This window comes from Pipistrellus hanaki (assembly GCF_964339955.1).
Source record: "Pipistrellus hanaki genome assembly, chromosome: 14".
NCBI classification, from domain to species: domain Eukaryota; kingdom Metazoa; phylum Chordata; class Mammalia; order Chiroptera; family Vespertilionidae; genus Pipistrellus; species Pipistrellus hanaki.
In genome coordinates this window covers 52,881,224-53,003,119 of record NC_140516.1, presented here as the reverse complement: position 1 = coordinate 53,003,119, position 121,896 = coordinate 52,881,224, and the positions used below count along the sequence as shown (strand labels likewise).

Sequence of the window (121,896 nt, the reverse complement as noted above, 5' to 3'; positions counted from 1 at the left end):
TAGGAAAATTAAAACCAAATTCTCAAACCTGACCAATTTTGTTTCTTGAGCTGACGTAGTTCTAACCCACTGTTTCATCCTAAGAACGGAGTGCCTGAACGAGGGGCTTCCAAGGGGCTGTGCTTTGCATCGCGCGCGCTCGCCCTCGGTCCCTGTCAGCCCCTGGCGTCTGTCGAAGGGCCTGGAATGTCTCGAGCAGAGGTTGCTGCCCGCGGATTTCAGAACAGAATTTTATCACTTTTTATTGAAAACCACCGAACGCTAAATGTCCACCTTTACAAGAAACAATACAGTAACGTAACTCACACTAAAACAAAACATTTCTGATAGCCATTATTTTTCTGTTTGGGACAGTTTTAAAGGTTTTTGTCACAAAAACAGGAATGTACCTATACAAAGGCTCAAAATAGGCCATCTTTTAAACAAAAAGGCAATGATTCACAAAAGACTATGAATATAACATGTAACTAGTTGATACAAATCTAATAGGATTTGTTAAAATCAGTCACATCTAATAACACACCTGAAGTGTTCTTGTATAAAATATCACGTGAAGAAAAGAAGGTTTTATCAATGTCTAAAAAAGTGGGTTTGTTCATAGACAATCTGACAAGTTACCATAAAAAGTGTTTCCTGAGACATAAGGAAATGCAACATTATTCTCCTTGAACCTTTCGGCTCAAGACTTTCCACTCAATAAAATAGCTGAGGATCTGAACTGAGAAAATATATTTGAGTACAAACAGCTTGTGAAACTTAATACTTTTTTTTTCTTTTTTTTGCATCATTAGAGGGTATTACGTAACTCACAACCACTCGCCCGCTCAGTATGCAGTTCGGGCGGGAGACTTCTGTCCAGGAGCGACCGTCTTCCTCCGTGCGTGCAGCGAGCGGTCTGGCCCCGGCCGACGGCTCCTCCCGGTTCGCAGTAATGCAGTCTTCCTATAGCAAAGAGGTGACCAGCCCCGAGGACCGAGGGACGAGAGTCACAGGACGGCGATTGCCTCGCAATGTTTTTATTGGTGTTTGCAACTCCTGACGCAACAACCTTCTGTACAGCCAGATGTCCGGGACCTGCGGGGCCCCAGGGGCTGGTAAAGGAAAGGGTCTACTCGTGATCGGACGCACAGATGAAGAATTAACACACAGTAACAGAAGTTGGTCGTTAATCAGTCACGCCCTGTCTTTCCGGGCCTCCCTCCGCGATGGAAGCACCTTCCGCTGCCCGCGTCTCGGCTTCTAGCTCTTGTAGCGGTCACACTGGTGACAGTGCGGACGCCCGTTCCTCTCCTCTCAGCTCCTCTGTTGTCCACTGTCTCTTGGTCCCAGGCTGACCGTGGTCATCCTCTGCTATTGCTCGTTGGGGTGCTCCCGATTGTCCCCGTGCTTGGTGGGCTGGTTGGGAGAGGGGGCTTGGGAAGGGTGCGCGACGGTGGGCAGGTTGTGCGTCACGGGGATGCCTCCGGGGATGATGCCCTCCATGGCGGCAGGAAGCCCCCCTGGGGCCACGCCCACGATGCCCGGCGGGTATCTAAGGCGCACAGAGAAGGGCAGGTGAGTCCAGGACAGGAAGTGCCACGCGCTGGGCTCCGCCCTCTTCTGGTCTCTCTGATGGGATGATCGATCAGCCTACCTCCCCCCGAGCAAGGAGGAACCTGGGTAAAATCTCAAACACTGACTTAAGTCACGAGCAACAAGGCCTGGTTTGTCTAATCCAAGCTCGGTGTCCCCCACCCCTGTGCGTGGCTCTGCCCTCCACGCGGGAATCCTGCACAGGGCTTGACCCCCAGCAGGCAGCTGGAGTCCTCTCCACCTACATGTGGCCGCCTGGGCTGCTGGCGTGTGACAGGCAGAGCAGAGGCACATGCTGGCAGCACGTGCTGTGTGCAGACACGAGGCCTTGAGCCTCCAGAGCAGGGCGCAGGGTTCACACGCAGTGAGCCCGGCTCTAGGCTGGGCCCTGAGGCCTGGGCAGAGGGGGCAGGAGGAGATCCCTCCGCCCAGGTGCTGCCCGTGCCCGTCCTCCCGCAGCCTCACCTGTAAGTGGCACCGTTGAGCTCTGGATGGATTGCTTGCTGGTCTATTACTGACCAAGGAGCCGTTGTAACAAAGAATTCCTTGTTCACACAGTTCCTTAAGCTCTCGGGGATGCGGCCTGGAACGAGATGGTTACGTTTCCTGAGGGCGAGGGGGTTAAAGTCAGACTTGGTAGGGGCTTCCGGGGCCAATCTCTGTGGTTTGAGCCGAGAGATCTGACAGCTCACCTCCCTCCAGGGAGGGGCCGGCTGCACCGAGCTCCAGCCCTGCGGCAGCCAGGACAGGAGCAGGGCCCCGCCCGGTGCACTGGCCGCTGTGGCCGAGAGGGACCGGTTCCCTCTGGGACGTCGTTGGGGACGCGCCCCAACGGCCCAGCCCACCCACTCCACCAGCCTGAGCGTGAGGTCTGCCCACAGTGACCCCGCCGTGACCCCGGGCGGGCTCACCCGTGATGGCGCGGCGGATCTCGGTGGCGGCGGCCTCCCGCATCTCCAGCGAGGCCTGTTCACTGTACCAGGCCGTGTGGGGCGTGCAGATGAGGTTCGGCGCATCTTTCAAGGGCCCCTGAGCAAAGCTGGAGAAGGCAGAGACGCCCTGAGGAGCTGGCCCCTCCCCGGTCGGCTCCCCCCGGGCGGGCAGGGAGGCTGGAGCAGCCACGACGCACAAACAGAAGGACCAGTGAGGCCGGCCCGTGAGCCGTGTCTACAGACCAAGCAGACCGCCCCGTCCGGGAAAGGGGCCGGGGACTCGGCGTGGGGGCCAGGCCCACCTGAAAGGCTCCGACTCGTGCACGTCCAGGGCTGCGCCACGTATCCTGCCTTCCTTGAGGGCCTGGGCCAAGGCCTTCTCGTCCACCAGCCCTCCGCGGGCCGCGTTCACCAGGAAGGCGCCCTGCCGCATCTGGGGGGGGCAGAGCGTCAGCGGGAGCCGAGGGCGGGGCGTCTCCTGTCGGCTCCTGCTGATCCTGCCAGGGACTCGGGCGGGACGCCTCCCGGGCTCCTCCCTGCCGCCTGGGGACGCCCCTGCTCACTGGCCCAGCCGGCCTGGCCCCTGGCTGAGGAGCCAACAAGGGCGCACCTGCTTGATGGTGAAGTCGTTGACCAGGTGGTGGTTGTGCTCGTTGAGGCTGCAGTGCAGGGACACGCAGTCGCTCTGGTACAGCAGGTCCTGCAGCGTGTAGACCCTCTGCACGCCCAGGGACCGCTCGGTCCCGTCCTGCAAGTAGGGGTCGTAGAAGATGACGCTGAAGCCAAAGGCCTTGGCTCGAACGGCGACCGCCTGCCCCGTGCGACCTGCGGAGAGAGCGTCCGGGTGAGCGAGCCTGGCCTCCTAACAGCACGGACTGGCCTCCATGGCGGCCAAGGGCGCAGCCAAGGAGTGAGCGTCCGCACGGGCTCGCGTGCTGGCCAGGACTCACTGAGGCCCCGTCCATTGAGGCGGAGAACCAGCCAGCTCTCCCTAGAGCCACCTGCAGGGCAGCGGACCTGGCGTGCCAGCAGAGGGCACTGTGGCTCAGCACGCCTGCCTTCCGTCCTGCCTCCCAGGCCGAGTGGCCTGTGCACTGAGGGATCACACCAGCCCCAGAGCGGACAGGGGTGCAGCCCTCCCACCCCACAGTCGCCCCCTCGGCCGCCCCGAGGCTGACCCTCAGTCCCAGAGACAGCCTGAGCCTTCTGACAGCCAGGCTGGCACTCACCGCCGCGTGCGTCACTCACGCCCCCTCCCAGTCCCGAGAGGCAGAGCTGGCCTCACTGCCTCCCCAGCTTACAGACCAGGGGCCAGGCGGAGGTCAGTAACCCGCAGGGTCACGGAGCCCCTCCCAAACGCTACGTGTGGCCAGCAGCCGTGTCACCATGGACAACCGCTGACTCCGGCTGAGGCCTCCCGGCTCCGGGCTCCGCCCCGCCCCGCCCCGCCCGCAGACCCTATTGGAGCCCCGGGAACCGGCAGGCCCAGCGCCTTCCTGCTGCCCAGCCCCCTGCAGACAGCAGACTCCAGTCCCAGGCCGCAGGGCCCTGCACGTACCGAAGCCGATGAGGCCCAGCGTCTCCCCGCGGATGCGGGCTGCCCCCGAGGCCACCTCGCGGATCTGCTCCACGCTCTGCACCCGCGTGCCCTCCCGCAGCGCCTGGTACAGCCACGTGTTCCTCCGGTACAGGTTGAGGATGTGGCAGAGGGTGGAGTCGGCCGTCTCCTCCACGGCCGCCGACGGGATGTTGCACACGGCGATCCCTGGAGGAGGCAGGGCCGGGGGTGAGCGTCAGAGCGGGCCGGGGCCGGGGCGCAGAGGCCAGTGAAGCAGCTTCTGAGGGTGCAGGCGCCCGGGCGGCATGGAGGCCTCGCTCACAGGCCCCTCAGTGCCACATTGGGGACTACAGGCAGCACCCTAGGGCTGAGGGCTGGGGCAGCCATGGCTACAGGGTCAGGCCCAGCCTGCAGGGAGCAGAGGCCGAGGCCAGGGCCCCGCTGGCAGCACAGGACGCCCCGAGGCCACACCTCAGGGCCTCTCCGAGGGCCACAGGCCTGGGCTCAGCACCTGGAGCCCCCAGCAGCCAGCTGCTCCCTCAGCGCCTCGCCCTCCCCTGGGGAGGCCCAGACCCCAGGCGGCAGCCGCCGGGAGGGGGGCGCCCGGTGCACCTCTGCACCCACAGGCCCTGTCCTCCGAGCCGCCCACTCACCCAGCTCGCCGGCCGCCTTGATGTCCACGTTGTCGTAGCCGCTCCCTATCCGCACGATCACCCTCAGGGCCTTGAACTTTTCCAGGTCCTCCCGCGTGAGGGTGATGGTGTGGTACATCATGGCGCCCACGGCCTCGTTCAGCACCTGCGGGCACAGAGCTGCAGCCAGGGCCCCGCGTCCGGCAGGCGGGGCACGAGGGCCGGACAGCTCCCCCGGCCGGGGCTGCTGGCCTCTGGCCACAGGGGGTGGGCGGGGAGGGGAGGGGCGGGGAGAGGCACAGCCAGGCCTGCGGGCCGGGTCCCACCTTCTCGTGGATCTCCTGCGTGGACTGCGCGTCGCAGAAGGCCACGGTGGCCAGGTCCTTGAGGATGGGCATCTCCACGGTGCAGTCGCGGCCGTCCAGCAGCGCCACCAGGGGCCGGGGGTGCAGGGGGCCGTTCATGATCTGGGGGCGGATACCTGGGGAGCGGCAGGGCTGGTGGGCGGCGGAGGGGACGGTGCCCGCGCCTCCGCCGCCTGCCCCGAGGCCCGCCCGCCCCGTCCTCCGCCCGAGGGGCTGCAGGCCGCACAGCCAACAGGGCGGCGCTGGGACCGAGGGGCTGGACTGGAGGAGGCGGGATGCCGCCTGCGGGGCCTCGGGTGGTGGGTCCAGGCTGGGCCCCGAGCCGGTGACACCCTCACACGGAGCCGGCAGGAGCCACGGAGCGAAAGCCACGGCCTCATGGAACTCGGGCCACGGAATCCCAACAAGGCCACGCGCACCTCCGTGGCCCCCGGCTCGCATCCCCGGCTCGTCACCGCACGGTCAGCCCCGTGGCCTCTGCTCTGCACCGAGCCCGGCACCGCGGCGGCCCCCGGACAGCGCTGACCACGCAGACAGGCCCGTCCTGGCCTCAGGGAGGGGTGGGGAGGGCCGGGCCCTCAAGCAGTCAGGGTCCCTCCCGCCAACTGCCCCCCCAGGACCCGGGCGCCCAGAGCAGACGCCCAGTGACGTGGCCCCCGCATCCCTGCACCGGGCAGGACGGGGCCCGCCGCCTCGAACCCCCCGGCGGGCCCTCCCGTCCCATGAGGCCCAGGTGTGCGTGTGAACGGGCGGGTCTCCCGAAGACAGGCCCTTAGACCCAGCCCTCTGGGGAGGGAAGAGGGAGCTGCCAGGTCACGCGGAACCACCTCCATCTCCCTCACATCAGGCCCTCAGCCGCGAGGGGCCGGGCGGAGGGGGGACACGCCGGAGGAGGAGCTGAAGGGCGCCGCTGCCACCCCGGCCTGCCGGCCACCAGCTCCCTCCCACGTCTGCCAGGGATGGTGAGACGGCCACCCCAGCCCCTCCGCTGCCCCGGGCCTCCCACAGGGTGAGCTCGGACTGGACCCCACAGGAAGGAGGTCCACGGGACAAGGTTTGCAGAGTTCATGGCCGTAAGAAACGCGAGTTGTTAGTTAAAACACTGCGCCAGGAAAGGGGGGCACCAGGCAGCGCCCGGGAGGCGGGGCCGTCACCACCAGATGCCCGTCCACAGCACCAGAGCAGCATCTCGTTACCCGGGAAACAAAGGCCAGGTTGCCTAGCAATCGCCTCCCTCCGCCTTGGCTCCCCTCTCTGGAGAAACTGGCCCGGTGGGCAGAAGGCAGCGGGCTGGGCCGGGAGGTGGCGTCCGGACCGCAGCCCAGCCCGAGGCCGGCGGAGCCGCAGGGCTGAGGGGTCCGCGCTGCGGGCTGGGCGGGGGGCCCTGGAGAGAGTGGGAACCACGTGTCCTGTGCGAGGTCTGGGAGCCCAGGGGGGCTGCTGCTGAGGAAAGGCCGTGCTCCAGGCCGAGCAGCAGTGAGGGGAGGGCCCAGGGCACCCAGGCACCCGGGCACCGGGAGGGGAGGCTGCCCCAGGCTCCACCTGCCTGGTCCCGGCCGTGAGTGCCCCCTGGGGGGGGGTGTAACCACGCCTCGTCATCAGGTCTGTAAACATGGCAGCAAGGAGACCGCGGAGACCAGCAGCTGGGGCTGGCTGCAGGGTGGGTGCCCGCAAGGGGGGTGCCCGCAGGGGGGGTGCTGCAGGGTGGGTGGCCGCAGGGGGGGGGTGCCCGGAGGGGAGGTGCCCGCAGGGGGGTGCCCGGAGGGTGGGTGCTGCAGGGGGTTGCCGCCTTTCCGTTGCCGGGGGCTTGGGCAAGATGCACGCAGGTGCTCAGTGAGCCCCACAGCGAGGTTTGTAATGAAAGGGGAGGCTGCCAGTTCCAGACACTGCTCCCCCCGAGCGCCAGGCCCAGCGAGAATCCCACGGTCACTCTCACCCCGTCCACGGCCAGGCTGGGTGTGGCCGCCATTGGGCTGTCCCCCATCCCAGAGCCAGCCCCCCGAAACCAGCCCCAGACAAAGGGCAAAGCCAAGACCCGCTGTGAAGTGAGGCCGATGGAAGGAGCCAGGCAAATTCTCCCCGGCCCCATGGCCCCACGGCAGGAGGCAGGAGACAATCGGAAAAAGTGATCGGTGTGACCCCCCTCCCCCGCAGGACCTGGGGGCCGGCGGGGCGCCAGGCGCAGGGGGAGCAGAGGGAGGCCCCGAGGACCAGGAGCCGGAGCCACAGGGGCGAGCGGAGCTGTGCTTCCCTGGTGCGGCCGAGGGGCTCCTGTTTCCCGGGGAAAGGCCGGGCTGTCTGACCCGGAGTCAGTGTCAGCCTGCGAGGGCCGAGCGGCGGCGCCACCCCCGGGGGCTGGTCCGAAAAGGAGAAGACCCTTCTCAGGAGCGTCCCTGTGACCGGATGGGGTCCAAGCTGCACCCCACGAAGCCGGCGGCCCAGAGAAGCGGCGGAGGAAGGGGAGGCGGAGAGTGGGCCCCTGCAGCCTGTGCTCGGCTCCTTTGGGGCAAAAAAGTGACAATGGCGCAGCGCTGCCCTCTACCCGGCGCCGCACACAGCCCGGCCACACCGGCCCGGGAGGGCATGGCGGTGCCAGCGGCCGCGGAGGGGCCTGGGCGGTGCCGCCCCCGGCCGGCCTGAGGGCAGCGGCCGCCCAGTGTCACTCGCAGGCCCTCCGCCCCTGGCCGCCGGGCGGACAGCACACGGGAGCCAGCCAGGACGGAGCGGGTCAGGGCAAACGGACACGTGGAAACGTCCAAACGTGGACGACAGCCAGGCGGAACCCAGCTCCCCGCCCCCCAGACGAGAAGGGGAAGGGGAGCCAGGCGGAGCCCGAGATGAGGCATTCCTCATGCCGGCGTGACCCAGCGGCTGAGGCAGCCACGCCCAGACTCAAAGACCCCCGTCTCCTCCGCCCAGGCCGGAGGGGGCCCTGTGAGGCCCAGTGTCCGCCCTGAGGCCCGGGTGCTGCCCCTCAGGAGGGAGATTCCAACACCCCCGGGCTGAGCCCCCGCCTGCCCAACACCTCGTGCAGTCAGCCCTGGGAGGCCGAGCCGGCACAGGCCCATCAGTGCCCCTCGCCGCAAACAGCACTGACCACCAGCGGCTCCGACGAGGCCCCCAGGGCGGGCGGGCAGAGGAAAGGGCCGGGAAGGGGGGCAGGCGGGAGGCAGGTCCTCGGCAGCCAGCCTCCCAGGACTTCACGGAGGAGATAATCTTTCCGTGATTATGACCAACCCTCCCGTTGCTTAGCAACACATAATTAAGGAATATGTTTTCAGATCCGCTTTGCAAGCCCAGCCATTATCAGATGAAATTACTGGAGCAACAAATGTCATCGCCATGCAAATCAGCTGCTGCGAGGGAGAATGGCGAGCGGAGGGGGAGGGGCCTCGGAAACCATCGGCGGTTCCTCAGCCACACGGGCTTCTCTGTTTTTTAACAAAAGGCAAGTAAACCGCTCAGACTTCAGAATCAACCCTTCCGTGAGACAAACACCAGGACCTGCAGACAGGAGACCCGCCGGGCCCCCAGCGGCTCAGCCGGCCAGCGCACCCGCCCCCCGCAGCGGCTCAGCCGGCCAGCGTGCCCGCCCCCCCCCCCACCTCCAGCGCCCGCCTCTCCCGCTTCCCAAAGGGAGCTGCGGGCGGCACCCCTCGCCTGGCTCCTGCCCGACCAGCCCCTGAGGTGTTTCCCACGGCGGTGCACGTCCTGGCCAGCGAGTGACACGGTCTGTGGGTGCTGGACAGCACCCCGCCTTCTCCAGAGCCCCCCCCCCGCCCCCCAAGAACTGGCGGCTGCGTCTGTTCCGAACGATTTCCCAGTTTCTCCCAGACACATGGCCGTTTCAGCGCCAAAAAGGAAAAGCCACCGACTGCCCTGAGCTGCCCCAGAGCGGGGTGTGTGTGTGTGTGTGTGTGTGTGTGTGGCCCTGGGCCCAGCGCCCTGTGGGTGTGAGAGCGTGTGTGGTGTGTGTGTAAGAGCATGCGTGGTGTGTGTGGTGTCTGTGAGAGCGCATGGTGTGTGTGCGTAAGAATGTGTGGGTGTGTGTGAGTGTGGGTGTGTGTGAGAGCGTGTGGTGTGTATGTGAGCGTGTGGGGGTGTGTGTGGGGGTGTGCGTGGTGTGTGTGTGAGCGCATGGTGTGTGTGTGTGAGAGCGTGTGGTATGTGTGTGAGCGTGTGGGGGTGTGTGTGAGAGTGTCGTGGTGTGTGTGGTGTCTGTGTGAGAGCGTGTGGGGTGTGTGGCCTCCCGAGCTCAGCCTGAGAGCACAGAAGCCAGGACCCCGTGGCCCCCCGCCCTCCTGTCCCGGGCCCCTGGGGGAGGAGGTGCGTTACTTGGTTCCGGGGCGAGCATGGTGGACACGATGATGGGCGCCCCGGTCCGCCGGGCCACCTTCTGGTAGGGCGCGTGCGGCGTGTGCAGGCTCGGGCCGGCCGGCTCCCCGGGGGCCGGGGGCTTCCACAGGGGCTGGGCGCCGGGCAGGGGCGCGGCGTGCAGGCTCCGCTCCCGCTTGAGCAGCTCCATGGGCACCGTGTACGCTGTGGAGTAGGCCGTCCGCGCGGGGGGCGGGTACGCGGGGCCCGGCCGCGCCGTCAGGGCGCAGGGCGCGGGGGCGCGGTACCCGGGGTCGGCGGCGAAGAGCGGGGCCGGGTAGGCGGCCGCGTCCAGGAGGTGCTGGGAGGGCGCGCTGGAGGGCCGGCGCGCGGGGTCCCCGCGGGGGGCGGCCTGCAGGGGGCCCAGGGGCTGGGGCTGCGGGTCCCCGAGCGGCTCGGCGCGGTGGCCGGAGCGGGTGCGGGGCGCGGGGCCGCCCGGGCCCTGCCGGCGCAGCTGCATCTCGGTGCGGCAGTGGCCGGCCAGGCGGCTGAGCACGCGGGCCTGGCCCAGGTTGGGGGCCACGCACTTGATGTCGGCCTCCTCCAGCGAGGCCAGCACGGCCGGGCAGTCGAAGCCCTGCTGCAGCAGCGCCCCCAGCGTGGCCTCCGCCACGCCCTCGGCCCGCAGCAGCGCCAGGAACTCGGGCGGCGCGCCCCGCCGGCCGGCCGGCCCCGGGGGGCTCAGGTCCGCCCCGCCGCTCTCGTAGGCCGGCTTGTGGGGTCCGTAGCCTCGGTGTGCGGCGCCCGGCCCCCCGTCTGAGGCGGCCCCGGCGGGGTCCACGACCAGGCAGGTGGGGGCGGCCTGCCGGGCGGGGGCCGGGTCCGCGGGCCGCTCCCCGACGTCCTCGTAGGCCTGGCCGGCGGCGTAGGCGGCCAGCTCCCCGGCGTAGCGGGCGGGCGGCCCCAGCGCCATCGCTTTACCTGCGGGGTCCCGGTACGGGGGCGCCGCGTCCGGGGGGGCCCCCCGGCCGGGCACGTGCTCCCAGGCCACGCGGCCGCCGTAGCCGGGCAGCGGCCGGGGCCCGGGGTCCCGGGGCGGCAGGCGTGCGGCCAGCACGGCCTGGCGGCTGCCGTAGAAGGCGAAGTCGGGCGCCGAGCCCTTCCTGCCGGCCACGGCGCTGTAGAAGGCCTCCTGGCACAGGTCGGGCGCCGCCTCATGCCAGGGCCCCCCGTCAGTCAGCGCGCCCTGGCCCGCCGCCTCGGCCGCCTCCCAGGGGCTCTCGCCCCAGCCGGCGGCATCCCAGCTCTGGGACCGCCCCACCCCGACGGGCCTGCTGGGCACTGGCATGGGGCCGGGGCCGGCGGGGGTCCGCACGGATCTCCAGCCGCACACATCCAGCCGCCGCCGTGCCGGGCCGGAGCTGGCAGAGCACCCGGTGTCCTATTGCCGAGGACGCCTCAATTATTAATCCCGGAACCCGAGCGGCGGCCGGCCTCCCGCCCGCAGCCCCCCCGGCTCCCAGGCCCTGCTGCCCGGGGATTAGGAGCTAAATAAAGCCCGAGCTTCTGTCCTGCTCACCAGAGGGAGCCGCCGGCTCGCAGGCCCCCTCCCTGGCCTCCCCAGGGTGCTCTCTGGAGGGCACCTCCCCCTCCCCTCCCCCTCCCAAACGGCCTGCCCCCCCCCCCCCCCCCGCCTCCGACCCCCCACAAGGGACAGAAGGGAAGAGGAAAAGACGCTTTAATGTGGGTCCAATTCTAATCCGCCGATGAAATGTTAATCCACTGCGCACGGCTCAGAACAGATTAACCGGGAGCAGGCAGGCTGGTGGGTAAAAAGGCCCGGCTCCTGCGGTTCTAGAATGAGGCGCCGAGCATGGCCGTCTGCGCCGATGCCTCACCCACACGGACCTCTGGCCCGAGTGCCTCCGCGGTGACCAACCCAGAGCCGGAATCCAGTGAACGCCAGAGCCTGGGCTGTCTCGCCAGGACTAGCTCCGGCCGCTGTGCAGCAAAACCGGAGGCTCTCTTTAAAAAATATTCTTATTCACATCAGAGAGGAAGGGAGCCTGCAACCCGGGCCTGGTTCATAGGTCAACGTTCAACCACTGAGCCACGCTGGCCAAGCCGCACAAAAACCCCTTTTTGGTGGAGAGACAGTGCAGGCCTGAGGCAGGAGGGGGGCAGGCCGTTTCCGGGAACCGGGGGACAGTGCGGAGGGCAGCGCCTGCCGCCCCTGGCGGTCAGTGTGGATGCACCTTCGGGACAAACGTGCTGTCAGCACTGTCCCCGGAGCCGGCTCGGGACCTGTCCGCTGCTGGGCAATGGCCCGTCTGTTTGGGGACGCAGCTCCCTTCCTCTCTGTTGTCAATAAAAGTATTTTTCTGAAGAGCAGCCTTCGGGTTCTGCTCCATGGCAGTCTGTTACTGCCCCAACCCTCTCCCACCCTCCCCGCCGAGGCCGGGCAGGGGGAGCACGGGCACCAGCCCCTGACCCCGCTGTGCTGGCCCCACCCCGGCGGGAGGCCGGCCCTCCTCAGGACAGGATGTTCCCGCCCACAGCCCACTCCGCTTCCTGCACACCGGGCAGCGGTCAGCAAGCTCATTGTCAGCAGAGCCGAACAGCAACAGTACAGTGACTGACATTTCTTCTGAGAGCCAACTTTTTAAACTTAAACTTCTAACGCCACTTCTATAAAACAGACTCTCCCAGGCCATGGTGTTCTGTGGAAGAGCCACACTCAAGGGGCCAAAGAGCCGCAGTTTGCTGACCACGGCCTTAGAAGACACAGTGCAAAAGGCAGGCCCACGTAACAGAACCCGGCCGAATGGGGACAGCGCGCTCCGGTTACCGAGACCTCCCGGGCTCCGGGCGGGCCGCGCCTCCGGGCCTGTCTCCGGGCCTGGCTCACAGGCCACCTCCCTCCCTCCCTCTGCGCCGGGGCTGCAGACATGGCGGCTTCCCTGGTGACGCCGCGGGAAGAGCACGCACAAGGCGGGTCCGCGGAGGCAGCACCCGTCAGGACAGGCCTTTGCCCGAGAAACAGCCCACGTCTCCTCCCCTCCCCGTCTCAGACCGTACGCGGCCCCCAGGGGAGTCCGCCCCCCGCCCCTGCCGGCGGACCCGGCCGCGGCGAACCCGGCTGCGGAGTGACCCCGGACGGGCGGGCGTCTCTGGCACCAGGCCTGTCACGGGGACCGAATGTTACGGCTTCACCTGCTGACGTGCAGGCACCAGGCCCTGGTGCAGGCGTTCTGTCCACAGGATGCGCCAGGAGCTGTGACTCACTGAGGCGCTGGGCTGGGAGGAGCGGGGCCGGTGCAGCTCGGGGCAGGAGACCAGGCCCCAGAGCCAGCACTCCGAGCCGCCTGGGCTCTCTGCCCCTTTCAGAAATCCCCAAACCCCCAAGTGTTCCCAACTCTGTCACTGACAAAAGCAGCTATTTGAGTGTCAGATTAACCGCTAAGAGACAACCTCTCAACCCCCCAACTCAAAACGGGGGGCCGGGGGCTCCGCGAGGCCGGGACCCGGCCCCTAGCCCACAGAGGGCCGCTGCCTAAGCCGCAGTGTTCCTTCTCCGCTCTTCTTGTAGTGACAAAACCCAACAGCAGGTGGCGACCGTGCCCCACTCTGGCAGACAAGCTGTGGAGGCCCGGGTCTCCGTCCCCACTGAGATGACAGGCTCCTGTGGTGGGTGAAAACCCCGGACGGACCCTGCTGCTCAGCACCGCGGCCTGTGAGCAGCGAGGTTCCGGAAAGGACCGTCTTTCTGAGAACTCCTGTGGACGACGGGCCAATTCCGAAAGAGGAACGAGCCCCCAGACTTGGCTTCTGAGTCCCAGGACGCCGCTCCCGTGGCTAACTGCCCGGCCCCGAGCGGCGACTCCACTTCCCGGTCCTCCTCCGCCACCAGGCCCAGGGCCAAGAGGCCCAGCAGCCGGGCCAGGGCAGCCCCGCCCCCTCGGCTCCGGGGCGATGCTGAGGTCAGAGGGCCTCACGGCTCCGAGTCCCACTTCCCACTTTCTGCTGAGCCCAGACGGCTGGTTTGTTCCTGCCACGTGTCTCAGAGCTTGTGTTTACACAGCTTCTGCCTTTAAGCTGTTCTTCCTCTGTCCCCAGAAAACCTGCTCGAGAGGTGGACACCCTCCTAGGCACCTGGGCACGGGGAGCCCGGGGGGTGGGGGCGAGAGCAGCAGGGGCACCCTCCCGGCCCTCGGAGTGGACGCGGGGAGTGGACGCGGGCAGTGTGGACGAGGGCGGAATGGACACGCTGCTCTTAGAATCGGCGACTTTAAATAACCCTGCCGAGTGCAGTCGGAGCCCAACAGCGCATGGACAAAAGCGGAGAGAAGCTGAAGCCTGCACGTCACAGACACTAAGCAACAGAACTAGTAAAACATTCAACCTGGTTCTCCCCTGCAGAGGCGAGGCCTGCGCCTCCAAACTGACCGAACCCGGAACGGTGGCCGGGGCCAGTGGCAGGGACCGGTGGCCGGGGCCAGTGGCAGGGACCGGTGGCCGGGGCCAGTGGCAGGGACTGGTGGCCGGGGGCCCGGGAGGAAGGCAGGCATGTCCCTCCTCGCAGACTGCCACGAAGCTTCGCCGTGGCTGCCCTCCTCTGCCGCCCTCCATCGCTGACACAGGGCTCGGTTCCAGCATCATCGACATTGTCTAGCTGACTGTTGTATATTTACACAGCTAAGGTAATCAGCACTAATCACGTAATTACTGGAAATGTGGGTAACTGTCTGATCCAAACATATAATTATAATGTATAGCAACATTATGAATCCCATTTTAAATATCCACATTTTGGAACTATTTGTAGATATTTATTACAAATGATTGTGGACTACCTATAGACAGCCAGCTTAAACACCGATTCTTTTTTTTTACATCCTCACCTGAGGCTATTTTTCCAACTAGTTTTTAGAGAGAGTGGAAGGGAGCGAGAGAATGAGAGAAAGAGGGGGGAGGGTATAAGGGGGGAGGTAGATATTCATCAATTGGTTGCTTCCCACAGGTGCCCAGAATGGGGACCAATCCTGTAGCTTAGGTTCCTGCCTTTGACTGGGAATCGAACCCCAGACCCTTTGGTGGTCGGCCGACTTGCCAACTCTGATGGCGAGCCCGCCCGTCATGCCAGCGAACACCCAGAGGGAAACCCAGGCCTCGGTACTGAGCGGCCGCACACAGGCCCTGCTCGCCCTCTCGATGGCTGGTATCAGGCACCGCAATCAAGCGGAGATCAAGGGCACGTGCAGACAGAGGGCTGCTTACAGCAATCCCGCTGGGCCTGCCGGTCCTCACAGACCGTGTTCCAGCTGCTGGGACGGAGGCCACGCCGGGAGCGGGGGCCTCTGCGCTGGGCGAACCCGAGCCCGGCACCCGGGCGAAGGCCCTGCGCCCGGGCAGACCTCCGCCACTCCCCCTGCAGGAGCCGCAGCTGGCACTCATTCAGCTCATGTTCGGACCACGGTTCAGAAGTTACGGCGTGCTGCCACTCGGCAGAACGCGGCTCTGGATGCCTCCAACCCCGGCTGGAGCCACGTCTACTCAGAGAACACGTCTGCATGGACAACCGGTGGATACGCACTCCTGTCCGAGTCAGGGGCTGACCAGGTGGGAGCACTGGCTGAGCCGGCCCGGTACCCGGGGGCGCCGGCCAGGCCTGGATTCCCCGCCCCCCCAGGAGAGGGCGCTGCCTCCCCAGCCTTGTCAGTGCCGGGCCATTCCCGTTAGATGCTGATCGGGCTTGTTTTCCTCTCACGGCAGACGCACTCGCACATCCTCAGAGAGCAGGGGCGCGCACACCAGGGCAGCCCGGCTCCTGGGATCCATGTGCCATTCGTCCTTGCAAACGTCTTAATTCGAAACAGGGCGAACCGGAAACCTCAGGAAGTAAGGAAGATGGCTCTAATATCCAGGGCTTTCATATGCAAATGACCCAGGCGGGCGGAAAAAGGGGACCTGAGGCCTCCTTCCTCCCAGCTTCCTCCCCGCCCACCCGCCCGGAGGCCAGGCCTCGACCTCTGTGCAAAGGTCAGGCCTGCTGACCACAGGCCATGCTGGAGGTGCCGAGGGCCTCGCTGGGCTGTGGCTGTGCGCACCGTCTGGCCAGGGAACCAGCTCCCGAGAGAGGTGAGCCCGGTGACGGTCCCGATGGAGGCAGGACAGTGGCCTTTGGCTGAAACCACTCAGCACGCTGGCTCTTACCTTCGCAAATCCTGTCCAATCGCTGGCGCTTGACTTTGTGCTTATCCACAAGGGCCATTCTTTAGCGGACTTTGCAACTCTGATTCAAGGCCAGCGGTCCTCTGAGGCTTAGGGGGACGGGCAGGAGGCTGCGGGCATGACGCCGCTGTGGACCTGCAACAAGGAGAAAAAAGCCTTACTCCACGGGCCTCTTCTGTTAACTCCGGGCTGCAAACAGCAACGAGCCGCTGACCTGCCGTGGGATGACCTGTCCTCACCGCCAGAGCCGAGCACAGCCCGCGGACTGTCCGGTGCGTGTGTGACCCCGGGCAGAGCCGCAGGGGGCGGTGCAGGCTCCGGGAGCACCTGGGAGCAGCCCCCGGCCCGCGGCCCGGGATGTGGGCACCACCTGCGACCACATGAGGCTCGAGGCCTTCTGCCGGGCGGTTCACAGGAACTGCCACGCTGCCCGCCGGGGGCCAGGGGTCAGGGGTCAGCTGCTGTGGACAACACAGCCTTGGCCGCCACGGCAGGAGAACGGGACAGAAAGGCCCGTCCTCCTCAGCGGGCCCAGTGCCATCTCCCCAGCCACCGCGAGGGCAGCGTCCCGGCAGGCGGGCTGGGGACGAGGAGCCTCCGAGGGAAAGCCAGGTACCGCCGAGGATGAGGAGGGAGCCCCGACCCTCACTTCCGGCTCATCCATGGGCCAGCCCAGACCATCCTGTTACCTGCCCGTGCCCCAGCTCTGAGCTCGCCGCTGCAGCCGCAGCTGGACAGAACCCACAGGAGAGAGGTGCCCCGGCACCCAGCCACGGAGGGACAGGGACAGAGGGAGGCCCGTCCCTCTGCCCCAGGCCGGCATGCAGGCTGACTGTGGAAAGGCAGGTGCTCACGGCCCCCGGTGGTTAACGGCTAATTTCCCAGCAACGAGACTGAAAAAGCACCCCAAACATTTATGGCAATAATTCTGTGGCTGCTTTTAAAAACATATATTTTACTGATTTTTTACAGAGAGGAGGGGAGAGGGATAGAGTTAGAAACATCGATGAGAGAGAAACATTGATCAGCTGCCTCCTGCACACCCCCCACTGGGGATGTGCCCGCAACCAAGGTACATGCCCTTGACTGGAATCGAACCCAGGACCCTTTAGTCAGCAGGCTGACAGCAACACCGGTTAGGGCTGTGTGCTGTTTTTTTAAAGAGCCAGGCAGAAGCACAACGTCTGTTCCCATAAATAACGCAACACGAATCCGCGAGCTGCCCAGACTTCCCACACCGGGAGCACTCACACCAGGCCGGGAGCACTCACACCGGGCCGGGCCGGGGAGATGAAGGAGCCCTCATGGAAGGGGTGACGGAAGGCCTGGGCGGTGACGATGTAGTGGACGGTGCTGCTTTGCACAGTGGGGAGGGGGGTGGCCATCACAGAGGATAGGACTCGTGTGCCCCGGGGGCACTCGGCCTGCCCAGAGCTTGGGTCCGAGCTCTGACCAAGTGCGTGGCTCTCCCGGCCGCTGTGGGAAGCCAGAGCCCGGGCGGGCGGCCCCGCAGAGGGTGAGGGGTCTCAGGTGAGGGGCACAGCGTCACGTCTGAGTCACGTCTGAGGGATGGAGCACACACCTGGCCCTCCAGTCCCTGCGTGAGGCACAGCCTCCTCTGCTCCCTCTGGATTTTAATCTGAGTAATTAGAGGCTTCCCTCCCGAAAACCTGATAGCAGAACCTCCATGATGCAATCAAAGGGAAGACCGGCATCAGCTACACAAATCAATGTGTCCTGTTATTTATAAAAAGTTTTTAAAAAGCGCTTACTGTGTGCCTGGCTGTGGAGGGGGTGGGAGGGAGGGGAAGCTCCGGGCCGGCTCTCCTGGCCCTCCGCCGGGGGCCGTCCCAGGTGGCCACGCACACAGGGAGTCTGGGTGTGCGTGGACTGGACCTGGGGGCAGAAACCTCTGATTCCTGAAGCTCCGATCCCCTCCCGCAGCATTTCTTTGGAAGCAAGAACTTATGAAATGCTCCTGCAGGGACTTAACTGACACAGCCCTCTCTGCGCGGCAGGCACAGCTGAGGGCAGGGTAACGCTGGGAGGGTGAGATGAGCCACGGAAATGCAAAGGCTCCCAGCAGGCCCCGGGGCACAGGGACCCCCCCCACACACACACTCCAGGGTCTCCTGCACCACAGGCCACAAGGCTCGCGGACGCGTCGGGCTCACTCCCCGGCGGCGAGGGACCCAGCGGAGAAGCAGCAGCGCCGAGCACAGGTGAGGGCTGCCCTCTCGCCGGCGGGCCGGGCCGTCACAGGCCTGAGCAGGCGGGCCGCCCTGACTCCTCCGGCCCCGCTGTCCTGGGTGCTCAGGCTCCTTTAAGAACCGGGCACAGCCCGGGCCCAGCAGGAGCAGGGGGCCCTCCCACAGGCTGTGCGGTCTCACTCAGTACACTGGTCCGAGGACCTGTTAGAAACCAGATCCAACACACACGTGTCCAGGGGCTGGGGATCAGGGGAGCCTGGCCCGGTTAAACGGCAGACTAACTCCACAGCCCACAGTCGTTAGGAGTCTCTCAGGGTGAAACGGAGCCTGTGGGGGGAGATCGTGGGCGCCCCCAGCCCCTCCTGCTCCGTGGCCACTGGCTCAGTAGCTGGCAGCATATTTCTGTACTTTTGTCCTCCCACCCCCACGTTAAAAACAGGCTCAGACACCAAGGAGCACGAGGTGTGCAGGGCAGCCTCGCCCACAGCCCACCCCTGCCAGGAGGTAACCACACTGAGGCTCCACGCCCGTTCCTGGAGCCCGGCCAGCCTGCCACTCAGGTCCCGGCTTTTATCTGTCCCCAGGGAAGGCCCAGTAGCAGCCCAGCCCTCGGCGGCAAGGTCACACCCTGGTCGCTGCCCTCAATCGGCTCTGGGGGCCCCACCCTCTGCTCCCGGGCCGATGCAACAATGGTATCAGACAGACGCACAGACAGTTCACAGTCCGCCTCCCTTTCCCACGCCTGCGCCTGGCGCTGGGGAACTGAGACGCGTGCGGGTTTGAAACGCCCCCACACCGGCTGCGGGAACCCCAGACCAAGCACTCACAGCTCCGGGTCACCGGCTGGATGAGTGTCTGTTCCTTCAAAAGGTAACACGCTGCTTTGTAATTCACGGGGTCCCAGGCACGACCGCTGCCTGCCTGCAGCCCCAGCTGGGGACAGGGCACTGCCTGCCTGCAGCCCCCGTCAGATGCCGCGGGCCTGGGGGGCTTGGCGGAGGACCGCAGGCTGCGCCCCTGCCCGGAGGGGTTTGACGGGGGAGGAGGGGTGTGGGGGGACAGGGGGAGCCGGGCCTCCCAGGGGCCTGGCTGGGGACTGAGGACCCACGCACAGGCTTGTCCTCCCCGTCCTCCCCTTGGGCAGGAGAGTGGCCAAGACCAGCTGACCGGGCCCGCCCTGACCTTGACCCTGACCCAACAACTCCTCCTTGGCTGCATACCGAGAGCAGAAATCTGCGGAATGCTTACACCGAGTGAGGAGAGGGAACCCAGCTCGGAGGACGCACCCAGAACGATGAAAGTTCTCAGGAAATGCCCGCGGACGGCCTCTGCCGCGGGGAGGTCACTCAGGGCCCAGGGGTCACCGAGGGCGGTGTCTGCCGCTGGTGCGAATGCGGGAGAAACCACAGATGAAGCAGCTGATAGCCACTGAGGGCCGGGCCCGGGGGCCACGGGGGCAGGAGCCACGGAGGACAGCTGTGTGGACGCCACTGCTAAGCTTGTGCTGAGCTTGAAAACACAGAGTCTAAGCAACGGGGTGTGGGGGTGGGGACTAGTAGAAATCTAACATTTTTAAGGCAACTCTGGATTATTTGGCTTATTCTAACATACATGAATTACATGTGTATTAAAATGTCTAATAAAGACAATTACAGGAATAAGTTGGTTGTCAGCCCTAGCCGGTGTGGCTCAGTGGATAGAGCACCAGCCTGTGGACTGAAAGGTCCCGGGTTTGATTCCGGTCAAGGGCACATGCCCAGGTTGCGGGCTCGGTCTGACGTGCAGGAGGCAGCCAATCAGCGATTCGCTCTCATCACTGGTGTTTCTCTGTCTGCCTTCCTCTTGGAAATCAATAAAGATATATTTAAGAAGCCTTTTAAACAAGTGGTGGCGACGGGATCTTGAATTTTTAGAGATCGTGTGGACAGACTCGTCAGACGCCTGCTCCCGCGCTGCCGCTGGAGCCTCCAACGCCTGCGGTCTTCTCCTGCCCCTCCCGCGGGGCCACGCTGCCCTGGGAGACCAGCCCCCGCGGCTGGACCCCACAGGAGGGCCCGCGCTCTGCACCCCCGGCTGGCTCACAGCGTGTGTGTGTGTGTGTGTGCGTGCGTGTGTATGCGGCTGGCTTCTGTCCCAGCCCTTCCCAGAGCAGGCCCACCCGGAGGCCTGGTGCCCAGCACGGGGCCCTGCGGCCAGCAGAGGGCACTGCACGCCCTGCTCGGCCTCCGAGGCTGTGGGCTTGAACGGCTTGGCCAGGATCCCCCTCCTCCCCCTCCCGGCTCCTGTCCACCCCAGCTTGGCCTCTCGGAGAGCTGGGAGCTGGAGTCCAGGTCCCGGGAGAAAAGGCGGGTGGTTTCAGGATGACACCCTGCATTTCCCTCCGGATGAGAAGGCGGGCACCTCCCGTCGCCCTCACGGGAACATGCTCGGGCCTCGGACACAGCCGGGCCGGGGAGCACGGAGCCTGCCCGGGGCCGGGGCCTGGGCTGGCAGCGTGTCCCCTGAGCTGGAGGCCGGCACGGAGCAGAGGGGCGCCTGGTGGGGAGCCTGGTTTAAATCAGTCACCGGGAGGGAGCACAGGGACGGGATGGAAAGCAGCTTGGCACAGGCCCTGTTTACCAGGAATGGGCTGAGGGGCTGGCCAAGGCCTGCCAGGGTTCCCATGGCAAACCACAGCTCCCGGCACGGGCACACCTGCCGCTGGTGGCCTCAGCTCCCTCGCCCCGGGGTGTTTGCTGCAAACCTTAGCCGCCTCAGGACGCACCACCGCCCAGACGCTCGTTCGGAGGGAGGAGGGCAGTGTTCCCAGGAGCGGTGCGGCCCCGGTGCCGGCGGAGGGAGGCTTTCCTCCGGGCCTCCACCTGCCGCCGGCCACAGCCGAGGGCCGACCTCGCCGTCTTCCTGATCACCGGGTCCCAGAAGTCAGACACAGATGCAGCGCATCAGCCCTGCCCCCCCTCCCCCCCCCGCAGGCGCCCACAGGCTCCGGCTGAGAGGGAAGGAGGGGCTGCCAGCCCATCGGCGCGGAAGCAGGGGGCACACGTCCCACCCTCCACAGGACCAGCATCCTCTCAGCCCATGCGAAGCTAAGGTTGCCATAGCAACAGATGCCCCAAGGATACGGCTTATTCTTGGCCTGACTTGGCAGGTGATGTTCTGAAAGGACCCACACATGGGGATCCGAGTGCCCACCTGAGCCGACTCCGCCTTCTCAGGCCACCGGCTGCGGGAGCCCCTCGGCCCTGCCTGCTCGGACATCACAAGCCTCTCTCCACCTCGTTCCAAGCCACAGCCCACGTCGGGGTGGACAACCCAGAGAGGCGTGTGGCCACTGGCAGCCAGGGAGAGGCTGAGAGGCCACAGGAAGGCCGGGTCCGAGGCTGCCTGCAGGAGCCCTCAGCCCGAGGGCCCTCAGGCGGGTGGTGGGGACACGTTGCAGAGGAACCGATGGCGGGCCGGTGCGGGCCCATTTTCAGAAAGCAAGCGTCTGGAAAGATGGTCTCACAGACAGCGCTCCCTCCGAACCCACCGCCTCCGGAACAGCAGGGCCGCCTCGGTGCCAAGTCCAGGGGGAGTGGACCAGAGCAGCTAGGCGGGCCCAAGCCAAACAGGCGCCGCGTAAGCTGTTCGCAATCTCCAGGCCGGCCCGGTGCATAGAGAGCCGCCCCCCAGCGCAGCTCACGCTCCTGGGAGGGCCACCGACAGGAGTGCCGTCTGCCCGGGCGCCGTCCTTTTCCAACGAGGTGCTGCTCGCCGGCGCAGGGTCCCGCGGTCCAAAGTGCAGCTTCCCGTGCGCCCTCCGCAGGCAGACGCGGGGACAGCGAGGGAGCCGCTGTTCACCTGCTAGAGGCCGACGCCGGCCCGGCCCTCACCCCTCGCCCCCGGGGCGCTCCGGGCCACCCCGCCGTCCCGTCCAATGAGCACGTTAGCTCTGTGGTATGTTATAGGCTCTGCGCTCGGAGGGAGGAGCGGGGAGCACGGGGGCCTCTGCTCCGTTCGGAGCACCGCGCAGCCTTTCCCGCCACGAGAGCTGACAGATGCCGAGATGCCGGGAACCCAGGGGCAGAGGCCTGGAGTGTAGCCTGGGGGGGTGCACACAAAACCGCATGTGTGTGCACACATGCACACATGCTTTTGTGGCCCTGGACGGCTTCTTGAAACCATGGCATTTCTGGGACATTCTGAGGCTTGAGAAATTAACAAATCCAAACTGCTGCCCTCACAGACTGAGAACCCGAGACTCAACAACTCAGTCACTTCCAGCCCATGTTTCTGCTCATCCCCACGGCCCCCCCATCCCCACGCCCCCCCCCATCCCCACGGACCCCCCCCATCCCCTAGGGCCCCCCCATCCCCTAGGGCCCCCCATCCCCACGGAACCCCCGCCATCCCCACGGACCCCCCCCCATCCCCACGGACCCCCCCATCCCCTAGGGCCCCCCCATCCCCTAGGGCCCCCCCCATCCCCTAGGGCCCCCCATCCCCACGGAACCCCCGCCATCCCCACGGACCCCCCCCATCCCCACGGGCCCCCCATCCCCTAGGGCCCCCGCCATCCCCACGGACCCCCCGCCACCCCCAGCAGTGCCGCCAGCTGTTGCCGATCGGAAATCTGAAAGCCCAGAGCCAGCGTCAGCCAGGCCTTCCATTGAAAATGGGCAGTTCCTCTCCCTGAGCCCCACCACGGCCCGAGCCCCGACTAACGCCCCGAAGGTGGAGACCCTCACCCGCTGGCCAAGAGACAGGCCAGCAGGACAGAGGGAAATGGTTGGAGTCTCATTAAGAAAACGTGCTCGGCCCCTGGCAGGGCTCCCCGAGGGAAGGACCAGGGACCGCAGCTCTGACTGCGCGCTCCCGAATGGCGGGGATGTCCTCACCACACGCACCCTGCACCACGGCCGGCACCTGCACAGCAGTGCCTCCTGGGCACTGAGGCGCCGGCTCAGGTGCAGGCGGCCTGCACACTCCGCTCCGAGTGCAGAGCACACCGCACAGTCTCCACCGCGGCCTCCACCCGCTCCGGGCGAGGCTTTGGGGAGCTGCCCAGCCTCCCAGGTCTCCCCCCCACTGTCAGAGGGGCCAGAGGAAGCCCAGCCCTCTGACGACACCCCAGCCCAGAGCGCCAGGCCCAGCGCACGTGCCCCGCGTCACTGCCGCGCTGTGAGCTTCCAGGGAGGCTGGGCCCGGCCTCTACCCTCCGCCTCCACCATGCACAGCCCCTGGCCGGGTGGGGTCTGTACTCAGACGAGGGCTGTTGGCTCCAGAAACTTCCACAGGCCTAGGCCTCCCATGCCATCACGCCCAGCCCATCGCGGCAATGGCAGTCCCAGGGCTACGGTGCCCTGAGGTGTGCCTCCTGGGGACCACCTCCCCGTCACCCCCGGGGCCCCACCGCTGGATGAGTGGCGATGCTCTCCCAGGGGGTGCTGGGAGCTGCCCGCACCCATGTCTGTGCCTGTTCCCGGGTCACCAGCTCTGCGGAGACCGGGCCCGGGCGGGCTCAGTCCACCCGCCGCCTCCCAGGCTTCTTTCTCGCTGGGCAGAAGCAGGAAGCGGGGATCTGATTCTCAGAGGGAGCTCAGGAAGGGTTAAATGGGTTTTTGGAAACAAAAGTTATGAAAATGGCCCCAATACAATCTGATGAGGTCAGCGCGAACAGAGGCCTAATGACACCAGTAAGGAAAACCATCTGTCGGTGTCGAGAGGTCGGCAGGAAGTGGGCGGGACTTAGGCTGCTCCGATTGGCCGGGCCAGCGCTCCTAGAAAGAGAGCACATGGCCCCACTGAGCCCCGAACAACAGAGCCCCTGCGATTGTCCCCGAGCAGCCCCGCCCGCACAGCCAGGCCCGGGCTGCGGGGCGCCTGGGACCCTGACTGCAGCCAGCCTTTGTCCGCTCACCGAGCGGGGCGGGCGGGCGGGGTGTGTGTGTGTGTGTGTGTGTGCGCGGAGTGGGGGGGCCTGGCCGGGAACACTGCGTGTGCACACGTGCGGCCTCTCCGGCACAGAATCTCCAGTTTCACTTTTTGGTGGAAAACTACTTGGTTCACTGGAACAGCAAACGTTTCAATAAATCCATCATCACAAAGTCCAGAAGACGCGTTTCTTTGGAAAAACAGGAAGTCCCGGTACATAACATGAGCGGCTTAAAATAGGGCCAAGTTCATTTGTTGACAAAAGCCCGGGCTTTGGACCTGATTTGTCCCAGATCCAACTTACCTTTTAATCCTCCTTCCCAAGCGCATCCTGTTCCCTCAGCAGCAGGCGCCTGGGCTTTGTTAAGGCCTGACAGTCACAGGGCTGGCCTGGGGGGCTGGCCGTCCGCTGTCCTCAAGCCCCCGGCCCCCACAGGGCGCAGGAACCACAGGGGCCGAGCCAGGCTTCTCGTCGGAGCCCAGAAAGCTCGGAGGCCTTCCGGAAACTTGTCTGTTCTTCCCGGACAGCCAGAGCCAGAGCTTTACCGAAGCCCCGACTGCGACCCCGCGCTGCGCCCACGCTCACCCACGCAGCAGGCAGAGGGGGCGGCGCACCCACGCCTGGAAGCACGGGCCCCTCCGTCAGGACCAGGCGGGGTGCAGCCAGGAGCCGTTCCCGTTCTCCCAAAGGCGGGCAGTGCGAGGAGCGCGGGTACGAGCACCCCCCAGGAACGGCAGACGGCTCTGCCGGCCGCGGTGCGCGCCGTCCACAGCGCTGGTCCGGGGCTCCTCTGGGTGCCGCCCCGCACTGACCCCTGCTCCCCGCACTGACCCCTGCTCCCCGCACTGACCCCTGCTCCCCGCACTGACCCCTGCTCCCCGCACTGACCCCTCCTCCCCGCACTGACCCCTGCTCCCCGCACTGACCCCTCCTCCCCGCACTGACCCCTGCTCCCCGCACTGACCCCTGCTCCCCGCACTGACCCCTGCTCCCCGCACTGACCCCTGCTCCCACACTGACCCCTGCTCCCCGCACTGACCAGCAGCAGCAGGAGGCGGTGTGAACACCGCGCAGCAGGGCGTGCACAGACTACATCCGTGTTACAAAACCACGGAGTGTGTACAGATCAGAGGCTCGAGCCAGCCACGCTGTGGGAGCCGTCTCCACCAACGCCGTCCCCGGGCCCGGGTCTTCCATGGCCGCAGAGCGCTGTCCGCCCCGTCCTCAGCCGCCGGCAGCTGCTGCCCCAGGGGCACTGAGAGGAGTCCGGGCGGGGCAGGACGCGCTGCCGCCTCAGTTCTGGTGGGCTGTGGGCCGCAGAGAAACCAGGAGGCGAGCGCTTTCGTTTAAAAAGTAAAACTGTGGACGAGCGGAGTGAGAAACGGGGGAACAGGATGCGTGGTCTCAAAAAACACCACCGTTCAGATGAGATTCAGCCTGACTCCCAGACCGGCCTTGGGGACCCGCCCTGGCTCCCGCTGTCCCGGAAAGGCCCCGCTGCAGCCAGCGCCCGGCCCCGCCGGCCGCCGCCCCGCCCCGCCCCGCCAGCCCCGAGCCGCCAGCAAGGGCCTCGGGGCCGCAGCGATGGGGGGGGGTATTGGGAAGAGCCTGTGGGGGCCCGTCTGGGTCCCTGGGAGCCGGAGCCAGGAAGAGGGTGTGTCGGGGCGTCTGTGTGAGGCCTGGCTTTGCTGCTCTTCTGGGGAGACCCTTGGGGAGAGGGGGGCTCAGGATGGACCAGGAGGCCATCGCCCTGTGAGCACACTCCGCAGCCCACCCACCACCCGCAAAGCACGTGGCTGCTGAGAGCCCGAACCCGTCACCACTGGGAGAGCGGGGGCCGCGGACCGGAGCACTCGGACGGCCGCGGCCGGGCGCACACGCACACGCACCCCCACGGTTCACTCAGCACCGCGCGCTGTTTTTACCCTCCGCCCACCCCCCAGGGAATCCACGGCCGAAAACGGGCTGCGGTGCTCGGGCTCCCGCCTCCCCTCAGACCATCCGCCGACTACCTGCTTCCCCGCCTCAGGGAGGCGCCATGAATACGTCGTTTGAAACTGAGTTCGAGACTATTTTTTTCCTGGCTGATGGCCAGTTCGATTCCCAGTCAGGGCTCAGGCCCGGGTTGTGGGCGCAACCCCCAGGGGGTGGTGTGCAGGGGGCAGCTGAGCAGTGATTCTCTCTCATCACTGATGCTTCCCTCTCTCCCTTGCTCTGAGAAAGGTTTGAGTAGCTTTTAAATGGAAATGCAGTCTGTGACTCACCAGGCCCGGCTGAGGCCCCACGCCCTCTCCGGGCCGCCTGCCTCTCTCACAGCTCCCCGGCGGCCAGCCTGCAGCTGCTGTGAGCCGGCCTGTGGCCGTCACCCGGTGCCGGGCAGGGCCGAGTGCCCTCTGCGAGGACAGACCAAGGAGGGCCAGGGAGAGAGATTTCAGACCGACAATGCAGCCTCACACCTGTAAATGTTTCCCCCATTCTAGAACCTTCCAGCCTGTCCCGGTGTGCCCAAGGGCACGCACAGCCCCTCTCTGCTCCAGCTCCCCGCGGCCCTGCGGAGGCAAACCGCCTGGTACGCTCACAGTTTCACTCAGGACACCTGCCCGGGTGTCCCAGCAAGCTGAGCACACCGCCCCGCGGGGGCCATGGCACTGCCCAGGGATGTCCCCGGACGAAGCAAACTGCGGAGCAAAGATGGCATTTCTGTCCGCTGGGCGGCCACCTCTAAGAACACTTCCTGGCAGGAGCTGCCCCGGGGGGGTGGCCGGCACCCACGTGCTCCCGGGGCGGCTTCTGCACGAGGAGCAGCCTGGGAAGGAACAGGGGCTCCCTCTCCTGGCCCCCCGCAAACACCAGCTCTGTCCGCTCAGCTGGAGGGCCCCCTGGCTGGGCGGCCGGGACTCAGCCCCCAGGAGAACGGGCTCTGAGAGCAAAGCCGGCCCCGGGACGAGGCAGAGCCGCTGCTCTCAGCACACACGCCGCTAGGCCCCGCTCCCGCCGGTGTAAACCCACGGCCACGTAAGACCCGATTCTTACCGAATCAGCCCCCGCGACCATCAGCCACGGAGGGCGCCGGCAGTGGCTGAAGGACAGCCGCGTCACTGCGGCCTCCGCACAGGGACAGAGGACCAGCTCCCAGAGGGAACAGGCTCCAGGCGGGTGCTCCGCGCTGGGTCTCACTCTCGAGGCCGGAGGGTCTGCGAGGACAGGCGTGCGGAGGGGACGGGGTGGTCCCCGCACCAGCGTCATCAGCGCCCTCCCAGGCACCTCGAGCCCACTGTAATAACGGCCCAGCGCCACCTTCCCGGGGGACGGTCTTTAAAAGGCACCAGACGACGGGCCGCTGCGGCCTGTGGTAGTTCCCCAGGGCAATGACCTTACGACCGCGCGTACGGTGCAGCGGGCGGCGGGAAGGAGAGCAACGAGGCCCAGCGACGAGGGGAAGACGTTTGTGCTTCCGGGGCGGGAGGCACGTCGGTCCCAGCTGGAGGCGCCGGCCTGGGATGGGGCCCCACTGCTCGCTGGGCGGTTACCATTCCTCACCCCGACCCACGCCTGCTGGACTGTCCCCCTGGAGCCGGGCCGGGCATGAACAGGTCAGCTCGCTGAAAAAGCCCCCGAGGGGTCCCGGTTGGGGGCGGGTGTCTTGGACAGAACAGTGCCAAGGCCACAGTCAGGCTGGCTTCCGAGACTCGGAGTAGCCGGTACCAGCCGGCCTCTGCCACGCGGGCCCCTCCCCGCGCAGGGAGCGAGGAAGTGGGGACACAGCCCGAGGTTTGTGGTCAAGGTCACAGGAAGGCGGAGAGGAATGAAACCTTTCTGGTTTGGTTACTCAGCTCAAAGCTGGTTTTGTTCCCTTCTTCCGGCTCGGCTGAGTTTTGCATATTTAGGGTTTTAGTTTCACAAGAATATTCTTGAATGGTTATCTCAACGCCCCCAGGGACCTCGTCGGCGCTGAGAACGTGAAATGCGCTGGACACGCGGCGGCTCCGCTGGGGAAGGTTCCCCGTCTCTCCGGAGCGGCGGCTCCTCGGGGCCACCTCAGGGAGCGCCCCGAGGCCTCCCACCGCACCTGCCGGAGGGGCGCAGGGCTCAGGGCGAAGCCAACAGCCCCGCGGAGGGCTGCGCTCCCTGCCGAGAGCTCCGACTCGGAACGTCCGGTGGCTCCAGGACGCAGCCTTTCCAGCGAGGACACACACACACACACACACACACACACACACACACACGGACGGACACACACACACACACACACACGGATGGACACACACACACACACACACGGACACACATGGACAGACACACACACGGACAGACACACACGGACGGACACACACACGGACGGACACACACACGGACACACACACACACACGGACGGACACACGGACACACACACACACACGGACGGACACACACACGGACACACACACACACACACGGACGGACACACGGACACACACACACACGGACGGACACACACACGGACACACACACACACACACACACACACCACGACACATGGACAACGACCAGGCCTGTGTATCTGCCGTCCCTGCCACCCCATTTCCCGCTGGCAGACAGCAGGCCCTTCCCCCCTGCCCTTGCACACACAGCTGGACCTCGGACCCGTGTCATCTCCGATGCGCCAGCTCCTGATCGGGAAGAGAGGCCTCGAGAATGAACCGGTGCCGCCAGGAAGGCCGGGGCACGGCAGGCGCCGCCTCCCCTCACAGCCTCAGGGCTGTCCTTTCCTGCCGGATGCCGGGACCCAGGCTCCCCGGTCCCCGTTTGTCCCCCTGATGCCTCCAGCCCCTGCCACAACCTCCACCTCCTCTGCGGACCCTCCCCGCCCAGCAGCCACCCAGCCTCGCAGGGCTTTCAGTTCCAAAGTCAGAATCCGTGAGTCCAACCTGACGGACGCCCACAGCAACACGCTTCGCGCAGCACGGACTTGCTCCAGGTCCCCACCGCACAATCCTGGTTTCCAGAGTCAGCCCCGCGTGAGGACACGCCGCCTGCGCTGGCGGAGGATCCGGAAGAGACGTCAGGGTCTCCCTTTCGGCGGAGGTTCTGAGGGAGTTTCGCTATTTGCCAAACTGCTGCCCTGACACCCCTCCCCGACGGCTGAACAGGGACCAACGATGGGGAACTACTTCCTTTACTGCATCGCACATCACAGAAACAACCTCGGGGAATTAAGTGGCAGAAGGTTCAAGCTCCTTCAGTTACGGCAAACGCCTCAGACCATGCCAGTACCCGTCCAAGGAAAATGGGCACACGAAACTGCCTTATCTTCTCACTTGTTCTAGGAACCTAAAATCCTACGTAATAAAAGGCGAACATGCAAACTGTCCCCTGGGGAGTCCAATGCGCACTATGAGGCGTGCTGACCACCAGGGGCCGCGCGGAACGTGGTGGGCAACCAGCGGTGTCGGTGGGGCGCCGAGGGAGCGAGGGGAGGAGGCGGCGGGGAACCGGACCGGCCCTGATCGCAGGCCAGGCCTAGGGCACCCACCGTGCGTGAATTCCGTGCACCGGCCTCTGGTGTGTTGTACATGTTAAACCACAGAGAAAGAGTCACCACCCGCAACACTGCGTCCTGCAGAGTGAGCCCTGTGTGCAGCCGTCACTGTGCCAGCCCTGAGCACCCGTCTGTGTGGGAAGCAGGTCCCGTTGGCATCCAGGTGCTCAGTGGGCTGCGCTGAGGGGGGGGGACCCGGGGCAGCCATGTTGGCAGAGCCCAGGTGGCGGGGGCTCCATAAGCCTGCCAGCCCCTGGGCACTGGAGGAGGGACCCACCGGGACTCAGGGAACGAACGGGAAACCGGGACATCCCCGTGGAGCCCCGCGGCCGGAGGAAGCAGTAAAGCCGCTAACAAATCAGCCACTTGTGCAGGAAGCTCGAGTGAACGCGGAGCAGGAAATTAATCCAGCATGCCGAGGACGGCGTATCGGAACGAGGCGGGAGCCCGCCCCCAGTGAAGTAAGACCAGAAAGACGCAGTAAAACCTGCAAGATTCACATTAAACAGAACAAGCTGAGAGTGCAGAGCGGGCCGGGGGCTGGAGGCCCTCTGCCAGGCCCGGAGGCGGGCTGCAGGGAAGAGGCACCTGTGTGACCGGGCACCGTGGCCCAGGGCGTGCTCCGGGCCTGTGTTCTCAGAGGAGCGGGACAGAGTGGAGACAGGAAGGAAGGACCCGCCCTGCCCTGGGCTCCGAGCTCCCTGCCCAGGCCTGGCGCCGGCGCAGACAGGGACCCAAGCGCGCCGCTGCCCAGGGCACACTGCCCCACCTGCCCAGGGCACACTGCCCCAGCTGCCCAGGGCACACTGCCCCACGCTGCCCCACCTGCCCAGGGCACACTGCCCCACCTGCCCAGGGCACACTGCCCCACCTGCCCAGGGCACACTGCCCCACCTGCCCAGGGCACACTGCCCCACGCTGCCCCAGCTGCCCAGGGCACACTGCCCCACGCTGCCCCAGCTGCCCAGGGCACACTGCCCCAGCTGCCCAGGGCACACTGCCCCACGCTGCCCAGGGCACACTGCCCCAGCTGCCCAGGGCACACTGCCCCACGCTGCCCCAGCTGCCCAGGGCACACTGCCCCAGCTGCCCAGGGCACACTGCCCCATGCTGCCCCAGCTGCCCAGGGCACGCTGCCCCAGCTGCCCAGGGCACACTGCACCATGCTGCCCCAGCTGCCCAGGGCACACTGCACCACCTGCCCCACCTGCCCAGGGCACACTGCCCCAGCTGCCCAGGGCACACTGCAGCACGCTGCACGTGGGGTTCCCCACAAAGGAGCTCTTCAGGACAATGGCCGCCTCCCCGGTGAGGGGCAGAAATCACCCAGGAAAGAGCCATGGGGGCGTGGCCGGTGCCCAATCCCCCGTATGCCACCGTCTTCCCATCTGAGCCCCGAGTTCACGCTCTGGTCACCCGGACAGCCTTCAGCGCGCAGGGGCCACTATGGAGTCTCCTGCCATCCCAGCGCCTGGCGAACAGGAGCCGGGGTTTCGGCTTAAAGAAAGGGCTCTGAACCATTCACAGGGGTCCCTGATGCCGCCTGCTCCCCAGTCCACAGAGAAAACGGCTCTGGCTGCACCCTCAGGGCCCCCCAGGAACGAAGCAGAACCTTTCGGGCGGGATGCCCCGCTGGGCTCCGATCAGCCAGGGAGACAGGACCGGCGGGCAGCACAGCGATCACATGGACGCCAGACCTCCGGGTCCCCTTCCTCAGACGGAGACGAGCCAGCAGAGGCTGGTTTCAATAAGGAAGAAAAAGCAATGACGGAAGATCGTTTTCCAACAGCCCGTGGCACACCGGAAGCTGAACCGAGCCCGGGCTCTGACAACGGGGGGCCGCTGCCCTGCGCGGTGCCTGCCTCCCCTTCCCGAGGGACACCCCCTCCCAGGGACACCCCCTCCCCAGGGACACTCCCTCCCCAGGGACACCCCCTCCCCAGAGATACCCCTCCCCAGGGACACTCCCTCCCAGGGACATCCCCTCCCCAGGGACACCCCCTCCCCAGGGACACCCCCTCCCCAGGGACACCCCTCCCCAGGGACACCCCCTCCCCAGGGACACCCCTCCCCAGGGACATCCCCTCCCCAGGGACACCCCTCCCCAGGGACATCCCCTCCCCAGGCACACCCCCTCCCCAGGGACACCCCCTCCCCAGAGATACCCCTCCCCAGGGACACCCCCTCCCCAGGGACACTCCCTCCCAGGGACACCCCCTCCCCAGGGACACTCCCTCCCAGGGACACCCCCTCCCCAGGGACACCCCCTCCCCAGGGACACCCCTCCCCAGGGACACCCCCTCCCCAGGGACACCCCTCCCCAGGGACATCCCCTCCCCAGGGACACCCCTCCCCAGGGACACCCCCTCCCCAGGGACACCCCTCCCCAGGGACACCCCTCCCCAGGGCACAGGCGGCCAGAACATGTCCTGGTTGCGAATTTGAATAGAATCGGTCCCCAAAGTAGGGCTGTGCCCATGGTGTTTGTTTCCGGAAACTTCCTCAGCGAGGCTGGGAGCGGCCTTTCCCGGGACGAAGACCACGGCAGCCGAGGCGCTGGGGGGAAGCGCGGGCTTCTTTCTGGGCTCTGAGCGAGCGGGGCAGGACTGAGAACCCCGGGGCTGCTCGCTGGTCCCGAGGCCGCGCCTCATGTCTGACCGCTCTGAGCTAGCCCTCGTCCGTCCTGCACTGACCGCCGCTCGCGGCCGGCGCCCAGATCACTAGGGAGTGCAGTGCGCGGCCACAGGGCGCTCTCTGCGGACTTCTCTGAGACCGGCTTTCTGAGCAGGAAAGCCCAGCGGCTGTTAACTTTCCTTCAGGGAACAGCAGTCAGACTTCCGCCCGGCCCTGGGCTTAGTAGGGGTCTTACCACCACCGTCAGCAGGAGCCCCGTCACCAGCCCCTCCTGACCGCGGAGGGGAGGCCACAGCGCCTGGCCAGGGCAGTGACGGTCAGCGGCGCTGGATTCTCGGAGTGCGCCTTGCCCCGGCCTCTGGCCACTGCCCGAGGGCCATCCTACAGAGAGGACCGCCGGGGGCTGAGGCCACCCCTAAGCCACCCCTGCACCAAGGCTGCCATCTGCCGTCCCGCTCGGCATCCTTGGAAACCCGATCTCCGAGGGAGCTTTTCCAGAAGGGCCCCGGGCCCCGATGCCACCGAGGGCTCCACACACCACCAAAGGCGGGGAAGGAGAAACCACGCCCAGCAGCTGAGGCCATGCATTATTGATGGAGCGGAGGAACTTTAGCCTCGGCCAGATGGGAGGGCCGACCTGGGCCTCCAGCTCGCCCCGGAGGTCACCGCTGGGGAGGCGCTGCTGCCTGACCTCCGAGTCCGTGGCCCCGGCGCCCACCGGCGATTCCCGCCCACAGAAATGGCCACCACCCCAACCCCCCCACCCGACACAGGGCCGCTGGGGAAGCACGCAGTGGTGGGCAGGAGGGTGACTTGGGGGATGGAGGATGGAAATCGTGTAGCCAGCCTGAGGAGGCGCCTGGCCCCACGGAACCAACGTGCCACCAACATGAGCAATGACAGTGACCGGACGTAACGTGAGATGAAGTGAGACCCAGGGTCTCTCAGGCTCTCCTGGGCCCTCCCTGGATGCAGGAGGAACGGGGGGGGGGGGGGGGGGGCGCGCTTCTGTGAGCAGCGGGAAGCACAGCAGAATGCAGAGGTGATGGCGGAAGCCCTCACTTGGCCACCCTCAGAGATGGACGCGGGGAAGGGCCGGGGCTGAGACCAGGGAGAAGGCAAGACCCGCAGCCTCTACACCGCCTCGCCTCCGCCTCCCCTCGCTCAGGACGCCGGGAGGCGACAGCTTCCAGGGAGGAAGCAGACGGTGACCACGGGGCCTAGAAGGGGCGGGAGCAGAAGCCAGGGGCCTCCAGCCGTGAGCACACCCTCCGGGATCAGAGCTGACAGCGATGTTCCCCGTCTGAGAAGCAGCCACTCATCTCCGTTACCGAACGGGCCTCCCGCTGAGATGATCCCCTGACACCCCCGTGCGCCCAGGACGCCCCCCACGCTTTCCAGCCAGAACGTGGCTCTGAGGGACGTTCCCGCGGAGACAGCCTTCCACGCGGCCTGTCCACGCGACCTGTCCACGTGTAACGGCGCCACGTTAGAGGGACCGGCTCTTCCCCTCCCGCCACCCACACCGGACACTTCCCAGGAGCTCCCGGGGGAGCTTACAGGTCAAAGGGCATGCAGCTATTTCAGAAGGCGGGTCTGCTTCCAAATTCAAAGATTGTAACTGAATACATCATGGCCACACTCCCTGACAGAATCTCACTAACCTTCTCGCAGACACACGGACACACGTGTGTATGTCCACATGCACGCACACGACAGCCTGTGCACTGGGTTTAGCTCTCCAGCCGGCCTCTGGGTGCCCTGGAGTAGAGCCGAGGCAGTGACAGCACCGATGGCAGGTGTCTACCCACAGGCAGGGCCGCCCCGGAACAAACCAGTTCCTTCCAGTGACACCGGGCACCAGAGTGGGCGTGGCTTCGGCGCCAGGACACTCGGAAAGCACCCCCTCGGAGCGGGACGGTGCTGCCGAGCTCGGCACCCAGCAGAGCGTGCGGGCTGTGTCCCGCCTCGGTGTCCCTCCGCCCCCTCCCCGCCCCCCTGACTGTGTCACAGGCGCCCGGACGCTTTGGGGAATGAGCCTCCCGGGACCCGAGAGCGGAGACCGAGGCTGTCTCCGGAGTCCACGGGACCCTGCGGCCAGGGAAGGCAGGACAGGCTCAAGGACAGGCCTCACCGCACCAAAGGGAGGCCCCCCCCCGCCCTGACCCGCTGGCCACTCTACGGAGATCACCCCCCCCCCACCCTTGTATGCGGGCAGCAGTGCAGTGGGTCCTATTTTAGGCAGATTTTCCACATTAGAAGGCAAACGGGTGAGAGGACTGTACAGCACAGCCTACTCCTGACACTCTGTTTAGCTCCGAGTCAAACACCGAGGCCAGGACTGAGCACGTGGGGGTCACAGCTGCCTGCCTGTGCTGGCCCTGCCCCTTCCCCGCCCCCACACCGCTGGGCAGGAGCTCACTGACCTGATGCTACTGGACAGATAATCCTCCCCGTGGGGCAAGGCTGGCGAAGCCCACGGCACCTGCCATTTCCAATCTACGCTCTGGAATGGCAGCCGGCCTGTGCCGGGAGCCGGGGGGAGGAGGGGCGGGGGAGGCACCCACTCCGGCGTGAACTCCCAGATTCACCTGCAGCCGCGGCGCCGGCTCCCACCGACCATCCCCAGCGCCGCTGCAGGAAATAATTGAATTAAAGAGTTGCCGTAATTCCTTCGAGTGAGATAGCAGCCAGCCAGCGGGGAGCGGAGACAGCGCTGCTCGGCTGCCATCTTCTCGAGGAGCAGAGCAAGCAATAGAACGCGGTTCAAAGGACAGATGGGGCCTCCCTAATCGTCCCCAGATTCCGAGCAGCAGGGGTGGCGACTAAACGGTTTCAATTAAAAGTTACGGAGCAGGAGAAGCAGGCGTGAGCTATGCCTGTGCTGGTGAGCTCCTTCGGCTGACTCTGGGGTGGCGTGGCCCCGGTTTCAGACAGACAGCCCAGTGCCCCTGACACGGAGCAGTGAGCAACCCGACCCCATGGCCGAGACCAGGGGACTCCGACTGGTTGGTCCGATGCCCTGTCTTGAACGCCCATGTGAGTCTAATGGAGGTGAGCTGGGCCCAAGCACCCCCACCCGGCCCCCGCCCCCCTGGACAGCAGGGGCAGCACAGGCCAACACGGGCAGGGTCACCCCTTCCCAGAAGGTGCAGAGCCGCCTGAGGACGGATCTTGGTTTTTGTGTTCTGTGTGTGTGTGTGTGTGTGTGTGAAGCAAAACCAGATAGTAATACATATTTACCATGATAAAAAAACCTGGGAATACATAAAATTTGAATATTCCTTAATTACACAAAACAGTAACTTTTGGTTACTGTAGTTAGTATTTCCTGCTCCATCTTTTTTTCTGAGAGCAGGAAAGAAAAATGCAAAATAAAACAAAATAACAGGGTGATTACAAAATTCCTGCATGATTCGAGCCCCGAGGCTCAGGAATCTAACACGGCGGATCCACAGTCTTCATTTCCCAGCTCAAAACCCACCAAACCCACAGCCAGAGCGCAGTGGGAGAACAGTTACTGTCCCTGGAACGCAGGTTAAGTCACATGGCTGTTTGCGAAGCTAAGAGAGACCACCGCTGGGTCCAGTTACCTAGACGGAGTCTGCCCGAGAACCTCATCTCAGATGGCTCACACACATAAGGTTAAAAAAAGAAAGAAAAAGAAAGTTACTTCTAACTTAGGTAAGAAATACAGAAGGCTACGCAGCATTAAACATCTCTCGGAGGCTTGTTTAGTGAAATTAACTGGCAGGTTAATAGGGGGGCAGTGCCTGATATATAAGAGTGCCCCGATTTCTTCAGAGAAATTAACATTTCAATCCCGTTCTATCTAGAAGTCATTAAACCGCGCCGTGAGTTATTGGAACGGCAGGAGCGAATTAACGCTATTCATCAGGGGGTCCGGGCCGTCGGAGCGCGCCGTAATGGAAAAGCCGCCCCCACTTCCACGCTGCTCGGTACGGTGCACCAGTTCTGCCTCAGTGTACAAACCTGCCCCCTCTCCGTAATTCACGTGACCACAGCCACTCACATCCTACACTGCCGCCCGCCTCCAGGTAATTTCTGCAGCTTCTGCCGGAACTTTGAATGCCGTGGTTGGTGTGGGAGCCCGTGGCTGGGGACTGAGTGTGCCCGGCATTAGCGGTGGCCTAACAGCGTGATCAGAGCCACGCTTGCCGAGGGCCTGGCGGAGGGAATGGGTACACCAGGTCCACTCGTGGCCTCTGAAATCCGATGATAAAACTGCGTCGTCTCCAGCTCAACTGCCCCTGCACCAGCCTGGGAGGACGAAAAGGCCGCACAGCCCCTCACCCCAACGCCACGCCCCTCACATTTCAGCCCTCGGTGAAGACGGGAGCTGTTAGCCTAAGACCTCCGTTCTCTTTGGGGGGAGCCAGGAGAGCGGCTGCACCAGGTGAGGATGCGGGTCTGAGAAACCCCTCCCCTGGCCAGCTGCAGGTGCCCCCAGTCACACACGCCACAGCAGGGACTGTACCCCACGTGTGCGTGTGCACGTGGGAAGGTCTGCACGGGTTTGTGTGTGTGCATCCAAGTGTGCAAGTTCAGTCGGAGATGAGCTGGTCCGGGTGCTGCTAACTCGGAGACAGGCTGCTGAAATGCTTGCCTTTGCCAAGGTGTCGACCGGCCTACAAGGTGTCTCCAGAGGGATCGAGGCCACAGTAATGACCGTGCAGCAGCTGCAGCCAATGACCGCGTTCAGACAGTGCACACCTGCAGAGACCACCTTGGCCACCCATCAGTCACTGGGGCTACAGACCCTGCTTGTGGCCTGTGTGACTGTGGGCACCTACAGCTGGACCAGTCCTGGGAACAGGTGTGGCCCTCCCCGCTCCAGCTGGGGGCCTGGCTCCTCGAAGCCCAAGGAGCATGTCCTAGTGCGGCCCACCCGGCCGGTCTGGGGGAGCGGCGCTCCGGGCCCCACCACGCACCTCAGCTGAGACTCGCCAGGAAGCCTCTCCCAGCTGGGCTCCACGTGAGAGAGGACAGAGCATCCCTCAAGCCAACAGCAACCAGGTGCCTTCAACATCCAACCTTTTCCCACCAACTCCTGACGGTGGGGGAGCTGATAACGGAGCAGCGCATTCTGGGTGTGCGGGTCCCACCCAGGCGCAGGCACCATGCTATTCTGCTCCTGCCAGTGCCAGGGGGAGTGGGCCAGCCTCCATTGGCCACTAAACTCGGAGTAAATGAGGGTGCTCCCAACCTGCAGGTCCCCACGCACAGGGCACGGGGCGGGCTGTGCCTGACTGACCAGCACGCCCACAGCACTCAGCTCGAGGGCTCCCCCTGCAGGGCAAGTGCTGGACCCCAAAAACGCCGCGTTCCCCTCTGCCCCCGTGGCCAGGGAGAGCCGTCAGCCCAGCGCAGAGGCTCGCTGCAGGGCCTCAGGCCCTGACGGGACCGGAAGCGCCGGACACAGCGGCGGGAAAAGCTCTTCCCGGGAGGCGGCTCCCGGGCGCAGCCCCCGGCCCTCGTGCTTCACGGGAGGACGGTGCCTCGGGCTCACAGGTTGGCATGAAAAAATAAGCTCTCTCGGCGCCCACACCACCGCCCGGGGGAGAGCAAAGGTGCCCGCTCCCAGGAAGTGCAGCACCCACAAGAACGGCAGGTCCCGGGGGCTGCCAGGACCATGGCCACAGGCTCTGAACCCAGCACTCCAGCCGGGCCAGCCATCCCGGTCCCTCCCAGAACCAACTCAGTCCCAGCCCACGCTGGCCAGAGGCACCCTCACACCAGAATCAGGCCCCCAAACCCCACACTCCGAGCCCCGTGGGGAGGACACGGCGGTGCCGGCAAGGTCACGGAGCCCCGGAAACCCCATCGGCCCTAGAGCGAAGCCGTTAGCTGAGTTCCTGCCGAGCACAGATGTTGTCTATATCCAAAAATTCCCGAACAGATCAATTAGCATATTACAAAGGATTTACTTCCATCTTCCCTTGACAGATCATAAAAGCCAAACACAGGCTCAGTCTGAAGCTGACAAGTGTGTGCGGCAGGAGAGGCCCTATTAATGGAGACAACGGCAGGAGAAAACGGTATTTATAATGATTAGCCACCTAATTAATTCCGAGAGCAGAATGTCAAAAGCTGTAAACCCAGCCCTTTGGTAACTGAAGCTCGACATCAGACAAGGCACTTCTGCCGAGAAGGGAGGCCTGGCGCCTCCCCACATTCGAGCCCCGCAAGGTGGCTGCTCTCCTGCCTTCTGCTCGGGCGCGTGGGAAAGAGGCTGAGCTCGGGGCGGTGTGTCACCTGCACCCCCCCCCCCCAACCCGAAACGGAGGCAATCAATTCTAAAATTAAAGAATCTAAACGTGTGCAAACGTTACGGAGTCTAGGACACGTGCTCCCTCCTCCTGGGACATGAATCCGCTCAGTTAGAAGGAGAAAACCTCTGCCTGACTGGGGCCTTGTGTGTTTCACCTTGGCTGTTTGGGGGAGACCATGGAAGAGATGCCCAGACACCGAGGGACACAGCTGCTCCTCTGAAAGTCCTTCCTTCCGGGTTAGAATCTCCCTTTGGGGGGGGGGGGGAGGCGCGGACAGGCAGAAGAGCGAGAACAACACGAAACCAAGAGTTCCAGAGATGTGGAGCTGCCCCTCCCCACTCCCCGAACCCCTCCTGAGACTCAGACCCGCATTTAAAGAGACCGCGTTTAACAGAGGAGCGGACGCCGAGGGCACACAGGTGGGCACAGCCCTAGGTTTTAAATGAGACGTGGCTCCTGAGTTCACTGAACACACTGCACACTCCACGTTGTCCTGTTATTACTACTGTTCTCACTGAATCCTCCTTTCCTGACGGGTGTTTCTTTACGGCCCGGACTGTTAATAACAGTAACGTGGCGTTACATCAGCCATCAGTGGAATCTTGAGAAAAGATTATGGCGACCCAAGGGTCTCCGAAGCCCAGGCTCTGATAACGCCAGCCATTATTCAGTGTGAGTTCAGACACTCTGAATTCACTCCCATTGCTTGTTACAAATCTGCATTTTCAGAATTTGCCATAGGACGCGGAGTCCAGAGCGCTGACCTGGATCTAACAGGCTTCATGGGAAGCGGCCGAGCTGGCAGGCTCCCCAGCGCTGCCCTCAGATAGAGCCGCCTGGCCTGGCCTCCCCGCCGACCTGGTCACCCCCGGGGACGGGGCCGCCCCCTCCTCCTCCCGGCCCATGGAATGTCCGCACAACGGCAGAGCCTGGGTCCATGGGCAGAGCCTGGGCGCCATCGGCAGAGCCTGGGTCCATGGGCAGAGCCTGGGTCCATGGGCAGAGCCTGGGTCCATGGGCAGAGCCTGGGCGCCATCGGCAGAGCCTGGGTCCATGGGCAGAGCCTGGGCGCCATCGGCAGAGCCTGGGCGCCATCGGCAGAGCCTGGGTCCATGGGCAGAGCCTGGGCGCCATCGGCAGAGCCTGGGTCCATGGGCAGAGCCTGGGCGCCATCGGCAGAGCCTGGGTCCATGGGCAGAGCCTGGGCGCCATCGGCAGAGGGGGGACCTGCTCCCACAGAGGGAAGCACACCAGTGAACAGGGGTGCAGGCAGTGGGATCAGCCTTTCCCGTCACCCCTCCCTCCACCACATGAGTGGAACCTGCAGGGAAAGGCTCCAGGGAACCCCAAACCCTTCCTCCAGATGAAGGAACATCACCAGCAGGCTGATGGGAAAGGGGGTTTTGCTTCCCACGTCCGAGGTCCCAGGAGAGAGCTGTGTGTTATGAACAGGGAAGTCTAGGGTCCTGTCACCTTTCGCCTGAGCGTTCCTGCAATCTGGATGCCAGCGTCTCACTGACCCCACAACTCGGCGATGGACCACCTCTGCCCAAGGGCAATGCCATCAGAGGGAGCCAAGGTCATGCTGCAAGCACTCCTGGCCCTATGTCAGCCCCCCGCCCCATCACCAAGGCAACGGCCGGGGCTCTGCCTCCCCCACGCAAACACGAGGAGCGGTGCCAAAGCCGGGGGCTGCGAGGGCGGGAGCACTGCCGCCGCCGCGTTCCCTGCGTTCCCGGCTACGAGCTGGGCCGAGCACGAGGCAATCTGCTGTGCGAACACCAGGCAGAAGGCTTTCCGGCTGCCGCAGCCTCCTGGGCTGCCATCGACCCCGTGGGGGATCCGAGCACAGATCAACGCGGCCGCCTTCCGGGAGGAAGCTGCAGCCCTGGCCGGCGTGGAGGCCGTTCCGCTGTGATCAGGGAGCACCGCGAGCCTCCACTGAACCCGGAGGAGCCAGCACAGTCCTCTCCGAGCGAAGGCTTTAACCTCGGAGGCCTGGGGCCAGCAGCTACGCACGCAGGAAGTACCAGCCTCCAAATCCGCAGGGCAGCGGGGAGGGGGCCCCGTGCTGATCCGCAGGCCATCTGTCCCCCGTCCCCAGGGACCCGGGCGATGGGCCTCCGCCCAGCCCTCACCCAGGAGGGGAGCCGGGAGGGTACAGGGGGTCCCCAGGGCCCACGGAATTCAAACTCCCAGCCCCGCCTGCAGGCAGGGGAGACGGGCACGCCTCTGCCTGGGGCCGAGAAAGCTCAGGATTTATGCTTTATTCTTTCAGAACACGCATCTCCCCAACAGGTAGTGCAGCACGCTGGGCTGCCTTCTGTCTGCAGAGCACTCCCAGCTAATGCCGCCAGCCTGCCCTCCAGACAGGTGCCGGGCCGGGTCCAGCTCGCCAACCACCCCGGTGCCATTCATTCCGAACAGCGCGTGGCTGCCGTAACGTGCGGGTCCCGTCCATGAACTATGGAGCCCGCGAGGGCACGGACAGGGCTTCTGCCTCAGGGGCTGGGGGGCCACCTTAGAGAGTTTAGCCAATGGAGCGCTGTTCCCGATCCAAGCTCATTCACCACACCTGGTCTAATTTCACCGGAGCCGGAAGCTGCGACCTCCAGGAGACTGGCACCCGGGCTTCCGTGCTATCAACGAGCAGGCACCGCCCCCGCGAGAGGACCCCAGTGTGCAAGAGGGGGATGGACACCTAGCAGAGCCAATCCCAGTGCGTTACCCATACTGAGATGCAGATGAGGCCGAGAGCATTGATCTAGACCGGTGGTTGGCAAACCACGGCTCCCGAGCCACATGCGGCTCTTTGGCCCCGTGAGTGTGGCTCTTCCACAAAATACCACGTGCGGACGCGCACATACAGTGCGATTGAAACTTCGTGGCCCATGCGTAGAAGTTGGTTTTTGGCCTGGGCAGGTCTATTTTGAAGAAGTGACATTGGAACACATGCATGTGGCTCGAGAGCCGCGGTTTGCAGACCACTGATCTAGGACTCCCCCCCCCCCCCCCCCGGACATAGAACCTGCCCTCACACAGAGCTGTCCCCACCGCAGGTCGCCCCTGCGGCCACGCGTTGTGGAAGCCATCCATGCGGTCTGCAGAGGGGGCGGGCGAGGTCACCGTGACCGAGGGGCCGTCCCTGCAGCTGCGCTGCCCGGCCCCACGCTCCCCCACGCTCCTCCAGAGGGCAGGCCGCTCGGAGCTCCGCCTCCTCCCACGGCCAGGGCAGCCCGCCCCTGCCCGGTCAGCTGCGGTTCCCAAGGAGCTGCAGGTGGCACCGGGCCCGGCCAACAAAGGGTCCCGTCAGTCAAACCGCGTACTGCTGGGCGGAGGGAGGGCGGCGAGGAGAAGGTGTTGAGTTACCGGGCCCGGGAACCGGATATCTGCCACGTTTTCTGCAAATCTCCGACGTTAAATACCGTCCAACGAATCAAGGCCCACTCCCAACAGACCCGGAGGAAGATCAGGGAGTCTGACCCGGGGCCTGAGAGCGCGATGGGTGCCGGTGGGAGCGCGTCTTAGGACGTGTTTGTGAAGACCCGGGAATTAACACCGTAACCAGGCCCTGGTCACCCCCACACGCTTATCTCCTACTGTCCTCTCTGCCACAGAGTGGACCGGACGGCTTCTGCGGCCCCCCGGCTGTGGCTGTTCTTTTAAACAGGGCACTGCTGAGGAACTGGTTTGTTTGCTGCCGGGGCTAAGGAAACCGCGTCATGAAATATGTATAAATGCCACCGCTCCTGCCGCTCAGGGTGAGCACAGGAGAGCGTGCCCTTCATTACTGCTCGGGCACACACCCACACGTGTCCCCACGTGCTCACACAGAACCCGCTGAATCACACAGCACTTCCCTGACCGCCTTCTCACCCTAACGGGCGGTCTGTGGAATTATCTAACTGCTCCGCGGAAGAGCGCGCTCAGCTCGCCGAGGAGGCTGTATTTACCACCGCGAGGCCCGGTGGGAGTCCCATTTGCCAAAAACAGATGAGTCACTCAATGAATAAAGCAGGTGTGTCCGTGGGTGTCAGCGGCAGGTGAGGAGGAGGCCACGGCACCGGCGTGGGGCACACTCCCCCAGGGACAGCGGAGTGGGGATGAACCCTCCCAGCAGCCAGACTGCGCTCTGGAGCATCTGCTGCTGAGGAAGCTGCTACTCGAACCCGGGAGTGGTGTGTCCCTCGTGAGAACCGAGAGGGAAGTGTAAGCTGAAGCCACCTAGCACTAAGAGCCTGCTAACGGAATGCCACTGGTCTAATGCACGCTAGGAGCAGTGACTGCAGTGGTGGCAACGCATAAATACTAAACAAAAGATTCACACACACACACACACACACACACCCTTTTCCTCTCTCGTTAATCACACCTGATTGGAGACGCAACGTTTTTCACGAGAAAGCTGATTTCCTTCCCATTCACACTTCCACATCATCCACCTGCAACGTACAGGGAACAGAAAACCACCGTTTCCTGCAACAAGGGCGGCCCTGGCCCTGACCCCGGCAGCTCCCGGCCCCCATTCTCCTTCCCTTTAACGCAGGCGGGCGCCGAGCCTCAGGAACAATGGCCACCAGTCCTCGGGCATTGCCGCCGGCTGTCCCCTAACCCGGGCACAGTGACCTGAGCGTCCAGGAAAATGGGGTCCCAGCCAGCACGCAACAGTCTTGGAAAAGAGGTGGACCTCCCGCCCACCAGCATCATGCCTCGATGGGGTGCTGAGTCACGACCCCCTCCCACCCTCCAGGGCAGAGAAGACCACTGTTCCCCCCAAGCGGGCCCCCCAGGAGTGCGGGCCAGCAGAGACCCGCCCTGGCCAGGAAGTCCAGGTGGGTGTGCTGACTGCAGACCCCGGATGACAGAGTGGACATTAAGGCCCTCTGTTTGGTTCTGAGTCCGTGTCTTCCCCCCCCCCCCCCCCCCCCCCCCCCCCCCCGCTGGTATATCAGCTGGTCAGAACCAGCAGCTGTGAGGGCAGAGGAGGGGAACAGCCAGCAGAGCAGAAAGCAGCCACCAGGAGGAGTCTGTGGGGGCGCGGCCCTGGGTGCCGGGATGGGACACTCTGTGAACAGAACAAGGGACAGGACGGGGACTGGCTCTCTGGTCCTCGCAGGAGGAAGGAGGGCTGCGTCAGCTCCTCCCAGGGAACGGCTCCCACCTGAACTTGCACCTGCAGCTCCAAGAAGCAGAGCGCTGTCCTCCAGCCGGGGCCCTCCGCACAGAGCCACACCGCTGCAGGACCTGGCTGAAGCGCCAGACCGTCCCCTGCAGGTGACAGGCCTCACTCTGCCTCTGGCCGTGTGTTCACATGGGCATGGTGCCCGTGGCTGAGGACAGAGCAGGCCGCGGGGCCCAGGCAGCCCGAGGCCACAGGAGGTCAGCATGGCCACTGCCCCTCACAGCCAGAGCCACCAGTGGGTGTGCTTCTGAAGGAAGGCAACACTCTCTGTTTTTCAGAAAGAAATGTCTTGGCAGGAACAGGGCCGAGGCCCCAATGACCGGGGAGGAGACCTCACTGAGCCTGCTGGCCGGGGAGCGCCCTGGCCCTGCGAGGAGCATGATGGGATCTGTGAGCGTCTCCCGGGCAGGCGGCCGGTGCTCGGGGTGTCCCTGCCAAACCGCAGCCGCACTGCCCACCGCCTCCCAGCACAAAGCCCGCGCCGCCTCCAGCCCCGCTCGTCTGCAGACATTTAACCAACAGCACCATTTCTCCCCGACGCTTCTGTCAAAATGACAAGGTGACTGGGAGCCGCTGCAAATATTAATGCTCAATAACAAAACAGCACGAGACAGACACGACAGTGTGAACCCACGGACCTAACGGCTGCAGGAGGGGGGTCCCGCAGAGCGCTGTGCCCCGTAACCCAAAGCGGGCACACCCTCCTGGCCAGAGTGACGGTCACAGAGAGGTCCAAGGGTTTGCACGTACTTTCCTGGGACCCGAGAGAACGCCCCCGGTACATGCCAGGCGGTCAGGGTGCAGGTTAGCCCACTGGCGGGGCGCTCGGGGCTCAAGACCCTGATCAGGAGGCGGGTTACAACTTATTCTGACCCGGACTTTGCCGTTATGCAGTCACCGAGGTGGACCCTCGGTACAGGGTCCCAGGGTGGTTAATTGTTAAGCTGAGGCAATGAGAAGCTGTTCCTCACCCCGGCTGGTATTTAACAGCCCATCCATCCTGCACGGTAAACGGCCACATTCGCATCTTGAGAGGAAGTAGTTTTCCAACCACGGAAAACTGAGATGCACTGAGCACTGCTCTCAAGGCCGGCTGTCAGATGAGAGGACACCCCCTTATCCCCCCCAGCAGCAGGTGAGCCTCGGGCCTTTCTGTGAGAACTCGGGCACGGGGCACAGCCAGTGCTCGGACGGCGTGGGCCCACAGGAGTCCGTGGATTTATTTCCATCACCCTGAAAACACCTTCAAACCCAGCACCCCAAAACTGGGACTGAGACCACCAAACCCAGCCCCACAGAGACCCTGCCCAGCAATGTTTCTGAGATCCCGGGCGATTCCAGCATCTCACAGGGCCCACATGAAGGAAATGGGGGTGTTCTGGTTGAGAGGGACCAAATACTTCCTAACAAGCACTCCCACGCTGCCCCCAGAATGCTCCTCGCATTTCCAGTCTCTCTCGCCTCTGGTACAGAGGTGCTTGGAGCGGCTCGGGTTAGTCTGCTCCGGTGAGGGGTCCTCAGGGATGTCATGTCCGCTGTGGCCTCTGGAGGGCAAGACCTCTCGGGCCAGCGCGTGCTCCAGCCTCCTGGAGGCGGCCACGGAAGTGTGAGCCCACGGAAGACACGTGGCCAACAAGCTGCTTGCGCCCAAGGGAGCGCACCTAGCCCTGTGCGGGGACTCGAGGAGGCGAGGCCGCCCCCCAGCTCGCCTTCACTCTTCGTAATTAATGTCAGGAGGTCTGACCCGCGGCCCTAGCACTGCGTTCCGGTGACTTATCTTTATGGCAGCAGCGGCAGCAATCGCTTCACACGGAACTATATTGCTTCAGTTAATTACATGTATTTTGCTTCTGATAAATGAAAATACCAGATGCAATTAATTGAACGGCAATCAATGCGGCCCTGCATTGGACATCCCCGTGAAGCTCCCAGAGGCTGCGCGATCCATAGCCGTCCGCTAATTGAAAACATTCCGAGGGGTTCTGGAGGCTGAGCTTTTACCTGCGGGCACTGCCCGGTGACTCACCAAGAGGAATCTGTCCAGGCCCTACGGCGCGCACGGCGGGCTGCCCGTCGCTGGCAGGGAGTCCGGCGTCATCGGCTCACGGCACTCACGGCGACGAAACCTGGAAGCAGAGGAGCTGGGTCAGGGGAGCCGAAGCCGCCGCTGTGCGTTTCCACCCGGCCGGCCTTTAACTGCCTTTCCCAGGGCCCGACGCGGGCTTCCAGAGGTTATTAAATGGTTTCATTAAAAATACCATCCGTCTTGCTTTAGTCACGGCGCAGATCGCACTGAGCAGAGGGGCAGAGAACAAATGGGCCTTTCCATCTCCGCGGACACGGAGCCCGTGAGCACAGCCGGGAGTGCTCCCCGGCTCCCGCGGCCGGCAGAGGCCGCCAATCAATGCCCCGAGGAGGCGCGCCCCCCCGAGGAGGGATTGGGGTTCACCCGGCATCGCACAGGCCAGGCCATTAGCATAAACGCTGACAACTGTTAATCCACGGCACTCTGATTAACGGCTGCAGTTGTCCATTAATAGAAGGCGTTTTAACTTACTGCTGGAATTGATTACTTAGTTAAGAATTCAATCCCAATGTCCAATAAAATTGCACTTTCTTGGCAAATGCAATATGAAAAGAGGCGATGCATTAAAGAGAACTCACATTTATTTCCCGACACACGGAATGAAGAGCAAACACACGGTCCTTCCGCACACTCTGAGCCACTTCCTGTCCCCGGAGCGGCGGGGGCCAGAGGGGAAGGGACACGCCGTGGCAGACGGGAAAGGCAGACACCTGCGCAGCGGCGGCCACGTCTCTTCTGTGGCCTGCCCACAGGACGCTGAGTTTCACCAGTGGCGTGCCACGCAGCTGGTGTCTGCAGTGCAGAAGCCTCTCCCAGTCCCGGGAGAGGGCGGCGTGGGTGGTGGGCATGACGGCGGTGGCCAGCGCTGGCCATTGCCAACCCCCCTTACAACTGACCAGGATCCCTATGACTGATCAATATTTTAAAAACGTCTGACACCACTGTGACCACCTTCTCAACCGCATTCTACCTTCCAAACCATTCACATCGCAGGATATCATAGTTTCTCCTCTTTTAAACAGTCTTGGGGTCCATCCTGTGACGTATCCTGAGAGGAACACCTGATTTCCCAGGCCCCGACTCCCCATCTCCGAGAGCCAGAGTCCCGGGTCACACTGACGTACGCAGCCAGGCCCTCCTCGGAGGATAGGAGAGCGGGGGCAGAAGTGGTCTGAAGACCTGCTCAAGTTCAAGAAGGAATGTGCTCCCCACCCGGCGCGGTGACCCATTTACACGCGAGACGTGAGGTTCGCACACCGATGCGGCCACGTTATCCTCCCGGGCGCCCTCCACTCACTGCAGCGCAGCCAGAACCGAACCATGTGCATCAGCTCTGAACCAATCAGCCTTCATTCCGGGGGTCAGCCACCCCGAAAGCCAATCCTCCCGCAGCCCCACACAGCCCCTGGCACCGAGAGCCGAGGTCAAGTCCACACGTCCCCGCTCGCCCCCTCCCCCACCTCCAGTCCTGACCTCAGTGAGCGTGCCTCCAGGAAGACACTGCGCATGCTCGGCCTCTGTAGGGAGAATGTTTATGGAAATTCTGTAATATTAATTATGTCCAGCTGGCTTTACGTCTTAAAAATGCAAAAAGACCCAACAGCCAAGACTTAAGAACTCTGGTCTTTTTTTAAAAATATATTTTTATTGATTTCTTACAGAGAGGAAGAGAGAGGGATAGAGAGCTAGAAACATCGATGAGAGGGAATCATCGATCAGCTGCCTCTTGCACACCTCCTACTGGGGATGTGCCCGCAACCAAGATACATGCCCTTGACCGGAATCGAATCCGGGACCCTTCAGTCCGCAGACCGACGCTCTATCCACTAAGCCAAACCGGTTTCAGCAGAACTCTGGTCTTAAATATAAGGACAGCGCGTGGAAAACTGTAGGGGGCGTCCTGGTACTCGCCACTTGGTAAAAAACAAACCAGCCCATTTCCTGTGCCGGCCCAGAGGCAGCCCCGCCCGCTGTGTCCCTGCTCACCCTGCCTGTCCACGGGGCCCCTCTCCCCGCGGATGGGGACGGGCAGGGTGGCAAAGCCGTGCCATCCCCCGGGCCGGGCTGCTGGAGAAACAAACAGGACAGGGGATGCCAGGCTGGGGGGAGGGAGCGTGCAAACGGCTGGGAACGTAAACAGAGGGAATCAGAAGATGGGGCGGCTGATGGGCCGACGCAAGCCAAGTTTTGGAAGAAAGAATAAGAGCGGCTCCATGAGCAGCACACCCCCCCCCCCCCCCCACAGCGACTCCGTGGGCTCCGACTGCGTTCCCACCCCCGCTGCCCAGCTGGCGGTGTGCGGGGCAGCTGGTCTGAGCAGGCTGACCCGCTCCCAGAAGCCGCCGTGTCCCCACGTGTCCGCGGAAGGCCAGCGGGCCAGGAGGCCGCCTGTTAACGCTGAAGAGACCAGAGGGGGGAGAAGATCCTCGCCGGGGGGTGGGCCCCCCAACATCAACCCGGCTCGGGGACAGCTGCCCACGGGGCCGCGCACATGCAGGCCCCGCAGTGAGACAGGTGTCAGCTCCCTCACAGGCCGCACACTGTCCGTGTCTCAGAACTGTCTTCCGGGTCCCAAATGGTAACTAAACAGGAGAACCACCAGCCGAGACATGCGTGCCTCTGTGAAATGGTCCAGAACCTTCCAGAAGCGGGGGAAGGAGAGGAGGCTGCTGAGAACACAGTCGCACCAACCACCAGGGTGTCTGGGAAGAGGCCCTGCCCAGGTGCCTTCCCCACCGGACGAGGGCATGGAGGAGGCGGAGGTGTTCTCCAAGTGCCTTGCTGCCAGGCACCCCATCGACACCCCAATGATCAGGGCCCAGGGTTAGCTCGGCAGCCACACAAACCCTATGTGCTGACAATCAGCACCACAAACCCCACTGATGACAGAGCAGAGTCTGTCCCTGACCCCACCCTATCCCTAGGGAGAAAGGATAGGTGTGGTCAATATTTACATAAAAAGAAGAAAGATCTAAGAAGCCAAATAAAAAGAAAATAGTTGAGCCTTAACCAGTGTGGCTCAGTGGATAGAGCGTCAGCCTGCAGACTGAGGGTCCCAGGTTCGATTCCGGTCAAGGGCATGTACCTTGGTTGCGAGCACATCCCCAGTAGGGGGTGTGCAGGAGGCAGCTGTTTGATGTTTCTCTCTCATCAATGTTTCTAGGTCTCTATCCCTCTCCTTCCCTCTCCGTAAAAATTCAATAAAATATATTTAAAAAAGGAAAAGAAAATGGCTGAATAACTCTCTCCTCTAATAAAGCGGATACCGAGGAACCCTTTCTCCCAAGCTCTGCTTCTCCACACACTTCAGAGCCCGGCCCCACACGGGCGGACCACAGTGCGGGAGCGAAGGGGGCTCTGGCCGGCCCCCACCACTGAGCCAACGCGGCACCGTGAGGCCTCCAAAGCACCCACGGGCGCTGGCGGAGCGTGGCCACGCCGCGTGGAGGCCAGATGCCCACCTGCCACCAGTCAGGAGGCCTCCACAGCGGGTTTTCTCGTCGCCGAGTTCTGGTCACCATGGAGTCCAGAACAAGGCTGGGCCTCTGTGTCAGCGACACGGAAGCACGGAGTGCTCCGCAGGGGCTGCCCGAGGGAAAAGGCCCCTAAGGCCACGCTCCGCTGCGTCCCATTTACGTGACATCCCCACACAGACCAGTGGTTGTCTGGGTTAGGGGCTGGGCGCCAACTCTGGAACTTTCTCTGAACAAGCTGGGTCTTGGAAGGAGGCCAGCTCTGTCAACAGCCGTGCGTTTCGGCCACCTGACATGGGCATGGCTGCAGACCGACAACAGGGGCCCCTGGGTGCCGGGCCTCCTGCTTCTAGACCACAGGGTGCTTGCAGGATTCCCTCCCCAACCCCCCACCCCCACCCCCACCTCCACAACCCCCACCCCCCACCCCACAACCGCACAGAAGTGAAGGCCTGGAGTGAAGACATGGCACGGGCATCTGATTGGTGTGGACTCAATCTGCCAATTTCCTGGTCGGGTTGCTATCATTTTGCAAATTGCTACCGTGGGGAGTCCAGGCAGAGGTATCACTTCCCTTACAACCACCTGCGATTCTCCAACTGCTTCAAAGTAACAACTTCAGTTACAAAATAGCAGGTAGGCTCGGCCCTTCGGGGTTTGTGTGGCTGGTGTTGACCAATAAACAGGAGGATTCCTTCCCGAGGACGAGTGCTTTGGGCGCTGCTGACTCAGGGCGGCCTGGGCCCAGCCCTCCGGCGGGCGGAGTTCCCGCTCCGAACCCTGACCTCCGCCGCACTTGGCAAAGACGCCGGCTGCGTAAGTCCTTTCCTGGGAACGGGCACAGCTGCCTGGTTTCTGCTCCCAGCTGCCAGGTCACATCCGAAAGGGCCCCTCCCCCTCCCCCCAGCAGCCGGGCACCGAGCACCAGCCGGGCGGGTCCTCGCTGGGCGGTGGGCACCCTGGCAGCGAACTCCCGGCTCCCTGCCCCTGCCCGGCTGAACCGAAACCACAGGCAGCAGGCGGAGCAGGCCAAGACCGGCCCGGGTGACGCACACGGCCTCCGCGGGCTGGCCGCCTTCCAGCACCAGCTCCCTCGGAGAAAGTTCTGGATGCCTTGGCAGACCACCAGCCAGGCGACCCACAGCGACTGTGCTGCTTGTGCAGCTGCCTGCGGACCTTGCCGGTGCCCCGAACCCCGCGTCAGCCTTTGTGACAAAGCTCAGTCACACCGAGTCAGCCCGAAGCTCTGCCCGGCTCTGCGTCCGTCTGTCCTCCCAGCGCCCCTGGGGCCTCCCTTCACGGAGCTGCTGGCTCACCGGCCCCTCCCTAACTCCCGCCGAGCCAGGAGGAGGGACTGACAGGAGCATCTGTGCGGTCCTGCCTTACTGTCCTCGGGTCACACGATCCCGGTGTCTCCCAGTGACAACCACCAATGCCGCCCCCTCAGTGTGTACAGGCGAAAGCATGTTTCAGTAATACCCCCCCCCCCCCCTTCTATGAACCCGCAAGTAGCGGCTTACTCAAAGGCCGAACGCATTCAGTCCCCGGCACTGCCCGCGTCCCGGCCGCCCAGATAACCGGCTCTCCCTGGGGACCGAGAATCACATTCCACAGGAATTAAATATGGAACTCGATTAGGCATGTTTATGTCTCCGCAGTGACATTTAAAACAGAAGTAATCATTTTCCTTCTTAAAAGAAAAACTCTCTCAAACATAATTCGAAGCTGTCGAGCTATTTCCAGCTGCGGGTCTCGTAAATGTCACGGCCCTTCAGGGGGCGGCTCCCCTTCAACATGCGACTCCACGCCCCGCGCCCCGCGCACTGACAGCCCCGACATCCCCGCTGGCATTTACCCCGACGGAGCACGGCGTGCCCTTCTCCGCGGCTCTGCTGGGTGGCCCGGCACATCCCTCCCGCACCCGGGCGGCTGGCTGCGACCAGCGGGGCCCCGCACCCAGCCACACCCCCTGCCTGACGGGGGAAGGCACCCTGTGACTCCTGCTGCACTCTGGGTAACCCGATGCTGCGCGCCCAGCGGAAGACCGTGCTGCTCAGATGCAAGAAGAACTCGGAACGCATCCTCCCAAGCCGATGACCTACATCCTCGATCGCTGCTTCTCCAGCTCGGTAGCAAACACGCGCTATATTTAAACCCAGCAGATCTATCTTCCTCCTGAAACTTAAATACAGACAAGCCTTCCATCCCGGCCTTCCCTTCCTCCGCACGGGGAGCACAGCCTTGTCAGCACTGGCGGCTTGGGGGGCCCGAGAGAGCAGTGTGCTCCGGTCCCCTGATTTCAGTAACTAGACACGAGCATCATGTGTGTAAAGACCAACATGAGCACATCCCCACGGAGCCCGAGTCCCGCCTCCCGCCCAGGCCAACAGCAGGCGCTGCGCAGAAGGCCAGGCCGGTGCTGCGGTCGGGTAAGCGGGTAACAGGCCCGCACACACCAAGGCCCACGGGCCTGCAGACGCTCCCTAACCGCCCAGCCCGGGGCGGACACCACGTCACCTTGGAAACGGCGGTGCTGGCAGGAAAAGGCCGAGGCCTCGCGGGTCTGTCCTGGCTCTTCCTGGGGGCCGTGGCACAGCGGCAGCTGCGGGAACCCAGCCTGACAGTGTCACCAGCCCTCACTGACCTCTCCACCCAGGACACAGCTTCCCAGCGAGTCACTGCGCTGGTGAGCAACCAGGACACGCTGTCCCTGCGGCTCAGGGCTGTTCCGCTGAGGGCGCCCCTGCTCACAGCCAGCTCTCCTGGTGTCTGCAGCTGCTGGACGCGCGTTCTGATCACCTCTGGCCCTTCCCAGCCCACCCCTCGCAGAGCCCTGCTGTGCGGAGTCCTCGGATGACTCTCCGGAAAGAGGCGGGATAAAACGGAATCCACGCTAGTAGCCTGTTAACCACACCCCCAGGCACTGGCCTACGGGACCCGGAGGAGTGCCGGCCGGCTGTGCGGTGAGGCCCGGCCCGCGAGGCCAGCATATCCCGGCGGCTGGGCGCAGGCTGGCCCCGCCCACAGGGGGCTGACCTGCAGGGAGCACCTCGCACTGACACAAACTAGACGTGCATGTGCGGCGGCTCCAAGGAGACCGGGTGGTCACACCAGCTTGTCAGCCACGAGCACAGGACGGTGGGCACCGACGGGACAAGAACCGGGAGGCAAAGACTGCGATCCTCATGCCGCTGGGGAGAGGCGCGGGGAAGCAGGCTGTCTCCATACGCCCCCGCTGCTCTCCAGAGCGGGGCTGCCCCGCAGGCACACGGGGCAGCTCGGAGTCTCCCAGTGGGTGCAGGACCCGCTCCCGCAGAGCCAGCCTTCTGCTGGACCGTTTAAAGTAACGGCTCGGCTTTCACGATGGGTAGTGGTGTAAAACTTTATAGCTGCTTTATAAAACTAAACATACACCTAATTCTACAACTCAGCAATTCCACGTCGAGGAATTTATCCGAGAACTGAAAACATATGTCCATAAAGTCATGTACAAGAACGGGCCACAGTAGCTTTATTCAGGAATGCCCTGTGCGTCCACAGCGAGCAAACACTGGGGCATCCAGAATCCCCGTGAACATGACACACCGCCCGAGTGAAAGGAACAAGCCAGTGATCCGGCTACAACATTCCAATCCCACAAAAAATGCTGAATTTAATTTTTTTAAAAAGCGCTTTTGCAAAAAAGTATGGATGGTGTAATATATATGTAATACTGCATATATACATAGGCCTGTATGTGTAGCGTGTGTGTGCATGTGTGTACTTTATGTATTACACTAGTGGCCCGGGGCATGAAATTCGTGCACTGGGGGTGGGTGTCCCTCAGCCCAGTCTGCATTGTGTTTGGAAGCAGCAGAGGCACCCGGGGCTTTGAAGGTAAGAATCCAAGGTCACCTGACAATGAACCAAACCTGAGCTCTGAGGCCAACACCCAGAGACGCACCGATCCACTCAGGCTGCCTCACAGCCGTGGCGCCCGTGGGAGCCGTGGTCCACTGAGAAAGCTGAGCAGCTGTCCCTGTCCGGGGGAAGGTCCAACTCACAAACTTCCAAGTTTGCAAAAACGCTTCCGTGTCCATCAGCCTAAGAGACCATGAAGGCCGGGGCCCAGAATGACTGTGTGAGCCACGAAGAAACAAAAAATAAATGCTGTCCGAGGGCGCGCTAGCAAGGCTATGACACAGCTCAACCCGAGGTGTCAGGACGATGGAAACCAGGAAATAACGGTCCTTTTGTTCAAGTTTTCCAACAGCCACAGAAGCCGCCATGTCACAGAGAGGGAACTGCAGCCCGGGGCCCCCCAGCTGGTGAGGGGAGTGCTGGGAGAGGGGGTTTCCGGGCAGCTGACTCAGCACCCAGATCTGGTCAAGGTCTCGGCCCATCCAAAACCTCCACGACCAAGCCTCGCTCCGATGCCGTCCATACAGGTCCCGCTTCGATGGCAGGCCAGGCACCAGGACTATCCCACTCTGATACGCTCATGTGAATAAAAAAAACACATCACTGAAATATGGATTTTCATCTGCATAACACTTTACCAACAAATTCCACAACATTCAAGTGAGAACAGATGATGCACTAAAATATCAAAAACAAGAACCGGGTTTGGTAAACAGTGGAGCGCTATTTTCTCATCACCCCAATGGATTTAGTCTCAATAAACACAAATCAGCAAACAGTGACGATTTTAATGGTATGGTACGGAACGGTATTTTGAGTGACAGCCCAGAAAAACAACTTTCTCAGCGAGGGACAGACAGCAGGAGAGACAAGTCAGAATGGACGACGAAGTTCTAAGGGTTCAGTGGCCCCTGGGTCTGAGCTTGGCCCCGAGCCTTCTCCCAGAGACAGCTCCCTGGCCGGTGACGGACAGCAAGGAGGGAGCCCTGGAGCCCTGGGTCTTCTCTAACTGCCCCACACTCCGATCCCGGGTGCCTGGTGTGTGCCAACAGTGACACCCAAATCCCCGGCCCAGCGCTGGCCCACGCAGCCTCCTGCTCGGGACCACCTCCGTGAGGATGAAGCATCAGGTGCAGCCTGCTGGGGGCAGCTGGGCAGGGGTGGGATTCAAGCCCTGGTGGCCCGACTCCTCTGGACCTGCTCACCTGCCTCACCCCCTCCACGGCCCCCCCCCCCATCATCTCTGAAAGTGACACCACAGTCAAACCTCAGACTGACCCCCACTTTGTGAAGCTCCAGTGAGCCAGGCCTGGGAGCAGAGGAGTCCAGGCCCAGCCCAGAGAAACGCAGGCCGCCTCTCCTCGGGGTCAGCGCCCCTCCCCCTGAGCACAGGAGGCTGTTGGCAGCTGGCACTGGGCACAGCTGTAAACTGTACGTCATTGCAGAGAGCGGGCTGGCGTTCGAATCAGATGAACCGATTCAGTTTCTCAGATGCAGAGCTCAGGACTTCCTGGGACACAGAGCGACCACCCTCCAGCCGGCGAGCTCCGGGCAGGAGGAGCACCTGCCCTGTACGTGCTCTCCGGAGCCGGCCGGTGCGAGCCGCACGGAGCTGGCTGCCCTGGGGTCCGCAGACACCCCTCCCTCCTGGCCGTGGCCCGGAGACCCAGCTTGTTTGCATGGGCAGGACGGAGGTTCAGACACCACACACACCGTTTCTGACTTCACCTCACGTTAAGCAAGAAACAGACTACAGGTCAGAGGGACAGACAGAGCTCTCAGAAGCCGCATCCTGGACCCCGCTGTGGCCCACGTGCCGGGCTGCCCAGACCACGGCGGCCCCGTGGCCCACGCTTCCACCCACTTCCTGTTCCAGCCCAACAGCCACTCGCCAGGGACTGGCTATCCCTCCCACGTCACGGGCGGGGAGACGGAGCTCAGCCCACGCCCGAGTCCACAGCAGCAAAAGCAGAAACCCCAACGGAGTCCCCGCCAGGGCACCAGGGGGCCCTCAGCAGAGGCCGGGGCAGGGGGCTGGCGGAATGAGATGGAGCTTCACAGGATGGACCCCTGCTTCCTGCCACCGACCCCTCCACCCCGGGCGGGGGCAGGGGAAGGGGAGGGGGAGGCGTGGTGGTCAGGGCATGGCTCTAGCTCTGAGCTCAGGGCCAGGTAACTCTAGGCAGGGCTGGGGATCTGCTGGGCTCAGGGTCCCCTGGTCTCATCACTGCCGAGGCTGAGGCTCCTCCATGAGGGAGGCCTGCCAAGCCCCGGGGAGAAGAGAGATCCTATGGGTGGGCTGGGAACGGCCGCCGAGCAGAATGAAGGCAGGGCACCCCGCACCCCCAGGGCCCCTCTCCAGGTGTTCAAGGGAGGAATCCACCCACCAGACCCCGTCTGAGCCTCGTGCCCTCCCACCCTGGCCCCTGAGTTGGCACCCCCTCCCTCCCCACAGCAGCAGTAGCTGAGGCCGCTCAGCCAGCCTGCGGGTTAGACCCCCCGCCCTCCCCCCACCCCAACACGGGGCACCCAGGATCTCAAACTGCCCCCCGTTAGTAACTACACAGCAACTGAGCCCCGGGCACCCCGCGGGCCAGCCGGAGGCGTCTCCTGGGCCGGGAGCCACAGGTTCCACGTGCGCACTTCCTCTTCCCGGGGCCCCCACAGCCCTGCCCCCCCCCCCCCGGAGCCTCCACAGGAGCCCACAGCCCTGGCTGCCCCCCCCCCCCGGAGCCTCCACAGGAGCCCACAGCCCTGGCCGCCCCCCCCCCCCCGGAGCCTCCACAGGAGCCCACAGCCCTGGCCGCCTCCCCGGAGCCTCCACAGGAGCCCACTGACCCACAAGCAGGGTTCCCGGAAAGGCCCAGGACTTCCTCCTCCCTCTCCGCACCCCCCCCCCCGCACCCCTCCCTCCGGTCCATTCACAGCGCACAGCCCGCCCCCACCTGACACCAGGGGACACGCACACGGGACCCTCCCCACCCATCCCCCTGGACGCATGCCAGTTTTGGGGCGCACACCCCACCCAGGCACGGAGCCCCGACAGGCTGGCAGGCCCGAGCCAGCCCCGCTTGGTTTCCTAGGCGACCGCCGCCCTCCGCCGGGGGCACTGACCGAGCTGAGCCTCCGGGTCCGTGAGGAAGCGCTCTCCCGGCTGGGCCGGCCCGAGGCGGTGGACGGCAGCCAGCTCCCCACCTCCGACCCGCCCACCCTCAGCACCCCGCACCCACCGCACCTGTCCCGCAAGACTGATTCCACTCTGCTCCCGCGAGCCTCGCAGAGCTGATCCAGCACCAAAGACCCTCACCTGCGGGGGAAGCCCGGTCCCTGCAGTCCTGCCCACAGCGCTGCCGGAGCGGCGCCGGCCCTGCACACACGGAGGAGCCGGCCTCCCAGGAAGCCTCTCCCCGGCCTCGCCCCCGCCCAGCCTGCGGGGCAGGAAGTCGGGACCTGCCCGGTTCCGGGCCTGTGCCCGCGGGCAGGGAACAGCTGCGGGCGCGGGGCTGGGCAGTGCTGGCTGCTCACAATCACCTGGAGCTTTTCCAACCAGAAGCCGAGGCAGGTCCCACCCAGACCACGGACTGGAACGCAGAGGGCGGGTGCCCAGGCCCAGGCAGGAGGACAAGCAGGGGCTGGAGGGACCTGGCAGAGGGCGGGCACCTCCAATGGACAAGCCAGAGGGAGCCAAGGTGGCCCCGCCCACTGCAGCCCACACGTCCCTCCTGAAGGGGCCTTCCCTGGGTCAGTGTATAGATGGGCCCGTTCCCAGTCTGGGACCACCCGCCCCTCCCGGCCTTGCTGCCCGGCCACCACGCTGTTTTGTCTGCCTGTGTGGTCCCTCCTTGCAGGCAGGACCTGGCCGGGCCACCATCCCAGGGCCGCGTAGCATGGGTGGGGTCTGCTGCCCGGTCCAGCCTGCCCCACCACGGCCGGAGGTGACTCAAGGCCACTGCCCGGCAGGCGCTGGGAGACAGCGGCAAGGCCAGCAGCCCCCTGCTGCAGGAGCGCCGCCTGGGCACTGAGGGCCTCCCTGCTCACGTCCACTCACCCTGAACCCACCAGCAGAGAACCACTCCCAGGCCCTCCGCGTGCACTGGCACATGCCCGGCGCCGTGACCTCGGACCCACTGCCTGTTACAGAACACGGTCCCCTACCCTGACCGCCAGCCCCCGGACCTGACATGTCGGGAGAGACCTCCCCCGCCTCCCCAGGGCGACAGGTGTCTTCTTCCCGGTGGCGCTGCCGTGGCTGTGAGCCAGGAGCCGTTTCCAATGAGGGGTGCGGGCCTGCAGGTAGCAGGGCGCAGACCACCCAGCTCTCCCCCAGCTCTCAGCACCGCCGCCTCTGCCAGGACACGAGCTGTATCATCACAGGGCGTGCTCCTGTGCTTACTGTGTTCACCTCAATCGCCCCATCACAACCCACGGGACACGTGGGCCATTTCGGAGAAGGGCCTGGACACCAAGGGGACAGGGAGATGGGCTGGGAGGACAGGACACCCTCTGGTCAGAAAGGGCTGTTTCGTCTTTTTTGTTATTGATGTGTTTTTAAAAAAATGTAAATTCTTTATTGTCGAAAGTATTACATGTCTCCTTTCTCCCCCACTGACCTCTCCCCGCACGCTCCGCCTCAGCACAGCCCTCACCCCCCACTGGACACAGCAGTTTTTATCAAGGGTTCGCCATGGGCCCACAGATGGTCTGGCTTCTGGGCAAAGTAGCCGTGACGGAGCCCAGAGCGGGGTCCTGGTGTGCCGGGTCCAGCCGCCCCGCAGCAGCCAGTTCTCCTCAGGGATGGGGCGAACAGCACACTCCACCACGGTCACTATCTCCTAAGGCACAATGTGCTCCAGCCAGAAGCACACAAAGCCTTCCCAAGATGCTTTCCAAATTCCAGACACTCGCTGGGCCGCAAAGCGGGCCCTGCTTCCTCCTGTTTCCCGTTTCACACGGGCCGGCTCTTAATAAAAGAGAATCACCCATTTATTTGCTTACCGTACACTCGGAAAGACAATAAACTGGAAAGGCTTCATAAATCTCCCAGGGAATGCCTTTAGACAAGGACCGTCAGCAAAGCTCCGTAAATAACCTCTGCAGCCTCGCAATCACCTCAGCACTCGCTTTCCTTCCTGCCTTTGTACTGATCTCCCAGCAAACAAATCAAACCCCGCACCACACGGCTTTTCTTCTCCTCGAGGTAAGACGGAAAACATCCGGGCGTCCGCTGGGGCTGCTGGCCGGGCGCTGACATCAGGTGCAGAGTGGAGGCCAAGCGGACCAGACCGGGACACCCTTGCACCCCACTCCACCCCCAACCGGCCACGCCACTCTCCTGACTTACAGAACCAGCCCGGGAGCCACCCAGCCCGGGGACACACCGCTCCTGTGCAGGAACCACAGCAAAGCCGGGCAGACCCCTATGGAACGGCTCCCCACTTCCTCCCGGGGGGGGCTGGGCCCCTCCCTCCCTCCCTCCTCCCCACCGCGGGGACGGAGCCTCCACAGGCAGGTGCTGCTCACTCATTGGAACGCCCAGGCCTCCCGACCTGGCCCTGCCCGCCACGTCTCCCCACGCACCCTGGACGGGCTGATGAGAACGACCTTGGGCGGCTCAGAAACACCGGAGACGGACAGGCGACCGCGGAGGTTTCAAGGACTGAGCTAAAAATAAGTTCAAACAGGAGGCGGCGGAGGCCGCAGCACAATCAACATGGGGACTCGCACGCGCTGCTGTAATCAGTGTGCGATCAGGGAAGGATCGCCGCGGCACCAGAGGGTGACTCCTCCGGCCGAAGGCTAAAGAGCCAGCCGTGCCGACCGCCGCCCACACCTGCAGAGGCCCAGCCCCTGGAGACCCCCGTCGGCTCCAGTGCCTTCAGCTTCACCTCCAGACCTCGGTTCTGAGCTCGAGGCTCGCTCACTGGCCCCGGCAGCCACGTGCGTCCCTGGCCGGGCCGCTTGGTGGGGGTGCAGATGTGGGCGCTGATGCACGGCCCACCCAGCAGCCCACTGAGGCTGGGGCGCACCTGTCACCCAAGAGCTGCGTCCCTGCAAGTTAGAGCTGGCGAGCTGGCCCCGAGAGGCCACACCCAATCCTGCTGGGGATCCCTGGTGCTCAGTGAAAGGAGCGGTGTTATTATTGCTATTTACCCACCACAGGCATTTCTAATATTCCTGAACGTAAGCTCAATCAGAAACGTCCAGCCCAAACCCAGGCCTCGCCAGATCTTCCCAACGGGCACCCCTGAGACGCCGCCTGACAGGTGCCAGCCCAGGACCTGCTCTGAGCCTCGGCCAGCGGGGCCTGGGCACAGGGTGGCAAGCTGCTCACCCACTCCCCTCCAAGATCCACTGTGGCTTCTCACCTTGAAGCGACCCTGGGAGCCAGGCATGGGGCCCACGGCGAGGGCAAGACCCCAGCGGCCCCGGGGCCGCCTGGCACAGCTGAGGATGGCACCACTGAATATGCTTGTCGCCGCCCTTCTGGACAGAACTCACGTGTCTCCCTTTTGTTTAAATGAACCTCAGCCGCTGGGCAACTTTTCCCTGGCGAGGACCACAGAGGGCGCTGCTGTTGGCACGGAGGACCAGGGTCCTCCCACAGTAAGAACTGCTGGGCAGCGGGCTCCAAGCTCTCTGTTCAGGGTCCAGGACGCTGGTGCCAACACCCTGCCCACCGGCTCCTGCAGCCTCTGGGCGTGCTCAGGTGCCAGCTCCTGGCCCCGGACTCCTCTCCGCACCTGGAAGCCCTGACTCCGGTAAGCATGTGACCATGTCTTCATGCCCCGGCTGCTGGCAGCTGAGGGCCGCCTGGGCCCGGGATGCTGAGACACGGGGTTCAGGGCAGAGACCAAGGGCACGTTTAGGCTGAGCTCAGGCGTGAAGGTGTCCTAACATCGAATGCGCACCCGAGACGTGGCCAGAGCCGCTGAGCGCAATGCAGGCGGCCGCCCACCCTCAGTGCTGGGGCTGGTGTGTGTGTGTGTGTGTGTGTGTGTGTGTGCGCGCGCGCGCACATAACCAGCAACAACCAGAAAATTAACAAACACCGCGATCCCAGGTAAAATTTTAAAACATTCCTAGACTCACTTCCCCCCACGGAACAGAAGGAAGGAACCTGAGAAAGCGAGTTGATGGCGGCTTTGCTCACAGTGCGACTGGGACAGGGCGACCACGCGTGTCCAGCGCCTTCTCCTTAAACGCCACGGTTGGAGTCAGGGAGGGACTGGAGTCAGGGAGGGACACTGGCCAGGGGTGCCCCACAGGAAGGCTCCCCAGTCCTCCAGGCTTCGCACAAACCCCTCCTGGCCTCCCTACCCCTTCCCTCCCCCCCAGCACCTGGGCCAGGCCTCCCCCTCAGAAGACCGATTTGCTGGGTGCTGGGCACGGGACCCTGCTTGACGGCGGGACTGTCTGACCACGTGGTGCCACATGCCTGCCAAGGCCTGCAGAGCTGCACCCTGGCAGGGACCCCGCACTGAGCGCAAATTCTATGGACATAACCAAGGTTTAAAACTAGAACCAGGGATCTCCCGGTGCAGTGAACTGACTGCTCTGCAGCCAGCGGGAGGCGGTGACACCTGCAGACACCCTGCCTACCAGCTCTCCCGAGGGCTGGCCTCAGTCCACCCAGCACGGCCCAGTCACCCCTGTACACACAGCTCCGTCTTCCTGAAACCCGCTGCGCCCCAAACAACGGTGCCGGGAAGGAGCCCAGACCTCCAGCAGCTGCAGCCAGGAAATGAAAAATGAGACTCCCCGCAAGTATGTTCCTCACTTGCTCTTACCTTGGGGTCCATCCGTCACATCCAGCTGCCCCCCACTCCCTCAGCCTAAGGCCAAAGGCACAGGTGTCACAGGCGAGGACGGGACAGGTGCCCGCCGACCCTTCGCCACACGGCTGGGCCTACCTCGCTGGTGGCTGCCATCGCCATCCTGGGCCAGGCTGGGCCGTGGGTGCATGGGCTGCGCTCCCCCTAGAGGCCACACCCAGCCCAACAGGTCCCGGCGGGTGGCGCCAAGACCCCGGGGCCTCCATGCAGAATCCAGGTACCAGTGCCAAGGGGGAAGCACCTCGGTGTCGTTCACCGGGGGGCTAAGGGCAGAGCGTCTCGCACCCTGTCCCTTGTTAGAGAGGACACACCCTGAGCCCTGGAGGCGCCGAAGGGAAGGCAGCGAGGAAAGGGACGCTGCCCACAGCCTGCGCCTACCCGCTGGGCCGGAAGGACAGCAGGACCAGGCGCACGGGACAGAACCAACCGGGGGAAACGGTGACGGACCCACCATGCACCCAAGTCCGTGAGCTCCCACTTCTCCCTCTCGGCCCCGCAGCCAGCTGGGCGCTGACAGTCCCTGGGCCCCAGGGCCCTCTGCAGTGCTCCAGGTAGAGCACCTGGGAGGGCACCGGGCATTCTTCCCCAATGACTGGCAGCTGAACCCAGGCCACAGGCAAAACCGAGACTCTGTTACCTTTGGTAAGGTATCTTACCAAAAAGGTACCTTTGCCAGGTGTCCGGAAGTGGGTTTTGATATGTAAATCCAGGAATGCTAGGGCCTACTCAAGAATGCACATAATCTCCTCTGTCTTGGCTTTTGGTGAACTTCCTGGTATTTGGGGATAAAATAAACCCACGCCTGGCTCTGGGTCACTGTCCTTCATCAGAGAGGTCCCAGCGTTTCCCTTCTCTCTCTGTGTCTTGTCTTTCTTTCTTTCTTTCTTTCTTTCTTTTTTTTTAAAAACATATTTTATTGATTTTGTACAGAGAGGAAGGGAGAGAGTTAGAAACACCGATGAGAGAGAGTCATCAATCAGCTGCCTCTTGCACACCCCCTACTGGAGATATGCCCGCAACCAAGGTACATGCCCTTGACCGGAATCGAACCCGGGACCCTTCAGTCCCCAAGCCGACGCTCTATCCATTGAGCCAAACCGGTTTCGGCTCTTGTCTCTTTCTTTCTCAATCCCCAGCCCCTCCACTCAAAGAACCGAATTATCTCTTTCCGTGCTGGACTCGGGAGAGAGATCCCGCCATACTCCACCCTCACCCGCTGGAACCACGGCCACAGCCCTGAATGCCGTGCCTGCCGGCGGTAAATCTGAACTCAGGCCCTCTCTCGGCACCTGCAGCCCCAGCCCTCCCACTGCCCACGCCTCCTGCTCTCCATGCCCATGGAGCAGTAATGCCCGTATCTGAGAATTCCCTCAGGGCGAGAGATGGGTTTGCCATGCATCCGTCAATGCCCACACAGATACCCGGAGGACACAGAGTACAAGGAGGTGGGGGCCCCTTGCCCAGGCCTTCCGCTACTCAGGATGGGGACGGATGTTCCGTCTTACACACCAGCCAGTCCTTCTCCAATCAGAGCAATAACCTTCAGTTCTTCACCGGGTCACCCTCCCCTCCTCTCAGCCTGGGCACTCTCCCCAGCCGGGCACCCGAGCCTTGGCACCCACCCAGCTCGTGTACACTCAGCGCTTTGCTGAACTTCAGCAAAAACCCTACTGGCTCTTGCTCAGAGCCCTGGCACCTGGCACGCAGGAGTAGCTCTATTTGCTGGAGAAGCACATTCTCCTTAAACAGGCAATTCTCAGAAGAAGCAAATCCATCTCAATGTCACTGCACAAATCAATCCAAATTGAATTACCTTACCATAATGTAAAAATTTAAAACCCCATGCATAAAATATTATGCACCATTTTTATTTGATCTACTAAATCACAGCTTCCCCAAACCTCTTCCAGGGGGCGTTCCAGGAACGCACAACCGCTGAACTGGTGAGCGCACGCGGGACGGCACCAGCACTGGCTGCCCCGGCTTATGGGAACCTCCGTCAGGCGTCCTGCTTTACTCGTATTTAATCTCGATCAGGACGTCCGTCTGGAAATAGAAAGGTATGAGTCTCCATAAACACCATAAATCACAGTCACTTATTCCTGGCGCAAGCCCACAGCAGCCCCAAAAGAAGCTGCCAGGGCCCGCAGGCTCCCGCTCCCCAAACCCGAGCAGCGGGGGGGGGGGGGGGGGGCTCCTGACGGCGTCCCGCACACCCAGCCCCGCGCTGCTCTGCCCGCATCGTTCCGGGAAAGGCCGCCATCTCTCTGGTGCAGCTCCAGGAGTAAACGGCTCTGGTGCAGCTCCAGGAGCGCCCCCAGCAGCAGCTACCCATCCAGAAAGGGCCAAGACGGAGCTCTCATCACGGGCAGAAGGAGGCCCCTAAGTCCTTCTCTGAGGACATCACGCTGTCTTTTCAAGTTCACCTTCAAGGAGCAGGAGTGACCCCCGAGGAAGCTCCAGGCTCCCAGCTGGATGGATCCCCCCCCCAAACCTCCGCACCCCTCACCCCAGGCTGGTGTGAGTGCGGTGTGGAGGATGGCTGTGAGCGCTCCCACGGCTGCTGAGCTGTCCGTCCGTCCGTTCCAAAGCGCAGTGCCCGCACTGCCTCCCGGCTCATGGCCGGTGGCTACTGAAAGCCAAACAAGCACATGCCCCAGGGTTTCTGCCGCCAGAACCCGGGTGAGCTGCCCTCTGCCTGGAAACGTGAGCCGTCGGCCCAAGTGCCCTCCTTAACGCCACAGCCACGATAAAAGCATTCGCTGCAAACGTGTTTCCTTTCGTTTCCGAGTTCAAGGTGTCTCCCCAAACCCGAGTCTGGCAGGCGAGGCAATGATGCTGTCCGCACCCCCGCTCCTGGAGGTGGGCGTGCCTGTGCTGGTCCCAAGTCCAGGCTCAGTGAGACCTGCCCCTGCGTCCGCCTGGACGTGTGTCCACAGGTTTTCCATTCACTGGCACCGATTTTGTAAAGAGGTCTCTCTCCTGGGCAGGACATGGCGACACCCGCCCCGAATGCCAAGTGCGTCAGAACAGGCCCCGCTCCCATCTGGACGCACACACGTGGAATGGCCCCAGGTCCTTAGGGACGTGCTGTTCGGCTGGGGGGCATCCCTCTTAACCGCAGGCCAGGAGAGCAGCTGGGCAGACATCCCCATCCCCGCTTCAATGCAGCCATTCCGATTCGGGCTGGGTGGTGGCGAAGGTGACCTGGATCTTTACCACTGCTGTGCCCCATGTTCAGACCGCAGCCCGAGTGTGCGGTGGCGGAGCGGCGTGTTGGAGGGAAGACAGGATGCATGCTGCGGGCAGGGACGGGCCAGCTGCACCCAGAACCACGGAGTTTGCTACAAACACACATGTTCCGGCCCCGCCCGCAGCTTCTCCGAGGGGGCGATGGGTGGAGTCCGGGAGACTGTCTCCCGGCCAGGGGTGCCCCGGGGACCCCTGCTCCGGAAGACACCCTCAAACCACCGGGCGCCGCGGGACTGCAGGAGCCACTCAGGGAAAGCTGGGTGCCCGCAGCGGCCTCTCACTGAACCGCTGAGCTCGTGGGGACTCGCGGGCCCGGCTGGGGGCCTGGCGGCTCCAACGGGGCAGTGGGGAGGGGCCTTGGTGACAATCACCCAGCACGCTGAGCACTGCTGTGGCCACTGTGCCTGCCTCCGCAGTGACACTGGATGCTGGTAACAAACTGGGCCGGCTGAACATTTCCCAGCATCCACTGCTCACCTCCCCCCATCTCCCAGGCCCCTCTGCAATGGTGGCGCTCGGACAGCCTGACCCCTGACCCCGTGCGCCTCTGCTCCAGCACTGGCTGCCTCCCCAGGGCATTTCCAATGCCCATCTGGCTTTCCAAGCGCGACCCTTTAATGGAGGAGTTCAGCCCAGAGAGACCGCTGGGCCATGAGACGGCCAGCCCGCCCTCTCCGTGGACCTCGGAAGGACATCTTCCCAAACGGGCCCCAGCCCCACCTCTGCCACACCCGGGCCCAGCAGGCGCTCGGCAGGAACAGCGCCCAGGGGTCGCATCCTCACCCAGACTGCGCTGACCCTCTGGGTGTCGGCAGCCCCGAGGTCGGTTCCCACGACTGAATGAATGCCCCGGAGGAGGCCAAGAGCCACCCACCTCCAGGGCCGGGCCAGGAACCCTCGCGAACACCCACAGCCAACCGGGCCCCTGTCCCGGGCCGGGCACTCACTGGTCTGCTGCGGCCCAAGTGCCCACCACAGGCCAGGCCAGTGCCCAGAGCACCCAACGCCCTGACTGTTCCGCTGCCCATGGCCACCTCACTCCCTTCATCTGCTCTGTAAACGGGGTGCTGAGCCCCCCAAGCAGAGCCTAGTGCGGGGGGTGGAGGGGGAGGGGAGGGGGCTAGGGAGGCGGGCGCTGGGCCATCCTGGGACAAAGGCAGGGGCACCGAGCGGGTTCCTTTCCCTTCTCCTCGGGGAGGGAACGCAGGTCTGAAAGAGAAAGTAAATACTTCACGAGGCGTTTCTGAGTGACCTAATATGGAGTAACATTCCACAGTCTAAAAGCCACCTCCTTCCCTGGCCGGCTGGCTCAGTGGATAGAGTGTCAGCCTACGGACTCAGGGGTCCCAGGTTCAATTCCAGTCAAGGGCATGTACCTTGGTTGTGGGCACATCTCTAGTGGGAGGTGTGCAGGAAGCAGCTGATCGATGTTTGATGTTTCTCTCTTATCGATGTTTCTAACTATCCCTCTCCCTCTCTGAAACAAAAAAAAAAATCAATAAAAAATATTAAAAACAACAACAAAAAATACCACCTCCAGAGTGGGTTCAGCTCAGCACTGTGGCCCCAGGAATCCAGGGGCAGAGGGGGGCCTGGCCTGCCCTTCCCGAGGATTCCCATCTCCCACCTGACCCTGCTCTGTGCCTGCCCACTCCCCCTTCAACTGGCTCCATCCGACCATCCCTCCTCTCTGCAAAGGCAAGTCCAGCCCTGCTTGCGGGCCCATGCCCCCCCCCCCCGCCCCTTCCCCCCCCCCCCCCCGCGGGTGCCAGGACCCGCCCCACTGGTCACAGCCCTCCAGGCCAGAGTGGCTGACTTACTTGTTATTTAGATTGTATTTTATTTATTATTTAAATTTCTTTATTGATTACGACGTTACATGTGTCCTTATTCCCCCCTTACACCCCCATGTATTTAAAACTCTGACAAACATCTCTGCCGTGTCAGGCCTAGTCTGTGCTTTACAGACACTGTTACCGCGCTGGATCCTACAGCCACTATTCCCGCCCTGGCTCATACTCAGAGTGCAGTCCCGTGTGAGGGCTCAGGAGACCCGATGCAGCCAAGCGTCCCTGCCCGTCCCCTCTTCCCCCCGGCCGCACACAGAGGGCGCAGAGAGCCTCTCCCCGGCCAGAGGGCTGCCCGCGGCCCAGAGCCAAGCTTGAGGGTCTGACGAGCAGCCAGAGACATGCCGAGCGGTCACCAGGCTGGGAAACCGCCGGCTGCAGTGACAGGCCTGGCCCCCAAGCCGCCCCTGCCTGACCAGCCTTCTTCCCACAAACCAGAGCCCCTCCCCGGCTCTCCAAGACCCCGCCTGCCCACCGCTGTCTAGAAGACAGGAACTGGGGACGGGGGGAGGACCCCTTTAATCTCCTTGGAGAGGCAGTTTAAAGACGCAGTCGCAGTGTGTTCGCATGGCTCTGCTGAGCTCCGGGCTGAGCGCTCAGGCTGGCCGGGGCAGTGGGGAGCACAATCCGGACTCCAGCCCCCCGCGGGGACTCAGTGAGGCGGCCACAGGCCCACAGGGGCAGGCACTCGGCGGCCTCCTGTCCATTCTGCCGGGCGCACATCTGGCCGGATGAGGAGGAAAACTACCCCCGTTCAAAGTCCCTAAATCCCCAGGAAGCCAGCGGCACAGACAGAACGCCAGCTCCGACGCGCAGGCCTCCTGGTTTGTCAGCTGAGGCCACACGCTGATCCCGGGCTCAGCTGGGACGAGGGGCCGGGCGCGGGAAAGGCCCCCGGGGCAGGAGGACGCGGGGCCACACGGGCCCGGACAGCTCCCCGGCCGGGGCCCTGCCGGAGGCTGAACGCCGAGCCCAGGGGTTTCCGCAGAGCGGGTGTGTGTGTGTGTGTGTGTGTGTGTGTGCGCGCGTCCCACCTCCCACCCCACAGACCAGCAGATGTGAGACCACCCACACCCCGGCTCCCACAAGGACACGCCGGGACGTCAGAGCCACCGGCTAAGACGCCTCAGGCCGGCAATCCACTCTCCAGACCGCGGGCCCAGAGGCGCCTCCCTGCTCGGTCGGGAGGCCCCGAGAGAGGCCCCTGGGGGAGGGGGGGAGAGGGGGGCTGGCCCTGGGCTGGGGCTGAGCCGCCACCGCAGAACCGCCCCGCCCCGGAGGCCGGGCAGCTGCAGGGCCTCACACAGAACACACCACCCGGCGGGGGCTGGAGCCGGGCCCGCGCGCGGGCTAACAGGCTCTCCGGCCAGGAGACCCCTCCCCCAGCAGGGCGGCGGCGTGTGCTCGGCCCCCTCCCCCCTCCCTGCCAGCCTTGGGCCGCCGGCCAAGGCCCCGGATTCCCAAGCACCGTGTCTGCGAGCACACACGTGTGCGCGGGAAGGGGTGCATGTGGGCGGGAAGGGAGCCTCGCAGTAAGGGGAGCCTGTTTTTCAGGAACTCTGCACCTCGCGGGGACGTCACCTCGCGGGGGCCGAGGTCAGCGGGCAGCTCGGCGGCGTCACCTGCTCTGGGCGCCTTTGGGCTCCGGCCCCAGGACACACCCAGCCCGGGCCCTGCCCTGCCCTCCGCGCGCCTCAGAAAAGGCTGTGCCTTTTGTTCAGGAGCACTCGTCACATTCCTCCCGAAGGCCAAGGCCAGCAGGGCACGGCCAGGGAGGGGCACCGGCTGAAGCAGGTTTCTGGCCGGTTTGTGGGTGGGTGGTGAGTGGTGCACACAGCCTCCCGGTCTCCTCCCCCAAACCCGCCATGTTGAGCAGAGGAACCAGCTCAGGGGGTAAGATCCATGAAGAGATCCGGGTGGAAAGTGAGAAGCAGCCTGAGAGGGAGGGAGGGGAGGTCCCCCCCCCAGGGGCTCCCACAGGATGAGTTTGTGATGAGTTTGTGAATCCAGACCACACACCTGGGGTTGCAGTCTCTGCTGATAGCGAGACCCTGGCCACTGAATCAAGTGTTAACATAAGACCCCTAGGCTCTGTGTTCTACCCACAGAACGCGGGTGCCGGGGGGGGGGGGGCCATCAGAGACCGCAGAGGGCAGGGGCGGAGCCTGGGAGGACAGAGGGGTCTTGCCTTGCCTAGTGCGGCACAGCCATTCCCAAGGGTGCCCGGTGCCAGGCCAAGCCACGGGGCTCTCAGTGAATCACCGAAACCGGAGCCAGGATTGGAACTAGGGAACCTTCCGGCTCCTCAGTCACTGAGCCCCCCGGACCCCCGTTTCCGCACCCACCGCGGGGAGGGGGGAGGGCAGAGGAGAGTGGCTAGAGCAGCAGCACGTGACTGGCCCCCAGGTCCTTCCGGGGTCAGCTCTCCGCTGGGAAGTCTGCGATCTGGAGGGACAGAAAGCCAGGCCACTGCCTACTGAGCCACCCGCCCAGGGCCCGTTAGCAGCACAATGCGGGGGATCTGGAGCAGGCCTGGCCCCTGGAATTATCTGGAAACTCCTCCTCAGCAGTAGATGGGGAGATCCTAACGGAGAAGCCAAAGAACAAGCCAGGCTTCGCCAGCCACGTGGCCGGGAAGAGGCTGGGGCTGAGGACTGCGAGCCGGAGAACATGCAGGCCCCGGACCCCCGCCCCCCTCCCGCCCGTGACAAGGGGGAGGTTCCCAGGACTGAGCTCCTCCACAGAAGTCCTGCCGGCCTCCCTGCCAACCGCCTGGGGACGGGCCCACGGACAGTCAGTCAGCGCCCCTCACCCCGTGACAGGCCAGTGCGATCCTAACGACAGCGAGCCCCGTGGTCCCGGCCCTGCCACCCGCTGGGAGCCATCTCCGGCACGGTCTGTCCTGCTCCCCTCGCTGCAGAGGCGGTCGGGGGGTCCGGCCCTGGTGCAGACCCCACGGAGGGCTGGACCCTCACGGTGCCCGCAACGACCACCGCCATTTACGGACGATTCCGGGCACTGCGGCCTCGACGCCCGAAGGGCCGGTCGCCCAAGGCAGAGCCATCGCCCGCTCCTGTTGGTGGCCTCTGGTTAACCATCCCCCTTAACCAACCGAGCTCTGGTTAGGGGGTGGGGCGGCCTCGCATGGTCACTGGGCTTGTTTTGCTGGGAGGGACAGCCAGTGTCCACTAGGAAAGGGCGGACAAGGCCTCCAGGCTGTGGGACCACTGGGCGGGCGCAGGCACCAGGGGCTGGGGCGGCACCGCACTGGGTCCCGGTCCCATCCTCGCCCCGGGTTCGGGCCTTTCCCCACCAGGGCCCCCGGGACCGGGTGGGAACTGTCCGGAGAGGGAGGGAAGGGGAGGAAGTGGACACGGGGGTGGGGGTGTGTGTGTGGGGAGGTCTTCTCACCCACCCAGGGTGACTTCCGGGTGACTTCCAGAGGCCGGAAGCAGCTCCATTTGCAAACGAAAGGGGCACAGGGGAGGGGCCTTCCTGGGGGAGCCGGACTGGATGTGGCAGCAGGCGGAGCGGGCGGGGTGCTCAGGACAGTGTCTGCCCCGCGCAGGAGACTGGCCTGGGCCCGGATGAACCCGGAGCGACCCCCGGCCCCGTGGCCCGCAGGAGTGTCATGAAGATTACCGCTGTGAAATGCTCCAAAGATCAAACCACTGAGATGTCACCCCGCCCTCAGCTGCACACACGGGGACCCCACAGACACGGGCTCCTAAGCTTGCCCCCGGAAGCGACCTCTCGCCCAGGCCCAGAGCACCGGGAAGCGCTTCCGTGCTCCCAGGCGGAAAGCTTCCCGCTGGGCCTCCCGCTCCCTCGGTCCCCGAAGAGCAGGCGAGCGTCACGGCAGAGTGACTTCCGGAGGAGGGACAGGGAGCACTTTCAAATGTCACTGCGGGAAAGAAAGGTGACTTGTGGAGGAGGGACAGGGAGCACTTTAAAATGTCACTGCGGGAAAGCAAGCACAGCACCCCTCACCACCCCAGCTCCTTAGGTAGGTGCCCGAGTGCGGGAACCCTCGGGGTCCCCGGTGTTTGGAGAGCTCTGCCCAGCCCTGCCCCAGTGGTCAGCCAGGCCCAGTCAGTGCCAGGAGCCCACGCCGCCATCTGGCCTGGCAGCTTTGTTGCCGGCTGTCCCTCCCAGCAGCTCCAGTGCCGCTGTCCCTCCCTCCCAGCAAAGCAAGCCCAGAGACCAGGCGGGCGGCCGGGAGCGGTCACAGCCCCGGCTCTGCCCCACCTGCAAGGGCTTCCCTAGGCCCACCTGGGCCCGGACAAGCACAGGACACGCGGGGACGCTAGCGCTTCAGACCAGCAGCACCGAGCACAGCCCCAGCCCAGAATCAGGCAGCGGCCAGATTTCACTCCGCAGGAGGAGCACAACCCTTTTCTGGCCTCTCAACCCTCAACTCCCCCTGCTGCCCTCCCTCCTCTCCACACCCTCCCCCCAACCGCACCCCGCAGGGCAGGCTCAGTACTAGCCGCCCAAGAGGCTTGGTTCAGGCCACTCTGCTGGCCTCCGCACTAGGGAGACTTCAATGCCTCCCCGGGCAGGCCCGTTAGGCCAGAGGCGTGGACCTCTATCATCCCGGGCTGCAGTTGCTTCCACAGAAACTTCCTGGATTCATGACGCCATGAGGTCTGTGTGGGCTGGGACCTCTGCCTGGGCGGCCGGCGGCCACACCTCAGGCCTGGCTGTGCCACAGCGGGGCGCTCACACCCCTGAGCGAGCCCCCACAGCCTTCAGAAGGCCCCTCCCGGGTCCTGCCACAACCTAGGCCAGTGGTCGGCAAACTCATTAGCCAACAGAGCCAAATACCAACAGCACAACGACTGACATTTCTTTGGAGAGCCACATTTTTTAAACTTAAACTTCTTCTACCGCCACTTCTTCCAAACAGACTCGCCCAGGCCGAAAACCGACTTCTGCGCCCGGGCCACCAAGTTTCAATCGCACGCCCATCCACGCCCCGTTCGTGGTGTTTTGTGGAAGAGCCACACTCAAGGGTCCAAAGAGCCACATGTGGCTCATGAGCTGAAGTTGCTATTATAATGACCTAGGCCATTATTTCCGATCAACCTTCAAGCCAGTTAACAGTGTCTTTCAGTTTACTTTAACGCAAAAGCACATTTCTGCTCCAAAGAGCACTTCTGAGGGAGTAAAAGCAGCATGGAACAGAAAGGTGAGTTTTTCTGCATTGACGTGCGTGTGCGTGTGCACGCGTGCGTATGTGTGTGAGTGTATGTGTGTGCGTGCCTGTGTGTGCGTGCCTGTGTGTGCGCACGCGCGTGCGTGTGCTCGTGCGTGTATTTGTGTGTGTGCGCGCGCGCGAGCACTGTGATTTAAGAGCCACAGGGAAAAGCACTCGCCGTCCACCGTGTCCCTGAACCAGTTCAGGTTCCGGGGAAACCACAAGGCCAGGCTGGCAGGCAGGGTCAGGCCATGAGCCACATGGGGTCCACGCTCCGAGCCCCCCGAGCGTGGGGAAACGAGGGCTGTGATTGTCTAGGAAAGAAGTAAATCACAGTACCCACACCCCAAAGCCTCACCTGTCAGTGAACAAGAACACACCTGTTCTATCAGCAGGCTGTGAACATTAACCCACAGCGGCCGTCTGTCCAGAGCGAACCAGTCAGACCAGGCTCCCTCCCGCAGGCATTCCCCGGGGGGGCGGGGCTGGGCGGAGGGAAAGGCCGCGGCCCCCCAGTTCTGACCACGTGGGCCTGGCTGAAGCCGGAGCCCCACGGCAGGGGCCCCCCAGTTAGCTGCCACACCACCTCCATGGGGGAGGGGCTGGGAAGAGGGGGGGCGGGAGGGCCTGTCCCTTTGGCCAGAGCTCCACTCCGCGGCCTCAGCTCCGGCGTGGCCTCGGCTGCATCCGCGGGAGCATTCTTCAGAAAAGGCGGCCACGTCACAACCACACGGAACTCCAGCAAACCTCCCTGTAGCGGCTCTCCCACCACGGTGAGCAGACCGAGGGACCTGACCATGAGGAGCAGCAACAATAAACACGCTTCCTGTGCCTCAGGTGCTGGGAGTGGTGAATCGATTCCTTAAAATTGCATTTCAAGGGGGAAAGTTCACTTTTTCACACTTTGTTTGAAGGACCGCCTCTGCTTCAAGATCCCTCCTCAGAAAAGCAGCAAAGTCCTGGCCGCCCAGAGCCCAGCTCCCGGGAAAGGCTGAGGCAGCAGTGGGCCCATTGCCATGCCCAGGCCCGGCCCAGGCCCAGGCCCATGCCCACCCCCAGGCCCGGCCCAGGCAGCAGCTGCGGCCGGTCCGGGGGGCTGAGCTCCTGGAGTTTCTGTCCCCCGTGGTCAGGGCGAAGGCGAAACTGGCCCTGGGCGCCCATTGTCAACATCCCCGCAGACAATGGCCGGCTCTCCCCATTGTGCCTGCACCATGTGGGTCCCTCTGCACAATGGGCAAAGCCTTCCTTTCTCTGCTCAGCCCTGGGCGCCAAGTGAGCCTGCGTTTGGGCTGAAACGTTTGTAATGAACCCTGAACGCAAACTCCAGGTCCTGCCCAGACATTAACTGGCGAGTGCCATTAGAGCCACACGGATGGCTTTGGGCCCCATCCATTAAATCAGGATCAAAAGAAACACGGAACACCTTAAAAACCGTTCTGAAGTTCTTAGCGATTATTAAATGTAATTTCCCAAACCAGAGATAGGGTTTAAACACACACGCCCTTTCATCAGCCTCTGATACATATTCCATCATCAAACGGGCTTGCATAAAAATCAACTTCAAAAGATCGGGCTGGGGGAGAAGTCCCCCCCCCCCCAGGTGCTGTGGCCTCAGTGGGGGTGCGGGCATGCTGCCGGCTCTGCGGGAAGCCCACCTGCCAGCGGTGGGCCAGGGGCACAGCCCTCCCAGCATGTCCATGTGCACCACAAGCTTCCGGCAAGTCCAGCTAGCGCTCCTCAGCGCGTGCCTCACGAGAGGTTTGGGGGGAATGAGCCCAGCCCAATATCTCACTCTACGATCGCTTCTGTAAGGACAAGCACTTCTCTGCAGGCCAGTTTTTAATGTGGTCCCTCCGCCACCAGCCGGAGCACCGTGTGGTGGGGGGTACCTGGTGTGCCCTCCCCGCCAGATAAATGTCCTTCCCCCGCGTGCTGCGGGGACACACATTCGGGCGGTTATCGGGGACAGGGACACTGGCTGCTGCTCTTCCCTGATAGAAAGATTATTAACAGAAGGACCAGGCTGCACTCACATACATTACGGTGACAGCCTTCTGCACTGCAGTGACAAGAGGTAAAAAATGACAACCGGGGTGGCCACTCCACCGTGGCCGTAAACCCCTCCATTTCTCCACTCAGGGAGCTGCGTGCCCGGGAGCTGCGCCCTCAGAAATGGTGCCCACTCCTCCGCTGCCACGGCCACACTGCTTCTGCAGTTTGTCATCGTTGTGGCTGTGTCTTTTTCCTTCACTGCATCTCTCTTTAAAACACTTTCAGGCTTATGAATAGGATTTTTGTTTGAGTTTTCAGAGTCAAGAGGAAAGCTATTGATTATCCCTGAAAGGGGACCGGAGGGGCAGTTAATAATTACCAGGGAGCCAGTCTTCCTGCTTCGTCTTGTGTACACGACCCGACCAACAATGCCGCACAGGAACAGGTGTGCCCGCGCCGTCTTACAAGGCCAAACCGTGTCCCTGGCGTGTTTCTGCAACGCTGGCCACGTTTGGTCCTAAGTGGCCCAACTTTTTTACTTTAACTCTGTAAAGACACACTGCACGTTTCCACGATAAGTCACAGACTAAGTCCTCAGTGCCGATCGGAAGACATACGTGCGGGAGACAAAGGGTTTTTTAAAATCCCAGTTAGGAAAGGTGCATTCACCGCCCCTCCCCCGGAGAACACCCATTCAAGGGCCGGTTTCAAAGATCCCAAATGAGGTCGTAAATAACCCAGGGCCCTGAGTGCAATCTGCAGAGCCACCCCCTCCCTCGGCCTCATTAAGGGACAATTAGAAAGAAGGGCCACCACAGACCCCTCAGCCTTATCCTTCCAAACAGGAAAAAGATTTAAACCAAAAAGCACCTTGTCAGGTTCAAAGCAAGCTCCAAACTCCGGATTTTAAAGTCCCTCTAACAGCTACTTCCTACAGGGGCAAACCAGGGACCCTCGCCCCTGGGGCAGAAAACCAATCAGAGCCATAAATTCCCTGCCTTCACCCTCACTCCCTTGTGCTGGGGCAGCGCGGGGGGAGGGGTGACCCGACATCCACACTTACACTAAACCCCTCAATGCCCGACAGAAATATGCCGGCTTATTCCTTTGTTTGGTCTGTTATACTTGATCAAGTGTGAACGATTAAACTGGTTTCATTAAAGGCCGGTGCATTCACAGCTAACATCCCACTTCAATGGCAACTGTAAGCATATTTTGCGAGAAGGGCCTGCTTTTTTGCTCGGAACCTACCATCTCATTAACTTTTCTTTGGGGGGCCATAAAAAGGGCACCCGGGGTTTTTACAGGAGAGTGTCAGGGCTGCTCAGAGCGGAGGCCAGACAAAAGGACCCTGAGTGCTTCCACTCTCGGAGGCAGCCCCGTTACCTACAATAAAGAAAAAAAACAAAACCCGTTTCAATCTTAAAGCTGCTCTGGCTGACAGTGTTTAATTAGCATTTGGAATATCACTTTATAATTGCTGTAAGAAGTACTCTTTGAAATCAAATGACTACAAAAACAAGATATTTTAAAGTCCTATTATCTCAAAAATGTAAGATTTGTAAAACACACACACACACACAAAAACAAAACAACAAACAAAAAATCCAAAACAGCGCAGTTCTCCGAGTGCTGGGAAACTCGGTGCTTTGAGAACCCAGAGGCGGCTCAGCAGTCTTAGGTGCTGAACACGAGGTGGTTCTCAAAGTGCCTTTGAACGCAGGGACCTGGAGGGAGACACGCTTTGAAAGACCAGCAGGACAGTCTGATGTATTTCACCAGCGTCAGGAGGCAGGTCTGTGTAAACTCACCAAAATACGGGTCCCCTCCGAGTTACCCGTGTCAGATAAAAATATACGAGTCTCTAGAATATCCAACAGAATTGCAAATAAGGCACTTAGCATTTTAAATTCCCAATGCATATTTATAGAACAGAATGCTCTTGTCAACCCTTCAAGCCCCGCGCATCTGACTCTCCAAGAACTTAAGCCGACCTCCCAGGGAAGGAAAACGGGGCGGGGGGACCCAGAAAGAGCTGCTCGGCCCTGAGAGGGCACGAGCCCGGCCTGGCGACGCAGGCCGCTGCCAGCAGCCTCCCGGCGAGGCCGCGGAGCAGGCGGCACTTCTACGAAAAACCCCTCCTTTTCCATGGAAATTACTGCACGCGGGGCCCGGAGCCCGCGGCCGCCGGCGCCCGGAGGGAGGCCTGGGGGCCGGGCGAGCGGTCACCTCCCGCACACGCACCGGGCGCCGGCCCGTCCGCGGCGGCGGGGAGCGGCCCCGGGAGTGTGCTGGCCGCACGGGGCTCCGGGCCCACGGCCTCCCGCGCCCGGCGACCCGCCCGCCACGGGGCCTCCGCGGCAGAGGCCGGCGCGCTGCCCCGGGCCCGGAGCACGAGGGGGGCGCGCGGCCCCGGCCCCGCACCCCGGGCCCCGCCGCCGCCGGAAACTTTTCTTCCCGCCTCGCCTCCCGCGGCCGCCGGGCGGGCCGGGCTCCGGCGGAGGAGGAAGTGGTGCCCGGAGCGCGGCGGGCGGAGGAAATGCCCGCGGCCCCCGCCCGCGGCCACTGGCGGGCGGGCCCAGCGCTGGCCGCCGCGCAGATGTGGCCGGGCCGCGGCGGAGCCAACAATGCGGGGCCGCGAGACAAAAGGGTCCCTTTCCGCCTCCCGCCGCCCCGGCGCTCCGGGCCGCGCGCACCCCGCCGGCGGCCGCGCCCCGGGCCCCCGCCGCCCCGCCGCGCCGCACGCCGGGCCCGCGCGGACTCCGGCCCGGGGATCCGGCCATATTGTCCCCGCGGCGCGGCGGGCGCTCGGCCCGGGTGCGGGCAGCCCCGCGCACCCACCGGCCGCGGAGCCAGGGCCGGGCGCCCGGAAACTGCCCGATCCGCCGCCTCTGCCCCCGGCGCGCCGCGCTCGTCCGGGTGCTCTTCGCCGATCCCGCCGGGAGGAAGGTGACCGCCTACTTCGCATTCATCAACTCTCATCACAACAACACAATCCCGGCGGCCGGCGGCGGGCGGCGAGGGACCCCAGGCCGGCGCGCCCCGGGGCGGGCAGGGACGCGGCCGGGCGCGGACCGATGTCCTCGGATGCCGGTCCGTGTCCTCCCCCTCCGTCCCCCCGAGTGGCGCAGAGGCGCGGGCGCGGCGCCCCGGCCCCGGCGCAGGTGAGCGGCGGGGGGCCCGGCTCCCCGCTCCCCCGGGCCTCTTACCTCGTCCCGGCCGCGGCGTCCACGGCGGAGGGCGCCCACCCGGGAGGCGGAGGCGGAGGCGGCGGCTCCCGCCCCTCCCACCCACCCGGCGGCGGCGGCGGCGGCTGTGCGGGCGCTCAGCGCGGCATGGCTCCCGGCTCGGTCCGGCTCCTCGGCCCCGCCGGCTCCGGCCGCTCCCGGGCCACCTTAGAATGACACCGCACACAGCACACACACAAAAACTTAATCTCCCGCCCGCCCCTCCCCTTCCTCCTCCCCGCGCCCAGCTCTTCCTACTTCCCCACCCACCCCGCCCTCCCGCCGCTCCGGTCCCCCGCCGGCCCGCCGGCCCCGCCGCGCTCACCCCGAGGACGCCGATCCCAACTCGGCCCGGGAGGGCGGCGGGCGGGAGGGCGCGCCGCGGGCTGCCGCTCCTCTTTATCCGCTTCTCCGGGGCGGGAGGACGGGGAGCGGCGCGGAGGGAGGGAGGGAAGGCGCTCGCCGCGGCTCCGCGCAGCCGGCCGCTGGGGCGGGGGCGGAGGAGGTGAGGGTCGCGCTGGCTCCCCGCTCGGTGAAGGCGGGGTCTCCGCAAACCAATGGCGCGGCCCCACATGGCCGCCGCGCCCCGGCCGCTCCCGCTACAAATGGGCGCTCCCGGGGGACCGGTGGCTTCGCCCAGTGCCCGCTGCGGGCGGCGGGCCCCGTGCTCCCTGCCAGCCCCGCCCGGGCCGGAGGAGGGGGGCTGACGGCGGGGCGGGGGCCCGGCCCGGCCTCCCCCTCCACGTGGGGCCCCGGCGCCGCCACATGGGGGACCGAGCCCGGGCGAGCCTGGCGGCTGCAGGCGGCCCGCGGCCCCTCCCGGCCGGAGGCCCCACTTCCTCCGGGCCGGCCGCCGCCTCCGGGGGCCTGTGCTCCCCGGGCCCGGCAGCGGGGGCGGCGGGCGCTCGGGAGGGGCCTCGCGCTGGCACCGAGCGCGGTGTTCCCGGCGAGAAGCCGAACGCCTCCTTCCCGAGAACCCGCTCCTGCCCGCGCCCGGCGCCGGGCTCAGCCGCCTCCCGGGGCAGAGCCGGGGGCAGAGCCGGGCGCGGAGGCCGGCCCGAGTCGGGGTCCGGGGCTCGCGCGTGCCCGCCGCGCCTCGAGGTTGAGTGGCCGCCAAACCCGGGATCAGGCCGAGCCGGCCGCCGGGGCTGGGCTCCAGCCTGCGTGTGCGGAGGGAGCCGGCGGCTGGGGTCGCCCGGAGCCCCCAACTCATCTCCTTCCCTGAGGGCGGCCGCGTCCTCCCAGCGCCCTGTAGGGGCTGAACTGTTAGGAAACCAGTGGGACCGGGCGCTGGACGGAGCCGTGGGCCGGGCGTGGGGTCCGGCTGCGGGCGGCGGCAGTGCCCGGGCCTGGCGGCCTGGGAGCGCGCCACACCCCGCGGGGCGGAGGAAACCGCGCCCGGGCCTGGCCCGGAGCGGCCACCTCGCCGCCGGCCCCTTCCTGCACCATTAACATCTGAACAACTCGTGATCCGGCCGCAGCGGGGAGTAGGTGCTCCCGCCCGCTCGCTGAAGTGCACTCGGAAGTGGCCACCGGCCTAGAGGGGCTGTGGCTCTGAGGGTTGTGTCGTCATAAAACAACACGGTTTAAAACTATTGAAGACCTCCCAGGTGTGACGTCAGCGCTGGACTGGGCAACTTACACCCTCCCACACCTCCCCCCCCCCAGCCCGCGGAATGAAGCTATTAGGATGTCCACAAGCACGTTTTCTGCGTGATCCTGCCGGGCCAGGCCAGCTCCGTGCCTGTTTCCCTGCATCTTCTGGTGACCTGCATCCCCAAAACATCATCTCCAGCAGTTTTGCCGCAAGGTCGTGGCGCCCAAGACAGATCTTGGCATAAACTATAACCCTCTCAACTATAAGTGAAGATTTCCGCTTCCTTATTTCACAGAGGACCTTTGGTTCTAAGTGGCCCTTTAGTCTCACCCAGAAACCTCAAAAAGTCAGCTCACTTTCTTCTATAACTTATTCAACTTGAATATCTACTATGAACTCGACCTAACTTAGGAAATACTATGTTCTCTGTGTTGAGAATGTTATAAAGGAAGCGTCCTCAGAGACAAAAATTATTTCTTACTTCAACTTGACACCCTGTATTTTTTTAATCCTCACCTGAGGATGTTTTTATAGATTTTTAGAGAGAGAGAGAGGGAGAGAAGCATCAATGTGAGAGAGAAACATCCATTGGTTGCCTCCCACACACGTCTGACGGGATAGGACCTGAGACCTAGGTATGTGCCCTGGCCAGGAATGAGACCCAAAACCTTTTTTGTACTGGACGACACTCACCAACTGAGTCACGCAGTATTTTAAAATATTAAGCCCATTTGGCCCCAATATGTGAATTACTTTAAAAAAAGAAAAAAGAAAAGAAAAGCCCAATTCAAAAGTGGGCAGAGTGGAATAGACATTTCTCAAAGAAAGATACATAAGATGACCAACAATCAGCATCACCAATCTTAGGCAAATGCAAATCAGAACCTCGGTACATACCTACTTCATGCCCATTGGGATGGCTGTTATAAACTTTTTTAAAAAATCAAGAAAAAAAGCAGACTATAACAAGCGTTGGGAGGGATGTGGAGAAATCAGAAAACTTGTGGCTTGCTGGTGAGAATGCAAACTGGTGCAGCTGCTGTGGAAAGCAGGAACCCAGAATCACGGTATGACCCAGGAATCCCAATCCCGTGTGTTCGTAAAAATGGAGCCCAGGCCCTCCAATATGTGCGCGTACATACGGTGTTCACGGCATTGTTCACAGCGGCCAAGAGGTGCGAAACGTGGTGCAGACAGGGGAACACGATTCAGCCTTGAAAAGGAAGGGAATGCTGACGCCTGTGAGAACGTGGATGCACCTTGAGGACACTGCACGAGGTGAAATAAACCAGACGGAGGACAATGGGACATGCTGACGAGGCAAGCTCACGCAGACAGGTGCGGTGGGACAGAGGTTGCATACAGAGCGCTGGGGGAGGAGCGAGAGGGAGGTGGCTGTTGAATGGGCACAGAGATTGCATTGGGGTGTGTGTGTGTGTGTGTGTGTGTGGAGGCTGCACCTGCTGTGAAAGTGCTCGATGCCACAGGACCGCACACTCAGAACCGAAGGAATGGCCAGTGGTCTGTGTGTTTTACCACAGCACTGTACCGTGCTGCAAAGTAGTTTTCGCTTACAGACTTTTCAGTTCATACTTATTACTACACATAAAGGTGATCTGGCCCAGCCGACGTGGCTCAGGGACCTAAGAACCAGAAGATCAGGGTTTGATTCCTGGTCAGGGCATATGCCTGGGTTGCGGGTTCAATCCCCAATGAGGAGCGTGCAGGAGGCAGCTGATCAATGATTTTCATCATTGATGTTTCTCTCTCTCCCTTTCCCTTCCTCTCTAAAATCAATAAAAAAATATTTTAAAAAAATACAAGTAATAGATAACAAACATTAAAAAAAAAATAAAGGTAATTTGCCCAGCCAGCTTGGCTCAGGGATTGAGCATCGACCTATGAACCAGGAGGAGCCAGGTTCAATTCCCAGTCAGGGCACATGCCCGGGTTGTGGGCTTGATCCCCAGTGTGGGGATGTGCAGGAGGCAGCCAATCCATGATTCTCATTGATTGATGTTTCTCTCTCCCTCTCTCTCCCTCTTCCTTCCTCTCTGAAATCAATAAAAATATATTTTTAAAAAATAAAATAAAGGTAATTTGTAATGAGGAAAATTAAGATAAAGACAACATACCTTGTTTTAAAATACACATCAGTTAGTTTACAGAATAAATGCCTTTTGCTGACTTTACCTCTGTGCTGACATGCCCATTTTCAGTCTCTCCATGATCTCCCACTGGTCCTGTTTAGTTGGTCAGGTTTGGTTTCCCAGCTGGGACAGACACAAAAAAGAGTCACAAAAGTAACAGCAGCAACAATGACTGTCCCCAACTCACGAGGACCTGGTGCTGAGCTAAGCCCCTGACACCATCTTTATCCTCCCAGCAGTCCCTGAAGAGAGATGCTGGCATTGTCCCCATTTCACAGATGAGGGAACTGAGGCCACTTAATGGGACTTCCCCGGGGTCACCCTGCTGGCCAGTGAGTAGCTGGGGCTGGACTCCTCCCTGTCTGATTCCAACACGCCCCCACCCCATTTCAAGAAGGGCTTCTGTTTGCATTTGCATGTCTTCATTATTAGTTCAGAAACGGTAAAGTTAGTTACTTCTGGAATAAATTTTTAGCATCTTCTTATTGAAAGTTTGTTCTTTAATAACAAACCTTCAATCTAATCTTTAAAGGAGAGAAAAAGAGCCGAAACCGGTTTGGCTCAATGGATAGAGCGTCGGCTTGGAGACTGAAAGGTCCCGGGTTCGATTCCTGTCAAGGGCATGTACCTTGGTTGCGGGCATATCCCCAGTAGGGGGTGTGCAAGAGGCAGCTGATCGATGACTCTCTCTCATCGATGTTTCTAACTCTCTATCTCTCTCCCTTCCTCTCTGTACAAAATCAATAAAATATATTTAAAAAAATAAAAATAAAAAATAAAGGAGAGAAAAAGAAAGAAAACCCAAGAATTAAACGTTAAACAAATTTTTAAAGACACAGATAGGTATGACATGGTGGATTTTAGGCTCCGAGGATGGATTTCTGAACACCAGCAAAAAGCTGTGATGATGAGAAAGCAGAAAATAAACGACTGGTGACTGAGAAGTACCATCCTTCCACAGGTTACTTCCATACTGAGGAGGAAGACACCATTCACAGAGTTCAGAAAGGCGGCCCTTGACTTCCTGTAGAAGCTGCCCATCACTCTCTCCTGGTGTCTGAGTGGCCCAGGGACGTCACCACGGCATCCCCGGTCGGCTGGGGCCGCTGGGACCCGGGTCCTCAGGGGGTGGGGGTGGGGTCTGAAAGGGCCGCGCTGGGACAGAGGTTCCTCTCTATTCCGGGAGCTCAGCTCTCGGCCCGGAGTCTCCATTTCCACGCGATGCTGCCAGTGAGGACTGCCTGTCTCTGGCTGCGTTGCTTCTTCTGGCTTCACCAGCCTCTGTTCACGGGTCTCTCGCGCATCCAGTTCAAAAAGTGATTGCTTCTCCTTTTCCAGGAGCTTGTCTCCTCTCTGGGTTCTAGAATTGGGATTCAGATAGAAGATGCGTTCCTGCCCTAAGGCTCTGGGATGAGGTCCTCGCTCTCCAGTTGTGGGTCTGGCCCAGGGGTCCCAGTACTGCCATGAGGGGCAGGGTAACTGGCACAGCTAATACTCAGCACAGAGAGGGCAAGGGCTTGTTCCTGGGGGCCCAGCCATTTCTCTGCTAACCTGGCACAGCTGCCTCTCTAGGATGCTGCCTTATCCTGCAAAGAACCCCCCAAGTCCCTCCCCCAAGTCCCTCCCCCAGGCCACTGCCCTCCTGGATGCACAGTACTTCTCCTTTCGGATGCTGTCCACATCCCCCAGCAGCCATGGTTCCATCCAGGCCACAGCGTAGGGGAGCACTCCTACCACAGGCCATCGGTCGTCCAGTTACTTGTCTCGGCCAGCCACCCCCCAACAACAACAACAACAACACACACACACACACACACACACACTCACACACACGGCATAAGAGTTGGTCTAGCTCCTCAGCCCTCTCTCTACACTCCTTCAGAAGACAGTAGGTGCACCTCTTGAAGAGCTAATGCTTGCTTTGAACAGATCATTAAAACTGGGTAAGCCATGATTCCTTGTTGCCTTGGCTGCTAGGAAGCTCAAAGTCACATGCATGCGGACAGCCTATTGTCCCAGTCCAGGAAGCAACATGTACTTCCCCCATGCAAAGGGACTGTGGGGGAGGAGTGCTTTGTGTTATTGGAAAAGGCATAATCAGTATTTTCATGCAGTTTACACCTGGAAAATGAAATACCAATTGTCCTGATAATACAAATTACTGAAAATAAGTTCCGTGAACTCTTCTGGTTTGGGAGGAAACTCAGGTGACAGAAGGTCACGTCCTGGACTTGAGGAAACGGGCCTGAGAAACCAATGGAAGGCGTGTCTGGTTCCCATTTTCACTTTTTAAATCAACTGTAGGTCTGTATATATGTTTTTATATAACCACCTAAAATGCTTTTTTGGGGAGTGAAAAATTATCAATAAATACATAAAGATCCCAATCATATTAACATCTCTGACTCAGGGCAAGGGGACAAGAGTTGCCCTCGATGCCAGTTATCACATTTTGTAACCATGAGAACGCGTGACCGTTTGAGCTGTCCTATAGGACCTTGGATTGTAGGAGGTGCTTGGTTAAGTATTTCTAATGGAAGGCTGGGTGGGTGGCTGGAAGGATGATGGATGGCTGGATCACCCAGTTACTGTAGCTTGAGAGGTTCAAGCTGCATAAAAGCTGCATATGCAAACTGTTTACAAAGAGTAATGTCATTTAATTGAACATATTGGTGTTAGGGAGGTAGGATTTGGGGTTATCCTTAAAGGATTTTTTAAACCTATGCTCTGTTATATTATTTGTGTAATTTATAAAAGTAAACGGGCATAGGAAATGGTGTATGCAACGAAGAGTTCAGAAAAAAATAACAAGTTCAGAAAGCAAATGTGGCAAAACATTAAAAACTGGTGAACTGGGGATATGGCTATATGCGCGTTCAAACAACTTAGCTATACATTCAAAAATTATTTAAAAGCAAACATCATTTTAGAAACACCCACAGCCCGGTGCAGTGCTGGTCTGTGAGGCCCTTGGCTCCAGTGCGGCAGGAGGGCACGGTTCCCCCCTCTGTGCCTCAGAACAGACCGGGGCCCACAGCCAGCCTCCCGGGCTGGAATCAGGCCTCTGACGAGGCCCCTGGTCCCGTTCCCTCTCTCCTCTCTCCTTCCCAGGAGCCAACGGCTGGCAAAATGAGAGTGGCCCTCTAGGTAGCAGGGGAGCGTGTTCCGTGCGGTGAAGCGGACTAGTTGTGTGCACTTGGGGCTGAAGGGTCTTTGCCCGAGGGCTGGGGGAGTGGGGCCTGCCGGTCTTGTCGCCCCTTCCTCTGTCCTTCAGCTCAGTCGCCTTGGAGCCGGGGGTGGAGCGGGCACTTCTGGGGAACAGCTGTGCTCTCGGGGCCACAAGCCCCCACGTGACTCAGAACCACTGCTCCTCATGGCTCCGTGCGGCCTTCACAGAGGCTGAGCCCTGTCCTCTGCGCTCAGACCGGGCTCGCTCATGCCGGAGCGAGGGGTGCAGATCCGAGTGGCCGTGCCGCCTCGGAATTTAATTGGCTTTGGGCTTAAGCCCATCCGTCTTCGTTTTCAGTTAAACACACACACTCCGCACTCACACACACTCACACTCCGCCTAAATCCTTTGGAAAACAGTGACTCGAGTCCTAAGGAAACCCAAACAAGCACGCTGGGCTGCAGGGAGCATACGGGGGAGTAAACGAACAGGCTGATCGGCAGCCACTGCACCAGCACCGGGTTGCTGCGCTCCGCCAGGCCGGCCGCGGGGAACTGGTCCCGGCCCAGGTACCGCCTCCCTCCGCCCTCGCCCGATGCCAGGGAGGAGCCCAGCTGTGAGAGGGGACGCTGCAGGTTAGGGGCAGGGCCAGCACAGGGTGCCGCAGCCCTGAGACCTGCTCTCAGAGGGCCCTGCGCTGGGCGTGTACTCGCTGTCTCGAACCCAGGCCGTTCTGTGAGCGGGCCTTGCGTCTGCATCTTGCACTGGCCCGCACAGGAGGCAGCCAGTCCTGGTCACACGTCCCGCCTCAGGCCTCAGCCACAAGGGGCAGGCCGGTGTGCAGGGTGGCTCTCCACACCTCCCAGTGCACGGTACCTCTCGCCCTGGGAGACCGACTTACTGCCAGATAGAGCACGCGTGTCTGGGCACAGAGCAGAAGGGAAAGCTCAGAGTCTCCAGGGGCGGCCCATCGGGTGGGCCCGGAGCCAACAGGAGCCTGCAGTGTGCCCCAGCCTCCCGGAGGCCAGCTCCTCACCGGCCCAGCGCTGGGCCTGCCCCGGGAATGTCCTTCTCCTGGCGCCGGGCAGGCCTGGGACACGCAGCCCTGCCGACGCGTTAGCCATTGTGACCAGTACCGGAGTCACAGAGGGCCCCGGCGGGACTCAGCCCACCACCAGTCACGGGAGGGCCTGGGAGGGCCCGGGTGGGGATGGCCACAAGAGACACCGCTGGAAACGGACACCGGACACTGGGACCGCTGCCACTGGACAGTTTCACCATCACGGACATCACTCAGCTCCAGCCAGAACCGCTTCGGTGGGAAGCTCCTGGCCAGCCGGCAGCTCGGTCACCGCACACACAGCTGCCTGCAGTGAGCCTGGCCCCGCGGGGGACTCTCTCCCTGAAAACCACCTCCCATCCATCTTGTCCCTGAAAACACACACACGAGGCCCATTCCTCAGGGCGGCTGGCCGGGGAGCCCGTGCCTGCCTCCCCCCACGCACGCGGCACCCCCACCGAGGAGAGCGCACCATGTCACGCCCGCGGCCTGGCCCTCGCGTCTCCATGAAGATGCTGAGGCTGTGAGGCTGGGCCAGCCGCCTCGCCTCCGGCAGGTGAGCCCCGGAGCCCGGTGGACAGAGGCGCGGGCCTGCTGGGCCCTCGGGCTCCGCGTCCTGCCTGCTCACGGGCGCGGCAGGGGAGTGCCCGGCCCGCCCTGCCTCTGGAGACACGCCCTCCCATTGCATTTGTGCCGGAAGAAATGAAGTGGTGGCCGCTAGTTTCCCCCTGCCCGCCGCTCACTGCGAGCTCGCCCCGCTCCCAGGATCGCTGGCTTAACAGCGCAACGAGCACTCACGGGCCTCTCCCTCCCGGGGCCCTTTAGTCACGTTTATCACATTTGCTTCAGCTCTTTTTCTTTCTACTCACAGCCGCTGTTTTGGAACCATTTAAGAGCAGGTTGCAGACATCCTGACGTTTGACCCCGAAACACTTCCGCCTGCACTCGGAAGAAGGATCTCCCACCGCAGAGACCGCACAGCGCGCCTCACTGTGGGAGCCCACAGGCCTCGCCATGCAGGGCCGCGGGGCAGCGCTGGTCCACGTGAGGCCAGCGTCCGGGCAGCCTGCGGCCCGCGGCCGAACCAGCGAGCAGAGACGGGGCCAGCTTTCAGACTCCGCCACAGAGACCCGCACACTCATCCAGGCCCTGACGTTTAACAGGAAGTGTTGTGAACAGGGCTGGCGAGGATGAGAAGGGAAGCCCAGCACTGCTGCTGGCAATGCAGACTGGGACAACCTCGGTGGAAAACAGCGTGGAATTTCCTCAACAAATTAAAAATGGAACTGTCATGTGACCCAGTGATCCCACATCCTAAGAAACCTGAAACACCAATCAGAAAGGATGTGTGCACCCCTATGCTCATAGCAGCATTATTTACAACAGCTAAGATCTGGAAACAGCCCAAGTGCCCAGCAGCCGATGAGTGCATTAAAACAAACAAACTGGTGATGGGCACCAGGGAACACTGCGGCTGTGAAAAAGAAGGAGCTCTTACCCTGAGACAGCATGGAGGGACCTGGGGGGTATCATGCTAAGTGAAACAAGCCAGTCAGAGAAAGACAAGTATCATGTGATCTCACTCATGTGTGGAATCCAATGAACAAAATAAACTGATGAACAGAAGAGAACCAGAGACATTGAAGCACACAACCCTGACATATTTTGGGGGAGGCGGAGGGCAGAGAACTTTTATGCATAGATGCATAAGCCATGAACTCAGACAGCAGTGTGGTGGAGCCTAGGTGGGAAGAGGGGGCAGGAATGTGGTGAAGGAAGTAATAGGGGGAAAGAGGGGACATCTGTAATACTTTCAGCAATAAAGATAAATTAAAAATAATAAAGATTCTGGGCTTGCATGTTATATACTTTGCCAGCAATTCAATTTGACTACAGTTTACACCAGCCTCGGTCTTAGGACCACTGAAAAACAAGAGCAAACACCGGTCCCACACCACAGATGGTTGGAGAGTTCCCAGACCATTTCCAAATTCCCCCAATTGTCTCAAAGCATCTTCTGTAGAGTGCCTTTGGTCCAGGGCCCAGTTGGAATTCACACGCTCCACTTGGGTGTCAGGAGGTCTGCTGGCCTCTCCGAGTGGGCACTGGGCCACCTTCCTGCTCCCCTTTGAACTCGAGGGCGTGTCCAGTGGAGAGCCGGGCCTCAGTGTCCGGGCCTGGCCGGGCTGTGGCTCTCTGGGGCCGGAGAAACGACTCGGTTGCATAGGAACCGTTTCCTGATGACGGGAGAGGGGTAACGGCGGTGGCGTGTGGCAGAGGGAGGTGGGCGAGGCGGAGAGACCCGTGTTGTTCGGTTCAGTCTCGGCCAAAGGAGAGGGCGTGGCGTCCTGAGGTGGCAGAGGGCCGTCAGGAAAGCCCCGGGCCGAGTGTCTGCAGCGCTGGGGCGGGCTGGAGGCCTTTGCACAGCAGCTGCAAGGTGTAAGGTTGGCACTCCAGGCCCTCAGCTTGAGGGTGGCTTTAGGGACGCCTGGACATTTGTCTAAACTCCTTCCCACGAAGAGCAGTGTCCCATGTGCCCGATGTAGGCAGGGCCCAAACCACTCCCATCGGTGCCTGAGGAGAGCTCTCAGCACGGCCCTGGCACACAGCAGCCTGCGAGCAGATGCCACGGGCTCCCGCCACGCTGGCTTCGGGCTGCAGTCTGAGCAGCTGCGCAGGCCCGTGCTCAGGGGCTCGGGGCCCTGGCCAGTGCTGGCTGGTTAGAGGTTATCCCCACACTCCAGGCTGTGGGCTCCACCTCCCGGCAGGGCACACACAAGAGCCAACCAGTGAATGCATGAATTAGAGGAACAACAAATCTCTCCCTCTCCCTCTCCCTCTCCCTCTCCCTCTCCCTCTCCCTCTCCCTCCCCCTCCCCCTCCCCCTCCCCCTCCCCCTCCCCCTCCCCCTCCCCCTCCCCCTCCCCCTCCCCCTCCCCCTCCCCCTCCCTCTCTCTCTCTCTCTCTCTCTCTCTCTCTCTCTCTCATTCCCTTTCTCCCCCCCCCAAATAAATCAGTAAAACTTTTTTTTTTTTTTTTAATAAAGAAGGGTCCTCTGCTTGGTTTCATGCTCTGTGGTTGCCGTCTTGAATTCCTAGTGATTTTAAGTCAGGCGCCTCCGTTTTCATTTCGCACTGGGCCCTGGTCCCATCTCCCCCGAACTATCTGCCCCCTCAGACTTCAGCAGCAGAGGAGGGGGATGGGCGCAGCACCCCTCACGCACTGACGCACGACTTCCTGCTTCTGCCCCCAGCTCCCCCCCCCCCCCCCCCAGCATCCCATCCACCTGCACTCAGATGCAGCCCCGCGTTCGGGGGGTGGGGGGAGGGGAGCAGGGGCATTCCACAGCCTCGGCCCTCACGGGGACAGGAGGCTGGGGGATGTCTGGGCTCTGGCTCTTGGACACGCAGCCCTGAATGTGTTCTGTGCCCTCCTCAGAGTCCCCATCCCCCTCCTTAACCCTCACCGCGGCTCCCGGGGTCGCCTCCCAAATCAACCCTCTGCACCCAGGACCGTCTGAGGTCCGCCTCGCAGGGAAGCGAGCTAAGACGGTCTTGGCAGTGGGCGCTCCATCAGTGACGGATGACCAGGTGAGCTCTGAGCTCAGAGGATGAGTGGCAGCGTCTCTGAGCTGAATGACCACGCACCCGGGCGGAGCCTGGCCCCCAGAGCTCACTGAGCCGAGGCTGCCTCCCTCTGCAGACTGCCCCTGGGGCGACTGCGGCGGGCGCCGTATGGGATGTGTGGCAGGATCACCAAGTCCGCTCTCCGCTCTTTGTTCTTTACAACCGCAGGGTTTGCCCTCGCAGCCCGGCGGCAGGCGCCCCCCGAAGGCCAGGGAGGGTCCCTCCTCTCCTCTCCTGGGGGCACCGCCCTTGTTGGCAGCACTCGGCTCGCAGGCGCCACCCACCTCTGCCTGTCTCCCTGGTCTGTGACCGGGCCTCTGGTTTTCCATCTCAAAAGCACCCAGACACCCGGGCAGGCCACCCCAGTCCAGCACGACCTCATCTCCATGACATCGCAGAGACTCTACTTTCAAGTGAGTCGCAGTCACAGGTGGCAGTTGAGCCTTGACATCATGAGGTGGGGGGGACACACACACACACACACACACACAATCCTACCCCCTGTGGACAGAAAGGGAAATTTATTCAAAATTCCTGCCTAACTGTTGGGCTCAGGCTTGACTGTCCTTGGATAAGGTGGCAGAAGCGAGCTCAGGCCGAAGGACACGTCCCTCTGGCACCGGGTCACGTGTCACCTTGCATGGCATTTCACGTCTTTGTCATTGCAGGGGTGGCCTGCAGCCACGTCTTCACACGGCCCTTCGGAAAGTGGGCCGAGGCTTGAACTTCTGATACGGGTCCTAATCCCAGCTGGGCTTTTCCCACGTCCCTGTTTACACACAGCCTCAGATGTTAATAATGAATGCACATAAAGTATTTATTAAGCACTTAATTTATGCCAGGCTCCTGTGCCAGCCGCTAAACAAAGAAGAATCGGGCACAGGCCCTGTCCTCAAAAAGCTCCTGGCATTCCCTCTGTGGCAACGAAAACCCGCGCGTTCACCCGCGAGCTCACTGAGTGCCCGCCGCGGGCACAGCGCAGACTGGGGTCTGGACAAGGCCTCGCCGTCTCAGACTCCATGGTGCACGTGGGCCTCCGGGAGACACCACAGAGCACCATGTAACGCACTGGACTAGGTGGGTTCTCTCTTCCGACCACGTGGTTTTGGAGAAATTCCACGCTTCCCTGGGCCTCCCCCCCTTCTCTTCCCCCTCTGCCTCCCCCATAAAACTGAGGTTGTGCAGGACTTGCGACTCCTGTGTCATCATCGTGGTCAGCCTGGACATTCACAAAAGCCTTTCTCAGGGGCAGGAGCAGCACGGAGTCGTGGCCTGCATCATTTCATCAGCTTCACAACCACCTGATGAGAAACTGTTAATTGTTTCCATCCCACAGACTGAGAAACTGAGGCCCAGAGTGACTAAGGCCATCCCAGGGGTTTAAATGCGAGCGGCCTGAGCCCAGGATGGAGCCCTGGCCAGTGTGTTAGGCCGCCGTCCTGCCCATGCGGCCATGTGCGCTTTGGCGGCATTGGGGGATTCCGGAGCAGAGCGGCCGGGGGCGGCAGGGAGGGCAGGCCTGTGAGTCTCCGCACCGGCCGAGGAGAGCAGCAAACCCTTTGCCCACGTGCATCCTTCCTGCTGCGACAGCAATAGAGCGAACAGAGCGTCCCTGTCCGTCCTTGGCCGGACCGCCTTCCTCATGGCCGTCTTCACCGTGGGAGCGGCTCATCTTCCTGGCCGGGCTTTCTCTCTGTGCCGAGCCTGGGAAGCTCGCCCCAGAGCGGAGCTATCAGGCAGCCAGAGGTCCTCACCGGCGGATCTGGTAAACTCTGCTCCGGGCCACTCTGCACACGTGTGCTCACTCCCCTCTCACCCGGTGTTCAGACGCCTTCCTCACCCTGTGTCCACCCCGCACCCTCCCCACCCGCTCCGGAGGCAGGCCCTGCAGACTGCACCCCTCGGTCCACCCGCACCCTCCCCACCCTCCACCCCGCACCCTCCCTACCCGCTCCGGAGGCAGGCCCCGCAGACTGCACCCCTCGGTCCACCCCGCACCCTCCCACCCGCTCCGGAGGCAGGCCCTGCAGACTGCACCCCTCGGTCCACCCGCACCCACCCACCCGCTCCGGAGGCAGACCCTGCAGACTGCACCCCTCGGTCCACCCCGCACCCTCCCACCCGCTCCGGAGGCAGGCCCCGCAGACGGCCCGGCATGCACTGCCTGTGCGTTTGGTCCATGGGGAGCCATGGGAGCCACAGGGAGGGAGGCGAGGACGAGGTCAGGTACCTTCCCCTGGTTTCCCGCCTTCCTCCGCTCCCTCTCACCATCACCACGTGGTGCCTCGGCTGCTTCTGCCTTCCCACCAAAGGCCACCCCCACCCCACCCCCTTTTTAAATCTGATAGAATACAGTTCATGTACCACACACGTCACCACTCTCAAGTACACCATTCCGTAGTTTACAGTAGTGACTATACAATGATCAACACTAATTCCAGAACGTTCTTAATCACCCCCAAAAGACCCCTGGGCCCCATTAGCAGTCACTGTCCCTTCCTCGTCCCCCTCCGTGGGCAGCCACCCGAGTCAGGATGTGCCTGACCTGGACGCTCCGAGACACGGCCTCCACGGCAGGCAGCTCTGTGGCTCTTTCCCTCGGTGTGACGTCGTCAGTGCGACATTCTCAGGGTCTGTCCGTGTGGAGCGCATGTCCTGCCCCGCTCTCAGCCTTCCTTCGGACACGCCAGGCTTCCAGGAACTTCGGTCCTTGCTGCTGCCGGCCAGTCCAGGGCCCACACTCCCCCTGGGTTCCCATGCGCTCCCGTCCCTGTCACTGACCCTCCTGGGCTGACCCTTGGAATGTGATGTCTCCCCTGGGGCCCGGCTGAGACCCAGCTCCGTGGCAGCGCACACTCCGCATGCGTCTCCCTGGGGCCCACGCTTCCCGGGACGGGCTGGCACCGGATAAACACACCGCAGGTTGGGACTCTTCCTCCGGGCCCTGCCTGGTACTGCGCCCCCGAGTGACCTGCAGAGCTCGGGGCCCGGCGCCCTCCCGCCGTCTCTGGGGCCCCGCAGGGAGAGCCGTACGGGAAGCAGCTGCCCCCCGGGCTCCAGTCAGGATGTGCCTGTCCCGGACGCTCGGAGACACGGCCTCCACAGCAGGCAGCCTCTGTGGCTCTTCTCCCCAGAGAACGGCGGGCCGGGGAGCAGCCACGCGTGCATGCTCACAGGAGCCACGTGGGAGAAGGGCAGACCCCTCACTTTAAAAGCGGGCTCGTGGGAGGGACGCGAAGCCACGGGGAGCCATTCCCAGCTTTCTTCTCGTCGCCACTGGTGGCCGAGGACAGGCTGTGCAGCCCTGCCCGCCCGAGGGTTCTCCAAAGGGTTTGCAATGAATTCCATGTATTAGCAGCAGCCGCTCTGTTTAAAAACCGCTGGCCAATAACCCCCTGCGCCTGGGCTCTGGTTTGGCCGAGCTGTGGGAGAGCGGGCAGCCACGGGAGACAATGGGCCGGGGTGGAGGGCTTTCTGAAGCTTCTGATGTGAATGCCCCCAGCCCTCCGAGGCTCAGTGACAGAACTCCGGAGCCGCGCAGCTGCGGGCACAGGGAGGGCTCTGAACACCTACAGAACAAGGCCGGGTCCCAGGGCGCCGGAGGGGACCGGGCCGGGCGGCTCAGTTCCCGCCCGATCAAGGCGGTGCGGCTGTCAGGCGCAGGGAGCGGCTGGCTAACATCTCCTCCTCTCCGTTTGGAGGGGAGTCTGAACCTGACAGCGAACAGTGTGGAGCAAGGACACTCGCCCTCAACATTCCTGGTGGGATTTCAATGGACCCATCATTTCTGGGGAGGTTTGGCAAAGAGGCAAAGGCTCAAAAAACGGCTGATGACGTGGAAAGATGCTCAACATCCCGCAACGCTCAGAAAGGCGGGTGGAAGCCACAGGGAGGTGTGACCTCATGCCCCTCAGCGTGGCACCAGCCCCTCCAAAGCACGGAGAACGGGAGCTGGTGAGAACCTGCGGAGCGGGGAGCCCCGTGCACTGCTGGGGGGAAGCACAGGGTGCAGCCGCCACGGAGAGCAGCGTGGAGGACCCACAGGGAGTGAAAACGGAGGGACCTGTAACCCAGCCACCCCTGTGCCACATGCATGGGAGTGGAGAGCAGGGTCTTGAGAAGAACTCTGCACGCTCATGTTCACTAGGTCATTATTCACAACGGCCAAGAGGGGAGACACCACTGGTGGGTGATGGCCAGCTGTGTCCGCACGCCCGGCGGGTACCCTTCAGCCTCAGGAGGGGGCATCCTGGCTCCTGCCGCACCACACGGGCCTCGCGGTCGTTCTGAGCTCGGAGTCAGCCACACAAGCGCAAACACTGTAGGCCTCCCCTCACGCCAGATGGGCCACGGCCTCGGCAGGAGGCCACTGAGCTCGGAGTCAGCCACACAAGCGCAAACACTGTAGGCCTCCCCTCACGCCAGATGGGCCACGGCCTCGGCAGGAGGCCAGAAGAGGAGAAGGAGGAGGAGAGGAAGAAGAAGGAAGAAGGAAGAAGAAGAAGAAGGAGGAATTCCCCAAGGGATATGGCACACACTGGCAGACAAATCACCCGACACCAGGCAGAAAGGGGCTGCCTCAGCTGGAGGGGGAGGAGGACTGGTGTTCCATGGGCGCGGAGTTTCCGGTTTTGCCAGATGAAAACTTTCTAGCGATCTGTTTCCCAACGTGCACCTCCCCGCCCCCCCAACTCTCCGCGTAAAATGGCTGCGATGGTCAATTTAAGCCATTTACACTAAATGTTGTGTGTTCATAGCACAAGTAAAGGCAAAATAAAAGGCTTTAAAAGTCTTAAACATAAACTTAAAAGTCCTTTGGCGAGGAATCCGCTTCTGGAGAGGGTTCCCCAGCCGCTCTTGGACGCGGCACACGTGGCTGTCACAGCGCCGTCCAGCAGCCAGCCAGCCGCCATGCCCAGCGCCGGGCAGGTAAGTGATGACCCTCACTGCCCAGGGAGCCCTGCAGCCGCTAGGAATCTCCTCAGGCAGGAATGGCTAGTGGTACTGACAATGATCATGACATGTTAAGTTAAAAAGGCAAATTAGAGTTTAGAATTACTATAGTGCGATCCCAGTTTTGCAATAAATCAGGCATGTGAGCGTAGAACAGAGACGGGAAGCTCTGTACCAAGACGTGAGCGGGTCCTCGCTGGGCACTGGGCCTGGAGACTCGTGCATTCTGTGTGTTTGTCTCATTCCCTGAGATGGCCGCACCAGGGGACGAGAGGGAAGCAAGGTTTACGAGAAGGAGAAGGAGAAGGAGGAGGAGGAGGAGGAGGAGGAGGAGGAGGAGGAGAAGGAGGAGGAGAAAAAGAAGGAGAAAGAAGAGGAGAAGGAGGAGGAGAGGAAGAAGAAGGAAGAAGGAAGAAGAAGAAGAAGGAGGAATTCCCCAAGGGATATGGCACACACTGGGAGGTGACATGGGGGTTACCAAGTGGCTCTCATTGTTGAGTTTATGTAATTTTTACATGAAAAATGTACACATTACTTTTATAATAATAATAATAAAAAGGATGGCCCAGCTGGTGTGGCTCAGTGGTTGAGCGTCGACCTATGAACCAGGAGGTCACGGTTCGATTCCCGGTCAGGGCACAGGCCCAGGTTGCAGGCATGATCCTTAGTGTGGGGTTGCAGGAGGCAGCCGATTGATGATTCTCTCTCATCACTGATGTTTCTCTCCTCCCTTCCTCTCTGAAATCAATAAAAAAATATTTTTAAAAAGGACAAAGTCAAGCAGTTCACGTGTTCCTTGGAGAATCCCCGAGGAGCCAGACTGCCTCTCTGGGCCCTGGGGGGGTCACCGAAGCTCTGAGTCAGGGAGTCTGGCCAGAGCAGTCCACTCTGCCACCACCCTCCACACCCTCCCCCACGGGCTGCCCTGCAGAGGCCAACCCGACCGGCCCACCGCGGGTGCTTTGGGTAGGTGAGGGCAGACCACGGAGACCCGGCCTGTCCTCCAATTCGGGCGACTGACTGTGACTGAGAAGCGGCCTGCGGGCTCTGGCTCAGTCCTGGGAGCTCTTGCAGCGGGCCCAGTCGCCGGGGTGTGGCTGCCCGGGGCTCCCTCTAGGCTGGGGTGACTCCGCGCGGGGGGCCAGTGGCCTCCTGCCGAGGCCGTGGCCCATCTGGAGAGGCGGGCGAGCCCACCCCGGGGCTTTCATTTTTTATTTTAAATAAGGGCCTGGAGTTTGAACAAACTCTTTTTGTGGGAACGAATTTTATGTTCCCAAGTATCCATGGGTTCAATTTTGCACACAATTAATTGTACTCACAAATGCTTCCTTGAGGGCACAATTAGTCACTGGCAATGCGTTCTGAAGGTGCCAGAGGCTAATGGTGCCCCCCAGTGAGGAGTTTCAGGTGTAATTAATTATTCTTTAATTATTAAATTTGCGACTCATTGGCTGGACGCACCGAGCTGGGCTCAGATGAACTGGCTGGCACGGGGTGCTGGTAGGAAGGGGCCTGTGCCACCCTCTGAGCAGGAGACGTGTGAGGAAATAAAGGGCTTTCGGCTCCTGGCTCAGCGCTCAGCGTGGGAAATTCCTCAGTGACAGTCACAGGCTGGCTCAGGGCGAGGGCCAGCCCGGAAAGCCGGGCCTGGGCCCTCCTGCTCAGGCAGCGGAAGGAGGGGGTCCCTTCGGCAGTGTGACCTGGGCGACACAGCTCCTGACTGCGCCGTCTGTCTCACAGGGTCACTGCTGACACGCACAGCGCACAGCGGACGGAGGAGCCGGGCCACGCGTGGTGGGCTCCCGGCAGCAGTGAGCTGTCCGGAGAGGCTGTCCCGTGCGGCGACCTCAGGAAAGTCCTCTGGAGCCACCCTCTCCAGTTTGAAACCCGAATAGAAACCTCTGCCATGTAGGCCTGGGCAAGCCGTTCCATCTCCCTGGGCTCAGTTGTCTCATCTGTGAAATGGGAATTCTAACTGCCCAACTTCCGGGAGCTGGGAGGACTGGACGAGCTGGTGGACGGGGAGCACTGAGAACGCAGAGAACACCCCGTCATGTTCGCGGTTTTCATTTTTTCCCTCCGAGATCACACAGGCCTGCTTCCAAAGAGAAAGCCCACTGCACAATGGTGTCCCACCACCGCTCTCAGGCGACCCCCTCCCTGCCGCTCCCTTCGAGAGGAAGAAGCCCTCTCGCAGCCCGGGCGGGAGCCGCAAGGGATGCTGGGAGCGGCCATTTAGGGTGGTGTGATGAGATTGTGGGTGGTCATTTTCTCCTTTGTCTTCTTAGGTCTGTTTCACGCTGTTTTATTTTCCTTGGTATTTGTTTTTAAAACGTTAAGACGAAGACAGAGAATAACCCATAAGCTCCGCACCCGTGCGTGCACACTTCTGCACACCGATCTCAGATTATGGTGAGCTTCAGACACAGCCATGGGCCAGAGCCCGTTCCAGCCCCTGCCCTCACCAGGCCCACCCCCGTGGTCATCTTCCTTCCTGCCGCCCAGGCTCCGTCCCCGGGACAGGACTCTGCCTCTGGTTTGTGGGGGCCTGACTGGCGGTCAGCTGCGATTCTGTGACCTGCCGGATCCGAGGTTCCCGTCTGCACCCCCCCAGACCCCCACTAGGGGCCCAGCCAGGTCTCAGCCAAGCACCGGGGCCCGAGACCGGGGTGGGGGTTCACTTACCTTTGCTTGCCCCTTCCGCTCCTGCCCTCCCCACAGGTAGCCACTGACACGCGTTTGCTGAGCGCCGTCCCGGCCCATTTGAGCGGTTTTCCTACCCTGGCATCTGTAAACAACGGGGTGCTGTGTGTTTTTAAATGCTGAGACAGGCCGCTCTCACCCAGCTGTCTGTCTTTGCGCTCGGTCCACAGTGAGGTGTGAGGATCGGGTCTGCAGACCGGGCAGGCGACTCAGGCCCAGACCCCGCAGCCCGAGATGGCAGAAACCCGTCCCCACCGACCACCCGTCCCCACTGACCACACCCATGTTAGGTCAGGCGTCTGTAGTTCTGAGCAAGAGGCCTCCACCGGCTAACGGAAGCGGGAAATGAACGTACGGACAGGACATCAGGCAGCACGCGTTGTGGGAGGGAGGGAAGAGAACCAGGGGTAAGACAGGAACAGGCAGGAGGGGGGCAATTCTGGGATCGGGGGCAGGACACTGCAATGAGTGTCTCTGACTGACATTGTGTCTTCTTTTGCTATTTTTCTGAAGCTGCAAAGTCCCTGAGAGAAAACTTCACCCCAATTGGCATAAGCAAAGACAGACTACCTGGCTCATGAAACTAGAGTCAGATTCAGGTCTGGCTTGCTCAGGGCCCAGATGCCATTACGGGGCCTTGCTCTCTCCCATCTCTCCCTGGGGCACCGCTTTTGCTTGTTGTCTGTGCCCTTGTTTGAAGGCCACGGGGGACTGCTTCAGCCCCGGCCTTCTACATCTCCGCTTCCACAGCGAATGCTGAGTGCCAACCTCTGCCCGCCTCCCCAGGAAAGACGGCTGTGTCCTTCTGAACTAATTGCTGTGGCCAGGAGAATGCAGGAGTCTCATTGGTTAACGCCTGGTCACATGCTCTCCCCAGGGAGTCCTACCTGGAGGTCAGAGCCACAGCTTCCCAAAGGGAACTTGGCAGTCTTACCCAAATAAGGGGAAATAGATGCCTAGTTGGCAAAAAACCCCCAAATTTTTGCACGTCCTCATTCATAAATGAAATAAGAGATATGACTAACGTAAACTGGGCAGCAGAGGCCTGTGCTGGGAGGAGGGAGCCCCTGGGAGGAGGGAGCCCCTGAGAAGCCAGTGTCGCCGGAACGTGTGGGTTGGACACGCAGCTTCCTGAGCACGGGGACCCCGTTCCTCTGGCTCCGGGACCCGGCACCACAGGAGGTCAGACTGACAGACCGCCCCGTGCCTCCCTCCGCCCCCCTCCCTGCGATCACTGTCAAATGATGAACTTCAGACACACACTACGTTTTCCTGGGACCGTCCCCGCAAATGAGTTATATGAATAATAAAGTTCCGATATCTTTCATTCCGCAATTAATCTTGGCGAGCTTGAAACTTCATTGAAAGCGCTGCTATGGCGGCCGGAATCCATCACCCCGGGCGGCGAAGGAGCCAGCGGGCGCAGCCCAGCCTGGGCCGTGAGATGCGGGCGCTTCTCACAAACCGGGCACAGCTGCCCCAGAGGGGGCATCGCGGGCTGGCGGGCCTTTCCTCCCAGGTGCCATTGGGAAACCCCGGCGTTTTAACATTCATGAGGAGTGTTCACGGGAGCGGGGAGATGATCGAAAAAATAACTCACAAACCCAAACCAGTCGTTATTAGAGTGGCAAACACACAGAGCTCATGCACAGAATAGTTTACATTAAATTAAAAACCATAACTTATCTCCGAGGCACTCCATTTAGTGCATCTGAGGTTAAATACGGTTCAGTGCGACTCTTTCAATTAGATTGTTCTTCCTTCGCTCTAGCAAAGTATATTAAACATAATTTCCTGAAAAGTAACAGAGATCATTACTCTGTTTGCAAATTGATACCATGTTATTGAAAATAGGAAATATTTGCAGGGATGTTTCGGATCATTGTGTGTGTGTGTGTGTGTGTGTGTGTGTGTAATAGGGAACCCACTATCAGCAGTGAGGGTGCATGTGAGACCCAGATTTCTGGCTTCCTGGTCAAGGGCGGGGGAGGGGGGGAGGCTTACAGGGGGGGCTGTGGAAGCCTCAGACCAAGCGAGCTGGTCACGGTGGGGTGCCCCCAGGTTAGTCCTGGGGACCCAGGAAAGCAGATTCCTGGAATCCTGTGTCTTTCCATTCTGTACCTCAACTCCCCCGTAGCTGCAGAGTCAGCCCGTTTGGCTTCCGGTTGCTCCTGAGCTGTCTGTTCGCGGGCTGCCGCCCGCCCACAGAAATGGACGCCGCAGCCGTGGCCGGTGTTGTCTCGGGCCTTTGGAAGGGCGGTGACATCTGTACGGAGCGAGGCTGTCCCTCCCCAAGGCTCCCTGAGCCCCTGTCCCAGCACTGCTTCAAGTTCATGACTGCAGCCCCTCCGGCCTTTCCCAGGTTGGGGTGGCCCGTGCAGCATGGCTGTGCGTGCGCCCCACGTGGCCGCCAGGGGAGGACGGAAGGCCCAGCGACATGGCCGCTGGTGGGCCCTCTGTGCTGGGACAGAGTCTCTGGAGGCCCGTGGGGTGGGGTGACGGCAGCTGCTGGGGGTCAGGAGCTGCCTGGGCCTGGGGCAGGGGGGCGCTCTGGTTGCCCGAGGAGAGAAGGCCGCGCGCTGCTGTGGCCACAGGCCCGGTGCTGGGGCAGGCCCCGGCACTTCAGGGTTTGCAATAAGGTCTCTTCAGAACCACCTGGCCCGGCCCACGCCGGGCTGCTGCCATCCCGTGGCACTGTCCCCACTGGGAACGAGGAGGTTTGCCCGGCCTGGGCACGGAGCTCAGAGCAGAAATGCTGATTGTCCGTGGCCCGCAGCAGGGCAGCTCCCTGAGTCACGGTCACCCCAACCTGCGACTCACCCCAAGCGTGCAGCTCCTGCCAGCTCCGTTCCAGGCCCGCTGGGCCGACTCTGACCGGACGGCAGGCTGAGTGTGGTGGGCACAAAGCCACCAGCACTGCTCTCCGCGGGGCAGCAGGAAGGGATCCTGGCTGGGGGTGGGCACGTCCGAAGGTGAGCTGGCTGCCTGCCCCAGCGGGAGGGCGGGCTGCACCTGGCACTGTGACCGCCCCATCTTCCGCTCAGCCAATGAGGCCTTTTCACCTGAACGTCTGGGCCAATCCGGTGAGGGAAACAGGTCTCATCTGTCCGGTTAGTGGCTTTTCCCTGATTACTAGTGAGGGGCAGCAGCTCTTCCTAACGCACACCAGCCATTTGTGTTTCCTCCATGGAGTGCCTGTTTGTTTCCTTCGCCCGTTTTTCTACTGGGTAATTTTTATTAGTAAACTGAAGCTTTGCTTCATATAATCCGATGCTGATGATTATTTTTAAAGATGAAGTTCTTCTTTTAAATTTTTTTATCTTATTTTTTGTTGACTTCAGAGAGGAAGAAAGGAGAGATGGAACCATCCATGAGAGAGGATCACTGACTGGTGCCTCCTGCACGCCCCCTACTGGGGATGGAGCCCATAACCTGGGCCTGGGCCCCGACCAGGAATTGAACGCAACCTCCTAGATCATAGGTAGAGGCTCCCACACCGGCCAGGCCATAATCTGACTGTCACTATTTTGTTCTATACTATTTTGTTGCAAATATTTTCTCCCAGTTAACTTCTCTTTTAACTCAGGCTCCCTGTGCTTGTCATGCGGGATGAAAAGGTGAGAAACGCTTCATAGCTCAGCCGGCCAGGGAGGGTGTCGATGGGTGGGGAGATTTCAGAGGGAGCCCCCCACGCCCAGTTCGTGGTCTGGCCTGGTGCCAGGCGCCTGGGTCTCCCCACTGGTTCCTTCCCAGGGTTCCTCAGGGAACGGGAGGGGCGGCCCAGCTCAGCCCCTCCCTCAGGGGGGCTGCCCTCGGCACCCTGACCCAAGCTCAGGAAGCACTCCTTCCTGGGCCTGCAGGCTGTCCCGGCACCTCCGTTCCGGGGCCTGTGATTCTCACTGGGTTAACTAACACATTTCGAAAAGCTGTTGTGATTCCATACTGAAGCTTCCCATATGGCTAATTGGAAGTGTTCTCACCAATACAGCAGGCTGTAAAAACTAATGAGGTAAATGGAAAATTTATCAAGTGCCACAGTTAGAAATTAACTTATTGCCTGACGCATGCTCACGACGAATGAAGTTCGAGGGGGCTCTTCACACGCAGAGAAGATGCAGGGGTCGGCGGCCCTTGACGTCGGGGAAAGCCCTTCCACTGCCCCTCTGCGTGCGCCTCCCTCCCCCCTCTTGTCAAACACGGAGGAACACGGAATGCTGGGCCGGTAGGATCACCGGCGCCCTGCACTCGCTGTGCTCCGTCACCAATGACAACAGGGTTAGCAGGAGTTGGTGCTCGGCGCTTTGTGTGTGTTGTCTCATGTGCTCCTCCCATCAGGGCTGTAAGGAGGCCGTGATCGCCCACACGTCACAGACCCGGAAACCGAGGCTCGGTGACGTGAGGTCACACGGCCCTACATCTGATTCCCATGTCCATGGGCATGCGCTCGCCATTCATTCATTCACTCATGGACAAGTGGGCCCTGCCAGGCCCCGGGGGACAGGGACCGGGCTCTCCGAAGGCACCGGGCCTTGCGCCCGGCTCCCAGCTCCACTCCACCCTGCTCTGTGCCCGGAGGCTGGCCTGCGTGGCTCGTGTGGATGGGCGCCTTGCCCTCTGGCTTCCGGTCCCCCTTCGCCGTGGGGAGCGCTGAGCGGAGAGGGCCGTGGGAGGGCAGGGAGGAGCGCTCTCCAGCTTCCTCCGTCCTCGCTGCATTGCCCCTACGCCCCATCAAAGGCCGATGCGCCCTCCCCGAGGCCTCCTGCCGTGAGGAAGGGGCCTCGGTCCTTCCTCCTTCAGACCCGGGGGGCGGGGGGGGGGGGCAGGGCTCACCTTCCCTGTGGTTCCCCTACATCTTGCCTCCACTTTGGTGATTTCCCTTTTAATAAACGCCCCTGAATGTGCCCTCTGAATGGTGCCTGTCCTGCTGGGCCGTGAGTCAGTGAAGGGATGGTGCTCGGTGACTGGCCTGGGCCTTGGGCTCCGCACCTGTAAAGTGGGGTGATACGTTGTGTGAGGGTGATAGGAACAATCCGGGGACGTACGGAGCACAGGGCCAGCACACAGTAGTGCTCAGTCCGTGCCTGCTCATGGAGACGGGCTCCTCCTTCAGGGCGAAGAGCAGCGATTCCCACGTGAGAGCCTCCCAGGAGCTGCTCAGAGGGCGCGGCCTCCCTGGGCGGCAGCGCGGGCGAGCGGCAGCTCCCCAGGACATGCCAGCGGGGGATCTGCTCGGGGTCCCCTGGGCCTCCCAGGAACCTAGGAAACCCCAGGCTGACGTCAGCATGCCCTGTGTGGGCACTGGTACAGTGCCCACCGCCTGTGCCCAGGACCCTCTCCAGGGGTGAGGCATGTACAAGGCCACGTGGTTTGGCCCTGCAAGGCGTTAGGGGTGAGTCAATGAGGCGCTGGCCAAACAGAGCTAGTGGTTAAATGGGCAACTGGGTGTGGCCCGAGTGACGTGACCAACAGCCAATGGCCCGGCAGGCAAGTCCCCCTGATCTAGTCCGTCCTCAGGGCTCACTCAGCACCCCAGTGAGGATGGACTGGCCGCGTCCTGCGTGCACAGAGCCAGGAGCGCTTTACCAGAGAGCGTGAGACCCGGCCCCGACCCCAGGGAGCCGCCAGCTCTGCGGTGAGAGAACACACACGTCGATGAGCCACTGGGCCGTGTGCTCAGACTAAAGCCATCCCCGAGGACTGAGCTGTCACCACCTTCCCCTGGGACCCCCGGGGCAGCTCAGAACTGGTCTCCGCGCGGCGGAGTTTCTGACCACAAGCAGCCGGGCGTCTCCCTGAATGGAGACCGGCCTCCCACGTCCAATGACGCCCCACTCCTTGGGAGTAAAACACAAGCTGCCATTCCCGCGGACACCCCAGGCCCTTCTCATCGTCCGGCTTCTCTCTAGTCCACCTGCACCCCTTCCTCACAGCTGAACGGGTCACCCCATTCCTGGGCTGCGGGGGCCCATTCCTGCCCTGGACCTTTGGTTCAGAAAGCTCTGGTGCCTGGTGCACTATGTCCACCCTCCCCCACCGCCCCCTCCTCACCCGCTGGGCCCACTGCAAACCCCACTTTCTCCGGGAAAACGCCTCACTCCCCCCTCCGATCCTCACCATCTCAGGGCAGAGGCCTCAGAGGGTGAGAGCGCTCACGGCTGGCGGCAGGCGGCAAGCTCTTCTCCTGCCTGCGGAGTCTACACTGACCCACTCATTCCAAAACCCGATCTGGCGGCAGTATCAGGGGATTTTAGAATTTCCTCCTTTTCCCAGGGAGCTCACGTGGAAGAATCCCCACGGGGGAAACCGGAGGTGCTGCCGGAGACTCCCACGTGAGGAGACACCGTGTCACTCCCACGCACCCAGAGGGAGGAGCCCAGGGCCAGAGGCCACACACCCAGAGTGGCGGGGCTCAGCCTGTGCCCGGGAGGCCACGGACGCATCCCCTCTTACACGCCGTGCTTGCCGCGTTCCCGACGGCACGGAACCGGCCCGGGACGCACCCTCCGCACAGCGCAGGCGTGTAGAGGGCAAGTCTGAATGTACGTGCGGAGGCGGAGAAGCCAGGCCCGAAGGGGGACTGTGCTGACTTCCGGTTGGCAGTCTCTAGGTTATTCACATTTCCTCCTGGTGCTCCTGTGTTCGCTAGCTTTCCACTGGAGCTGCCTGGTGACGGGAAACGAACACCTCTCTCTTGAAAAGAAAGCACGGAGCGTGTGTGGCTCTTCTGGAGGGTGCTCTGCTATGATGTACAACATGAGGGTGCGCGGCTGCATCTTCTTATGGACAACAACCCTCCTCCTCAGAGGACATGGACATTTATTTATTATTTATTTAGCTCATGTTTGTGGCCCTAAAGGCCCAGTCTGCCTTGGACAGCAGGTCGTGCTGACTAGTTAAAGGGATCGGATCGGCTTTCTTTGAAGTCAGCCCTGGGCCGTAGGGCCCCTGGGTCTCGGAGGGCCCGGCTGGAGGGCCAGCGCCTGTGCTGACAGGACACAGTGGCCGGGCGAGGGCCCCCGCCCTGGCAGCCCTCAGTTCCGGTCACTTCCCTTCCTCGCTGGGAACGCTCCTCCGTCTGGGGAGATGGCCGCCGCACAAAACCTTCTGTTCTCAAGAATTTTTATTTTTGCTGAACCTTCAATTTTTATTGCTCGCCAATTTGTTGGCTCTATTTATGGACCCTGCTCTGGAGGTTAAACTCCTACCTGTCTTTTTGTAAAACCTCTTCCCTTCCTCCTTCATCTTCCTGTTTTTGCTAAACGGATGGCTCCATCACCTCGGAATCCGACGAGGGTTGAAATTGGACATGCAGAGGCGGCCCGCATTTATGACGAAGCGTTTTAGAGAATCTGCTGTTGAGAAGATGAAGACGCCTGTGGGCCTGGGCAGTCTCCGCCCTCTGGCCCCTCGAGGCTCGGCGCTCCTGAGACGAAGGCTCCATCTCAATTCTCTGTCCGATCCCAGGCCGTTCCCGTGTGCCTTCGGCTCCTCTCCCTCCTGAATTCCGAAGAAAAGCAGCCTCCGTCCCATCTCAGCGTCTTTCCCCTCCGCCAGCAGCAGGACCCACAGCTCACTGGTCACAGAGGCCGGGGAAACCCTGATGGATCTGGGGTCCTCCCCCCCGTCGGACAAGGAAGCCTCACTCTGCCTTTTGGGGCGGGTGAAAAGCAACGGGTTCCTGAGTGTGTGGGTCTGGGGACAAAGGCAGGTTTCTGTCCAGTGTGTGAGCTGACAGGAGACCCTCCGTTTCCAGCTGGAACCAAACCAGGGCAGTTGCTCAACTAGGTGATCCATCCTTCCTTCCTTCCTTCCTTCCTTCCTTCCTTTCTTCCTTCCTCCCTCCCTCCCTCCCTCCCTCCCTCCCTCCCTCCCTCCCTCCCTCCCTCCCTCCCTCCCTTCCTTCCTTCCCATGAATGTTTACTGAGCACTCACAAGGTGCCGGGGCTGCTCTGGGCTCTGTGAGTGTGGAGTCCTCACGGAACGCGGCAGGTGGGGGCATTTTTCAAAACCACACAAATGACACTTCGGACCGAGGTAAGCACTTCGACAGGGCCGTGCGGGCCCAAGGTCCAAGGCCCAGGGCCTGTTCAGCTCTGGGGGGAGTGGCTCCATCTCGACGCTCTGCCCGCGGGCTCCTTCACCAGGCGGGACTGTCAGCTGCTTTCTGGCCAGGCGGTGCTCCAGGGCGGAAAAGGAGGCCCTTTCGTAAACCCTCCACCCCTCCCGCCCCCTCCCACTGCCCCTGAAGACATGTGTCCCTGGGTGCGGTCCAGCTGGTGGGCGAAGGCAGGCGAGGAGAGGAGCGGCTCCAGGGAGCGGGACAGGGCCTAGCTGGTGGAGGCAGAGCCCAGCCATCCTGCGACCAGGAGGAACGAGGGGGGGGGAGGCAGCGGGAGGCTACCCTCTGGGCCCCAGGGTCACCCACCCACGGCCTCAGGGGCGGGGGGTCTGGGAGCGGCATCACAGTGTCCACGCCCACGCTCACGGCCACGCAGCAATCGGAGCCAGGTCTAAGATGGGAACAGGGGGGTTCCTGGCGCCCAGATACACAGCCAAGCCCCAAACCCATGCTGTGTCTTGGCAAAGCCTTTCCACATTCTCCTGCCTCAGACCAGCCCGCTTGTCGGGGAAACATGTAGCTGTCATACTCATCGTCCCAATGAAACCCTCCTCCGGCCATCTACTGGGAAGGCACGCTGCCCATAGGAAACAGTATGCCGTCTGCTTCCGGCTCGTTTTTCCCGGAGGCAGGACGCAGCGAGATAACCGCGCAGCGACAGAAAGGGAAAGCGGGAGAGGGAGGGCAGGGGAGGGCCGCCCTGCCCTGCAACGGTTTCCCGCAGGAAACCAGCACCCCTTCTGCCCTCAGACCACGTTTCCTGGCCGGAGCGGGCTCCCTGCTCACCCACAGGCGTGCCGGCCTCGTCAGGGGGTTCTTTCAAAATCCCGGAAGAGAATGTGCAGCTCTCGGTGTTCCTTAGGCCCAGCCAGCAGGGCTCACGTGGAGGCTGGGGGAACACGAGGCCAGAAAGGTCCCTGTTTTCTGGAAACGTCTTGCCTACACCCTTTCTCTTCGGATATCCAACTGCAAACAGTGCATCTAGGGGAGCGGGTATGAGTGTGTGTGTGTGTGTGTGTGTGTGTGTGTGTGTACATGGAACTACTCGCTTTGGGGCGGCCACACCTGGGCTGGGATGGGTCCAGTGCGGTGGGCCTTTTCAGTGACCCTGACCGTGCTGAGCCACACCCCGCACCCACTTGGGGTGCTCCGGTTCTGCAGGGTCGGGACCCTGCCAGGTGGGTCCCTGGGAGGCAGGGCTGGATGTGGCCACGGGTACCCTGAGGAACTCTCTGGCGAACTCCCTCTGGGTCTGCGCCTTCTTGGTCGCACTGCTTTTGCCAGGGAAGTGCGGGTACAGCCCAGCTGGAGGGGGAGGGGAACAGGACAAGGAGAGATGGGAATGACCCGTCTGCCTGGGCCTGTTGGGTTTTAGCACTGAAACCCCCAGCCCCGGGAAAGCCAGATGGCTGGTGACCCCGCAGAGGTGAACGCCACCCTGCCTTCTACCTCCACGCTCCTGAGCCGGGTCCCGTGGTGAGGGAACAGGGCGGCAGGGCGGGAAACACCGATATTGCTGCCAGTTATGGAGCCACCATCCTACTTCCTGTCCCTGCTCAGGTGGCTGGCCTGGTCCCTCAGAGAAGAGGAATGGGCAGGTGTGCCCTTTGTGTCTGGCTCATCGGGCTCAGCACAGTCTCAAGGTTCACGTGTGTCGCAGGCGTCAGACTGTCCTTCCTCTTATGGCGCGTTATCCCCTGGGGTATCAATACCACACGTGGTCTCCAGTCCTCCGCTGATGGGCGCCTGCATTGTTCACCTTCTCACTAACCTGATAGGGCTCATGATTTATCTTCATTTTACAAAACAAGGAAGATGGAAGCTGAAAATAAGCAGTTTTCCCTGAAGCACCTGCAGTCACCAAACTGGCCGGTGGCCGGAGACCCTGACTCGCCTGCTGCCGGCTAAGCCAGCCTCCTCCGTCCACCACGAAGGCAGGGGGGACGGGACGAAAGCCACCGGCAGGGAGGCGCTCAGTGATAGGGGTGAGGACAGCACAGTTGCTATAACAACAAACCTCTGCATTTCCCTTGGCCGAGCAGCGAAACAGTTCCCTCCTCATTTCTGTTAAGTGCAGTGTGGGTGGCCCCAGGCGGGGGAGCCATTTCTCCGCGGGGTGACCCCGGGGCTCGGCTCGGGCTCCTGGTGGTGTCATTCCTCCGTCCTTCAGGGCCAGGACTTCTCCGCCTCAGGCATGAGGGGCGGGAGATTATGGAGGGAGCACAGCTGCTTCTAAAGAACAGCGCCAGGAACTGACCCCTTACCTCCCACCCACTTCAGGCGTGGCTGGAAACGTGCTCCCTAAATGGGCACCTGCTCCTCTGGAAGGGGAGCACGCACCCTTTGCCTGGATCACGAGTGAGCCTGTCACCTGGACGGGGCGGTAAGGTCTGAGCGGGCGCCGCACACAGAAAGCCGGAAACACCGTGTGCTCCGGAGGCCGCGGCGTCGGGGTGAGCAGAAGCACAGTCTGGTTCAGTCCAGCCCCCGATGGTTAATCGCCCTCCAGCTTCCCCAATGTCACGGCTTGTCTGGAAGGTTATCCGTGTGCCGCTCGGCGTGCGAGCCGCTGCCACAGACAGCCGATAAAGATCTCCTAACCTTGCAGGCCCGCGTCGCATCATAAATAGCGTCTGCAGCCGTCCGGGGCCCTGACAGCTCCGCCGATGAGGCCGGCGCAGCGGCATATCTCCTTGTTACATGTAAGGAAGAGTGACAGCAGCCATCGCTTACGCTGACATCAATGAAGTCCGCGTGCGGAGCTTCCCAGCCATCCATTCATAACACCTTTTATGACTGAGGCTTTTAAACGACGCTCCAGTCTATTTTTCAAATGCTCCACCATTATCGGCTCAGGGAGCCATTCTTCAATATTTCATTTTCCTAAGAATATCCAGAGCATCTTAATTTTTATGAGGCTTCTCCTGTCAGGCAGGACTTCCATGTGAAAAGGGTGTGGGGGTGTGAGGGTGCCACCGCTGGCTCCTCCTCTCCCTTGTGATGTCAGAGGACAGGCGTGCCCCCCCATCCGCCCGGCACCCTCCCCAAATAAAGGCTGGTAAGAGCCATGGTCCCAAGCACAGCTGTCACCTCTTACGGGGAAATGAAAGGCTGGGAAAGAGGGAGTTAGAACAAGCATTGGGTCCGACTGGGGTCCACCCCCCTGGAGGCACACAAGCTCTCAGACCATGAGACCCCCCAGGAGAACGGGCCCACTGGAGGTGAAGCAGAGGGCGCTCTCACGCCACCGAAGGCTCAGGGTGAGGAAGCCTCACCGACCCCAAGGGACCCGGCTGAGCTGGGCAGACCCTCTCGCTTCCCGGGGAAGTAACCGTGGGAGCCCAGGGGGAGCACTGCCGGGGCATGTGGACGACCCTCGCGGTGCCTTAGCCAGGGAAGGGAAGGACGGATCCTGACGAGGAGAAGTTGATCAGCAGCCTGAGCCCGCCCACAGCCAGCAATGGGGGGCATGTTACAGACACCCCAGTTGCTATGAGGATGAGAATGTTTGACCTCACCTAGCAACATCAAGTCCTTCTCCACACACCCTGCTCCCGGGCCAATGAGAACCCGTTGGGCTCCGCGCGGGGGGTAAAAGTGATCTCTCCGCATCGCCCTGGAGATGGTGGGTGTGCGCAAGAAAGCGCTCCGGAGCCGGCGTGCTGGTTAGAAAAGGCAAAGGAACGGGGCGACGGGCTGCTGACGGAGGAATCCCGCAGCAGAAGGGGCTCCTTGCAGAGCCGTCCGGGCTGTCCTTTTGAGACCATCACCCGGTGCCTGTGTGTCTCACGTCCACGAGCCATCACAGGGACCCTGGATCCACTCTGCTCCTGGCAGCTCTGCTTCCTCCCCGTCTCAAGTCTGTTTCCTAATGGCAGTGACCGCACCCCACTGACTGGTCCTCTGGCATCTATTACCATTCCTGGCACAGAGGAGGCATGCCGTGTTCGGCCCTCAGTGCCGGGTTTCCCCAGTGCCAGGGTGAGGAAGACGAGCCTCGATGTCATGGGTTCAGGCCCCACGACAGCTCACACAGACCGTCACCGCAGGGAACTCAACCTCTCAGCGCCCTTCACATGTTTGCAGTGAGGCTGAATAGCATGTAGCTTGCAGGATGTCAAAGGCAAGAAAAAGCATCAAGTATTTAGCTTGACCCATGGGAAATTGCTATTACTTAATTTTCTGAACTTAAGAAGTCGAAATTGCATGTAATTCCACCTAACATTATTAGTCATTTATTACTGCATCATAAATTTCCCCCACATGTAGCAACTGAAAACAATAAACACTTATTGACTCACCGTTTCTGTAGATCAGGAATCCAGGTGTGGTTGAGCTGGGTGGCTCTGCCTCTAATAGGCTGTGAAGGAGCTGTCGCCAGGGCTGTGGTTTCATCGGAAGACTCAACTGAGTCGGGCATCCAAAGTATGATGGCAACATCAGCTCCCTTAAGAAGGTGTCAGTGAGCTGATGGATGAGGGCCCCAGGTCCTTGCCGGCTGTTGGCTGGGGGCTGCCAGTTCGCCACAATGTACACTTCCCTTTACGGCTTCTAGTGACATGGAAGCTGTGTGAGCAATCTGAAGACAGAGAGAGAGAGAGAGAGAGAGAGAGAGAGAGAGAGAGAGAGAGAGAGAGAGAGAGAGAGAGAGAACACTGAGGAATGGAGCCACAGTCTTTTTATAACCTTGGACGTGACACCCACCACCCTGCCACATTCTGCCCAATAGACGAAAGCTTTCCTGTCCAGCCCACACTCAAGGGGCAGGCATTCCACAGGATGTGGAAACCAGGAGCCAGGGACATCTGGGCTCATCTCAGGAGCTTCGTACTATAAGGTGTGGGGCGCTGCTCTCAGGGAGTGATGGTTCAAGAACATCGATGAAGAGACAGGTGAGCAGCACCAAGGATGTACCCACTTCATCTGAATTCAGTTAGAAGAGACTTTCTTCTTGTGAAGCAACAGGAAGAGAATAACCTGGAATAAAATGCCCAGCGGCTACAGTCCTTTGCCGAGGAGTGCCTTTGGCTTGCTCTACCTCACTGATCAGCAAATTCATTAGTCAACAGAGCCAAATATCAACAGCACAACAATTAAAATTTCTTTTGAGAGCCAAATTTTTTAAACTTAAACTTCTAACGCCACTTCTTCAAAATAGACTCGCCCAGGCCGTGGTGTTTTGTGGAAGAGCCACACTCAAGGGGCCAAAGAGCTGCATGTGGCTCGCCAGCCGCATTTTGCCGACCATGGACCTAGGGCTGAGTCAGCAGATTCTGTGCACCGGGCCTCTGGACACAGACCTGGAGGCCTTCCACCACTCAGGGCCAACCCTGGCCGCAAAGTGTGGATGAAGATGGCACTTCGAAAGGGACAGACTGAGGAGGCGGGGAGCGGGTGGGCAGGCCCGCACTGCTTTACTAGAAAGCTCCAGCTCAGGGAAGCACCTTCCGGGAGAAGATATTGGAGGTGCGGGGGACAGGGGCGAAAGGAGAAGAGGGCACCTTCTGATGGCCTGGCACTTTTTAAAAACTCCTCACCTGGTGATATTTTCCCGTTGATTTTTAGAGTGAGTGGAAGGGAGGGAGGAGCAGGAGGAGAGGGAGAGAGACAGAGAGAGAAACATGGATGTGAAAGAGACACAGGGATTGGTTGCCTCCCGCTTGTGCCCCGACTGGAGCCAGGGATTGAACCTGCAACCGAGGTATGTGCCCTTGACCAGGAATTGAACCTGTGACCCTTTGGTCTGCAGGCTGACGCTCTAATCACCGAGTCAAACCAACCAGGGCTTCCTGAATCCACACTGACCCCAACCTCGGATCCCCTGACCCCACACCTAGCAGAGGTAACCAGCCCCGGGCTTCAAGGCTGCCCAAGCGAAGAGAGAGAAGAGGCATTGAGGTGGCATCAAAATGGCAAAGGTGTCAAAGTGATGTAGTTACACCCCCAGTGCCTCCCTGCCATCAGGAGCAGCCCCTACAGGAGAGAGAAGCAATTTGTGCAGGCTGATCCCGGTTTTCTCATTAATATGCAAATGAGGCATGCCAGTTGTTAGGTTAGAAGCAAGCTGTCATGTTTATTGTGACAGAGTTAATGGATGTGTTTGGATTGTGCATTCGATGTGTTTTCAAGAGCGTGTCTTATCTTTGTTTAGGCAGTAAATCAAAAATGTAAACAACAACTCATTAGCATCTGTCAGAAGCTCAAAGCCCACTGTTTCACTTGACAGTCTTCCCAGAGGTGGGACAGACCCCTGGATCGGATCAGCCCGGATTAGCAGAAACCGAGATTAGCTGGCTCTCCCTGCTTCCTGCGCGCCGCCGCTGCCCCACCTGAGCACACCTGGCTGCAGAGAGGAAACTGAGGCTCGGGGGCTGCAGCCGCACAGCTGGGTGACAGGCTGGTAGGACTGGGCGAGCGCCCAGTGCCCCTCCATCCTCGTGCCGGCTCGGTGCTGCCGGTTGTCCCACAACCACCAAGTCAGGCCCGGCGCCGGCAGCGGTTCCGGTCCGCCCAGGTGGCAGTCCTCATCGGTGCCGTGTCCTCCCAACGGACCTCACCTGGCCCCAGAGGACCGTGCCTCCCGTTCGCAGTGGGAGTGGGCTCCACGGGTAGGGACCCCTTCACTGCTGGACCACCTTTCTCTATCGCCTTCACTGGCTCCTGCAGAGCGTTTTCCTAAACTGCCCTGGACCGACCCCGCTTCCCGCACCAGGTGAGCGGGAAAGACTCTGGCCAGCAAGCTGCACAGCTGCTGTGCACCCTCACCGCCCGGATACACACATGCGCATTGGCAGGGGAGGGACCGCAATCTCTTGGGGGGAGGGGGGAACCCCTCTCCACCTCTCTGCTCCTGGCTCAGGAGGAGTCTATCGACGTGACCAAGGCCCCCTCTGCGCTGAGTAACGGGGAGTGAGAACGGGAACACGCCAGGGAAACAGCTGGTGGGTAAGGCTAGAAAGGACCCGGAAACTCTCAAGAATGAAAGAGACCAGAATGCTGGGCTGTGAGGGGAGCCCCCTGGGGAGGACCATGGGAAGTGGGTGCAGTGCCCCCCCTTCAAGCCCTTTGGTGGAGAGTTACCTTCCCACTGTGCTTCTCAGTTAGTGGGAATTCAAGTAACTGATGAACTTGTACTTGAGACGTACAGTCCCATAAATAAAGAGCTAGGAGCTCTATAAATAACACCCAGTTTTGTTTTAAAAAAATAAGATACAGCCCCGACCAGTTTGGCTCAGTGGATTGAATGTCGGCCTGAGGACTGAGTGGTCCCAGGTTCGATTCCGGTCAAGGGCATGCACCTTGGTTGCAGGCACATCCCCAGTAGGGGGCGTGCAGGAGGCAGCTGATGGATGTTTCTCTCTCATCGATGTTTCTTTGCGGTGAGGTGGTAACTGTAAGAAGGAAGCAGGGCTGGCGCTGGGCGTGGGGATGACTAAAGGCCCAGGAGGCCTGAGCTCAGCCTGCAAGGCAGACAGTTTAACCGGAAGGAATAGCATTCCAGTGTGCCCGGGAGGGAGCGGAGGCGGGCAGGGCCTTCTGGAAGCGTCAGCATTTGAGCTGGGCCTGAATGATGCTTGCAGCTTGGAGAGGCTGGGTTAGGAAGAATAATTATATCTGTAATAGGGTATAAATCCTGTTATTATTATTATTAACATAATAAACAGTGTTATCCTTCGCACGGCGCGTTCCCTCCTGTAGCTTTATCGGGTCATTCCAGCAAACGGAGACCACGTTAGAAGCGCTATCAGCTGCATCTCACCCACGGGGAGGCTAACAGAGTCCGAGAAGTAAAGGACTCTGCCCAGGACCCACAGTTCCCAGACCACGGCCGAGCTGAGTTCCCAGAAGCCCTGGCAGCAGGAGGCACGAGGCTGGGCCCTCCCGATGGGAGGCTGGGCCGTGGTTGAGAGCCAGCTCTTCCCTCCCTTTCCCACAGTGCCCGCTGCGGGGCCCCTGCGGCCTCTTCCCTGGGCCCCGGGGCGCCTGAGGGCCGCGAGCCCCTCCAGAGACCATCGAGCTCTCCGGACCCACAACCAGAGGATCCTGTTCTGGAGGGTCTGCTCAGAGGGGAAGTGAACTTGGTGACTCCCAGCACCCCACGGGGACTCACGGAGAACTGCCCCCGCCCGAGACCCCCCCTCTCTCTGTGACCCTAGCGCCGGTCCGCAGGCGGGGAGCAGGTCCTCCGCCCCCCACAGCGGCCTGCACGCCCCGCCAGCAGGCTCAGCGCCCAGACTCCCCGGCTGGACTTCGCTCCTCTCAAGGAACTGACGATGTAATCAGGACGCCCTAATAGCACACACATTCTAAATTGCAATCATTTACTGCATCTAGCCCGGGGCTTTTCCGTCTGTTAGAAATATCAGGGCTATTTTCTTCTTTTAAGAGTTTACGTTAAAAAACACACAAACTTTTACAAATAATGTTTGCTGTTTAATGTTCTCCTCTGAAATATCAATCTGCAAAAATAGAAACCCTTTTTTTACAATTCATCTTAAGGATGGAGTCCCAGTTCCTCTTAACGTAATGAATGTACTGCAGATAATGGTCCAATTGTGCGAATGAAAGGCACATATAATCAAAATGATAATGGAGCGCATTGCGCGGCTTGTATAATAAAATCCATACCAATATGGAAATCGTATCTCAAGGCAACATTCCTCGCCGTGAGTTTTGGGATAATTGTACGGGGAAGAGCAGGGCAGGAGGAGAGGGGGAACAAAGGCCCTTATTGCTTCATTAGGCAGCTGCCGCTGCCGGTCCGGCCTGTCAACGGCACCGCTGATTTCCGAGGGAGCGTCCCCTCCCGAGAAACCATGTCCCCTCCCGCCCCCTGCCCGGCCCGTCTCCCGGAGGACCGGCAGCCGGAGCGAGAGACCTGTGCAGGGATGTGATCGGCACGGGCTGCCTCCCGCGTTCCTGGGTCCCTGGGTTTGGGTCACGCGGCCGCCAGGCCCTGGAAGCTCGGTGGGAGTGGGGAGGGGGCCTTGGTGGGGACGTACAGGCCTCAGGGCTGGGTTCTGCCTCGTCCCAGGTCATCTTGCTTCAGGTTACCCAGCCTTTGGTGGGGCATTCTGGGTGCCAGGCACTGTGGGCACGGGGTTGTATCTGGGGGAGAGGGTACGAGAGAAATGGGCAGAGGCGCTGGCCACACAGCCTCACAGCCAGATGGGCTAGTGCCCGCCCGTGGGCGCGCACACCTGTCGCACAATCGACAGCTGGGGGGGGTCTTGGCTTCTGCAACGGCTTGCGTTTGTCCGGGGCCTTCCTGAGCCGCGAGGTGCTTGGGGCAGACCCGTCCTCAGCACCATGTCTAGCTCTTTCCCCGGCACCTCGGCTGGCTCTGCGCAGGTGGCCTGGGGTGGGGGAGGCAGGCGGGGCTCTGAAGGGCAGCCTTCAGGCGCTGGGCACCAGCAGGGCCTCAGTGGCCGGGGGGCTCCTGGGGTCTGTCCTGCCCCGCCTTGCCCCAGGCCCTCCTCACGGGTCCCTCTCCTCTGGCTCCTGACCTCAGCTGGCCTTGGTCTGCCACCCCAGCTCCCACGTGACCCGCTTGTTCACACTCCTCCCCGTCAGCAGGCAGCCCTGGCCTGCAGGATCTGGATGCCCCTGGCCCCTCGGCGCTGTGGTCCGTGCTGCGGACGCTCGTTCCTTTAGGGCCATCTTTGTTTCACTGCATAGAGCCTGGCTCCCCAGGGCGGTGTGTCTCACGGGTCCTTTGCACCCGCTGGCAGACCGGCACAGAGCAGAGGGCCTGGTGGTTTGGTGAGGGAACAGTGACAGCAGCCTTTCACCAGCGTGAAGACTCACAGTGTGCAGGCACTGCACATGCTCACGTCATTCCTCCCGCTCCTGCCGGGGGTTCTGCGCTTGGTGTGACTTCTCTGATTTTCATCATCGCAGTGACTGAGTCACCTGCCTCAGGAAGGAGCCCATTGTTTGGACAAGGGTTAGGCTGCTGCCTGGCAGGCGATGGCAAGACAGGACCTGTCCCCAGCACTGCCACCAGCACCGAGGAGAGCTGTGCCCACGAGCAGAAGCGGCTGGCCAGTATTTCTGAGTCCCGGCCTCTGGCCCCCACGGCCGTCCTCCCCGGGCCGTGCCGGCAGCACAGGGGGGCCAGCACCGTCTTCTCTCCTGTTCGCTGTGCGGAAGGTCCCTGTCCGCAGAGCGCAGCTCCAAGGACTCCCTGGTCCTGGCTCCGTCACTCCTGACCGGGGGGCCGGATGCCAGGCCACCCCCCCTTCCAGCTCTGGGTTCCTCCCTGGAATGTGGGGCCACGGTGTCTGCCCAGTGGGACCGGGGGGCTGTCAGGAGCCCGCACCTGCCATTCAATGTGGAAACGCGTGTGCGCCGTGAGGGACATGCGTGCTTCCTAACCAAGAGGCACGCCGCCTTTCCTTTGCCGGCTGGGTGCTGACAGAGGCGCTCTCGGGTGCAGGCCGGTGTAGCTGCTCACCTATTGTCTCCTGTGTAAACAGTAAGACGTGGACCCCCACGGAGGCCACCAGCGTGCATCTCGCAGTTCTGAAACTCGATTTCCTTTGTCGCCCTGACGTGTCCCCAGGCCACGTCATCCACGTCAGCATGGCACCTCCGGGTTAGAAGTTAATTCCTCTACTTTATTGTATCGAGGACACTTAATTTTTTTGGTGACTTACTCCTCTCTGTAATTATAGATGTGCTGATTAGAATGTCACCACAGGTTTTAAATAGGACTTATCCCCATTGCCGATGGAAATGCTTCCTGTGTAAGCTCTCATTCCTGCTTCTGAGCCGCGTTCAGGGACCCCGGCGGCCCCGCACCTGGGAGGGCTATTAGAGCCGCCGCGCACGTCTATAATTAAGGAATTTCAAAACACAAATTACCGCCTTCGGGCCAATAGCCAGCTCGGTCACCATCCATCACGGCGGCCCTTGAGTCAGCTGTGTGTGTGTTTGGTAAAGGGAATTAATGTGCGACAACTCTGCTGAAATAATGCTCACAGTTAAGATGTAGCGAGAAGCAGGAGAAACAAACAATGAAGGTCCAGGGAGAGTGGCAATCACACGTTTAAATGAGGCGAAGGCGAGGCCTCTGGTCACTGCAGGTTGGGCACGAGCTGCCGGAATCCGGTCTCCCTCTCCTGCCCGCTTTGGGCTGAGCTTGTTAGGTCTGCGTCTCCGACGCAGGAAGCAATGAGTCACCCTACAGGGAACCAACAAGACACCGAGATCAACTGTGAAGGGTGATAGGACATTAGTGGGGGGGGGGAGAGGGGAAGAGAGAGAGAGAGAGAGAGAGAGAGAGAGAGAGAGAGAGAGAGAGAGAGAGAGAGGAGAGCGCATTTGGCCAGAAGAATCAGCTTGAGAAGAGACGCGGAGATGTGAGGCTCCGGTGGCTGTTTTGGAGCGGCCGGAGCTGAGGGAGTGTGGAAGGGTCAACGAGAGGTGGGAATGTTAATGTGGGATCATCTGAGGCCTCGATTTGTCGGGCTCAGCAGGCATTTCAAGAGGGGCCCCAAGTACTGCAGCCGCTCACGTGACCATCCCCGAGCTGACGCACCAGCGATACTGGGAGACGGGAGGCTGGTCCCGCCCGCCCTGAGAGGCCAGGGCCGCCCTTCGTAACGTTTGACTTCACCCTGATGCTAAAGCAGAGGCGCGATGAGACCGGGAAGTAAAGGTCCGCAGAGAGCCACACAATTAAAAATGTAAGGCAGGGATTAAGTTGTTCCTCCTATTGCAGCATTTCCCAAAGAAGAGGTTGAGTTTTCCAATGGAACGATGACTCCGGCACATGAATTAACCTTTTGCCTCGGGAGAAATGGAAGTCATTAAACGTCATTGTCTTATTTTAAAAGCAGCAATATCCTGCCTGATTGCAAGTGCTTAGAGGAGGAGGATTACACAGAAGCCTTATCTCCACGGTTCCAAGGAGAAAATTGGAGGAAAGGTATCCAATTATGGATGATAAAGTGGAGAAAAAAGCCCAAGAAGAGGCAAACTTGGGTCAGCAGAGCATAAAGAACATGTACTGTGATCTCCTCGTGGTCACCAGCCGGAGACCTCCCAGCCGTGGGAACGGCTGCATCAGTTTACAGGCTGTCCAACGCCAAGGGCATTCATGAACTCCTCCTTCCCGCAACCCAGGTCCAGGCCCCCGTTACTGGTAAGTGACTGCTGTTTTGTTATCTATCCGTATAGACTAAGGACTTTCAAACTTGCCCCGGGAGTGTGGGCACAGGTTTATTGTCCCCAAACTCAGTCTCCTTATCTGCAGGCTGGGTTTCCGGGGCATTATCGGGGGGACTGTGCCGGGGAGACAGCGGGCAGCCAGGGTTCTCAGCCTCATGAACTGAGTGCTGGGCGGGATGATTCTTTGGGGGGACACTGAGCAGCATCCCTGCCTCTGCAGACTAGCACCGTCCCCCCTGACCTTGCAGGTGTGACATCCCCGTGGGCACAGTCACCTGGTTAGGTAGCGCTTTTGGGCAGAGCCTCTGCCTTCCTGTGGTTATTACACCGGGACCTCCTAACAGCTGCTTTCAAGCCCAGCGTCCTTGCTAACGTACCCGGTGCCTGATGACTTAGGGATGATCCTTGATTTATTTTCTTTGTGTTTTTTTTTTTCCAAATCAAACTATTTAATTCCTAGCTTAAACATCTATGGTTCTGATAAAATCAGAGCGTTATCCTCCAAAGGAATAACTATCTTCCCACATTTTAGGTTATAACGGAGGATTCTGTGCGTTCCTGGTGAATAAGATGACGGGGCAGCTACGGTCGCTGAAGTGTTACTTGAACCAATCTGGCAGAACCCGGAGTTACTGAGCGGTCACCACGCCAAAGGTACCATGTGGTGTGTGACGCGCTATGGGGACATACATTTTATTAGATACAATGTTACCAATGCGTGTTTCAAGTAATTGGCAGCCCAATCCCATGGACGTGGAAATGGGACCGTCCAGATGAAGCCATATAGATTCATCAGCACATACAGGGACACAGACCCCGTTTTCAAACATTCACACATCTAGCTGGCTGGGATTCTATTTCCTAGCGGAATACGGAACTTAATCACAATTTCCATTTTACTTAAATAATTTCCATCCCCCGTAGACATACTTTATCACCAGAGGAGAGATTAGGGAAGGGGAAAGAGGTTTTCGTGTGGGTCGACTTAGAGAAAGTGTCTGTGTCATTTCCCAGGGCAGCTGGGAGTTAGTTCCCACAGACTGGCGGCTTCAGACCACAGAATGTATTCCGTCCGTTCGGGAGGCCCGAAGCCGGATCTCAGTGTTGGCAGCCGGGCCGCTCCACAGGGCAGGATCCTCTCCCGTGTCTTCCGGCCCCGGCGGTCCTGGGCTCGTGGCCATGCCCTCCCGGCTCTGCCTCTGTCTCCACGTGGCCTTCTCGCCGGTGCCTCTGCGTTTTGGGGGCACACCCTAATCCAGGATGGGCTCACCTGGAGATCCTCACCTTCACCACACCTCAAAGGCCCTCTCCCACGTACGGCTGCATGCCAAGGCTTTGGTAGACCCATCTTTGAGGGGGGGTACGATTCACCCCACGGGAGCCCAGGATTCCCGGGTGGAGCGCAGGAAGGTAAGCCGGATGGCGATGGCCACTGTCACTCATTCCACACTTAGTGAATGGGGTCGCCCGGCCCCTTCCTGGGCCTTCAGCTTCCTCTCCAGACGGAGCAGACCTGCGCCTTCCTTCGCTCACCTGCTCACGGAGCTGCCGCTGTGAACGAAGAACCCGTTGGCTGCAGCTGCGCTGGCGGGGCGGCCCAGGGGCTCCCGCTGGGCCACGCGAGGCTGAGGTGGGAGACATCCTTCTGGAGCTCCAGCTCCTGTACACTTGCTCGTGGTGGCTGGTGGGGCCGGAAGGACACAGTGAACCTTGAGGCATGTGAACAGAAGGTGGAGTGTGCTCTTCCTGCTCTGAGTGCCAGGTGATGCTCTGTGGCCTGGGAGGAGCCTCTGGAAGCGCCTCTCCCTTCGTGGTGCCCTTCACTGGAACGCTCCGTCATGTGAGGCTCGGGGTTCTCAGGAGCAGCAATGGGGGGTTGGAGCTATGTGGTTTCTGAGGCCCTTTCCAGCTAAAGGGTCTTTTTGGCATTGTACACATTAAATGGAACTCCTCCCTTTTAGTCAAAAGCTGGCGATCTCTCTTCAGTTCTGCACCTACACTCCTTCTCCCTTCCATCCGTCTCTCCCTCTCTCCATATTTCCTTCCTTCCACCTGTCTGTTCAGCCGTCCAGCCCTCCATCCATGCATTCCATTCACCTTCCTTGCATCCAACCGTCTATCCTCCCTCTATCTAGCTGTCTATCCATGCATGTTTCCTTCCTTCCATCCACCCCTCTCGCTCACAGGTGTGTCACCTACCGTGTGCCAGGCATGGTGGTGGCGGGCTCTGAGGATGCAGTGGTGAACGTGGCACTTGAGCAGGGACAGCCCCAGGTTTACGTGACCTGAAGTTTATGCAATTTGGGGGACCCTCTTAAAGACGACTCACAGACTCACAAACACAAAATTGCTGAGGGACCCACTGCTCAGAGGGCCCATGTGAGCGAGGGGCCCTGGAGCTCCAGCTGTGGGCTTCTGTCAGATGCCCTTTGCAGAAGGACCGCTGTCTCGGAGCTCAGATTCCGGGTCCCCGATGCGGGCCGGGCCTTTCTGTCAGGTAGGGGTGCAGTAAACTGGCGGAAGCCCTAAGACCTTCTGTGAGAGCCCGCGGCCCTCGCTCCCTCGCTCCCGCCCAGCCCTCTTCTGCACAGTCACTTGCTTCCTTCTCCTGTGCGGAGTGCACTCCGCCACTGGTTCCCATGCAGTGGTCGAAAAACCAGGGCTCGGGAGCCGCATGTGGTAGGCTTGCTGACGACTTTCCCCCCACAGAGGGGAAGTCTCCCTGAGAGAAACCCGCATTTGGCTGCAGCGGGACATTTGTTCTGTCACCTTAAGCTGGGTCCCTGCTGAGAACATCCTGTCAGGGGCGACCCTGCCAGGAAAGGGAGCTCTGGTTCAGGCTCACCTCAGTCTTCCTGTCCATAGATCGGGAGCAGCCAGAGATGCTGTGGGAATGAGAACCACAGGTGGGAATGTGGGACCCCTCGAGGGGCCCACGGGGTGCGGCCTCAAAAGCAACCCTGGCGCTCTTGCTCAGATGCCGGCCACGTCTTGGTGCCCCGGGCGCGAATGCCCCGGCTGGCTCCCGGCCCCCGCAGCTCTGGGGGCCCGGCTGTCTGCTGAGCCTGTCTGCGCTCAGAGGAGCCGGAGGCCTCTGCGCTCCATTCTGTTGGTTTTGTATTTGCTGTTGGGATGGACTTCGCTCCTGCGGAGAGCTCGGCACCATCCGCAGGGCGGGAAGCGTCCTCTGTGCGGTGTTATACAAACACGGCGGGCAGAACCATATGCACCTGGCTCCCGAGAGGCTCTCTTCATGTCCAAGCATTTGGAAAATACTAATTAATAAGCACAAATGAGTGTATTCTGAGCAGAGCAGCCCGGGCACTTGGGGGCGGGAGTCCTTGGCAAGTCCGCTGACGCTGTTGTGTGGGTCCGGTCCGATGGCCCTGGACACGCTGTGGGCGTCGGGCAGGGGCACAGTGCCCGCCACTGAGCACGCGCAGCGAGTCCCTGACTGGGGGACATATTGTTCCATCTCCTGCAGTAAAATGTTGGAGGTCCCCAATGGGGCCCCAAGACCGGAGTGGAAGTGGTGGGCTCCAGATCACCCCAAACCAGAAACTCACGGAAGGTGCCCTCAAAGCTCAGAGCGGACCTCTCTTCCCCCCAGCATCACCCAGGGCCCGAGGGAGCAGCTCACGTGCTGTCAGCTGCCTGGAAGGACCGTGACTCAAAGGCACCTGCATGGCTTTAGGGCTACACGGAGAGGGGAGGGCTGGCCTGGGGTCCCACGGCCAGGACCTGGGGGAGGGGTTCAAGCCTCCCTGTGACCACCAAGCAGGGCCCTCTTCCCACAATGTTTCCATGGTAACATTGCACAATTATTATAAGAATGCCCTGCCCTCACCCCCCTGGATCTTTACAAATACACATAATTTGATCAAAAAAGAAAATGCCAAGATGCACCATCCTGAAAATCTCAAATTGTATGGATGCTAATTTCCAGGCGTTTGCTGTGCTACCGTACACAGGAAGTGAAAGGACTGGTGTTTCCGGGAACGCCCAGCACCACACTGTGTAAACGCAGCCGCTCGAAGCCGCTCTCCATGTGCTAAAACCGCATCTTTAAACGACCTTCTCTCTGCCATTCAGACACACACAAACCAACCAAACCAAAGGCAGTAACAACACAGAGATAGTCTCCCTGCCAAGACTCTTAGCGGCCGCTCCAAACCGCACACGTTTCCATGCGGAAGCTGGTACTGGCGTTGAGCCCCACTGGCTCTCCAGGCGTGTCTCTAGGAAACACAATTCTAAACGTGGGGGGGGGGGCCCCTCTGCCTGGGCTCTCACACCCCGTCCACATCCCCCCACTGAACGCCCACGGCCTTGTGCGACTGCCTCTGCCTGGCACTGACCATGCCCCTGCAGTGGGCGACTGGCACTCACTCTGGCGGCTCTTTCTGGACCGGGAGCCACCTGAGGCGGAGTCCAGTCTCCTTCAGGGTCACCGGCTTTGGCACTCGGGCCAGAGCACACACGCTGGTGGGCACTGTGGGCCGCCTGGGCCCTGCCCAGGTGCTGACCTCCTCCCACCACCCACCCGGCTGGCCGTTCACATGCCCGGGGCGATTTTGTCTCCCAGGTCCAGGGAGTGAGCTACCGTTTCCATGACAACCCCTTCACACGTGGGTACTTGAGGTCATGTTTGCACAAAGGACAAGCAAACCTGCACACGGACACGTGTATTTCCTGCGTCGGTAACAGCGCAGTTTTGTTGCCATAACAGCCGCGGGTGCCTCTGCTGCCGCCTCAGCTACAGCGACTCTGGGTCATCCGACCTCCGCCCCGTTTCTGAGGATCTAGTCACGTTCTCATGTCTCCTTCCGCAAACACGTCCTTTCAGTAAAACCCCTTTAAAAAAAAAAAAAAAAGTTTTAAAGATTTTTTTTCCAGAAAAGTGAAAATAGGGTACACCTCTGTGCCTAAGGGAGGCAAGTAAATAAAGTAGAATTCTTGGTTTAAGTCAAGTTTCTGGTTCTCCCAGGGAGTGCCCGTTACCCGGTGGAGCTGCGATGGGGCAGGCTCTGCGGCTGCTGACAAAGACTCAGTTTCCTTTCTATCTCATACCTGCTGCCCGCCCCCCGCCCCCCCCCTCCCCCCCAATCTTCCCTCTTTCCAACCGCATGCTGTCATTCTTTTTCGTCTTGGCCAGTAGCTTTAAAGCCTGCGTAGCTAAGCATCCTCATGGGAAGCGGTGCTTCCTCACATGCGGCTGCACTGATCACTCTGCCAGCCCCTCCCAGGGCACCTGCTGCTCCCACTTCCCCGGACTCTGGGCCACGGGTTAGCGAGCTCTGCCTCCTGTTTTCTCCAAGAGGAAAATTCACGGATGCATTTATAAACTTACATAGTTTTTTGGGGAAGGAAATAAATTATGCAAATCTCTTATAAGTCCTCTAATTTGAAAGTCAACTTGGGTTCACTCCTATCCTTCCCAGCACCCTCTGCGCCCATGCAGCCCCCCTTCTCTCTGAACCCCATCAGACACCAGGCCCGCCCTGCCTCTGGGCTCCTCCGCGCCCTCAGCTCTCAGACGGGCTAGGCACGATGCTCAGGAGCGGTCTGCCAGGTGACGGGTGCGTCTCCCGGATCCTAGAGAGGCACGTGGGCACAGGAAGCAAACGCTTACACGTCCAAGACCCGGGTTCAAGCCCGGCCCAGCTCTTCTCAGCCAAGTTCCGGGCAGACTGCTCCATGTGCGGAGCATCAGCTGCCCCTGCCCGAAAGGGGGGGACAGCGGCAGCAGGTCTGAGGGTGAGGGGACAGAGGGGCAAGGAATGGGGGCGGGAGGAATCGCCCAGTGCATGCACCTGCGAGCCGTTCTTGCTGTCGGATACTTAAGCCAAGAGCCACAGCGAGATCCCTGGGGAAATGGTGAGCGACTGCCAGCACCATGGCCGGCAAACTGCGGCTCGCGAGCCACAGGCGGCTCTTTGGCCTCTTGAGTGTGGCTCTTCCACAAAATACCACGGCCTGGGCGAGTCTATGTTGAAGAAGTGGCGTTAGAAGAAGTTTAAGTTTAAAAAATGTGGTGCTCCAAAGAAATTTCGATTGTTGTGCTGTTGGTATTTGGCTCTGTGGACTAGTGAGTTTGCCGACCACTGCAGATTGGATTTCATTTGGGGTTTAAGTAGGCTTGGGGTCAGTCACAATGACAGGTGCCGCTCCTCGCTCTCC

The 121,896-nt window shown here is 61.7% G+C and overlaps 1 protein-coding gene across 9 annotated transcripts; it reads right to left on the bottom strand.

Moving 5' to 3' along the window:
- Nucleotides 1–216: 216 nt before the first annotated feature.
- CTBP2 (C-terminal binding protein 2) lies at nucleotides 217–76,814 on the bottom strand. Of its 9 annotated transcripts, none has more exons than XM_084904552.1 (11): nucleotides 76,491–76,814; nucleotides 45,383–45,482; nucleotides 15,587–15,739; nucleotides 5,021–5,175; nucleotides 4,716–4,860; nucleotides 4,063–4,269; nucleotides 3,115–3,329; nucleotides 2,807–2,937; nucleotides 2,484–2,611; nucleotides 2,038–2,155; nucleotides 217–1,531 (listed from the first exon to the last, which is right to left on the bottom strand). In XM_084904552.1, exons 3-11 carry the CDS (start codon nucleotides 15,642–15,644, stop codon nucleotides 1,351–1,353), a joined length of 1,338 nt encoding a protein of 445 aa, XP_084760678.1. In that variant the 5' UTR covers nucleotides 15,645–15,739; nucleotides 45,383–45,482; nucleotides 76,491–76,814; the 3' UTR covers nucleotides 217–1,350. The 9 variants fall into 9 exon arrangements, with proteins under 9 accessions (XP_084760678.1, XP_084760682.1, XP_084760684.1 ...); XM_084904556.1 differs by having other exon boundaries at nucleotides 45,358–45,482; nucleotides 76,491–76,795; XM_084904558.1 differs by lacking the exon at nucleotides 76,491–76,814 and adding an exon at nucleotides 76,148–76,305 and having other exon boundaries at nucleotides 5,021–5,191.
- Between the last annotated feature and the right edge of the window lie 45,082 nt (nucleotides 76,815–121,896).

What these genes read in the sequence shown, in the direction of transcription:
- CTBP2 (XM_084904559.1), bottom strand. Translation starts at nt 10,721, where the DNA reads ATGCCAGTGCCCAGCAGGCCCGTCGGGGTGGGGCGGTCCCAGAGCTGG. An exon ending in GCTGGGCCTCATCGGCTTCG is followed by an intron (nt 3,330 to 4,062) that starts GTACGTGCAGGG and finishes CTCTCTCCGCAG; the next exon opens with GTCGCACGGGGCAGGCGGTC. An exon ending in GATCCGCCGCGCCATCACGG is followed by an intron (nt 2,156 to 2,483) that starts GTGAGCCCGCCC and finishes ATCTCGTTCCAG; the next exon opens with GCCGCATCCCCGAGAGCTTA.